At 38.3% G+C, this 144,179-nt stretch overlaps 2 protein-coding genes across 2 annotated transcripts in view; one reads left to right on the forward strand and one right to left on the reverse strand.

The window, feature by feature from the left end:
* The window catches only part of LOC129731094 (uncharacterized), a 26,568-nt gene extending 1,486 nt beyond the window's left edge, over nucleotides 1-25,082 (forward strand). The window contains exon 2 of the mRNA XM_055690853.1: nucleotides 24,282-25,082. Coding sequence (XP_055546828.1) covers nucleotides 24,302-24,802 — 501 coding nt within the window. The 5' untranslated portion in view covers nucleotides 24,282-24,301 and the 3' untranslated portion in view covers nucleotides 24,803-25,082. The remainder of the gene's footprint in view (nucleotides 1-24,281) is intronic.
* A 22,676-nt stretch (nucleotides 25,083-47,758) lies between these two features.
* LOC129731085 (chitin synthase chs-2-like) lies at nucleotides 47,759-101,919 on the reverse strand. Its single transcript, XM_055690835.1, has 9 exons — nucleotides 101,556-101,919; nucleotides 99,054-99,289; nucleotides 98,489-98,983; nucleotides 77,135-77,325; nucleotides 61,678-62,217; nucleotides 61,353-61,617; nucleotides 59,687-61,295; nucleotides 49,260-49,452; nucleotides 47,759-49,199 (listed from the first exon to the last, which is right to left on the reverse strand). The coding sequence occupies exons 1-9, from the start codon at nucleotides 101,633-101,635 to the stop codon at nucleotides 48,039-48,041; spliced, it is 4,770 nt and encodes a 1,589-aa protein (XP_055546810.1). The 5' UTR covers nucleotides 101,636-101,919; the 3' UTR covers nucleotides 47,759-48,038.
* Between the last annotated feature and the right edge of the window lie 42,260 nt (nucleotides 101,920-144,179).

The raw sequence follows: 144,179 nt of genomic DNA on the forward strand, positions 1-144,179 counted from the left end.
CGAACATTTGCTTGTTGGTTATGTTTCATGAAAAAGTTCTGTTTTCAAGTTGATGACTCACGTTTCACTCCTTTTGTAACAATGATAAGGTTAAAAATAGATTTATAGTTTTTAATCGTTTTAGCACAGAGAAATAGTTATCGGTTTCCGTTATACTCTACTAATTTTTTTTGGAAATAAATATTGAAATTCAGTCCGCAAATATATATTTCGACTGTGACGTACAGTCTTCCTCAGTGCTTATGTGGACTGGTAAAGAGCAAAGCGTAAATCCTGTTTTTTATTTGTAGTAGGTCCTAGCGTTCCAGTGAATGAAACCTTAAACCTTTTAGAGGACTGGCTTCTTCCCCAATATTTTGATAATACTTGGAAAAAGAAAGTTGACAGTTTGTTGAAACTTTCACGCCTTTGCATGAAAGAAAACTACTTCACATTTCGTGGTAAATTTTACAAACAGACTAAAGGGGCACCAATGGGGAATCCTCTTTCTCCCTTTCTATGTGAGCTCTTCATGGCAAATATAGAAAGTACATTAGAGAAGAGGAACATCTTACCGATTCGATGGTGGAGGTATGTGGATGATATTTTTTGTATTTTGAAAAGGGCGGATCTTGATACTTTTTTCATATCCCTTAATAATACCCATAAAAATATAAACTTCACAATTGAAAAAGAACTTAACAACAGACTCCCTTTCTTGGACGTCGTTGTAGTCAGAAAGTCTACGGACTTGGAATTTGAAATTTATCGGAAACCCACGAATACAAAACGGGTCATACCTAACACTTCAAACCATCCCTTCCAGCATAAAATGGCATCCTTCCATCATATGATCCACCGCATGGAAACTTTACCTCTAAGTGAAGTAGCCAAGCAAAAGGAACTGGAATATATTTTCGAAATTGCTAAACTTAATGGCTACAATGAAAGTATCATTCAAGCCATTGTTGATAAAAAGAAGCGTGCTCAAATTCGGAAATCTTTTACAACACTCACCCCAATAACAAAAGATCTGAAAAGGGTAGCCGTTGAATATGACGTTAACTTGACACGCCCACTTCGTTCAAAATTTAGAAAACTTGGGATGGATATTGTCTACACTAGTAGAAATACCCAACTCAAAACAAAATTGGGGTCTGCCAAAGACCCTATTGATACCCTGAACAAAGCTGGAATTTATAAAATTGCATGCAGTCACTGTGACATGGTTTACATTGGACAAACTAAACGTAACCTAGGGATACGTTTCAAAGAACATTTCGCAGAAGTGACAAAAGCAAGTAAAGTTTCAAAAAATGCCCCACCACACCATTTCAAATCAAAAGTGGCTGAACATATTTTTAACGAGGAACATCCACTAACTTCGGATAACATTCACCTCCTCCGCCCCGTTAATAATTTATGGAAATTAGACGTAGCTGAAAGTTTAGAAATTTATAAACAACACTCATGCACGCTTCTCAATAAAGACGCAGGTAATCACCCCTCATGGCTATTCAATCTGCTTCCCAAAAACCCCAGACATGGTACGGTAAACAATCGACCGCATAATTCCCTACCTAACTCCAATTAAGGGTGCTAAATTTTCATTTTTACCTACTACAAATAAAAAACAGGATTTACGCTTTGCTCTTTACCAGTCCACATAAGCACTGAGGAAGACTGTACGTCACAGTCGAAATATATATTTGCGGACTGAATTTCAATATTTATTTCCAAAAAATTTAGTAGAGTATAACGGAAACCGATAACTATTTCTTTGATTGATCTCAATCACTCTGCTAAAACGCTCGTTATAGATTTTCTAGATTTGACAATGGCATCCAAGCCAAATGAGCCAAATAGGTTTTTAAAGTTAAAAAAGAGCATTGCGGGTATCCACAAATCTATTTCCTTTCTTAAAAATTGTTTGAAATATCATGTCACTCCCACGAGTCATAGAGTAAAAGTTAAAAGTCCTATAGCCCCCTCCATTATGAAACTTATGGAACGAGAGTGTTTGAAAAGTAGCATCAAGTTTCTTTATAGTGAACTTAGCTCCACAGCTCTGGAATGTTATTCACTTCATTTAAAACTTGCCAAAGAATTTCCTTTTGAATTTCAAAATTTTCTAATTAAAGTTAAAGTAGCCGAAAAGTGTGAAGGGGAAAGAAAACGAAAATTGGGATTGAAAAAGTTAAATCAACTGCTTCTACGAAATAACAGTAGTAGAAAGACAGCCAAAGTACACCTCATTGACGACTTTGTGGTCAATAGGTCTTCGTACGAGTTTTCACAACCCCAGCAAAATCTTCTAAATATGGGCCTAAATTTCGCAATTCCTTCACGACCCAATATTGAACAATCGATCATCGATATAGAAGCTGGGATGAACAGTTGTAAACTTTCCACAGAACAAACTGGTGAAGTACGCCAAATTTTTTCAAAAATTACTAAGACACTGCCACGTCATGAAAATTCGTCTGATTTAAAGACAGTTGAGGAATTACGTAAAAAACCTGTTTTCTATTTAAAAGCAGATAAGGGGAACAAAACCGTCATCATGGACAAGTCTGACTATGATGAACAAATAACCCAAAAAATTGATAAAGGTCCATATTGGCAACTGCGACTCAATCCTCTTGCTGATATGGTAAAACGTGTAGAAAATACAATAAAAGAATGCAAACCCGTTTTGGGTAATGCGTTACAAAATCTTCGTGTTTCAAATCCAGTTCTTCCAAGAATAAAGGGTCTCCCCAAAATTCACAAACCTGGAAATGAAATGAGAGAAATTATCTCAGCGGTAGGGGCTCCCACAGAAAAATTGGCTAAATGGCTGGTAAAAGAATTTCAAGCCATGCCCCATAAATTTCCAAGTCGATCAGTAAAGAGCACCGGAGATTTCGTTGAAAATTTAAGATCCTCGGGTAACATCCAATCTGATGAGATAATGGTTTCATTTGACGTTACGGCCTTATTTCCTAGCGTTCCAGTGAATGAAACCTTAAACCTTTTAGAGGACTGGCTTCTTTCCCAATATTTTGATAATACTTGGAAAAAGAAAGTTGACAGTTTGTTGAAACTTTCACGCCTTTGCATGAAAGAAAACTACTTCACATTTCGTGGTAAATTTTACAAACAGACTAAAGGGGCACCAATGGGGAATCCTCTTTCTCCCTTTCTATGTGAGCTCTTCATGGCAAATATAGAAAGTACATTAGAGAAGAGGAACATCTTACCGATTCGATGGTGGAGGTATGTGGATGATATTTTTTGTATTTTGAAAAGGGCGGATCTTGAAACTTTTTTCATATCCCTTAATAATACCCATAAAAATATAAACTTCACAATTGAAAAAGAACTTAACAACAGACTCCCTTTCTTGGACGTCGTTGTAGTCAGAAAGTCTACGGACTTGGAATTTGAAATTTATCGGAAACCCACGAATACAAAACGGGTCATACCTAACACTTCAAACCATCCCTTCCAGCATAAAATGGCATCCTTCCATCATATGATCCACCGCATGGAAACTTTACCTCTAAGTGAAGTAGCCAAGCAAAAGGAACTGGAATATATTTTCGAAATTGCTAAACTTAATGGCTACAATGAAAGTATCATTCAAGCCATTGTCGATAAAAAGAAGCGTGCTCAAATTCGGAAATCTTTTACAACACTCACCCCAATAACAGAAGATCTGAAAAGGGTAGCCGTTGAATATGACGTTAACTTGACACGCCCACTTCGTTCAAAATTTAGAAAATTTGGGATGGATATTGTCTACACTAGTAGAAATACCCAACTCAAAACAAAATTAGGGTCTACCAAAGACCCTATTGATACCCTGAACAAAGCTGGAATTTATAAAATTGCATGCAGTCACTGTGACATGGTTTACATCGGACAAACTAAACGTAACCTATTGATACGTTTCAAAGAACATTTCGCAGAAGTGACCAAAGCAAGTAAAGTTTCAACAAATGCCCCACCACACCATTTCAAATCAAAAGTGGCTGAACATATTTTTAACGAGGAACATCCACTAACTTCGGATAACTTTCACCTCCTCCGCCCCGTTAATAATTTATGGAAATTAGACGTAGCTGAAAGTTTAGAAATTTATAAACAACACTCATGCACGCTTCTCAATAAAGACGCAGGTAATCACCCCTCGTGGCTATTCAATCTGCTTCCCAAAAACCCCAGGCATGGTACGGTAAACACCGCATAATTCCCTACCTAACTCCAATTAAGAGTGCTAAATTTTCATTTTACCTACTACAAATAAAAAACAGGATTTACGCTTTGCTCTTTACCAGTCCACATAAGCACTGAGGAAGACTGTACGTCACAGTCGAAATATATATTTGCGGACTGAATTTCAATATTTATTTCCAAAAAAAAATTAGTAGAGTATAACGGAAACCGATAACTATTTCTTTGATTTCTCAATCACTCTGCTAAGACGCTCGTTATAGATTTTCTAAATTTGAGTTTTAGCACAGACAAACAGACCCACTCGATGACAATTTCATTTACCAGTAAAATAACGATTATTTTGAAATTTTGCTTAGTGGGCAATAATGCCGCTAGTGTCGCTATAAGCAAGCGTGTACATTCATTATCAAAGACAAAAACCGTCGGTAATGCCGCTGCTGTTGATTTAAGTAAGCGTGCACACCCATTAGCAAAAACAAAAACCGTTTTACGAGAGTAAGTTAGTAGGCAATAAGCTTACATGGTGGCGCATAAGTGTAACGTTTCGAATAAAGACGAAGATTTTTCAGCATTTTTCTTCGAAGTAGCACGTCTGTTTGTCTGTGGTTTTAGTTTAGTTTACAACTTTTTCTTCTAAATCTCATCATATCTAGTTCTTTCATCATTCTTCTTTCATCATTATATTTTCTTGCTTTTTATTTCACCCCTTAATTTGTTCATCATGTTCTTTCCATCTTACCTTATTACACTCTATCATAAAAAAATCACACATTTTCGCAGCAGAGACGACTATATCTAGTTGAAAAACATTGCACAAAAGTATTCGTTTTTTAAAAGATTAGTTGAAATTGATTCATCTGAGCGCTATCCTCGTTCACCGTTGAAAAAAGTTTTAAAACAATGAAGTTTAAATTTAATCAGAAGTATCTTGTTTTCAATTTGCCGAGCCAATCAACTTTCAAATATTTTTTAATGAGATGTTTTCTATTATTTTTGTGTTATTTCTTGTTTCTTTTTTATTTTATACATTTCTACGCTTTTTGTTCGATACTACATTGTGTCAAATTTTAGATCGTTCGTTGTATGATAGATTGCTGTTATATTTAGTCAATTTATAGCATATTCTTAAAAAATTTCAGCAAATTTTTGACATGGAACTACGTTTTTGTTTTCTATACTGGTATGCATTCTGTGAAATTGGAAATGAAACGATAATAACAGCATAACCACATGATGAAAAATAATAACCAATATGTTGTTGCAGAGATAAAATGTTGAACAATTTTGTAATACGCTAGTAATCATTATTTTTCCATTTCAACGCGGTAAAAATCGATAAAAAGTGTCGAGGACAAATTTGCGCGAACAATGACCCAATCACCTGCGAGCATTCCTAGCACAGACGACACGAATAGACACCAACCATTCCCTGATATTCTCTGCATCAATATTAGAAAAAAATGGCCGTCTCTCCGTCCCAATAGGTCAATTTATGTTTGCTTCCATGAACCTAAACGAATTTGATGTCTCGAAGGTGAAGGGGTTTCGAAAAGTTTGAAACAACCCTTTTTCTTGAACAATTTCTAAACCTGCTGTTAGAGCGTAATGAAAACTGATGGCTTGAAAGAAAACATGCTGGTAAAATCAACAATGCCGTAGTTAGAATATATGTAGAGCAAAGCGGCCCTAGTTTCTCGTGGTCTATCATTGCAGTGGGCATGACTTTTATTCGCGTGCAATCAAAAGTGCAATGCTACTGCTGATTGTGGTTGAAAGTTTATCTCATGAATATGGTTATCATAAAACCCATAGATTACTCAAAAAGAATTGAACATTTTTGCAACGGTTATAAGTTATAAGATATTTTTATTGAATTTTATTTTCGATATTCACTAAATAATCGTGACCGACATAATATCGAACGAGTAAGTTCCCAAAAAATACTAATTTATGGAAGAGTAAGAGCCGGCGAGTGCTTGTGCAATTTTTGTCCAACAAACTTGCGAAGCAAAACTTTAACCTCGTTGTAATTGTTAAATGTTGTTTGCACACAAAATAAACATCACAGGCACAATATCACCAAGTGAAAATAAAGTTTTTTTCGAGCGTTATTGAACATATTTCTGCAAAATTTAAGGGAAGGCTGAGAATTAAAATACATGAATCACTGAACAAACGAATGAATTCTATCTATGATTACAGTAATTGCAGTGTTTAGTCCCACGTTACCATTTCGTACAACCTTAGTGCTGTATACCTTATAGGATTTTTCAACGCATTTTGCACATGTTGAAAAGTTTTTAGTTTCTCTAGTTTTTTTTTTTAAATTTTTAATATATAGTCAAGTTTTTGTGTTGAAAGTTTCAAGTCTTATTGATTTTTATTTTGTTTTATGTTTTTATTATGTTTCTAATTTTGAAACAATTATTAGCGTTAATGTTAGTTTTTTTCGAAATTCCCATGTTTTTCTTTGTCACAGATTATTTGATTTTTAATGACTTTTTCAGAACTTCGTTTCAGAGAACGAGGCTAGTTTTTTTGCAAGAATTCAACATTAACAACATCATTTTTCCCATTCATTTGCTTCAATTGATCATTTTATTCCAAATCAATTTCCTTACTTTCCATTTGTTCGTTTCTTTTATACAATTTTTTTTTTATTTTTTCAGATGATCGTTCGTTTCAAAATACAGTCATACCTCGATATGAGGCAACCTCGATATAACGTAACTTTTACCTCGATATAACGTAACTTTTTTCAATTTCCCAGAATTGGAGTACAACAATTATTTTTGAGGTGTATAATGTTCCGAATAAATGTTTTAAGTAAGTTTAGCAACCAATAAGTACCGTAAAATGGGGTAAAATTGACATTTATTTTTTCAATGTTTTGTGACTAGTTATATTGGTCTACGAAAATTGTCTTAATGGGACAGAGGAAGGGTTTATATATACTCTTAGTTGAAATAAGTTTTTGTGCACTTTTGAGTAACCATAAATAATTTTGTATCAATAAATTTCCACTATACTTTTTATCGACTGTCAGTTTACTCAGGGGAGTTTCTTTCGGCTTCGCAGTCTTTAAAATGTGAAAAGAAAATGATATTTTTCTCTTACACCGACGTTTCGAATAATATATATTCTTTATCAAGGCTCTACAAGTAAATTAAGATCAAAACGATTTTTAGAAACAAATACATAAATTATGCACATAACATCATTACCGAGAGGACCATTTATCTGTGAAGTGGTTCTTCGGCTAGACCATCAATTGTCGAAACAGAAAGTAATCATCCTAACAGAACATCCAAAAATACATTAAATTAGCTAAACATGATATCAAATACAATTCATGCTTCTTACATTATGCAAAGTAAAAAAAAAAAAAACAAATTAAAAACTGTACACTTTAACGAAGCGGAACTCGTAGCACTCTCAATCATACTAAACCATTTTTTCCGTAACCAGCAACCTTGCATGCAAACTCTATTGCGCACAAGTTATGCTGTGTGACACTCGGTGGAAGCTGTCAGCGACCGTTGACGTTTGCTGTTGTTTATTTCTGTACTCCGCTTGACGTGTTGCATGATTGCTGTATATGTTGTGCTTAAGCCTTCAACATCACTGCGTTTGTTTACCGTATGATCGTTCGTGATAATGTGGCACATTTCCAACACGTTCAACGCTGTTTTTCGCCTATGTTCATCCAGGATACACACCTCATTCAACTTGAATGAATGGTTCTCGTCGATGCTGTGTTGGAGTAAAGCAGTTTTTTCCCTCAGGTGATGTATTTTGGCAATAGTAGATGGGCTGGTGGCATGTTCGTTTGACTTGAGCTCATCCAGTTTTTTAATGTTTGACCGGTGGTTGCTGATTCTTGTTTTGAGATGCTGTGTAGTGAGTCCAACATAGCATAGTCTAAATATATTGGACGCATCGTGCGAGCATCGATTGAGTGTGAGTATAATGTAACAGACTCTTTCAGTTTCTGCGAGTACATTAATACGGTACGACTGCCACCAAGCTACATTCTTATTTCGTTGGATGTGGTATCTCTATTCACTTGCATACCCAGGAGTCTAGTAATACACACAATAATAACCAAATGGGATAGAATCAAACGACACACGAAAATTAACCTTGATTTTTTCATTGAAATTGTAAATTCGACAATTAATGCTCTAGCCGAAGAACCACTTCACAGGAAAATGGTCCTCTCGGTAATGATGTTATGTGCATAATTTATGTATTTGTTTCTAAAAATCGTTTTGATCTTAATTTACTTGTAGAGCCTTGATAAAGAATATATATTATTCGAAACGTCGGTGTAAGAGAAAAATATCGTTTTCTTTTCACATTTTAAAGACTGCGAAGCCGAAAGAAACTCCCCTGTATCAATAAAAAAAATTTTTTTTTCGTGCTTCGATATAACGTAACGAAAATAAAAATAAAGTTGCCTTATATCGAGGTATGATTGTACCTATCAATTATCAGGCATATACCTACACGCAAAACTTCTCCTTGTTACTTTAACAGCAACAACAAAAAATTCTCCCTTTAATGATAAATTTGTTAATTGCGAGAGTAAAAGCAAAGCCTTGGTGCTACTTTTAGATTCGGAACTTGACCTTCTGTTTGTTACACACAGACCGCGAAGCCAACTATTGTATGTATAGGACAATTGCAGGGCTAGTACTACGATCCCACGGACACTAACAGTCTCTCCCGAGTAGACAATCGCACCTACGACGACTGGCTTGCTAGGTCAGCTTCGTATCTCAAGACCAACTGGAATTAACGACTGTCTAATAATAGCAAAATTTTTTCTCCGACAGACAGTATGCGAATGTTGATGATTTCAAAGACTTCATATGCTCTTCAAAATCACATCATGATCTGTAAACTGCGTTTGAGAAAAAACACAAAAATTTGTTTTCTTGCAATCGGGTGCAAGCCATGTTGAAAATACATATCCATTGGTTCATGAAAACTCTATGTAGGGTCTCGAACGTCTTCGTCAGTGGTTTTCTTCGGCAGTTTTTCTACAGCAATCTTATGCAAAAACCTACCAAAGAAAACCACTGACGAAGACGTTCGATACCCTACCTATTTGATGATACAAAACTCGAACCCATCGGCAAGATTCAACTTTTGGGTGAATGAGAGGACAGAAATGAACCTGATCGTTGCATGTTCTCCTTCAGAAACACGCTCAAGCATGTGTTTGGTTATTACTTTCTGTTTCTAATGCGCGGTCATAAGACACAAAAAGTAACAAAATGTTGCTCGAAAATAACAAAATCTTCTCAGTTCGTTGTGGGTGTATTTCAAAACATGTTCACCCTCGTTTTGTGTATATGAGATTTTGTATATGTTAGATTTTGTATATGTTCGTCAGCATTTTTCAACACATATCATTAACCGGTATGTACTCGGTAATTTAAACACCCGTAAATACTTGGAAGGTTTCTCAATTATTGGAGGGTGGAGGGTTTCTCAATTATTGACCGATTTTGGATCTGGACCTGACCAAAGATTGGAATTTTATCTATTTTTAGTAAACGGGATCAAAAGAGCCACTCTGGTCCCTACATGGTTCTAGTAATTCCGGATCTCCGGGACTATGCGCAACATTGGGAATCTGCTCTTGAATAGCAATAAAAATTAACTCCTGGAGAGATTTCCTGATTTTTGGTACCAATTGTCAATTGTACTAATTTGTCTTACCCGAACATGATCCCGGAGATCCGGGTTGACTGGAAACAGATGTAGTCCTGTCGGTCCCGGATGCTAAAAATAGACAAACTTCCAATCTTTTGACAGGACAAGACCCAAAATCGGTCTAAAGTGAAAAAAGTAGGAGGGTGGTATTCAAGACACGACCGCATGACGTTGACTACCGTATTCTAATAAAAAAAAAAATATTCCATTGAAGCAAATAGTAGAGGGAAATGCAACGCTTATTTTACAAAACTTCTGTAACAAAATTTCGAGGTACCAAAAGGTACCAGTTGCCGATTATTCTCGTTGACTGCTTAGTCCGTCCAGAATTCCAGCCATTTGAGTATTTTGCAGTAGCCATTTATTACTAACAGCCACCAGCATCACGGGTGAAACCGGCACGAGATGACCGGTACTATTTTGTCTTTCCTCCTTTCAGCTGCTAACACCTAGCGCTGTCGTGAAATTAACATCAACACAAACATGCATTTTTGCAAGGTTTTTTCCGCTAGCAGCAGCATTTTGTAAAATAGAAAATTCAACTAACCGCTTTTATTATAAAACTGCGAGGCACCAAAAGGTACCAGTTGCCGATTATTCTCGTTTACTGGTTAGTCCGTCCAGAATTCCAGCCATTTGAGTATTTTGCAGTAGCCATTTATTACTAACAGCCACCAGCATCACGGGTGAAACCGGCACGAGATGACCGGTACTATTTTGTTTTTCCTCCTTTTAGCTGCTAACACCGAGCGTCCGTATGTATCCGGTACGGTTTAATAAGGAAACTGGCTTCATTATACCAAGGCTTCGTCAGATAATTAGAAAGAAGGAGGGGCTACATAGATGATGGAATGGTAGAGACAAATGTTTCTTGAAAGCTGCGCCGGCCGCTGTCGTAATATTAACACCAACACAAACATGCATTTTTGCAAGGTTTTTTCCGCTAGCAGCAGCATTTGGTAAAACAGAAAATTCAATTAGCCGCTTCTGTACCAAAATTTCGAGGCACCAAAAGGTGCCAGTTGCCGATTATATTGTTGTTTTTTGGTTAGTCCGTCCAGAATTCCAGCCATTTAAGTGTTTTGCAGTAGCCATTTACTACTAAAGCCACCAGCATAACGGGTGAAACCGGCACGAGATGACCGGTACTATTTTGTCTTTCCTCCTTTCAGCTGCTAACACCTAGCGCTGTCGTGGAAATAACATCAACACAAACATGCATTTTTGCAAGGTTTTTTTCCGCTAGCAGCAGCATTTTGTAAAACATAAAATTCAACTAACCGCTTCTATTATAAAACTGCGAGGCACCAAAAGGTGCCAGTTGCCGATTTCTTGTTTACTGGTTACCGTCCAGAATTCCAGCCATTTTAGTATTTTGCAGTAGCCACCAGCATCACGGGTCAAACCGGCACAAGATGACCGGTACTATTTTGTTTTTCCTCCTTTCAGCTGCTATCACCTAGCGTCCGCATATCACTGGTGCGGTTTTGGAATCAGAATGATGGGGCGCCGGCCGCTGTCGTAAAATTAACACCAACAAAAAGATGCATATTTGCAAGGTTTTTTCCGCTAGCAGCAGCATAAACATCGGAAACAGAAAGTGACAACAACAATAACAACAAAGTCAGATCGATTGTATCCGTTAATTAAAGGGTTAATTACCATAATCAGGGTATGTTCAGGGGTTTGCTATCCGGGATGTAGTTATCTCGCGTGGTTTATTTAACGAAGTTTTGCGATTCTTTCGTTACGCTGCACTACCGAGAGAAAATTTGCAATGCGGACGAATTCCACTCGATTGGACGAATAGTACTGCGTACCGAACGACAAAGGGTTTCGGTATGACCGGCGGGAGAGCAATTATAAAAGCGATGTGTTCGATCATAATTTCTTTATTAGACTGATTTAACTTCTGTGATCTGAGTGAGTGCATGGGTGTACCGTCGGGCCTGAGTGCCGTCGGGTTCAAAGTATTATGATGTTTTAGGTTGATTGTGTTAGAACACATTTAATTGGTTGTTGAATTTATCATATAAATTCTAGAAAGTGCTTACAGCCAGGAACTAAAAAACTCTTATTATTGATAAAATTTTAAAACTTATCTGAACTGGTTATAGTATCTGAAATTTAAAAAAAATAAAAAGGGGACTAGCTGTCAGCAATTTGAAAATTGAATTGGGACATATAGAAAAATAACAATATTATAAAAAGTGAAAGAATAAATATTGCAACTGAGTGCTAGAAGAAAACTTAAAAAAGCATTTGTCAACCTGCCTAAATTTTCAGATGAGGATGATGAGACTAAAGTGAAATGCTCTGGAGTCAGAAGAATGAAATCGCCGTAAACTGAAATCTAAAACAGCTCTAAAAAGCTTGCAACTTGGGAAATAACGTTAGTGAAAGTGCAAATTCGCAATTTTGACATATCACAATTCCTCATTTCTCATTTCAATTGAAGAAGATGGCGACTGGAGCGTATCGTGAGTTAAAAAAATTACAGAAATACTGCTCTAAGATAAACAACTTGCGGTGATTGGTTTCGTCACTTCGAAGACGGTAATTTTGATATTGAAGGCTGTCTAAAACCTTCGAAGATGCTGAATTGGAGGAATCGCTCGATGAAAATCCATGCCCAACGCAGGAACAGTTTACATCGATACTAGGAGTTACACGCCGAGCCATTTCCAAAGCCATTTCGGTGAATTCATGCTTTGGAAATGATTCATAAATAAGGAATTTGAAGCCGAGGGACGTATAGCGTCGTTTTTTCGTCTGCGTATTGGTTCGAACTGACCATATTGCGCTGGGGAGTAAGTTAGTAGGCAATAAGCTTACATGGTGGCGCATAAGTGTAACGTTTCGAATAAAGACGAAGATTTTTCAGCATTTTTCTTCGAAGTAGCACGTCTGTTTGTCTGTGGTTTTAGTTTAGTTTACAACTTTTTCTTCTAAATCTCATCATATCTAGTTCTTTCATCATTCTTCTTTCATCATTATATTTTCTTGCTTTTTATTTCACCCCTTAATTTGTTCATCATGTTCTTTCCATCTTACCTTATTACACTCTATCATAAAAAAATCACACATTTTCGCAGCAGAGACGACTATATCTAGTTGAAAAACATTGCACAAAAGTATTCGTTTTTTAAAAGATTAGTTGAAATTGATTCATCTGAGCGCTATCCTCGTTCACCGTTGAAAAAAGTTTTAAAACAATGAAGTTTAAATTTAATCAGAAGTATCTTGTTTTCAATTTGCCGAGCCAATCAACTTTCAAATATTTTTTAATGAGATGTTTTCTATTATTTTTGTGTTATTTCTTGTTTCTTTTTTATTTTATACATTTCTACGCTTTTTGTTCGATACTACATTGTGTCAAATTTTAGATCGTTCGTTGTATGATAGATTGCTGTTATATTTAGTCAATTTATAGCATATTCTTAAAAAATTTCAGCAAATTTTTGACATGGAACTACGTTTTTGTTTTCTATACTGGTATGCATTCTGTGAAATTGGAAATGAAACGATAATAACAGCATAACCACATGATGAAAAATAATAACCAATATGTTGTTGCAGAGATAAAATGTTGAACAATTTTGTAATACGCTAGTAATCATTATTTTTCCATTTCAACGCGGTAAAAATCGATAAAAAGTGTCGAGGACAAATTTGCGCGAACAATGACCCAATCACCTGCGAGCATTCCTAGCACAGACGACACGAATAGACACCAACCATTCCCTGATATTCTCTGCATCAATATTAGAAAAAAATGGCCGTCTCTCCGTCCCAATAGGTCAATTTATGTTTGCTTCCATGAACCTAAACGAATTTGATGTCTCGAAGGTGAAGGGGTTTCGAAAAGTTTGAAACAACCCTTTTTCTTGAACAATTTCTAAACCTGCTGTTAGAGCGTAATGAAAACTGATGGCTTGAAAGAAAACATGCTGGTAAAATCAACAATGCCGTAGTTAGAATATATGTAGAGCAAAGCGGCCCTAGTTTCTCGTGGTCTATCATTGCAGTGGGCATGACTTTTATTCGCGTGCAATCAAAAGTGCAATGCTACTGCTGATTGTGGTTGAAAGTTTATCTCATGAATATGGTTATCATAAAACCCATAGATTACTCAAAAAGAATTGAACATTTTTGCAACGGTTATAAGTTATAAGATATTTTTATTGAATTTTATTTTCGATATTCACTAAATAATCGTGACCGACATAATATCGAACGAGTAAGTTCCCAAAAAATACTAATTTATGGAAGAGTAAGAGCCGGCGAGTGCTTGTGCAATTTTTGTCCAACAAACTTGCGAAGCAAAACTTTAACCTCGTTGTAATTGTTAAATGTTGTTTGCACACAAAATAAACATCACAGGCACAATATCACCAAGTGAAAATAAAGTTTTTTTCGAGCGTTATTGAACATATTTCTGCAAAATTTAAGGGAAGGCTGAGAATTAAAATACATGAATCACTGAACAAACGAATGAATTCTATCTATGATTACAGTAATTGCAGTGTTTAGTCCCACGTTACCATTTCGTACAACCTTAGTGCTGTATACCTTATAGGATTTTTCAACGCATTTTGCACATGTTGAAAAGTTTTTAGTTTCTCTAGTTTTTTTTTTTAAATTTTTAATATATAGTCAAGTTTTTGTGTTGAAAGTTTCAAGTCTTATTGATTTTTATTTTGTTTTATGTTTTTATTATGTTTCTAATTTTGAAACAATTATTAGCGTTAATGTTAGTTTTTTTCGAAATTCCCATGTTTTTCTTTGTCACAGATTATTTGATTTTTAATGACTTTTTCAGAACTTCGTTTCAGAGAACGAGGCTAGTTTTTTTGCAAGAATTCAACATTAACAACATCATTTTTCCCATTCATTTGCTTCAATTGATCATTTTATTCCAAATCAATTTCCTTACTTTCCATTTGTTCGTTTCTTTTATACAATTTTTTTTTTATTTTTTCAGATGATCGTTCGTTTCAAAATACAGTCATACCTCGATATGAGGCAACCTCGATATAACGTAACTTTTACCTCGATATAACGTAACTTTTTTCAATTTCCCAGAATTGGAGTACAACAATTATTTTTGAGGTGTATAATGTTCCGAATAAATGTTTTAAGTAAGTTTAGCAACCAATAAGTACCGTAAAATGGGGTAAAATTGACATTTATTTTTTCAATGTTTTGTGACTAGTTATATTGGTCTACGAAAATTGTCTTAATGGGACAGAGGAAGGGTTTATATATACTCTTAGTTGAAATAAGTTTTTGTGCACTTTTGAGTAACCATAAATAATTTTGTATCAATAAATTTCCACTATACTTTTTATCGACTGTCAGTTTACTCAGGGGAGTTTCTTTCGGCTTCGCAGTCTTTAAAATGTGAAAAGAAAATGATATTTTTCTCTTACACCGACGTTTCGAATAATATATATTCTTTATCAAGGCTCTACAAGTAAATTAAGATCAAAACGATTTTTAGAAACAAATACATAAATTATGCACATAACATCATTACCGAGAGGACCATTTATCTGTGAAGTGGTTCTTCGGCTAGACCATCAATTGTCGAAACAGAAAGTAATCATCCTAACAGAACATCCAAAAATACATTAAATTAGCTAAACATGATATCAAATACAATTCATGCTTCTTACATTATGCAAAGTAAAAAAAAAAAAAACAAATTAAAAACTGTACACTTTAACGAAGCGGAACTCGTAGCACTCTCAATCATACTAAACCATTTTTTCCGTAACCAGCAACCTTGCATGCAAACTCTATTGCGCACAAGTTATGCTGTGTGACACTCGGTGGAAGCTGTCAGCGACCGTTGACGTTTGCTGTTGTTTATTTCTGTACTCCGCTTGACGTGTTGCATGATTGCTGTATATGTTGTGCTTAAGCCTTCAACATCACTGCGTTTGTTTACCGTATGATCGTTCGTGATAATGTGGCACATTTCCAACACGTTCAACGCTGTTTTTCGCCTATGTTCATCCAGGATACACACCTCATTCAACTTGAATGAATGGTTCTCGTCGATGCTGTGTTGGAGTAAAGCAGTTTTTTCCCTCAGGTGATGTATTTTGGCAATAGTAGATGGGCTGGTGGCATGTTCGTTTGACTTGAGCTCATCCAGTTTTTTAATGTTTGACCGGTGGTTGCTGATTCTTGTTTTGAGATGCTGTGTAGTGAGTCCAACATAGCATAGTCTAAATATATTGGACGCATCGTGCGAGCATCGATTGAGTGTGAGTATAATGTAACAGACTCTTTCAGTTTCTGCGAGTACATTAATACGGTACGACTGCCACCAAGCTACATTCTTATTTCGTTGGATGTGGTATCTCTATTCACTTGCATACCCAGGAGTCTAGTAATACACACAATAATAACCAAATGGGATAGAATCAAACGACACACGAAAATTAACCTTGATTTTTTCATTGAAATTGTAAATTCGACAATTAATGCTCTAGCCGAAGAACCACTTCACAGGAAAATGGTCCTCTCGGTAATGATGTTATGTGCATAATTTATGTATTTGTTTCTAAAAATCGTTTTGATCTTAATTTACTTGTAGAGCCTTGATAAAGAATATATATTATTCGAAACGTCGGTGTAAGAGAAAAATATCGTTTTCTTTTCACATTTTAAAGACTGCGAAGCCGAAAGAAACTCCCCTGTATCAATAAAAAAAATTTTTTTTTCGTGCTTCGATATAACGTAACGAAAATAAAAATAAAGTTGCCTTATATCGAGGTATGATTGTACCTATCAATTATCAGGCATATACCTACACGCAAAACTTCTCCTTGTTACTTTAACAGCAACAACAAAAAATTCTCCCTTTAATGATAAATTTGTTAATTGCGAGAGTAAAAGCAAAGCCTTGGTGCTACTTTTAGATTCGGAACTTGACCTTCTGTTTGTTACACACAGACCGCGAAGCCAACTATTGTATGTATAGGACAATTGCAGGGCTAGTACTACGATCCCACGGACACTAACAGTCTCTCCCGAGTAGACAATCGCACCTACGACGACTGGCTTGCTAGGTCAGCTTCGTATCTCAAGACCAACTGGAATTAACGACTGTCTAATAATAGCAAAATTTTTTCTCCGACAGACAGTATGCGAATGTTGATGATTTCAAAGACTTCATATGCTCTTCAAAATCACATCATGATCTGTAAACTGCGTTTGAGAAAAAACACAAAAATTTGTTTTCTTGCAATCGGGTGCAAGCCATGTTGAAAATACATATCCATTGGTTCATGAAAACTCTATGTAGGGTCTCGAACGTCTTCGTCAGTGGTTTTCTTCGGCAGTTTTTCTACAGCAATCTTATGCAAAAACCTACCAAAGAAAACCACTGACGAAGACGTTCGATACCCTACCTATTTGATGATACAAAACTCGAACCCATCGGCAAGATTCAACTTTTGGGTGAATGAGAGGACAGAAATGAACCTGATCGTTGCATGTTCTCCTTCAGAAACACGCTCAAGCATGTGTTTGGTTATTACTTTCTGTTTCTAATGCGCGGTCATAAGACACAAAAAGTAACAAAATGTTGCTCGAAAATAACAAAATCTTCTCAGTTCGTTGTGGGTGTATTTCAAAACATGTTCACCCTCGTTTTGTGTATATGAGATTTTGTATATGTTAGATTTTGTATATGTTCGTCAGCATTTTTCAACACATATCATTAACCGGTATGTACTCGGTAATTTAAACACCCGTAAATACTTGGAAGGTTTCTCAATTATTGGAGGGTGGAGGGTTTCTCAATTATTGACCGATTTTGGATCTGGACCTGACCAAAGATTGGAATTTTATCTATTTTTAGTAAACGGGATCAAAAGAGCCACTCTGGTCCCTACATGGTTCTAGTAATTCCGGATCTCCGGGACTATGCGCAACATTGGGAATCTGCTCTTGAATAGCAATAAAAATTAACTCCTGGAGAGATTTCCTGATTTTTGGTACCAATTGTCAATTGTACTAATTTGTCTTACCCGAACATGATCCCGGAGATCCGGGTTGACTGGAAACAGATGTAGTCCTGTCGGTCCCGGATGCTAAAAATAGACAAACTTCCAATCTTTTGACAGGACAAGACCCAAAATCGGTCTAAAGTGAAAAAAGTAGGAGGGTGGTATTCAAGACACGACCGCATGACGTTGACTACCGTATTCTAATAAAAAAAAAAATATTCCATTGAAGCAAATAGTAGAGGGAAATGCAACGCTTATTTTACAAAACTTCTGTAACAAAATTTCGAGGTACCAAAAGGTACCAGTTGCCGATTATTCTCGTTGACTGCTTAGTCCGTCCAGAATTCCAGCCATTTGAGTATTTTGCAGTAGCCATTTATTACTAACAGCCACCAGCATCACGGGTGAAACCGGCACGAGATGACCGGTACTATTTTGTCTTTCCTCCTTTCAGCTGCTAACACCTAGCGCTGTCGTGAAATTAACATCAACACAAACATGCATTTTTGCAAGGTTTTTTCCGCTAGCAGCAGCATTTTGTAAAATAGAAAATTCAACTAACCGCTTTTATTATAAAACTGCGAGGCACCAAAAGGTACCAGTTGCCGATTATTCTCGTTTACTGGTTAGTCCGTCCAGAATTCCAGCCATTTGAGTATTTTGCAGTAGCCATTTATTACTAACAGCCACCAGCATCACGGGTGAAACCGGCACGAGATGACCGGTACTATTTTGTTTTTCCTCCTTTTAGCTGCTAACACCGAGCGTCCGTATGTATCCGGTACGGTTTAATAAGGAAACTGGCTTCATTATACCAAGGCTTCGTCAGATAATTAGAAAGAAGGAGGGGCTACATAGATGATGGAATGGTAGAGACAAATGTTTCTTGAAAGCTGCGCCGGCCGCTGTCGTAATATTAACACCAACACAAACATGCATTTTTGCAAGGTTTTTTCCGCTAGCAGCAGCATTTGGTAAAACAGAAAATTCAATTAGCCGCTTCTGTACCAAAATTTCGAGGCACCAAAAGGTGCCAGTTGCCGATTATATTGTTGTTTTTTGGTTAGTCCGTCCAGAATTCCAGCCATTTAAGTGTTTTGCAGTAGCCATTTACTACTAAAGCCACCAGCATAACGGGTGAAACCGGCACGAGATGACCGGTACTATTTTGTCTTTCCTCCTTTCAGCTGCTAACACCTAGCGCTGTCGTGGAAATAACATCAACACAAACATGCATTTTTGCAAGGTTTTTTTCCGCTAGCAGCAGCATTTTGTAAAACATAAAATTCAACTAACCGCTTCTATTATAAAACTGCGAGGCACCAAAAGGTGCCAGTTGCCGATTTCTTGTTTACTGGTTACCGTCCAGAATTCCAGCCATTTTAGTATTTTGCAGTAGCCACCAGCATCACGGGTCAAACCGGCACAAGATGACCGGTACTATTTTGTTTTTCCTCCTTTCAGCTGCTATCACCTAGCGTCCGCATATCACTGGTGCGGTTTTGGAATCAGAATGATGGGGCGCCGGCCGCTGTCGTAAAATTAACACCAACAAAAAGATGCATATTTGCAAGGTTTTTTCCGCTAGCAGCAGCATAAACATCGGAAACAGAAAGTGACAACAACAATAACAACAAAGTCAGATCGATTGTATCCGTTAATTAAAGGGTTAATTACCATAATCAGGGTATGTTCAGGGGTTTGCTATCCGGGATGTAGTTATCTCGCGTGGTTTATTTAACGAAGTTTTGCGATTCTTTCGTTACGCTGCACTACCGAGAGAAAATTTGCAATGCGGACGAATTCCACTCGATTGGACGAATAGTACTGCGTACCGAACGACAAAGGGTTTCGGTATGACCGGCGGGAGAGCAATTATAAAAGCGATGTGTTCGATCATAATTTCTTTATTAGACTGATTTAACTTCTGTGATCTGAGTGAGTGCATGGGTGTACCGTCGGGCCTGAGTGCCGTCGGGTTCAAAGTATTATGATGTTTTAGGTTGATTGTGTTAGAACACATTTAATTGGTTGTTGAATTTATCATATAAATTCTAGAAAGTGCTTACAGCCAGGAACTAAAAAACTCTTATTATTGATAAAATTTTAAAACTTATCTGAACTGGTTATAGTATCTGAAATTTAAAAAAAATAAAAAGGGGACTAGCTGTCAGCAATTTGAAAATTGAATTGGGACATATAGAAAAATAACAATATTATAAAAAGTGAAAGAATAAATATTGCAACTGAGTGCTAGAAGAAAACTTAAAAAAGCATTTGTCAACCTGCCTAAATTTTCAGATGAGGATGATGAGACTAAAGTGAAATGCTCTGGAGTCAGAAGAATGAAATCGCCGTAAACTGAAATCTAAAACAGCTCTAAAAAGCTTGCAACTTGGGAAATAACGTTAGTGAAAGTGCAAATTCGCAATTTTGACATATCACAATTCCTCATTTCTCATTTCAATTGAAGAAGATGGCGACTGGAGCGTATCGTGAGTTAAAAAAATTACAGAAATACTGCTCTAAGATAAACAACTTGCGGTGATTGGTTTCGTCACTTCGAAGACGGTAATTTTGATATTGAAGGCTGTCTAAAACCTTCGAAGATGCTGAATTGGAGGAATCGCTCGATGAAAATCCATGCCCAACGCAGGAACAGTTTACATCGATACTAGGAGTTACACGCCGAGCCATTTCCAAAGCCATTTCGGTGAATTCATGCTTTGGAAATGATTCATAAATAAGGAATTTGAAGCCGAGGGACGTATAGCGTCGTTTTTTCGTCTGCGTATTGGTTCGAACTGACCATATTGCGCTGGGGTTCGATTCCACCCAGATGCACCTTCCTTCTGAATTTGAGCCTCAAAACGTCTTTGTTCTAGAGTTTGCATTCCTAAGAGCGTTCAGCGTAGGTTGGCAGGAATCTCAGCGAGTATCGCACAAATTTTCGTTGTAATTCTAGTAAATCAGGAGTTGTAGAACGGACACCATATAACGAATTTCGTTGTAGTGAAACAGAGTGCAGCATCCAGAATTACTCCAAGATCTTGAATTTTGTGTCATTCTGGATAGAGGCTGTCCCGACATAAAGGCTGACCCTACATAGTTTGACGTCATCGGCGTGCAATTTGCGGCAATTATCCAAAATTAGTAGGGAAAAATTGTTGATTAAAACTTAAAGAGTAGCTGTCCAAGACTAGTACCGTGTAGTACTTCGGAAACATTTGTAAACTGTGCTGAAAAGTTAGTCCTTATCTATACACATAGTGTTTGATTCATCAAATAGGACACTCCCAGTTGTCCGAGTTTAGCTAAAAGTATCAGGCCGCTTTAAAATCAGTGTATACTGCACCTATTTGGGGACCGTTACTCATGTTTTGCAAACAAGTCGATAAAAATCATATTCTTCTGACGATATGTATTTTTTTCAACTGGCGAAAAGAGCGTCTTTAATAATAATTTCCATAGACTTGGAGACGTGATGCTTCAGTAGTTTTGTGCATCACATCTGTTATCTTTTTTTTTGGGCACGGGAAACAAGATGGAATGATTCCAAGAGACTTCCAACTGAAAGGACACAGACGTTGCTGAAGAGATAAATTGAACAGTAGGCAAAATGGATGAACGAGGACAGCGACACACCGTTTCTGAACACACGATGGAATTCTATTCAGTCCAACAACGAAAGAAAAGTTTAGTTCAGCCATGGCAGTAATGGGGTGACAACTTGTTATGGGGACTGCCCGATTGTGCTTCTACGTTATTAGCTCAGACGCTGGGAAGGTTGCTGTGTATTTGGTGGGACAATTTGAATTTGGATGGGTGAGATTTTAATTGATGCGATTAAACCGTGCGGTCACAATACAAGCGAAGATACGGAAAAGTGAAACATTCAAATGGGAAGTTCTAGCCTACCCGCCATATTCACCAGACACAGCGCCGTCTGGTTATTACTTGTTCGGTTTGATGGTACATGGTCTGGCTGATCCGCAGTTCTGCTCATATGAAGACATCCAAAAATGGTTTGATTCGTGGAAAGCCTTGAAAGGTGAGATGACTTTTATCGCAACGGTATTCAAGCTCTGCCAAAAAAAAAAAAATGGACTATGGTGTAGCTAGCAATGAGCAATACTTTGAATGATTTATGGGTTACTTTTTTTTAGTAAAAAGCAGCGGGAACTTGCTTATACTTGATTTATTTAAGCGCTGATAGTGAGATATTTTCAAAACAAATAAAGCGTTAAACGCAATAAAAAAGGCTCAAGAGCGTTTTCTCTCTTTTGACCTTCTCTCTTAGAGTTTTATCTTAATTTGTCTATTTTTGTGATTGTACTGTTTTACTTTTCATGTCGTTTTTTCATTTTCTATTCATTTTACATCTTTTATTTTTCTCTATGAGGGGCACTGAGAGAAAATATAAAAATTACTTGAAATTCGGCCTAAAAAATTATATTGATAGTTTTTATCGTACTTGACTAACCACTTCATGTTATCATCATCAAATCGAAAAAAAAAACAAAAAAAAAACCTGCAAATATATGCATTTTGATTGAGATCTGCTCATGAAAAGTATTTGAAAATCTATTTATATAAAAGAGAAGTTTTGTATGTATGTATGTATGTATGTATGTATGTATGTTCCAGCATAACTCTCGAAAGCCTGAACCGATTTCAACCAAACTTGGCATACGTGTTCTTTGTACAAAGGAAGTGGTCATAGAAATATTGGATAGTGGGAGGGGTCACACTTAAAGAAGGAGGGGGTCAAAAATAATGAATTTTCATACATAATGGAAACCTTTCATTGCAATTTGATGATTTTCGAGTTCTTGGTCATATTTGGAGGCCGGAAGTTGATATCCAGAGACCGAAACATGATGCTCGATGCCCTTTTCCAATCCAAGATGGCGATTTCCTGTTCCTGAGAAACCATTTAAAACTGTGGAAAACGCTCACAAACCCCCCAATTTTGATATTTTCGGAGCAAAAATGACTTTTAAGACCCGGTTATCGGTGTCTGACGATACTTTGAAACTTGGGTTACCGACTTCCGGTTTCTGGATATCTGCGAAAATTATTAATTGAATTATATACTTGGCAATATGGGTATTTTCGGAATCGGAATGACGTCGTCATACGAAAATCGATGATATATTTCCAAATATTGGCCTTTTTTGAAACGTAGTGACGTCTGTCTGTCTGTTAAATTTCAAATGACAGCAGTGTGAGTGGTTGAAAAAAAAAAACAATAAAACAGTAAAAAAGCAAACTCGGTGCGTTTACGAAATTTCAAAGTTTAAGTTCATCACGGATACGCAAATTTAAAAATATGGCATTGAAGGAAATTCATAGGTTCTCTAGAGAGCTCCTCGAGAACAGAAAACTATGTCAAATTGACTTATCAAAAATTATAAATACCGGCAATAAATTGCCCATCGTCAGAATAGATTATTTCAGCAAAATTGTTTGAAACTCGCTGAATAAAATTTTGTCATCCTCCAAACTGAAAAAACTTTATTTTTCAATCGCCACGGTAGAATTTATCTACTTCAAACCAGTGTAAAAATTTACACAGGTTTTTGACTAGTTAAATTGAATGCAGAACCATTTATCTCCTATTGTTTTTGACATAATTTCGAAATTGTCCTGTACGAAAATATCAACCAATGGACTAATCTTTCTGTATTCAACTGTTGCTGCAGCTAGGCCCGTTACTTACACGCAACTTGCAGCATTTGAAAATTATTGTAAGTACGTAACAGTGCTTTCGTAATGCACATCGCGATATGTTTCGAAATTGTCAACTAAGTGAACAATTACTTCTTGCACGCCTGTTTCACTCTCCTGGCTGGTATTATGATTACGCGATAGTGCGACAATTTTTCATTACACTTTTCCACCGTATTGAAGGTCAGAACAGCTACGCGCCTGGAAGCCAGATGTAGGTCAAATCTTTCCCTCAGAAAGGAAAGGAATTATTGGCTGTCGTTTTACTGTTGACCTATTTCCTGAAGTTTTGATTTAAGAGAAACTTATTTTTGTATATATTGGGTAAAAGTGACTTTTAACAGAACGATATTGGTACAGGTAACATTTCTCAGCCCCGTTGAAGGCTTTGAAACTAATTATATACCAACTGAGCAGAACCAGTTTCACTACCGGTGATTGATCTCTTTAGAGATTGTATAACACCAAATGATTCGTATGACTCAGCAGAGCTGTCACGCTGAAAGGCGTTGGTCCTTCGGTTAGGTTCTGAAACAAGTTCAATAAAAAAAACGATAGTAAACACTAACCCTGAATGTCACGTGTTTTCCTTTCATTCCACAGAGACACTGAGAGGCACGACAATGCTTAAGCTCACGTTGGCCGCTGTTGCTGGGCTGCTGTGCGCGGTTCAGTGCATCAAGGTCGATTATTACGGTTCACTCTATCGGCCAGACGAGTTGCACGCACCGTATAAGGGACCCGAAGAGCCCAAGCAGGACTTCAACAAGATTCCGGGCGTACCCGGAGTGGACTATCCGATCTACCACGAGGTGCCCCATACGAGCTTCAGCTGCGATCATGTTCCGGCGGTACCCGGAATGTACGCCAACGTTGAAACCGGTTGCCAGGCGTACCACACTTGCCACGATGGACGCGAGGGTCCCCAGGGGGCTTCGTTCCTGTGCACCAACGGTACGCTCTTCAACCAGAAGGAGTTCGCCTGCGATTGGTGGTACAACGTCAAATGCGAGGAGGCACCCAGTCTATACAGCTTGAACGCTGATCCCGCCCACAATCCGTTCGTTCCGAAGCCAAAACCGGAGGACGAGCTGCTGCACAAAAAGTTCCTGATTCACGTTTAGGAGGATTTGTTTTTGTCCGGTTTCTCGACTTCGTTCTTGTTTCATTTCATTTTAACTGTAAATATTTTCATTGTTTTAATTTTTTTGGTAAAACTTTTTGAAGAAGATTAAGTTGCAGAAGGTGACTTTATGTTGATCCTTTCTTTGTAGCTCATTTGTGGCGTTTTTTTGGTAATTTTCACTTGTGTTGTAGGCTGTTGCAAAATCTTAGATTCACCCTGAAGAGAACGTCGAGTATTTGTTGTAAATAGTGAAAATAAAAGCACGATTGGGAAGCGTTGTTTTGTTTGATTACTAGGTCGAATATGTCTTGAATATTCAGTAATATTTATAAGATATCAATACCTTCAGTCATTCGCTATGGTATAGAAATACTAAAATTACCCGTTTCTCCGCGCTTGGTGTGAAAGAAGGCGCCTGTCTGCCCAGATTATTGATGGGAAACTTATCAATACTTATCGATAATATCGATAAATGCTGGTCATCGATATTATCGTTAATTTTTTGACGTTAACGATAATTATCGATATTATAAGGGTGAGCACAAGTCAGTGCGGCTGGTTACTGGAGAAGACCCAAAAGAAGGAGACCTCACCTACCCTACCACAGGAGTTGCTTTTGCCGCTAGGTATTTGTTGGGTGCTGCTATTCGACAAGATTTAGCATTGTTGGGGGTGGTGTAACGGTTCGCCCCGGGTGTCACTGAGTTTCTGAGAAATATAGGTAACTAAAAAGGTATTGATAGTTTTTAGTTTCCTAAGAACAGATGAATTCGACAACTTAGTACTGGAGAACTTTGAAAAAATATCCAAACTTTTTGCACTATCTCATAAAAAGCAATGATACGAAATTGTAATAAAATGCATTTTCTTTGGCTCGCCAACTCTTATAATATGATGGACATGCATAGCGGCAGTTGATTTGTAATTGTTTAGTTTAACTTGGAACTGTTTAAGTTTAAAGTATCTGTTACCCAACAAACAATTTTTAGTTCCACTAAAAATCCAAATCAACGAAATTGTTGCGCCAAAAAAGTATCCTGATTTATACAGGAGGTAGACAAAATAATTGAGATAAATAGAATTCTCTCGGATTTTAAATGGCCAGAACTTTACGAAAAATGAATCAATTTTGATAACTGGTTTCATTTCGCTGGAAAACAGTATTATATTAGTATTACTTGGGAACTTGGTGTGACCAACCTACACCGAAAGTGTTTCGGATTTCAAGAGTGTGTGTCAAAGTGTACATTTTTGCAACGCATAGAACGTTTTAGGCAACTAAATTGTCTATCTAAAATACTTTATTCAAAAAAATCTGAGATCATCGATATTTTCTAAAATCCTTTTTTGTTCTTAAAATTATATTTTTTCCAGAGTAGGATCTTAAACTCATTTTTTTATATTTTTGAAGGAAAGTTCAGATAATTTTTACTAAGATATATTGATTCATAAGAAAAAGGTTCAAATACAGTTAGGTTTTCTTACGCGGGGGATACATGCCTCGTGAATGTTAATTCAAAAATCCGCTTGATAAACCGCTTTAATTCAAAAATTCGCGTAAAAACCACGTTAATTTGATAATCTGCATAAATAACCTTTGAGAGAAAATCCGTGTGAAAATAATCTGATCTATTTAAATGTTAATCCAGATAAATTGCTCTATGACCTACACACCCACAATGTTCGAATTCTGCTAGAGTGCTGCAAGCTCAAAGAAAATTAGTACCCAACAGGGAAAAAACCGCCAAAATCAACACCCATACTTAATAACTTCATACCTCGATGATTCCTTGGCGAATTTCCAATCTTTGGCTACCAATGAACCCGAAATAAATATAAATTCTTATTTATTGACAACATACCTAAGTGAAACAGAATATCATAAAAAGTTCTACGCGTTGCAAAAATGTACACTTTGGCACACACTCCGGAAATCCGAAACATTTCCAATGAACCTTGGTCACGTCCAGTTCTCAAGTAATACTAGAAAACTAGGACAGTTTTCCAGTAAAATGAAACCTGTTTTGTCAGAATTGATTCATTTTTCGTGAAGTTTTGGCCATTTAAAAATTGACAGAATTTTGCCTGCTTCAGTTATTTCCCTTATTATACAACCTTCAAAATAAACTTCGGCTTGAAACTACTCCGTAGAAAGCACTCTCGGCGTGAAACCCGAAGACTTTCCAAAACAAACTGTTTAACACGTCCGGTCGTTTGAATTTTCATTTGCAGTATCGTAAGATTTGTCATTCAAGACCTTAACACAATGGATACGTTGCGGCTGCGTTTGCGGCAATTTGACAGTTAGCCCATACATTTACTGTCACATTGACGTCAACGCAACGCAACGTATCCATTCTGTTTGGGCCATCACTGTCTCTGTTTTTAACAAATTTATATAGCAAAATTGCATTTGTCGAATAACGTTTGCGGTAAAAAAAATGGACAAAAATTGCCGATTTTTCATGGGTTTACCTTCAATCGCACTGACGAAACTACTCATGCATCATCAATCATAGTAACCCATGAGTTAGCAAAAAAAAATTGACAGCCCTATCAGTCAAACCCTAACTGTGATGGCGAAAAAAGTGAAGCTACTCCGTTCAGAAGTGTGCGCGTTCAAAGAACGGTACCCCGCCGCGTCAAAAACGGACATCGTGCGGCACTTTGTGGACCCCGGGTATGTCGGTTTTGGCATCTACAACATCTTGACACTATTGGACAACGATCAGAGCATCGAAAGAAAGCCCGATTCCGGACGGCCAACGACCCTGAGCGACAAGAAGCTTCCAAGGAATGCTAAGGAGGAAGACCGAGGGAAAAGTTGCTAAATCGCTGCGTGCACTTGGCAGAGAGATTGGTGCGTGCTCTAAAACAGTGAAAAAGCATCTGGAGAACATGGACATACATGCAGGAAGCGGCAGTCCCGTCCACTGGTCTTGGAGCTGCAGGCAATGACGCAGCGACAGCGGTTGAAGATGGTCAAGTCAATTTTCCCGGCGAATCGCGACGCGGCAGTGGTATTGGACGACTAGACCTATCTCACCCTGGATGGCAACGACTAGCAGGGCTTTCCGTATTTTACCTCCCCCACGAAGGAAGTGAGCATCGAGGTAAGGTTTATTTCACAGACCAAGTTCCCCAAGAAGGTGCGGCTGTTGCTGTCAATCAGCGAGAAAGGGATGTCAAAATTGCTCTTCTTTCGCTCCGGGCTGGCCGTGAACGGGGAAATTTATAGCACGAACAGGGTCGCCACATTTAAATCTGTGTTTTCCCTTGAAAAAATCTGAACATCTGTATCTGGAACAAAAATATCTGTAAAAAAAATCTGTGTTGTTTAAACACAAAGAACTTTGTATTTTTTGAGTTTTTATGGTACATAAACGAAATTTTTAGCTTAAAACGTGTGAGGAGTTGGAAATATGTTCAATTTGCTAAAAAAAAAATTAATGTCAAATTCGAAAAATCTGTAAATCTGTACTTTTCGACGAAAATCTATATCTGTATATACAGAGAAAAATCTGTAAAATACAGATTAATCTGTACATGTGGCATCCCTGAGTACGAAGTGCCTGACAGAAGTTGCGTCGTTCATCAAGAAATACCATAAGCGCGAAGACACGGTGTTCTGGCCAGATTTGACGTCGGCCAACTATTCGAAGCGATCGTTGGAGAAGATGGAGCGGCTGAATATTGATGTGGTACCGAAGTCGGCGAATCCGCTCAATGTCCCCCAGCTGCTTCCCATCGAGAATTTCTGGGCAAATTTGAAGCGCAAGATCTATTCCAACAATTTTGTCTCGAAAACGGAGGAGGAATTAAAAAAAAACGAAGAAAGGACACGCAAGGACGTAATATTTTTTGTGAGGAAGCTAACATGACAACCTTCCATGGGAAATTTATCCAACTCTATTATCTGTCATAGTTTTTTTTTCATCGCCATCTGAAATAGTTTTTTTTCATCATCTGAAAAAAAAAATTTTTCACCGCAAACGTTAGCTGTCAAATTATCGATACTTATCGATAATATCGATAAAAGTCTCGGAATTATCGATTGTTATCGATGTCCGTTCTGGGCGATATTTCCCATCACTAGCCCAGATTATTCATGTTAAACTTTAACGCCTTCACTTATGCACACCGGTCTCTACCGAAACACTTTTAGGTTTGCTCTGCCCCGTGCGCTCATGAAGGAAGGGAATCAATTTAGAAGTTTTGTTATTCATTCGCTCCGGGCACTTGGAGGGCTAAAGTGGAGAAAGGAATCCGCTTTAAACTTGCCCGCTTTCTATCGTTCCCATTCTCGGCCGATGAAAAGAATGATAGATTTGGAAAGTTTTCTCGTTGTAGCATCAAACCGGTCAAATCTTATTGCGGATTTTCCGGTTGATGGCTTCTCTACGCTTATTCAGGCAGGACAGGTGCGGAAGTTTTCACCACGATTCAAGTGAACTTAACGGTGAGCAATCTGTAAGTTTGTGGAATCCATCAAATCTGTTAAATCGGTAAAGTCCGCAAAATCTGCAAAATCCTAAAAGTATGTAAAATCTGTTACATCGTTGTTCGTTATTTTCCGTGTCGCATTTCCCATCCGTCAGCCGTAATCCAGCGGCACGAGAAGTTCGTCTTCCTCCCAGTGTTGAACCAGCCATTCGCTATGAAACGATTCAATCCGGGAGGGAGTCAACCTCTTTTTCTGGCGTCAGCGTCAACGTCAGCAGTGTACGGAATTTTATTTACATTTGGATCCCGTTTTTCCCGGTCCCTTTCCGCGCAGCTGGTTGACCTGGCCTCGGCTGAAAGCTGAGGGCACGTTTTACTTCGGCTTGTGTCGGAATGCTGACTGTCCTGATGGATTACTCACTTTGAGTCGATGTGTGCACTTCCTGAAATTGCGTTTATGATCAAAGTCGCACAGTTAGTAGTCTTCAGGTGTGAGCTTATGCAGTAATACTTTAAATAATTCATGCTGGGACTAACGAGTTTCATCCGTAAAAATGTTTTTTGAAACATTTGAATGGTAACTTTCCACCGGTAGCAAAAGGCTCTACACAATATGAAAAATAAAAAGCAAAAAATATTGCTAGTGGACTGCAATTCATCGTAGGCATTCCGGCAAAATCTATCGCTCATCCTGTTCGAGCCACAAGCTAAAGCGCACTCGGAAGCCGTATTCCGCCAGCCATTATTTGGCGGAAATGCATCTTCGGTTACCAACGGGTGGCTCGTTTATTCCGGGCGAGCTCCCAGGGTGTCCTTGTTATTCAAAACTATATATTTTACTCCTTTCGAATTTAATCCAATACTATCGTCGATGGGCAACCGAACGTGCACGTTGGGAACAGTGGGGCAGCACTGAACGCCGTTTTGGGTCCGAAGCGACAAAAGACCATAAAACTGTTCGTTTCGAGCTATTTCCAGGAAAATTAAACCCATATTTCAAGCTGATAATTCCCGAATAAACAACAGCTAATAAACATGTTTTCCACAGTGCAGTGAGGGTGGGGGTTGGTAGCTCGGTATGCTCAATAGGTAAATTACGTGGCTTCTGAAGTGCCATCCATTCGTACAGTGTTGGGATAGCATTTCAAAATTAGTTCGGCCAAGCGAAACCAGCCAGAACTGATCGTTAATTTTTCGATATTGCAATTACGATCCATCGGTACGGCAGAGCAGCAAGTTCGGATCGGTGTACCGCAAGGTGAGTTTTTCCGACATTCATTAAAATGTTGGACCGTCCATTCGGGCCGTTTTTCATCATCTGGACAAATTTGTTTAGCCCTTCGCGTGGTGTGGTAAAGTCAACACATTCTCGACGCAAATACCGTTTGCCGTCATGGAAGCTGGCTGTGGTGTGGGTCATTTTGGACATTTCGCAAATATTTCACATGTTTGCAGTTTGAAGGTTTTTTTCTGTTATTTTTCCATGTGTACCCCAAAAAAGGGATAACAAGGCACACGGGTGTTTAGCTTTGTGCTAGGCTGGAATCGTACACAAAAGTCCGGTTGCCCAGGTGAAACGGGATGAGATGTGATGAAAACACGTAGCTTACAGGCTGATATGCATAATGAAAATTTTTTTCGCGGGTGGTTGATGACCGAATTTGATGGTAAATTTTCTGCTAAATTAACTACGGTTCGGTCGGTTACCGCGAATGAATAGATTTACGCTCGACATTGCAGCTGATAATTCAAATGGTGCACAATGGGAACAGGCAGGTGAATATATCGAAAACAATGCGGGAAGCAATCATAGTTTAATGCTGTTTGGCTTTGTCTGGTGTACAATTACTTTTGTGATATTGATTTGTGAAGCGTGTTGCGGAAGTTGTCCCACACTAAGCTGAGTTTAGCGATATATATATAGCTATCCAGTTATTGCTTTCGGATGTTTGGGTTATGGATAATTTTTGCTGCAAAATATTTCACGCTCAGTTTGGCGCTGATTAAGCTTTTCGATTGTTGTAAAACTCTTTTGTATTCACGGGCTAATTTCGGTATGTTTACCGAACTAATAATATGGGCCTTTATGGATAGTCAGAATTTTTTTAAATTGATTTCACCTCACCTTTTCGTAATTGCAGTTGGTTACGCATAGAAGTCTTTTTAAATTGGAGCGATATATAAAAACTCGATACAAATGATCAAGCTCTTATTGTGACAAATTCAAAACAAAACTTCAAAACTGGTGATAATAACTTTTTAGAATTTAATAAATTTATTTTGTTCAATTTTCGGAAAAGGCTTTATTATTATTATAACTTTACAATTAGAAGGACGGTTCGAGAAAAGTTAGTAATTTTTTTCGAGCTGCTGATTGGATCCACTATACACTTACAATACATTTCCGATCTATTTCTCTATTTCATTCTATCACTTTTCACGATACGTAAATACATAAAACGCTTCCTTAATGGAAACTTCTTCAGTGCTTAGATGGACTGTAGATAGGGTTTGCAATCCCGGGAACGATTCCCCGGGAAATGCCTTTTCCCGGGATTCCCGGATCCCGGGAACAGAAACATTGATTCCCGGGATCCCAGGATTCCCGAGTCCCTTGAAAAATTCCACAAAGTTCACTATAGTTTTCTATGCAAAAGTGCAATAAAACTAAATACTTTCTCAAAACACGAAACTGACATCGCCAAACTGTATAGCAGCACTAAAGTGGGCATTACACGAAGCAAATATTTGCTTGAAATGACGATCAATATTTGTTCGCCTTGTAATATTGAGTTTATTGCTCCAATTTATGTCAAAAACCGAAAAATCAGGCCATTATTTACTACGTCTAATGTCATTCTTTGCTAGTTAATGAGCGAATTTTTAAATTGATAAAAAAATATACCTGCAAATTGATGAACAATTTTGAAACCCATAGAAAACCAGGAAATGGCGAAATAACGTTCCAGTTAATCAATCCAAATTCTTACACGAAATCTTACTCTCCAATCAATGGTGAGAGCAACTTCAAATGAGTTTGAATGTGCTAAGAGGCTTTGCTAACGTTCAAGCAAACAGAGTTTTGAGCAAATATTTGTAACAGTGTATGGAAAATATTTTCCCGAAAAAAATATTTTGCTCAAAAAATGCCGTACCAAATATAGCGAAGCATTGCCTCAGCTGCCTGACTGCCTAGCACTAGGTTTTCTCTAGAACAATTTAAAAGAATTGGACACTGCAGTTTTTAATAAAATGTAGCAAGAGCTGCAATCAGTGATTTGGAAGTATTCCAGAATTCAAACACCAGCGTTGGTTTAACGGACTTAAGGAAAGTTTTACAGAATAAATTACATTATCTTGGTTCAACGTAAAATTGTTAGCGGATCTAAAGTGATTGTTTGACGACAAGAAAATCCTGAAAACTTTTCTTCTGCAAATATTTGCAACAAAAGTCGATCGCAAAGTTCTGAACTAATATGCTTTGTTTTTTTTTTTCAATTTCTTTTACATGCGAATTGCTAATTAAATTGTAAACGATTATTTATTTGTTACCTTTAATGAATAAAATTTATTTTAAATTTCTTTTTGCTAAATTTTTTTTATTCCCGGTTCCCGGGAATTCCCGGGAAATGATTTTTTTTATTCCCGTTTCCCGAGAAATCAATTCCCGGGAATATTGCAAACCCTAACTGTGGAGAAAAGCGAAACTTTTACAGTTTTATATCAAAGTAGAAACAAGGATGAAGATTATCACTCGCGTTCATTTTTTTCGTAAGCCGATAGCTCATTCAATAAGCACATATCAGAACAACTATGTATGATGAATTTGAAGTTCTCAAGTAGTACTACAACATTGTCGAAGAGAGTATTACTCGTACTCAAACACCGGAGATGTGAAAGGACATTCTTGCAAGGTATCGCGGTAATTATCACGATCGCGATAAATTTTGACGTGGGACTACGACTTTGTTTACTATACTGAGATGCATTCTGTAAAATTTGAAATGAAACTGGCAAATGCTGCGTCAGATTTCAAACGTTGATAACAGCATAACCACATGATGGATAACAATAACCAATATGATGTTGGATAGATAAAATGTATAACAATTTTTAAATATGCTAGCTATAACTCTTATTTCATTGCCAAGCGGTGAAATTGATAAAAAGTTTCAATAACAAATTTACGCGAATAATGAACCAATTACATGCGAGCATTCCTAGCACAGACGACGTGAATGGACACCAACCATGTGATATTCTCTGTATCAATATCGAAAAAAAATTGACAGAGTCTCCCCATCCCAATAGGTCAATTTATTTTTGCTTCCATTAGCTTAGACTAATATGATGTCTCGCAAGTAAAAGTTTTCGAAAAGTTTGGAACAATCTCCATTCTTGAACAATTTCCAAACCTGTTGTCAGAACGTAATAAAAACTGATGTCTTGAAAGAAAACATGCTGGTATAAGCAACAGTACCAGCGCACATAGGAGTATTTGACCCAAAAAGTTGGCCAAAAGTCCGATTTCAGTTAGAACATGCTATCCCAGAACCCATTGGTGTCTTATCACATAAAACAAACTGTTATATTTCAAAGTTATTCCACAGTAAATTGATCAGTTTTAAAAATACGTGCTACTGCTCGGGTGGCGTATAAAATTGAAAAATTATGTCAAATAGCTTTTCTCTCTCACTAAACATAATCTGCAAGATAAGTAAAATGTTTTGCAATATTTAATATTTAACGTTGAATGCAAAAAATATTCATGGATTGTTTACGAAATAAGTGATTATGAAACCCAACCGCGAAAAATCTATAATATTGTGAAATTAATTTTATGATTTAGTAACCTTCCTGGAAAGTCCCGTCGAAGCTTTATTTATTGACAGAAAGGTCAAATCTTCCTCCTGGTTCCTCTTTTTTATTTTATTGACATCTAATTAAATGAAGATTTATATGGAAATTTCTAAATCTTTGTTTTATATCATGTGTAAAAAGACACTAAAAAAAATAGAGTTAGCGAATTCAAAGTAATATTCAATATATTGGGTGTCGTTTTAAATGGATGTCACCTTTTTTGTGTTGATTATACGAAAATAACACGTTTTTGATGTAAATTTATCCAATACTACCAAAATAGAGCGACTTGGACTTTTGGCCAGCTTTTTGGCTCAAATACTCCTATGTGCAGCAGAGCAGAGAGCCGCAGATCTCTCGTCGTCTATGATTGCAGGGGTACATTTCTGTTCGTACCTTTTCTATTCGTGTGCAATCGAGGAAATACTGCAATGCTGCTGCTGATTGGAAGTTTATCTCATAAATATGATTACCATAAATTACTCCATACACAATTATAAACTTATATGTTTATTATATATGATGATATTCGATATTCACTAAATAATCGTGACCGGATAGTATCGAAAGATTGAATTCCCAAATATACAAATTTATAGAAGAATAAGAGCCGGTGAATGCTTGTGAATTTTTGGTCCATTTACTAAGATTCATTCCGAATTCTTTCTTACATTTCAAAATTGTTAGATGATGTTTTATTATTTTAAACTTTTCCATAACAAACGTTTATTAGCTGTCTTCGTAATACAGCGAATGTAATTGTAGGCAAATGAAAAAAAAGTCAAGCAAAAACAGCAATGGAATTGTTGATTGCTACGATTTTATTTGCTGAAACTTGTTGATAATTTTGTTTAACATATCTTCTTATGTTTGCCAATTAATGAACTTTCGTAAGGGCTCCCATATTATTTTGAAAGTAAGATCCATATTATAAATTTGATTCAATCAGAGCTAAATAAGACAAAATCATTCATTATGATAACGTACAAAAAATGATAACGTAAGCATTATTGAATTTGGTTTTTATAGGACCTTTTCTTGTTTTCAAAAATAGCTTGGATGGTTTTTTGTTCATACCCTTCCTGCTAAGCCAATCCAAAAATATATTCCATTTTATTTTTCTTCGCTTCTTCACTGAGAGACGAAGATTCCATACGATCATATGGTAAAAAGAAGCCATTTTATGTGGGAAGAAGTGGTTAGAAGGGAGTGCATGGATTTAACAAAAATTTCGGATTCAAAGTGGTCGGATTTTTTAACAACGTCTAAATCCAAAACAGAAAGCCTGTTGTTTTGGTCAATTTCTAACGCAGCGCTGCAAAGCGAGCGAGAAGCAAAACCTTTCTCCTCCTTTCGAGACATATGCTACGCTTCTCAAGTCTTTAGCACACACGCTTTCGAGATACTCTTTATTCTTCCTGCATTCCCCTGAGTAGCAGCAAGCGCGCACCGACACGCAAAAATTGTTTTGTATTACTACTCAGCGACTGTAAAAGAGTACGCGAGTTCCTGCTAGCGAGAAGGAGTACTCGACTAAAATTGCTCGACTAGGAGGAGTACTTGAAAAACTGTGCTCGAATACGAAAATGCTCTCTTAATTTACCCGGTTCTGCTTCATGCACCGACAGCCGACAGTGGGGCGAAGAATATGTAAAGTGTCGCATACTGGCACGTGTAGGGTATTGGACTGCTTTGGACCAGCCGAAACAAACCGCAAAGCATCTAGAAACAATTGTCTTTGGCTGGTCGTTTTCGTGAGTACGGAAGTAGGTACACTCGAGTACACACGAGAAGAGTAGACGAGAGTGTGTGCATATGATCTCGATAGCTTCTTGCTCGTGAAAAAGCGAAAGCGGAAAAGAACGAGAAATAGCTTGAATGGAGAATTCTCCACTGTGTGATAGTGGTAGCAACGAGAACCTCTTATGAGGTGTTGTATAGACTGTTCCGAAAATTATAAATACATCTTCTTTTTTGAATAAAACAAAAAAATACAGGATTTTTCGGGTCATTTTATTCTGAAATATAGATAATAAGTGTTTTCTTTCCAGTTTCAATTCAAGTTGGGATTATTTTTCGTAGGATACGCGAGTTCTCTAACTTTTCTCTTAACACTACTCATAAGCTTTTGCACAGTGTGCTCTCCGACCATTTTTACCACTTTAAGCCAATCTTTTTTAAATTTTTCAACATTGTCCGCTGGTTTGACATATTTCCTCAGCTTTGCCTTCGTCAAAGCCCAAAAAGTTTCAATAGGGCGAATTTCAGGGCAATTTGGAGGATTCATCTCCTTTGGGACACATGTGACATTATTTGTTTTATACCACCCTAGTGCATCCTTAGAGTAATGGCAGGAAGCAAGATCGGGCCAAAAGATTGGTGGATTGTTATGCTGCTTAACCATGGGTAACAACCTTTCCTGCAAACACTCTTTCACGTAAATTTTACCATTCATTGTGTCATTCGTAATGAATGGACGAGATATTTTCCCACATTCACAAATGGCTTGCCAAACCATTACCTTCTTGCCGAATTTTTCGGTGTAAATGGCTTTCACTGGTCCAGGGACATACTTTTTTTTCGGTGATGTATAAAATTGCGGTCCTGGCAGAGTCTTATAGTCCAGTTTTATGTAGGTTTCGGTCAGAAGTTTGTCATAAAGCTTCCGAGCTCTCGGTTTCACAGATTCAGCTTGTTTTGGATTTCGTTTTGGCTGCTTCTGCTTCCGACGGGTCTGCAGACCCATTCTTCCTTGGCACGCATAACGTTACTCGCCGAGGTTCCAAGCTTTCTTGCCACATCTCGTACTGATACTGAAGGATGCCGTTTGTAGTATTCCTTAACCTTTTTGTCCATTGTGGGATCAACAGGCCCGGGTTTTCTACCACGTCTTGGGGCATCAGTGAATGTGCACTCTTCACAATACTTCCGCAATGCGGTTTGAACTGCTCCGACACTTATACCTTCTTCTCTGGCTAATTTTCTTATAGAAAGACCACTCACGGTGCCCCATTTGTGCACAATTCGCTTTCTTTGCTCGGGACAAAGGCCACGCATTTTTAAAAGTTCGCACTAAATGTTAGAAAAAATGACAGCATCTGTTTCTTTTGGATGTGAACAACAGGACGCAGTCAACGTTTGGTTGAATACTGCACGTTATTGGAAATGACGGTTGATCGTAAGTGTATTTATAGTTACCGGAACGGTCTATATGCTGCTTACGGGCGAGACTAGCAACACTGTAATGTAAAACGGATATTATTTTGAATGCCATTCAAAATTCTAAAAAAAAGTAAGTCCTCCTATCTCAAAATGCAAAAACTAACGTCCAAGTATCTACATCAACGATCGGGTAAAAAATAGTTTTTTTTAGTTTATTGTCCAAGTTTGGCATAAACAGTTCATTTAGAAAAGATAAGATAGGAGTTTCCATTGGCGCTCCTTTGTTTGTTTGTAAATTTATTTATTTAATAATTTACATCATCCGACAGTTGTCTTAATGAATTGAAGATTAAAAAGAACTAAGCCTAGCAATTTTCTTTTTGAATATGTGCACTGGTTCGCCGAAGTTAAAAACTTGCTCATCACTCGTGAAAGTTCTGATCATGTACGTAGCAGGCTCGAAGTAACCGTTGATCGTACGGTGGAACGAATTTTGTACCATTGAAGTTTTTTTTGTAGCATGCGTTGTGAAGCTCGAAAATTAATTGTAGACAGCAATTTCGGAGAATCTGTTTCGCCATTTAAAATTTTAGCAACGAATAATGCCTGCTGTATCTCAAGGCGATGTTCAAGCGTATCCAGTCCAATCAATCGACAGCGATCCCGATAAGGAGGGAAATTAGCTAAATCACGCCAGGGTGAATCTCTTAAGGACAAACGGATAAATCTTCTTCGCACACGCTCCAATCTCAAATTCCAAGATAGCTGATACGGAGTCCGAACCACGCGTGCGTTTTACCTAGCTTTCCACGAGCGGTAATGGCGGACAGTACACGCAGCCCATTTTGACGTTTTCTGTAGGTCAGCAAATTTTTAATCGCAGTAACGGAGTGGAAAACACAGGAATGTTGCATTTAATGAACAGTTTTGTTTATTTTGATCCGCCGTTTTTGAATTTTGAAGACAAGATTTAAACAACAAAACGCCCATTGTTTGTTGAAGTTGCTATGCTACGTTACGACGTTGTTATATTTTCTACTCCGTTACTGCGATTGAAAATTCTTTGACCTACAGAAAACGTCAGAATGGGCTGCGTGCACTGTCCGCCATTATCGCTCGTGGAAAGCTGGATAGTATGGGACGTACTACAGGCAATATAACGCTTTCAAGCAATGGGGATCCTTCAACCCATGTCCAATTTTTGCTCTAAAACCGAGTTGTCTAGTGGCTTTAGAAACTATCGCCGTACGGTGACTCTCAAAAGACAGTCTTTGATCCAAGATAACGCCAAGATCGTTCACGTGATCGACTCTTTTTAGCGGTGTACGTGAAAGTTATCGGTGATTAAGCCCGGGGAAATGCGATCACTTCACATTTTGCAGTGCCCAGTGTCAAGGCATTTAGTTTACACCACGTCACAAAGCAGTCCAGTAGAGACTGTAAACGGTAACAATCTTCGTTATTGCGAATCGTCAAATAAATTTTTAAATCATTGGCGTAAAAAAGTCTGCAGCCTATTCCTAGAGCGCTAGCAGCGTCGTTGAAAAAAATGATGAAAAGTAGCGGCCCAAGATTACTACCCTGCGGTACACCAGATTTGTTCTTAGAGAAAGCTCAGACAACAGCTTTGCGGTAATTTAATTCCCGCATCGCGGATCTCAAATCACAGGAACAAACTGCCTCCTGATTAGCGAAAATACAAATCGTCAAAATCGTCTTGAACTGTCCTACAAATCAGACGTGTTTTCGGTTGCTTGTGGACTGGTCTTTGACTGCCTATGGCTTCAAAGTTTGTGTTTTGTCAGTGCGTCTTTTCAATGGCTACCTGAAGTTATTTCACATCAGTCTTTATCAAAACTACCTACTTTTGACTTGAACATTTGTTTTTAACTTTTTTTCGTATAACCTGAAATGACAGGGCGAAAAAAGGAACCGCACATCACAACAAGGAGAAAGAGAGAGCATTCTCCCCCGGACAATTCGAGAGTCTGCAGCGAAAACGCGTTTGAAGTTTTGTCTGAGCAAGAGCCGGCGAAAAGGAAATTATTATTAATGAAACTTAATGAAATGTAAATTCTTTTAAAAAGGAGAAAGTTCCACCTATTGTGGTAACTATTGCTTCTGAATTTAATATTTTCAAAAAGGAACTTCTAACGGTTGTTTTTGACGTTAAAGTTACCCACTTAATTGGCTGTAGAGGCGAATGCCGCTTATTAGCCGACTCAATGAATGGTCGTTGTCGTCCTTGGTGTCGTAAGTAATTTTTTTACTTGCGCCACAAAGGACGCCAAACCGTTCAAGGTTGTCTTGACAGGACTCACCAACGATCAAACCGTTGATGAGATCAAAATTACTTTGACAGAATTACTTGGCATAGCCCTTACCCAACTAATACTTATGAAACAAAAATCACGAGGTGAAAACAGTTATAGAATAAGAATTCCTTTGTAAACTATTAAATACATTTTAACTGCAGTGAGGTTAACAAACTAAACTTTTTTTAAAAAGCACATACTTTATATAGTGTTTGCGTGTAAAATGAGAAATTTATAGGAAGTTTAGCGAAGGTGAAAAGCATATCACCTAATGCCGTACTTACCAACGATACACAACATGAACCAAAAATGTATTGATTGTGGAAACTCTCACAAAAAGGACACATGTCCTGTGAAATAGAGTACAAATTTTCGCTGTGCCAATTGTAACGGTAACCATATGGCAAATTTTTACGAATGCCCTGTCCGTTCAGCCAAGGTCCGTTAAGGCAAGGCAGGGTAGACAAAATTCAAATTCCCAATCAAAACAAACTTCAAAACATAATTCTCCAAGCTTACCAGCTGTACCGCCCAATTTTTCTACTTCTTTACAAAATCGTTGTTCGTATGCACAGGTTGCAGGTAGTTCGAACATTATGCCGGCTAATGTTGGTAGTTCGAAAATGACCGTTAATGTGGGGGGTAAACAAAAACCGGTAGAAAATAAAAATACATTGATTACCCCAACTAATATTGTTACCGATTTTTTTGTCTAATGTCAACTACTTTGGGCCTGTTACGCCAGGTAAACTTTCTTTTCTGCAACAAGTAATGTTAAATTTGAACGCTATGTTGCAGGTAAATTCCATGTTTGAAGCAATTCAAATTGATAATTTAAAATTATCAATGATTTTAAATAAATCAATCTAAATTTTAAATTGGAATGCTCTCTCATTGAAGGCCAATGAGAATGAGCTTTTTAATTTTTCAACAGTAAATAATGTGCACATTGCACTTATCAGTGAAACATTTGAGAAGCCCAACATTAAATAAAAATATGATCCCAATTACGTGTTCATAGATATGATAAGATTCAGGGTTTCGGTGGTGGAGTTGCAATAGTTATCCATAGCCGAATCGAACATCGTGCTCTTCCCCATCTTGAGACGAAAGTTATTGAAACTTTGGGAATTGAAGTTCAAACGGAATTTGGGTTTTGTTTTATTGCCGCAGTATATTTACCATTCCGTTGCACACGCGAGCACAAAAATTATTTTAAAGGTGATTTACAAAAACCCACCAGAAATCGTCCAAAAGTTTTTATAATCGGTGACCATAAAAAACACGGTATTTTTACTGTAAGCTTGTAAACGATTGTTGTCATTACCATGTTTTAACAACGTTTTTTATTGTTGAATCTACCACCGACAATAATTTTACCATGAAAAACATTGTCAGTGACTTCTAAATGTATGGGAAAAATGCCAGAAAAAACGCTGTTTAAATACAACACTTTTTCATGGTAAAAATGGCATAAACGATGTTTTTTATTGTTCTGGAAAATGATATTTAATGTAAAATTGATGTATCTACAATGAAAAACATAGTTAAATTATGGTATAGCTATGAACAATTACAGCAATTTTTAAGGTTTTTATGTGTTTTTTTAATGTTATTTTTTTCGGGATGCATAAAATAGAACTAACAGTTGAAACATCAAAATAAATGATTGAAATTTAATTGGCCAAAAAAAGACAAAAAACTTAACCTAGAATAAACAGAGCGTTAATAATAAGAAAAAAGCTGAATTGTAGACCAGCAATGGTAGAGTTGCAGCCACTCACATGTGGCCAGGGTACTGCGACGCTGAAAGGAACCACACAAAAAGAAGCAAAACCCATTTTACAATCGGACATTCAATTATAATTTCCATGGAGAACTAAGGGAAACAATGTTACGAAAATTTCTTGCCACACACATACACAGTGCAACTTTGTTGTCCGGAGTGTGTCTCAGCTGCACTTCGTTCGTTTCTGCCGCCCCCGTCGGACATCCGTTGCATTTAACTTTCCGCCCGGACGTTGCTTGTTTCCGGTTTATGTTCTTAATCACCAAGCAAACTTGTGCCGAGTGCATGGCCTGGCCTTGACTCTTCGTCGGCATGCAGCAAGTAGAGCCCCGTCGCAGCGAAGCAGCGTCGTCATCAACAAATTGTTTGTCCAAACAATAGTGGCCTGTTAGTGGGCGCTGCTTCCCTTCCGTTGCGGCCAACCCACATCGTCCCCATCGGGCGATCGACAGGTCGGCTTTCGAAAATAATCAACTTTTACCCTTTCAGCTTTAGCACTGAACCGGACTCAAGACGGACTCAACCAGTGTCATTTTCCGGGCTGTTCGTTTTATCTCTCGTACCCGAGTTTCCATCCAATCGGATTAGGATGCGGCCTGCGGGCGAAACTCGTTGATGGTATAACCGGATTTTTCATTTTCCCTTTATCCGTTCTGTCACAGTATTCGCCTGTAAGCAGATTAACCGCCGTCTACTGAAGAGACGAAAAAAAAACAATTCGATTCAGTAACGTCATTTCGGCTTTTGCCAAATCTATTTTCTCTGTCTCTCTCCATCTGGCTCTGATGAAAGGATTAAAACGAATCAACGCCGAAAATCAATTTATGCAGTCCGATGCATTGCCCTTCTACCGACTGACTGCGTGCGTGGCAAAGCAATTTCATCTGCTGCCTGCACTAATGTATATCCGATGGAAGCAAGAACCTAAGGACGTTACCCGGAACAATTACCGGCAAAAACAGCAGCTCAATAATAAATCAACTCAGCCCGGTCGGGTCCTACGCCCAAGCGGAGATGCCATAATTCTTCAACGGCAGTGATTTCTAGCTGCCGGGCGTAAGTCTATCTATTATAGCAGGCAACCTACGCATTGCATAGAAACAGATTTCCCTATTCTTCCTCGTCTTCGGAATTGAACAGTGAAGCAGGAAATTCAAACTTTGCGGCAGCATAAATAATAATGATCATAAAAGTAATGAATGTTTGTGAGTCGAGTTTTACCCTATTGTTTGCTTATTCCAATTACATTTTGTGGGAAACAGACACCTGCGAAATATTGCACCGGCGTGCTTTTACTTATAGTTTTACTGCCATAAAAATCGAATGTTCTTGTGGTTTGGGATGGGAGAACACTAGTCTGGCAGCGAAAAGCTGGTGGAGTTTTGGCATATTGTTATTGATTTTTGTTGGACTATTAACGGTAATTTGTTTCCGAGAATAACTTTGAAATTCTGTGCAACTTTATCTACGTATTTTGCGTAATACTCAACGTTAGCACAATTATCTAGCCACGGGTTGACGTCGTTTAAATATTTTTTAACGTTGTTTTGATGATTTCTTAACGGAATTTAGTTAGCATCCAAAGACCCATTAAAAATGATCGAAAACAATTCGAGATGGTTTTGTTGGCATATTTATGTTTGATATTGAGATATAAATTTGGAAGCCATTTTCGATTACTTAGGGAAAACTGGTGTTTGGTTTCCTTCATACGTTCATTTGGGAAATTTTTCGATAACTCTTAGAATTTTCCTTTGTAACATTTCATGGTATGAAAATTTTTTAAGTTTTGAAATTCTTCTTTAACTTTTCATTTGCTTATTAAGCATAGTTTTGCTGCACCAAACATTTGTTTTTTCGATCAACTTCCGATGTCTAGTCTGAAATCATTTCACTCTACGTTAATATATGAAAGCAAAATACACAAGAGAAACTAACTCAACAAAGAGAGAAAAACTACTTGAGAAAAGAAACACATATGAATAAGACCCCAAGAGAGAAGATCGTCAAAAGAGCAAAATCACGGGTGAGAAAACCTGTAAGCAAAAAAGACAAGAAAGTATAAAAGAGAAAAGCCTTACAAAAGAAACTCGACCAACTAGAAAATCTAGAAATAATACAGCCTAATTGAGAGGAAATCACATAAGAAAAAGCCACTCGAGAACTGAAGTTTACAAAAGAAACATGCTACAAGAAACAAAAAAAAAATGCAATTGAAAGTGACTACAAGAGAACGGTACTATATAAGAAAACCACATCAGAAAAACGAGAGCGAAAGAAGCGATAAACTATGAAAAAAAAAAAACTCTGAGGAACTACGAGAAAAAACACAGATGATGGACACGAGAGATGGAAACTACAAAAAAAAAAATAATGACGCTTAGAAAGTAAAAAAAAAGCGAAAAGAGAGAACTACACAACAATTCCACGCGAAAAAGACCTACCCGATTTTTTTCTGTTCCGATCGTATCCAAAATCGCTTTTTGTTGTTTGTCAAAAGATTTTGTACCCGTATTGTTTGGTTTGGCCCTTAGGGTGATCCATTCTATCATAAGGTTGGAAAAAAATCAATTTTTTTCCAATTTGTAACTTTTGAGCCGTTTAACTGATCTTGAATCTTTTGGCATCAGATTGAAGGTAAGAAATGGACCTTTTAGATAGAAATATCAAACTGTACTTCAAATTACAGCGAAATGCATGACCATGCGAAATGCATGACACATACCGATTTTTGCCATTTTTGAACCCTATCGTTTGATTTTTTTAGATTACCAATTGTCTGAATTTAACATTTCATATCAAATTTTCAGGAGGCTTATATTTTTGGAGTTATTTTTTTTTTCAATTTTTAATATCCAACGTGACCACCATCCGTCTCCATTGAAACTAGCTACTGCTATACAAACATACGATTTACTTTAATTTTTAATCTACACTATAAGCAGTATGCCGCTTCATTGAAAAATGTTCTGCAATAATGATCCAGAAATTCCTTTCATTTGATATTTTTGAGTTGCAGTAGCTTTTTACAATGGAGACGCATGGTGGTTGTAGTGGACATTAGAGATAAACAAATTTTGTTTTCAAAATAAAGGAAAACACCTTCATGAACATTTGGTATTTTAATTAAAATTTCCTTAGAAATCGAAAAAATAATAAACGATAGAGTCTTCTACGTTCAAAACCTTCCAAACGTCAAAAAACCGTTTGTATCATAATTTTCGTAAGGTTACTGTTATACCAAGTATAGTTAGATATTTCTCCTTGAAATCCGATTTGATATAAAAAAATCAGATGGGTAGAACGGCTCAAAAGTTATAAAAATTTGAAAATTGGAAATTTTGAAAAATTATTGATTAGACACAAAGTCGAAAAAAATACTGTTCTATAATTTTGTTAAAAAATTATCGATATGATATTTTTGCGATGAGTTGCTGATAAACACATAAAATAAAAGCATTAAAAAATCAAAACAGTACGAGTAATTTGAAACAGTACTCTACAAGAAAGCACAAGATAAACAAAACTTAAAACACAATCACAGAATAAAAGACTATGAAATAAACACGCAAGAGAGTAGAAACTACAAAAGAAGAGAACCAATCAATAGAGAATTGCAGGAACGAGAGAGAGAGAAGAATAAGAGAGAGAAGAAAAGACGGAGAGAGACAGCAGAAGAGAGAGAAGGAGAGAAATATGGGGAAAGAGAAGGGAATAACGAGAATGCGATAGAGCAGAGGAGAAAGAGAAGGTGTGAGAGAGAGAGAGAGAGAGAGAGAGAGAGAGAGAGAGAGAGAGAGCGAGAGAAGGACGAAAGCAAGAGCTCGAGAAAGAGAGAAAGCAAAAGTGAGACCGATAGAGAGAGAGAAAGACCAGGAAGAAAGACCAAAAGAAGATCAAAGAGAGAGGCCAGAGAGAGAGACCAAAGAGATAGAACAGGGTGTGAGAGAATAGAGAGTGAGAGAACAGACAGAGAGAGAGAGAGAGAGAGACCTGAGCGTGATAGACAAGGGTGAGACCAGAAAAAGAGAGACCAGAGAAAGAGACTTGAAAGAGAGAGGGATCAGAGAGATAGGGATCAGAGAGGGAAAATGAATGAAAATGGGAGACAAGAAAGAGAGATAACATAAAGAGGAACATGAGACAGAGAGAACAGAGAGAGAGACCAAAGAAAGAGACAGAGATTAGAGAAAGAGAGCCCAGAGAGAGACCAGAGAGAGACCAGAGAGAGACCAGAGAGAGACCAGAGAGAGACCAGAGAGAGACCAGAGAGAGACCAGAGAGAGACCAGAGAGAGAGAGAGGCCAGAGAGAGAAAGAGATCAGAGAAAGAGAGAGCAGAGAGAGAGAGCAGAGAGAGAGAACAGTAAGAGATATCTGAGAGAGACTGATCAGAGAGAGATTGATCAGAGAGAGACCAGAGAGAGAGAGAGACCACAGAGAGAGAGGGGTCAAAGGAAGCGTGAGAAACCAGAGAGAATGCAGAGAGAGAGAGAGACTAGGAAGATAGAAAGACCAGAGAAAGAGAGACCAGAGAGAGACCAGAGAGAGACCAGAGAGAGAGAGAGAACAGAGAGAGAGTAGAAAGAGAAAAAACAGAAAGTGAGATAACAGAAAAAGACACCAGAGAGAATAAGTCCAGAGAGGAAACCAGAGAAAGAGAGACCAAAGAGAGTGTGAGAGACAAGAGAGAGAAAGACCAAAGAGAAAAAGACTACGGAAAGAGAGACCAGAGAGAGAGAGAGAGAGAGAGATCAGAGTGAGTATTGAGAGAGATAACAGAAAAGGTGTAGAATGGTTTTTTACTGAGAGTAAAAAAACACTGAACTAAAGATCACGAATAAAAATGTCCGCGAGAAATATACCTAAGTAAAAATGAGTAAAAAATCGCAGCTAGAAAATTCACTAGAAGTGGAACAAAAAATACAAGGAAAAAAACTAAGAATTATAGAATATAAGAGTAATATTACATGTTCACTGCACAAAACACCTAATGATATACAGCCCATTTGACAGAAAATGCATGCGAGAAAAGGATGATAAATTACGTGAGAGATAACATACAGAAAAGAAAAAAAAAACTTAAAAAGAGGAAGAAGAACAAAGAAGGAAAAGAAAAAAGAAGAAAGAGATTATAAGAGCAAAACACATCAAAAACAAAGACCAAGAGAGAAACAGAGAGCAAACGGCAAACAATGACCATGAAAGAGCAAATCCACAAAAGATAGTAAGTTCAGAAGACATAAGATTCCAAGAGGAAAGAGGAAAGGGAAAGGGAAAGGGAAAGGGAAAGGGAAAGGGAAAGGGAAAGGGAAAGGAAAAGAGAAAGGGAAAGGGAAAGGGAAAGGGAAAGGGAAAAGAAAAGGGAAAGGGAAAGGGAAAGGGAAAGGGAAAGGGAAAGGGAAAGGGAAAGGGAAAGGGAAAGGGAAAGGGAAAGGGAAAGGGAAAGGGAAAGGGAAAGGGAAAGGGAAAGGGAAAGGGAAAGGGAAAGGGAAAGGGAAAGGGAAAGGGAAAGGGAAAGGGAAAGGGAAAGGAAAAGGAAAAGGGAAAGGGAGAGGGAAAGGGAATGAGAAAGGGGAAGAATGAGGCGTATGCCGAATTAGGCAAAGCCGTTTTTAAACACAATAAAGGGGAAGAAAATAGTCAAGAGAATAGATCATATGAGAAAAATTAATGAAGAAAGGGAGAGAGAGAGAGAGAAAGAAAGAAAGAAAGGATGAGAGAAGAGAAATAATGAGATCGAAAGAAGAAGAAGAAATAGAATAAAAAACAAGAAGATGTAGACGAACAAGAAGAAGCAGAAAAAGAAGACGAAAAGAACAATAAGGAAAGAGAAATAGTAAGTTACAGAAAAATGTATGAAAAAAAATGATATTTTGATTATATCTATTCACATACAAAAAAAATCTAGGCATAAAATAAACATTTATTTTCAATATCATTTTTTTGATTTTTTTTAAATTATCTTTCAAATTTACTGCATTGTCGTTTTTGCCTAGCATATACCTGAATATTTGCTGTAATTTTTATTCAGTTTTATTTAATTGGTTTCATCATTAGGTTTGATTTACCTTTAAATTAATTGCGAATATAACTTTTCAACGTTATACCAATTATTAACAGTCATATTTTACTTTGAAAACGTTAATAAATGCTTGATTTATGTAGTGACTAGATAATTGAATCTTTTAGCAGAAAATTAGGATTCGGAGCTTCCTACATTCAGCACTTTTAGATTACCGTGTCTGATTTTTTCTTTACAGTTTTTATTTGGCAGAAAACGCGTGCAGTTTTACTATAGCTTGTTAACGTTATTAAATTATGCTAAAGCGTTAGAAGAAAATGTGTAAAATGTTCCATATTAGATACAATACACACGACATATTTGGTCCATTCCGAAGTATTGGCGCTGTTTATAATGATTGTTCGTCTCTTTCATAAAAGGTCGAAAAGGGATTTACATATTCAGGATAATAGTTTATGACGATGGTCATCAAAATAAGAAGAGACGCATATAATAAACATATCATATACTTGTTAATAGAAAAAATAGTAATTTTTACAGCTTTGCAACAAAAAAATCAATCGATTGAAGGATGAAATTAAACTGAAGAAAAAAACTTATGCTAATAGATTATTGCGATATAAAAAATAATCTATAGTAATTCACGCAAAAGCGACTCTGCTCTTCCGTTTCTCCTTTTCCTTAGGTCTCTCGGTCATTTCGATATTAAGCGTTGGCCGTTCGAACTCTTCCTCATCAGAATAGTCCTCCAATTCTTCATCGATCTGGTAGGCGTGATTAATCCTCGCGCCCGCTTTCGCCTCAAAATTAGGTGTTCGACTGAAACCGCCGCTGGTAGAGCTTCTGGCTCGACTGGGATCACTAGGGCTGTAACCCGGCGGTGAGGAGGTCTTTCTTTGATTCCCACTACCCGAAGCATTCGGACTTCCTTGGTACCACAAATCTCCTGCCGTATCGTACGGGTTTTGCTCACGAAGAATCGACTTGCGAATCTTTCGCTGCTCCGCCATCGACTTTCGTCTGGTATCGAGGACATTGAGCGTCTTTCTGCTGAGCGTTAATCTACCACCCAGATTCAGATCCCCATCCTTGTAGTAGTTTCGCTTGAAGTTTGCCTCCAAATTGCTCCAATCCTGTTTGTTTTTGTGCTGGTATAGGATCCTGTGAATCGTATCCCGCCTACCGATGGCCTTCTGATCGTCCTCCAAATCTTCCTCATCCCACTGGGGTTTCGGTCGCTGCAACCGGCGAGCAATCTCCACCGCGTTCTCCCTCAGCTCAGCATCCAGTGACATATCCTTCGCTTTTTTCGAGCAGTACCAGTTCAGCTGCGTTGAAGCGAGGATCTGTGATATTGTCCCGAATCGATGCATCATCATAGCCAAAAACTGAATAACCAAAATCAGCCCAAAGAAAAACACAAACACCAAACCGATCGGCTCCAGCTCTAGAAACTCCCGACGAATGATGATCTCCACGGTGCTTTCGTCGAAACTGATCGTATTTTTCGCATTGAACCACCACTGGATATGGAGGTCCTGCTTGTTCAGCTGCAGCAGAAACACGACCAGCACGAACAGGGAGTTAGCCATGACGAAAGCAAACACGGCTAAATCTCGGAGGTTCTTCAACTGGGCTTTCATTTCGTCCTTCTGCCGCTCGGTAAGATCCAGCGGTTTGAGGTACTTTTCGATTAACTCGATCCAAAATTGCTCTTCGGAAGCGGAAATGGTTTCCGTGTCACCATTGCGGAGGTCCACATCGTACAACCAATCCGGAAGGTAGTTGATTTGTTTTTCGGGCTATGAAACAAAATGCTCATGTAAAGGTATTCGATTGAAGCCATACTTTTTCGAACTTACCTCTTCCAGTTCGGAGTTCTTTACCGCCTGCATTGGCGAAGAGACACCGTTCGGGGAGCTGCCATCCTGTCGCATATCAAGACAGCCCAACCTGTCAGTCTCGTTGTCATTGTCGACATCGCCGTCGTCATCGTCGTCGTCATCATCATTGTCATCTTTGGATCTCATTACGGTGACGGAGCCGGTTAATTTCCTGATCCATCAACGGTCGTGGGTGGACAGTAGAAGATGCAAAACGAACGGAAAAGAATAAAAAAGTGAGATTCGTAACGCTGTACGTGTTTATGTCTGCTTGTCGGGTGGGAGAGATGTTGGTTGGAACATGGAACAGGGATAATTATGTATGTCTTATCATCGCTTCAGGCTAAAGCAAAAACGAATAATATGAACAGCGATGCCGGATGTTGATAATTGTGGATGCACTGGTGGCGCGCGGGAGGTATTATTTAGAAGCGGAACGCCTGTTTCATATACCGTAAGACATGTAAATCTGTCCTGTGCGAGACGGCAGGATCTTCGAGCGCCTTTTGGCACTCGAACAAGTGTATTGGCTTGCTGCTACTGCTTCCTACCCAAGACAAGATGTTAACCAGATATTTGAATATTACTGCCAGTTTTATCATGCTGCAGCACATTTATTTCGTCGGAAGCAGTGAAGCGGGGTACGTAATATGCCAGCAAAATTGCATTACCAGTGATGAGGCTCGTCTTCCATCATCGGCAGATATGCTAAACAAGGGGTATGAACAGTAAGTAGCACTGACTGGAGGTTGGATCGTGAAGCTACACTTCGTACGAGCGTATGAAAACTAATTTAAATTATGTGTAAATAGTAGACAGCACTTCATCCTTCGGACGATGCTTTGGCCCAGGCCACTAGCTGAGGCAGCTCCGTGTTTGAGACAGACATTGATTGTTTGCATCTTGCTGTTTAAGATTAATACGGAGTTTCTCTTTAGCGCTTAAGTTAATAAACAAGGCAGGAGAGCGCTCCGTACCAAGCTGGAGGGTACTTTCGATGTCTAATAAATTGTCTACTTGAGAAAAGCCTTGTATAAGCGCCGCTCCTTGTTCTCATATCAATTTAGATGATATACTGATTGAAAGGAAAAATTAGTGATGATAGCATATTTTGTATCAGATTTCATAAAAGTAAAAATGAAGCAAACTTTTTTGATAAGAAAACTGTACATTGGAATGTAGTGTCATTCGGTGAAAAATGATATTATCTACTTACGGTTCAAAAGTCACTTCCAGCTTTCAAGTGTCGATTTTAGATTGTCCATTTTTTGATAAGGATTCAAATAGTAGGATTCAATAGTACAAATTCCTAAGCAACCCCTCATGAATTTCGGGCTCCGAAAATTACACTTCTGGACTATTGGCTGTCGATTTTTCAGTTTTGTAGCCCAATTTGTGACTTACAATTTTTCCAAGTTTCACTATGCGGCTTTTTTTTCGGCTTACGTCAATATGACTAAGTTTTTACTTGCATTTTTCGTCTTATTTCTGGAATTTTTATTCATAGAAATTAACGACAAAAATGATCCAAACCGTTAAAACTATACATCGTATTTACATTGTCATTTTGAATTGATTTGCAAGTTTTTCACGATATAAAAAACACAGATTCGAAGTAATTATTTTTTATACATTTTTACCTCTTCGATTTTAGAATGAATGAATCATATTTTGACTTATTTACACCTAAAGACTTTTTATTCGTTTTTTTTTTTCATTTGATTTTGACTTTTTGACCTTTTGACTTGGAGACTTATTAGATTTTTGACTGTTAGATGTAAGTTTAGCGTTTTGTGTTGTTCCACTTGTATCAATGTTTAAATCAAATTATAGTATTCTTTTAAAAAAGCCTAAACCGAAGTAAATTTTCAGAATAATAAAGAAAGAGTAACCTAATTGAAAAACTACCATAGCCTTTGCAATCGGATTTCCGGAAGTCGCTTCAAAGCCGCCAAGTCACTTTTGATCGATGGAAAAATATTTTTTTGTGAATCGAATCATAAAGCTTGCGAGCTGAGAGACTCTGCCAGCAAGTCAGGTTATCACAAAAATATTTTTTGTTTTCGAACCAACACCAGATCTCAATATTTTATGCGTGTCTAAGACATTTGGTTGAAAAATAATATGATTTCGACAATTCTCTATCGCCATTTCTGTACATTTTTTCATAGGTGAAGAAACTGAAATTTCGACCGCTTGAATGCTCCACAACCCGAATCCCGGTTGAGCTAAAATTTTTCACGAGGACTTTTGTCGAGAATACGAAATATTTGAATCCTACTGCCAAACCAAATTCGATTCCATTAGCAACCTAGCAAACAATAATGCAAAACCCTATTATTCAAAAAAAAAAAAAAGAGGATCGAAGGCTCTGAGGGTTGAGATTTCAATTCCGAAACCACTCCCTGGGCTACGACACTGCAACGGTATAATAATTATTGAAATCGGTACAGTTGTTTTAGAGTTATAAGAATTAGAAAACCTTCATTCCGTTCAACAAAAAAACTACGTTTCATTTCAGTTGTCACTGAATGTATTCTAGAATAGCGATGAAAGACGTAGTCCTACGTCAAGAAAAGATAAAAATTGGGACGTTTTCTTCAAAATCATTGATTTTTGACTAAGTTCATTTTTCTCAATATTTGATTTTCTTTCTCATTTTTGAGTTATTTGGCAGTTTAACTATTTACTGTACTTTACTATTACTATTACTCTCCCAGATGGTCTCGAGGTACGATGCTGGCCTAACAAGTCAGTCGTCGTAGGTTCGAGTCTCGGCTCGGGAGAGACTGTTAGTGTCAGTAGGTTCGTGGCGCTGGCCCGCAATTGTCCTGTGTATAAATAAACAGAAGGTCAAGTTCCGAATCGGAATGTAGCACCAAGGCTCTGCTTTTACTTTTTATTTTCTATATCTCGTTGCTGTTTAAACTTTTGTTCCATATTTGGTTTTTGTTTACTCACTAATTTTAATTTTTTAGACGTGTCGAAAGGTTTTTTACTTTCTGTCATTTTGACCTTTTGATATCTTGAATAATTCTCATTCCGACTTTCTTTATTATTCGATAAATTATTCATTAAGTGATGTACCGGCATTTCAAATTTTCAGCTCATAGACTCTTTGATTTACATATTTTGGAATTTAACTTTTTACTTTTTGACTTTGTTGTCTTTGTTTTACTTTTATTATTTTTGCAATGTTTGACTTTTAACTTTTAAACTTTAGGATATGAAGTATTTCAACTTGATGATTTTTCTATTTATTGTCTTTTTGTGTTTACAACTTTTTGACTTTTTAAGTACTAGGCTATTTGATCTTTGACCTTTTTTACTATTAGACTATATTTTTTTTAAAAATTTCGTCTTCTTGTGTTTTTGATCTGTTGACTCTTTTTCCATTCGATATTTTAGCTTTTTTGTGTCATCTCTTTTTCACTGTTCGACTTATTTTATTTTTGTGATTTCCAATTTTTAACTATATGATTTTTGACGTAGAATAGCTTTTTACGGCAACACAGAAGTGCAAATTAAAAAAGCGAGAACAACAATTCCACGGAAACATCAAGCGTCACGCAAATATTCCACTTTCAAAAACTTAAAATTCAACGAATGTCATTCCTTCCTGCTGCTGTATCAGCTGTATCAAAATGCGGAAAATTAAGATTTTGTGTTGCATACATATTTCAACCAATCAGAGCTGCCAGTATCAAGTAAAATTCTCAGTCTCAGTTTAAATCAAACTAAACAAGCAATCACCACCTTTTTACCCTGTGCAACCGACACTAAAGAATACAAACGATTCATTACAGGTGTTGTTTTGCTCGCTCCGAAAGTTAAACTTCCAATAGTCACGTATTAAAACTAGCATGACGAATGTAGTCTTCATTGTCTATCCGATCATTGTTGCAAAAGGATGATTGAGGGTAATTTGGACCTCCTAAAAAAAACTCCTGTTTTTTCGTAGCCTGAGTTTTTCCCAGAAGTGGTAATCATCACAGTAAAATTGAACAATCTCTCTCTTTCTCTTTCTCTCTCTCTTTCTCTTTCTCTCTCTCTTTCTCTCTCTCTTTCTTTCTCTCTCTTTCTTTCTTTCTCTCTCTCTCTTTCTGCGTAACAGTATGTATGCGCGTGTGTGTGTGTGTGTGTGTGTGTGTGTGTGTGTGTGTGTGTGTGTGTGTGTGTGTGTGTATGTGTGTGTGACAGTGTGTGTGTGTGTGTGTGTGTGTGTGTGTGTGTGTATGTGTGTATGTGTGCGTGTGTGTAAATACACCGAAAACATTTTTTTTTCTCCTGTATGGACTTCGTAGATCTATTGTGAGATATGCCCGGGTGACTGCTGTATCCCGCATTTCTATTATTAGCAATACCGCTATTGAAAAGTAGCATGTTTATTATTATTGTTTGTCAGTGCTTGTGTGTCATGTGATACCTCTTCTTTTTACACGATTACTGTTCTACTATACCGAAGCTCGTTCCTCTTACCAAATATCACCAATCATAATTCCCTGGAGAAGTTTCGTCGTACGTCCTTCTGGCCAGTTTTATTAATAAGATGGACTTATGTTTCTGTTAAGAGAAAGTCACGCAAAGGTGCTATAGATTTCAGCGTAAAGGAAGGGTAAGTGGTGGGGAGCCTGAGAATGAACCCATACTTATAAGTCCAGTTTTGACATCGAATGGCCTGATTCTGCGAAGATTCAAACCCACGACCGTTCGCTTGACAAAGCGGACTCGGTAACCTTGCGGCTACGAAGCTCCCCGACCGAAAACATAGTAGAAGTCCTTAGAAAAACTTAGATGCGCGAGCGTAAAACTCACATCAACATCAACTTTTGATGTTTCCTTTGTTTACATTGGCACTGCGGTGCACCTATCACAGCAAACCATGAGATTTTTTGTTAGGTGGGATTTAGTTATTTAAGGAAACTACTTCATTCTTCCCTGGAACCTAAGAAAGGTCCTTACTACCCTACTGGAAGCTGGTTCCACCAGCAGCAAGCAGAGCTGCGGCAAGTCGCAGCGTAGCAGGCGTTGATTTCAAGTATATTTTTATGATTTTTATCGCAATCATCATAGCAGACGGACCAGCAAAGGAAACACGACCTCGGTTTTGGATCCCTTGTCTATGTGGGAAACACCGTCATACAGGCATGTGTGATTCTGTTTAGATCTGGCTATCATTTAGGCACTGCTCAAAGTTAGTTGTGCGTGTGCTGGTAGCGCGTGTCGTTTACTTGCTTGCAGTGTGTAAAGCAATGATGAGAGAACTAAAATCATTTCGTACCATCAACAAATAGCAATCCGCAGTGACGCTAAACAGAACAAACTTGCCGGCACTTTGTAGCGCCTCAAAATAAATCAAATAAGTTATTTATTGCTTCTCTGCCACTCGGATAGTGATAAAAGGAGTTATTAAAAAAAAAACTTTTCTCAAAGCAGAATTCACTTCCACTTACGCATTTGCTTTACATCTTCAAATAAATGATTTCGGGGCACTAAAAAGTATCGTTGGTGTTGTTACATTCGTGGCACCCGGCAAGTCTGTTAATTTTGTAGTCATTGCAAACTACCTTTTGCATATTACGCGGAATAATTTTTGTCCTCCGGTTATATCTGGAAGCATTGCTATGAGCTTAATTATCAAACGAATTCTTCGAGGTTACGTTGTTGCATGAAACGGACGGGTCAAATTGTGTTACATTATACTAAATGGCCCAATCACTGGCTAGATAATCAAAATATATTCGCAATGAACGAAAATTAATTCTAGTTCAAAAATTTTTAGCGACTATTTTTAATCGCTTGAAATAAATGTTAAACTATGGCCATTCATAATCATAATCGTAATTAGCAAGGCTGTGTTTTTGGCCCAAAGATTGTTTTTTTGTCTTGGCAGGAGAAATGATTCAAATTAATTTGTTAATTTCAAAGAACTCGTGATCCTGCTTTGAAAGTTATTTTTAAAGAATTATAAATGAAAATCAAACATAGATTCACTTTCTTGCTGAAAATTTCATGAGAGAAGTTGAACAACTAGAACCATATTCCAAACCTCTCTGGAAGCTTTCGAAGGTTCTTAAGAAACTTTCAAAGCCCATTCCAGTCCCCAAAGATGGTGACCGAATATTTCTTACGAATGAACAAAAAGCTCAAAAACTTGCTCAGCAGTTCGAGGGTGTTCATAATTTCAATTTGAACGTAATGAGTCCTATTGAAAATAAAGTATTACCAAAGTATGATCAGATCACTACTCATGAATTTCTTCCTGAAGAGGTACCGGAAACAAACTTGAATGAAATACGGACTATTATCAAGAACTTTGAAAACATGAAAACACCAGGAGATGATGGGATTTTTCATATCCTGCTCAAAAGACTTCCCGAAAGCGCTTTAAATTTCTTAGTGAGAATTTTTAACAGATGCTTTGAATTAGCATATTTTCCCTCAAAATGGAAAAATACCAAAGTCACTTCAATTTGAAAACCTGAAAAAATCCTGCTGAAGCATCAAGTTATCGTCCAATTAGTTTACTCTCTTCTATAAGCAAACTTTTTGAAAGAATGATTCTTTATAGGATGATGACACATATCAATGAAAATTCAATTTTTGCAAACGAGCAGTTTGGATTTCGCCATGGGCATTCGACTACTCATCAGTTACTTCGAGTCACTAATATGATTCGTACTAATAAATCTGAAGGTTGTTCCACTGAAGCTGCTCTTCTAGACATAGAAAAAGCATTCGACAGTGTTTGGCATAAAGGTTTGATAGCTAAAATGTCTAGTTTCCGTTTTCCTCTTTACATCACAAAAATGCTACAAAGTTACTTGACAGACCGCACTCTTCAGATTAACTATTTAAATAGTAAATCTGATAGATTGCCTGTTAGAGCTGGTGTACCTCAAGGAAGTATCTTGGGCCCAATTATTTTTACTTCTGATCTTCCTGATTTACCACCAGGATGTGAGAAATCTCTGTTTTGTGTTCAAGCATTTCCGTAAAAGGAAAAAGCCTTCGTGTCATATGCAGTAGGCTACAAAAAAGTCTAGATATATTTTCTTCGTATTTGCAAAAATGGAAGATTTCTCCTAATGCATCAAAAACACAATTAGTTATTTTTCCTCATAAACCAAGAGTTTCTTTTCTCAAACCCACCAATAATCATGTTGTTAAGATAAACGGTGCAATCTTCAATTGGTCTGACCAAGCTAAATATTTAGGGCTAATTTATGATAAAAATATTACCTTCAAGGAGCACATTGAGAATATCCAATCAAAGTGCAATAAATATATAAAATGTTTGTATCCTCTTATTGACAGAAATTCTAGACTTTGTCTCAAGAATAAACTGTTAATTTACAAACAAATATTTAGACCAGCAATGTTATATGCAGTCCCGATCTGAACAATTTGTTGTACAACTAGAAAGAAGATGCTTCAAAGGATTCAGAACAAACTTCTGAAAATGATATTGAAGCGTCCTCGCTGGTTTAGCACGAATAAACTACACAGGCTCACTAATGTAGAAACATTAGAAAGTATGTCAAACCAAATCATCAATAAGTTCCGACAAAAATCGTTGCAATCCTCAATTACAACGATTAGCTCACTTTATAGTCAGTAAGATAGGCGTAAGATTAGATTAAGGTTTAATTCTAAATTCCTTTTTTTTCTTGACAAGTAGGTTTACAATTTTCCTACAATTATATTCACTTAACTGCGGAAGCAATTACAATCTTTTAATGAAATAAAACTTAGAATATATGTAATAGTGTTGATATGTCACCCTTTGTGCAGAACACACAATAAAAAATTCTGAATAGATATTAGTAAATAATTAATTCTCCACATAACATCCCCCCTATTTAAAAAAACGACATGCTTGCTGACGAAAAACAAATGTACTTTGCGCACAACGTTTGCCTGTATACCTACAAACAGTGTGCTGTGCAGTCATTCCCCTTTTTCATATTCTTCATTCTACCACTTACTCGGCGCCGCCTATTTAGGGTACCCAATCAGTACTCAAAATAAAATTGGAAATTTTTCATAACATTTACATAGAGCAGAGTTCAGTTCCACCCACGTTGTTTTGTTTTGATGGTGAAGTGGTGGCTCTACCTTTAATTGTGTTCCAGTAACCTTCAACCTTATTTTCGACTAACTTTGAGTCAAATAAACAAAGCTTTCCATTTAATATAAAAAGAGAGTTGAAAGGGAATTTTAGCTAAAAATTATTGTATCACACCATTAAATTGATTAACCTCAATCGATCGTATTACCAACCCTGTTGAAAGAAATTCATCGACATAAGACAGGATATCGTAATTCTACGTTAACTTTGCGGTTGCATCTTATAAATAACCTCTTACACTATTTTTTGTAATGAGATTTTGACGTTACATCTTTTGACTTTTTGATTTTGTCGTCTTGATTTTTTTATTCTTTGATATTTCAACTTTTAACTTTTTTTTTGTGACTTTTTCATTTTTTGATATACATAGATTTTTTTTTAATTTTGCTGTTTCCATTCATGGACATTTTGACTTTTTCAGTTTCTGCCTTTTAACATGTTGGCTTCCTAATTGTTTTAGTTCTTTATATATTCACATTTTCTTTTTTTTTAAATTGTTAACTTTTTTCTCTTTTTTAACTCTCTGACTGTTTCAAATTGTCTACATTTTGGTACAGTTATACCTCGATATAAGGCAACTTTATTTTTATTTTCGTTACGTTATATCGAGTTACGTTATATCGAAGCAAAACATTTTTTTAAATTTATGCAAGAATGTTAATGTTTACTCAAAGATGCTCGAAAACCTATTTTCCATAACCTATCAGTATTTTTAGACCTTCTTTATGCCTATTTTGGACAATTTTATTCATTGGTTTCAAAACTTACTACAAAAAATTTTTTGAAGCAATTTATAGCTCAAAAACAGTTGCTGTATCATTTATTTTCAATTTCAATACATTTTAAAAAGTTACGTTATATCGAGGTTGCCTTATATCGAGGTATGACTTTATTTTCTATTCTGACTCTACAAATCCTGTCATAACAAACTATGACTTTTGATTTTGTGACTGCTTCAGTCTTTCAACCTTTCAATTTTTTGTCATTTTAATTTTTTTTTCTATTGCGGCTCGACCAGATGCTCTCGGAATTCAATTAAACTTTGGAGTTTGTAGGATTTTCTGATCTAAGACCATGTGCATGTTTCATTTTTTTTAAATTATTTATCTAGTCTAACATTGGAAGAGGGATGAATTTGTTTTATGAATCGATATATTTGTCACTAGTATGTATTCAAATTTTTCTAATATTTTGAGATAAAAATTTAGATAATTTTTCAAAAGTCATCAATTGACAACTTTACAACGGTATTATTGAGATATATCAATTTATGTTTTCAACCTTTTTTAAATGTTTATTTGGATAATTTAAAAAAATGCAAAATTGCTTAGTTTGGTAAGGCCTACACACCACACCACACTGTTTCATCAAATTGCGAGAGAATACTGTCAGCCCCCGCTCGAGCTGAGTTGGCACGAAATCCTTCCCTTTTAGATTTTTTGGACCTTAGGCTGTTTGAATGGATAGCAAAATTTAAAATTCTCGTTATTTGCTTGTTTCCACCAATTCATTCTTTTTATTATTGAAAAGCAATTGTATTAGTATAATGTTCCCAGTTACTTTATATCTTTGTGCACCAATAACACAAAGATAGTGCTGTTCATTAATGTTTGAAAGAGCAAGAACTCGCTTCCTCGTTTTGTGAAAGCAGATTAAGTTAAGTAGTCACCCATTTTTAATCAACGCTTTTTGTTATGTTTGCTAGCCAACGTTGTACTTCCGTGAACACAATGTACTGAACTGCTTTCGCTCTCGAAGTTTATGTTTAGAGCCATTCCGATGCTGCGAACTTCGCCCTGGCTCATCACAAAGGCCCCCCTAATTGCAGACAGGAAGCGCTCATCAGTGCGCCCACACACACACACACACACACACAGGCTGACTGTCACTTCCGGTAGGCGCAGATCGTAGTGAACAGCTGTGATTGTGGGAAGCTCCGTTTGCCAGCCGAGGACGGCGAGCGCGTCGGGAATTGCGAAAACGAACATAAATTGCATTTTAATTTAATTGAAACTTATTTTCTGCTGCTGTTACTGCTACTGCCAGTGCACTTGTCAGGCGAGAGCAACTCGCCTGTGCCAGTTCGTGCTGCATTTCAATTTTACGCTCCCAGGAGGACTACTGGAAATGATATTAGGTCGAGGTCTTGATGCTTTTTTTTTCGCCGTTGCGACGGAAGCTCTACGCTAAGAATATCACTTCAGTGGACTTGAAAATAATCGCTCAGGCGAATCAGGAGGGTAAAAACTGAAAAAAATAAATAAATTTTACTCACATTTCAAGTTCCTTCATCTTGGTGTTGATTTCCGTGAGGGACGTTGCAACCTGAACAAGTTGCTCCTTTTCGGCGCTCGATTTCGGGTGTGTGCAAAACAGACAGCTGAAGAGTCCACTGACGGAGAAATTGATGGATCCATCTTCTTCCTGATCACCGGATCGCAGATAGCCTAACAATTTTCGCATTTTTCCTTTCGGTTCGGCTGCTGAGGTTGGTGCCGTATTAGCAGCTGCGTCCACGGCATTTTCCCGCGTACCCCAGGAAACGTCGTTCATGTTGAATATCGAGTAGATCACCAGTAACATGTACATTGAGGGGATTGTGATGTAGTATACAAAACCGGCTGGTAAAGCCTCCAGTTCTTGTGGATGAAGGAGACCCGTGACTACGATCTGCAGTGCTACGGATATGAAGAACACTGACGACGGTGCGAGGATGCCGTCCTCCATCACCTGAATAACGATACCAACTAGAACAGCCATCATGACCAGCGAGTAAACGGCGGAAATGAAGAAAGCTGCGATCAGTTGGTACTTTTGTTTCAGACAGTAGCAGATCGCCATGAAAGTTGCCAGAGGTATTCCGTTCCAAAGAAAGGACGTCCAGATGTCGATACGAAATACGGCCACCAGAGCTCCAACCATCATGAGGAAGATAGTCCCGGGTCCAAGAATGGTACCGAACATTAACATGCACTGGTAGACAATGTACGGAGTTGAGATGCTGTTGTTTGTCTTCACAACTCGTTTCGCATCTCCCAGAAGATCGAAAATGTTGGCGATCGTAGATGGCACCCAGCGTCTGCGTTGATTGTAGAACTCGTTGAACCCTTCCGGGGCGTGCGTGTAAGCATCGGAAGCAGCCGAATATTCTACGCGGAATTTTTGCTTCAACAGCAGCGTACAGAGCCAGCGATCCTCGCCCTGATCGTACTGCACGTAGTGCCGAGCTTGGTCGGATTTTGTGGTGTACTTCTTCATAACCGAGTTTTCCATCAGTGCGCGACCTCTAAACAACGAGAAACAACCGGGTGAACATAGCACGCAACCAATTACGTGTTCGGTGGCTTTTTGCAGCCAATGACCGATCGCGTACTCGAAGATCTGGTACCAAACCATCGGTCCGGTGCCGACGGGATGGATGCGACCGCAAGCTGCACCTAGATCGGGATCGACTTTCATTCGATCAACCAAAAGGGAGACCGCCTTTGGCTGGAAATCGATGTCTCCATCCAAGGCTAGCAGATAGGTGTTCTGAGCGATCACCATCTTTCTCTCCGGGGAAGTGTTCAATTGCATGATTCGATAGCCTAGGAGATAGTACATGTACATCACCTGTGACCAACGTTTCTTGTGACGGATCTTGTTTTTGTCCTTCAAGTGGGTGATGACCTTCGTACGCCCTGGCAGTGTCCAAATAAGTCGTCCACCGTACGGTGTTACAATTTTGGTCGGTGGATAGATACGCATTTTAGTTTTGTACACCTCCAGGGCGGCTTCCTCGATGTTGTTGATTAGCATTTTGACGTACGAGTTTAGGGGCGAATCGTTGGCGCTCTCGCATTTCGATTTGTCGTTCACGAAGGCATCGTCGAAGAAGATGTGTGCTAATAAAGATCATTCATCACTCTAAAGAATAATTTTAAAAATTATTAAATACTCACTCTCCAGGTCATAATAATCGGGATCGATGAAGTCCTTCGACGCTTGAATGTGTTTCATGGCCATCCTGCGTGCGCACTGATCCTCATCTAAACGGATGATCGACTTCAGGAACTCCATCAGCTCCTCCTTGGTCTCGTGCCACATAGTGGCGCACACGAAAATCTGCGGGATCCGATCGTACGGTTTGATTTCGTCCCGTTTGCGATCGTTAGCTTTCGCGTCGATCTCGTTGGCTCGTTCGGTATCCTTGGTTTTGACCATGTCCTGTCAATGAAACTCTCTGGTGAAGATTAAATTCCATCAACTTCGACACGAAAAAATTACCATTTTCTTCACAAAATCCTCCTGATCCTCACGGCGTCGATTCATCGCGATGCTTTGATCCACCAGTAAACTGTTGTACATCGGAGTGACGAAGAGCTTTTCCGTGGACGCGTTTCGATCACTCTTCGGCATCCAAAGATGGCGCGTGATCCAAGTTTGGGAGAGCAACCACAACAGCCAAAGCCAGGAAAACTCATTGATCACATACTCGAACAAATAGTAGATCGGAGGTACCCGGAAGAACAGATAATCCGGCAGCACACTACTAAACACACAAACATCCGCTTCCCGAAGGCCACAAAAAACCAACATCAGTGTAAGCGTAACCGGAACGGTCAGATTGATCGGAAAAGCCATCGAAAAGCTTTGGATATGGATTTTGCAGGAGAATTTACTAAAAATGTAACAAATATAGGAGCACAAAATGTGGATCACGGTCACCCAGAGTACCGCATTCGTCCGTGGAAAAATCCGCAGCACTTCCAGATCCGAGGTTATCGAGCTGAGGTCCGGAAATTTTTCGTTGAGGATTGCCTCCATCTGCGAAAGATAACAAAAAGCTCATTTCAATCAATTATAGGCAAAAAGCCTCACGCGACCCGGCACCCGATTGAATTCCGTGTGGTGCCGGTGACCCCTGACCTGGGGGGGCATAAATTTTCAACGATGCACATTTAAACTTCCAATTAGACGCAAATTAATTTAACGAGTGCTCTGTTTATTTTTACGATAATCATTTTATTTTCATGATGAGCAATGCTTTTTTATCTTCACCGGTGACCGTAAATAACTCTTTCCCCGTGGCGCACGCCACGGCCTGGGAAAACGTGGTACGCAATTTTCATCCTAATTCGATTTGATTTGCAATGTTGGCTTTGATAATTAACCTAATTGCGAAACTTTTTGCAATTGAAAACTGAGCCATAAGCACAAGCGCCAAGCGCCAAGCTCTCGCTCGTTCGTTCCCCGTCAGCAATAATGAGCCGCCGCCGATCAGTTCTCGGTTTGCCACGCAATCGTCGTCGTCATCCGCGGAACGTTTGGCTTGGTTCCGACTGATGAGAGTTGGCGGTATTAGTGTTATTATAGCAAAATCAGGAAATGTACAACTGTTGCGGAATATTCGATTGCTAGATATTGGTTTGATGTTGGTTCGAATGTAATCAGGACTAATTGTACCCGGTTGGAGTTGGAATAGATAGGGACTCGATTTCACTGTTCAGCCTGGTGGTTTCCGATTTTATATTGAATTCCAAAACCATCGATGGCAAACATTTACTGTTGAGTGTTGATCAGTTAAAAATAATTTGCACTCGAGAGATTGATAATGATGATAAATTGATTTTTGAGGTTGTTTCACTGATTTTCATTCGGACCGCAGATTTTTTGGTTACAACTGGTGTGCTGAAATGTTTGTTGTTTTGAAGTACTCTGATTATCAAAAATAGAGTTTGTATTCATACACGAGTTTGAACACAAAACTGTGTTCCAGATAACGCTTAAGGAAATCTATACTGGAGGACTGTTTAATCTAGACTTTATATTATTGTCTCTTTTAAACCCCTGGTGATGAAAATCGTAACGAAAAGTTATGTTTAGTTTTCTGTTCGATTCGTTCCAATAGAAAACCTGTGGATTTCATTCTCTGACCGATATGATATGACTTCATTGCGAGGGTCGGTCCGATGTTCAGAATCTGGGAACTAATTATCAGAAACCACTCGTTAACGTAAGCGCCAAATTTTCAAATTTATTGTTTTCACGTTGTGCTGTAGTATACATATCCCACTTCAAGGAGCTTATTCCCCCTTTTTAAAATATTGAATAAAAGGCAGAGAAATATTCAAAATAAAAAGTGATGTTAGCGCCGCTTTTTATAAAAGTTCTGGAGCGATTTTGTGCCAGAATCACCCTGCGTCAAAATTCCGGTCGAAGCTTTTAAAGGGAGAAAATCAAAACAATTTTAAACAAATTTCGTTGCCAAATTTTACTGCTAACTGAATTGAAAAAATTGAAAAAAAAGTAATACATAAGCCTAAAGTTTTATAATGTTTTTGGCTCAGAAATTCAAAACTTTCTAAATAGGTAGGTATTAGCCCTGACTTTTTTGATTTTTTTCCGTTGATAAAGTTCAGCGCTGTAGAAGTTAAAATGGATGTTTTCGGACCTCGAATGCATTACTCGGTTTGGTGCTCGTTTCAAAACGCAATATTCCGATTTAATACCAAAATAAAATCGAACTTTTAACAATCTGTTCCCAATGGAACTTAAAACCGGAGTATCCGGACTCTGCTCAATCTTTAATAATTTTTTGTTCTATTATATAATATGACCTCAAAAATAGGGTTTATAAAAATCAAACGTTTTCCCTAATTTCATAGTATAAATTTACTTAAACAAATAATGGTCGATTTGGATTCTTTTACTCACCAAAAAACACGCTCAAAGAGAAACAAGAGTATGTATATAATAACATTTTTTTTTACTTTGCATGCTAGCATTTTTTGTATTGTTTATGTCTGCTCAGTTCTGTCCAAAATGGTGTCAAAACAGGAAGCATTGCACAAGTGCATTGTACAGTTCAAACTAGTTCAACCTGAACTGCACAAAATATAAAAAAAATTTTAACGGTTAACCATTTTAAGAGTGAAAATCTTGTGGTTTCGACTATATCCTGCGATTTTACAAACACCATAACGAAAGATGATATTTGTCTTTCTTATTTTTAATGACTATAATGCAAGTCAAGCTATTTTTTTTTCTATTTCAAGCAGTAAAGGTGGAGCTGACGATTGAAAAAATGTACTAACTGGGGAAATAGTTGTTTAGAAATTTACGAAAAATATAGTCCAGCAGGTGGGACTCGAACCTACAACTTCTAATCTCCGTTTTAAGTTTTAGTAAAGCGGGCAATGTATGCAGTTTGCGAGGATGACTTCTAGGCTTAGAAAAAATTTTCCCTCGTCCAGACGGGACTCGAACCCTCAATCTCCGTTGTCTCCGGCAAGGTATTTTGGCAAATTAAACTACTGGGAAAGGTATAAATAGTTCTAAACCAAAGTCGAATCACCTTCAACTATTGTGTTCCCGTATCTCAGCACGCCAACGATGAACTGCACACACTGCCCGGTGGGAGTTTATTTTTTATAACTGAGAGAGTGATCTCTTCACGCACACAGTGTATAATGACTTATTATATCTACAGCGGCGTAAGCGATGAGACACCTCAGTCGGTGGCTAGACTCCGAACGCGTATCACGAACGCGTATCATCGTTGGCGTGCTGAGATACGGGAACACAATAGTAGAGGGTGATTCGACTTTGGTTTAGAACTATTTATGCCTTTCCCAGTAGTTTAATTGGCCAAAACACCTTGCCGGAGACAACGGAGATTGCGGGTTCGAGTCCCGTCTGGACGAGGGAAATTTTTTTCTAAGCCTAAAAGTCACACCTTCTATTCCCGTTCATTTTCGCATCCTCGCAAACTGCATACATTGCCCGCTTTTACTAAAACTTTAAATGTAAGTCATATGACAAAAATGAATTTAGTTCGTAAAGTTCTAATCTCCGGTCAGATGCGTTTCCGATTACACCACCGCAAGACGTATAAGTCGACCTTTCTAAATAGCTATTTTATATCGCTTGTACACTTTATCGCACATCATCATTTACTCAGTAGAGAGTATTGTTTGGTGGCTGGCTTTTGTTTCGTAACTCTCACGTCACAGTGGGGTTTACTGTATCAGTAAGAGATCGAAAAGTGCCAGTCTGTTGTAGTGATGGGAAATATCGCCCAAAACAGACATCTATAACAATCGATAATTCCTAAGCTTTTATCGATATTATCGATAAGAATCGATAATTTGACAGCTAACGTTCGGAGTAAAAACAAATTTTCAGATGGTGATGAAAAAAAAAAAAAAACTATTTCAGATGGCGATGAAAAAAAAACTATGACAGATAATTGAGTTGGATAAATTTCCCATGGAAGGTTATCATGTTAGCTTCCTCACAAAAAAATATTACGTCCTTGCGTGCAGCCTTTTGCCGGCAGTTAACCGGAACATTCGCTATGGCGGACGAAAACATGCGTGTAGCTATGTTTTTGAGCTCTTTCTTCGTTTTTTCATTAATTCCTCCCCTCCGTTTTCGCGATAAAATTGTTGGAATAGATCTTGCGCTTCAAGTTTGCCCAGAAATTCTCGATGGGAAGCAGGTGGGGGACATTGGGCGGATTCGCTGCCTTCGGTACCACATCGATATTCAGCCGCTCCATCTCCTCCAACGATCGCTTCGAGTAGTTGTCCGACGTCAAATCTGGCCAAAACACCGTGTCTTCGCTCTTATTCGCGTTGACGGTGTTGCTGATATTTGTTTGGTTTTTGCATGCGAAAAAGAAGGAAGGAAATATTTTTGCTTTTGTCATCACGCACATTTTGACAATTGCATATGAGAGTTCACGTAGGTGCGAACAGTCTTCGAAATCTCTTTCAACGCGAATAACCCGAATGGTATTTCTTGATGAACGACGCAACTTCTCTCAGGCACTTCGTACAATAAATTTCCCTGTTCACGGCCAGCCTGGAGCGAAAGAAGAGCAACTTTGACATCCCTTTCTCGCTGATTGTCAGCCACAGCCGCACCTTCTTGGGGAACTTGGTCTGTGAAATAAACTTTACCTCGGTGCCACTGGCGTAGCGTGAGGGGGGTGAGGGGGCGGTCCGCCCCGGGTGTCACTCCCTAGAAGAAAATTTTTTATGCGTGTCGCCTTCGAAAGGGTGAGATTAATTACCATTTAAGTGGAGGTCGAGCTGAAATTCTCGAAAATTTATAAATTTTTCGAAATCAGGTAGATTTAGTGCATTTGAAAACGAGCGGACTAACTCTCGCTATTTTTTTATTTAACTGCAATCTGGTGGGGGTGACACCCAGAGGGAAAGGGGTGAAACCTAAATTTTCCGCCCGGGTGTCACCCGGTCACGCTACGCTACTGCTCGGTGCTCGCTTCCTTCGTGGGGGAGGTAAAATTCGAAGAGCCCTGCTAGTCGTTGCCATCCAGGGTGAGATAGGTCTAGTCGTCCAATACCACTGCCGCGTCGCGATTCGCAGGAAAAATCGACTTGACCATCTTATTCAACCGCTGTCGCTGCGTCATTGCCGTCTGGACGAGGGAATTTTTTTCTAAGCCTAAAAGTTACATCTTCTATTTCCGTTCATTTTCGCATCCTCGCAAACTGCATACATTGCCCGCTTTACTAAACTTATAATATAATACTGTTTTCTAGTGAAATGAAACCGGTTTTCAAAATTGATTCATTTTTCGTAAAGTTCTGGCCATGTAAAATTCGAGAGAATTTTATTTATCTCAATTATTTTGTCTACCCCCTGTATAAATCAGGATACTTTTTTGGCGCAACAATTTCGTTGATTTGGATTTTTAGTGGAACTAAAAATTGTTTGTTGGGTAACAGATACTTTAAACTTAAACAGATCCAAGTTAAACTAAACAATTACCAAAGAATTACCAATAGACTGCCGCTATGCATGTTCATCATATTATAAGAGTTGGCAAGCCAAAGAAAATGCATTTTATTACAATTTCGTATCATTGCTTTTTATGAGATGGTGCAAAAAGTTTGGATATTGTTTTAAAGTTCTCCAGTACTAAGTTGTCGAATTCATCTGTTCTTAGGAAACGAAAAACTATAAATACCTTTTTAGTTACCATTATTTCTCAGAAACTCAGTGACACCCGGGGCGAACCGTTACACCATTCCCAACAATGCTAAGTCTTGTCGAATAGCAGCACCCAACAAATACCTAGCGGCAAAAGCAACTCCTGGGGTAGGGTAAATGAGGTCTCCTTCTCTTGGGTCTCCTCCAGTAACCAGCCGCACTGACTTGTGCTCACCCTTATAATATCGATAATTATCGTTAACGTCAAAAAATTAAAGATAATATCGATAACGAGCATCGATAATATCGATAAGTTTCCCATCACTAGTCTGTTGCCGTCTCTACCAACGGCAACATCTTAACGTGTTGGTCCGTCATGAAATATTTATCTTTCTTATTTTTAATGACTATAATGCAAGTCAAGCTATTTTTATTTCTATTTCAAGCAGTAAATGTGGAGCTGACGATTAAAAAAATGTACGATAAAGTGTACAAGTGAGATAAAATAGCTATTTAGAAGATCGACTTATACGTCTTGCGGGGGTGTAATCGGAAACGCATCTGACCGGAGATTAGAAGTTGTGGGTTCGAGTCCCACCTGCTGGACTATATTTTTCGTAAATTTCTAAATAACTATTTCCCCAGTTAGTACATGTTTTCAATCGTCAGCTCCACATTTACTGCTTGAAATAGAGATGATATTTGTTTTGGTCAGATGAAGCATCGTCATATTACGCCAAAAAAAACATTCCTAAACAACCACCTATTTGTACCCCAAAGCAATCTGCCTTAGTTTCGCTCAATCGAAGACTTCTTTGAAGTTTTGGGTTTCTTGGTGTACAAAAATAGCTGAAAAGCAACTAACTGCAAACAGTTGATTGGTAGAATCAAGAGATGCATTCAGAATGTCGACGTGAAAGCCGAACACTGCTCTCGTGTTTTATTTTTACATTAATATTTTCGTTAATTTGTTGAAGGTATCTTCATGAGATTTAAATCATTTTTTATTCATATACATCTACCTTTTTTGAAAGTAGGAGTAAAGTAGGTAGTAGTCACCCATTTTTCTCATTATTTTTTACGAGCAAACGGAAACTATTTTCGACATTTTTTTGAAGATTTTGTTACCAACGTAGAATGGTTCAGTTACCGAATTTAGGGGGAATTTTTTTTCTAAAGCTCAATAAAAACATTCTAGAGAAAAAGTCTCTTTTACAACGTTATTACATGTGCTGATGCGCGTTTCGAATTGTTGAAAATAAAATATATCGAATAAGAGCGATTTTTACTGGTCAGAAAAAATACGGGTTTGATTGTTCTCTACAAAATCAATCCCTGTATTCTTTTTTTTTTATTCTCGCTTGTTTTCCGTCGGACCAGGACCCCAACTCACGACCCGTTGATTAACGGACCGGCGCCAACGGCTTTACTTCCTCATGCGATGGAAGGCGTGATCCCAGAGATTTTCAGCCTCAGAAAATCTCCCGGTATCGGCTAGGATTGAATCTAGACCAGTTTGGTTGGTTGTGAGTGGATCACGCCACCTCACAACCATCGATACCTATGTCGGCGGTGGGATTAGAACCCAGGCGTCGAGCGTGGTTGGCAGAGATATTACCAACCACACTATGCCCCCGCTCTATCCCTGTATTCTTGAGCACAATTAAAATACTTTGAAAGACCAGCTTCGAAATAGAGTGACCCTTAAACGGTATTGTTGCAAAATTTTTGATGTAAAATGTTCTTGAAATCGTCCGAAGACAGTTGTGTTATGAAAATTGAGATAAAAAAGTTAGAGCAAAAGAGGTGTTCATTGAAGCTGATAGTGTGTGCAGCTGGGGAAGCGAAAAATAAGCGAACTGAAAATTTTATACAGACTTGGAACAATACACTGCATTCAGATGGTACTTGAACCCGCAATCCCCATGCCTCCGGCATGGTGTTATTTTTAATTGAACAACTGGGGCGGTGGTGCTGTTCCAAAATCTTTAATCGTATCTCATTCCACTGTCGTATATTCTATTGCTAATCCCTATCAACTACACATACTGCTGTGCAGGCTTTATCGAAGGGTTAACTGTTGCTGAAAACTGTTGTAGACCTGCGTGAACGAAACAAAAGCCAGTTTGTGTCGTGCCTACAGACTCGACACAACAACGGATAGTTAGGTTTAATAGATTTAAAGTTGAGAACGTAAATTTCTTCAAAAAAAAAATAATAATAATAATAACTCTAGAATGAATGCGAATTGCTCTAGTATAAACTCTATGTTATGTGAATTTTAGACAGTTATATTAGTCAATTCGATTTCTATAGTTTTGCTTGAGAAAATCAGGCTTGCGTTTATGTACACGCAAAAGATGCTTCATGCTTCGTGTTTTTCATCTTTTATCCGTTTGGAATATAAGCAACAGATAAGCATATTCAGCACTGGTTGTGCTTCACTCTTCTCTGCAAGCTGTTATTCCTGTCAGACCTTGCAAAATTTACTCATTTTAAGCAGGCTTGTTGTTTCTCTTCAGAGAATCACTATCGTGTAGTAGAATATCTTTCACTGTGCAAACAACTGCTCTCACACTAGTGAGCAAATTTACGCACTTGCTCGAAGAGACCTGTAACCCGTATGTATTTGAGGAATTTGCCGAAAACACTGTGGTGGAGGCTAAAATATCTCTCCTGAGAGATAATAAGCTAAACCAAATTTACTACAATACCTCACTGCAGTGCTTTTATAGTGTGTCTCTTTAGCATTTACCAAAAAACGGTAGCGTTTTGGTAAATCGTGTGTTTTTTTGTCAGTGGAACTAAACTGCATTTTTGCATTCAAGTGTTATTGCAAGTGATAAACTCGAAGCGAATTTCTCCTTCACAATTATTCTTAGATAATAAACGCCTCCTATAAGTTGGTATTTGGTCATTTCTGGCAATTTTCCAGATCGGAAATCGCCACTTTGAATTTCAGAATGGCATCTGGAATCAATTTCTTTTGGGAATCCACCTCTGGTTTCGAAAATACTCATATTTAGGTGTATTTGGCCATTTTTGGCTATATGTATTTCCAAAGACCGGAAATCAACACCATGAATTTTTCTAAAAAATCGACCTTAGAAGCCATTTAGAATGTTTCAAGTGCTATCACATAGTTTTTCTAGAGTTATTTTATTAGTGTTGGATAAAAGTTTTACGTAGTATAGAGTCAACTTGCGGACGTGGCTTTGCACACAATCCTTCTGTTATTTACTAAAGGAAGTGCCGCGATGTATACCACCGACGTTGCTACCACAACTTTCGCTACCCGCTGTAGCTACCGATGCTGATATCCGATATTAACTTTTTAAATAAGAATTTAATTTGTGCTTAAACACAATGCGTTGTTCAATTTATTATCGGATATGATACTGATCTCTTCTTTGTGCTATCCCCGCCCAGGGGAGAAAGGCACTCTTCTGATGACATAGTACAATGTTGTTCTCACGCTGAAAATTTAATAGCCGACAGGCTTTGATTACCAACGCCCCAAAAACGGTTGTGTTTTGTTCAAATACGGCAGAGTTTTACACTGAAGAAAGTTACTGGCCACAATATACCTCCCGCTGATGCTGCTGCTACCGTACAGAGGCAACTTTTTACTAGAGGTAGAAGGAATGTCGCTGCACCTATCACTTACGCTGATACTCGCGGCCGCTGCTGCTATCGGCTGCCACTATCTACTGCCACTGCTGCTAAGTTAGGGCTGTCCTAGTCGCTATTCTGAACTAATATGACTTGTGTAGGCTCAAGCAGGCTCTTGTATATTAAGGAGTAATATCTACCAAAACAATATTTTCTTGTCATTTTTTTTATTGCCTTAAATCATACTGAAACTATCCTAGAATCAAAATCTACATCGCACAAGTACTGATCTATACTCAAAATTTGTTTACACCAATTTCTACCGAACAACTTTCATGCTTCAAAATAACATTTTGCGTTTATTTTGGCGATGCTCGTTTTTCTTATTATTTCGAGGCTTTGTAAACTAACAAAAGTTACTTATGATCGTTATGGTGATTCAAATTTGAAGTATAAAGGTCGCTGCATCAAGTTTCGACCGTTATAGCGTCTCTACAGCACGTGTTTACTCACAATTTCCCTTTGTTTAGTCGATCAGCCATTCTCGTTGTGTACGTTCTTTGTTTGAGTTTTCCTATACGTTTTAACTGTGAGTTATATTCAAAAGTGCTTGAATGTGAGTGACAAGTTTGAGTTTTGCGTGAGATCGGACGCCAATCGCGTCAAAGTCGCTGAGCATCGCATGTCTGAGATCGCGAAAGAGGCTAGGCGTAGCCTTACATCAGATAACAAAAAGGAAGAAGAGGAAAATGAATCCCAGGAATGACAACTTTACGGCGCAGGGATAGCTGACTGAAGGTAAAAAATTATTAAGGGGACGCCCCTTATTGCGATTCTTAAGATTTATAACATTTTGAAACTTTAAACGCGTTTTTCTCAAAACCATGTTTTTTAAAATCGGCGAGCAGTAAAACTTAAAAAGTTTACATCCGATTGAATTGAAATTTTAACTGTAGCTTCTTCATCAGATTATCTAGTGAAGAACATACGATTTTAGCGATTGATTAACAACAACAAAAGTTATAAACAATTAAAGTCTATATTTTTGTCGAAAATGAATTTTTTTCTTCAAAACGTTGCCATTTTGCAAAGAAAAATTCTAAAAATATGATCATATGTACTTCACTAGCGACACTTATGTAGATGATGAAAAATTTTTTGTTTTGATTATAGGTGGAGTTGGGCACGACTTCTACTGCTCGCCGCGGAACAACTTTTAAAAAAAGCGGTTCACGGCAATCGCTGCACAGCCACCATTTTGTAACAAAAATAGCATTAAAAATATTCTTTCTACTATGCAAGAGTTGCTCAATCCAATGATATACTATTTATATACCTTACAGCTCAAATGTCCTGTGAAAAAATCATGAAAAAAGCCTTGATTTCTTTTGAGAATTTGGTAGATATTACCCCTTAAGCCATCTGTGTGATCAATCGAAACCTGTGTCTTTTAAATAACCAAAGTAATTAACCTCTTCAGCTCAGTTGTAGTGTCAGCAGCAAGTGTGGTAATTTTTTTGCGAGCGATAGAAGCACACCGCGAAAATAAAAGAAAGATGAAAATTGCTACACGCAGCGCTCATGCTGGAGAAGAAGTGAGCGGAGAATTTTTACTCGAAAGAGCCGACCTTGTGAGGACAACAAGCCTGCTCATGAGAAATGTGAATGACGAAGAAGATAAAAAACGATGAAAAACAGGTGATTTGATTCGTGTAACCAACCAACAGGAATATATAGAAAATACAAACCCTTCGTCGATTTGATGCTCTTGGGATTTTTTTTGATAAACTCAATGGTTTCATTATTGTGATTATAAATCCACCACTCACTGGGAAAAGGTACGAGTTCAACAAAGTGATTTATCCGTGGTAAAATTGTGAAATGTCATTCGTTGAGCTTCGTAGTCTTCATTTTCAAACCGTTTGAAATGTTAGCAAAAGATTGTTCGCTCTTTGTTACATTCTGTTAACTTCGTCAACAGAAATTCTCGTTCAGTACGTACCTCCAGCGGGATTTAGAATAACTAATCAGGAAGTCTACACATTTGTGTGCAAAAAGGTCCTATCTCACGCCTCCACGAGTCATATGATGTCTTATGATTGCAATGAACTGCCAGCTGAAACATGGACACAGAGATAGATAAAGGACTGATTTTACGACAGCGATTTTCAGCGCGAAACAAAGGACTAGAATTGGAACATGAAATGCACAGTTTGCCAGCGAGGCTCGACGCATGAAGCTTGAAAACCTGGTACTGAGCGAATTCTGATGGCCAAACTTTGGAGAACACAAGCTGCTGCTGGGACAGGTAATGGTGAATCGTGGTAAGTAGCATCACCTTCTGATTGGTGAGATCCGCTTTCGCATTGCATCGCCTCAGCGTCGCGAGGAGGGGCTCGGACGGCGATATAACACAAGCCGACTAGAAGATCCAGTTGTGAGGAGATCGTTCGTTGGCGAAATGGAGATAGGAGCAGTGGATATTCCGGACAGTGATAACATAGAGCGAACGACTCTATCGAGATTAGTGAGAATAATCTGGATCAGTGGCGCAAGGAAAGAGTGGATCACAGATGAACCCGGCGGAAAATAGAGGAACGAAGAGAAGCAAAACTCGCGATAGGACGGGCAAAAACCCGAGGAGCAAAGAACGAAGCCGGTCAACGGTATTTGGCCCTGGAGAGGGAAGTTAAACGCTCTTGTAGGCGGAACAAACGAGCGCGGGTAGACTCTTGGCTGATGAAGAGGAGAGGCTGGCAGCTACCGACGATATCCGCCTCCTCTACAATATCTTGCGACGCCTGAGTGGAGCTGAAATGAATACAAGGATGCCTGGTGAAAGACCCCACTGACCAACTGAAAAGCTGGTTTGAGCACTTCGAACAACTTCTTCAATCTCGGCAGGTTCCGACAAGGGTGCTATCTATGTATTTTGGAAATTGGAATTAAATTTGACTGAACGTTGAAGGGAAAAATTCGTGTTCCTCTGGAATTTAAGGTTTGACACAATCGCAATAAAAATTAAACAAAAAAAAAAAAAAAAAACAAGAAACATGATCGTAAGATAACCCATCAGATCAATTTTACAAAACCAAAATGTTTAACTATGTTATGAAGTACTAACAATTTCTAAAAACGTAGCAAAAAAAAAAAAAATAAAAATAAGAGGTGTGCTAGCAATTATCTTTATGCAGTTTGAAACTGCCGATAACTAGTATTGTGTTAGAAATTAGTTGTTGCCGTCTTTTTTCAGCTGCGTCAATTTATACCTTATTTATACCTTTTCCTGTAAAAACAGGCTGAGGTGCCACTGAATACCACTCTTCACTGTGTTTGAAAAATTCAATTGCACCCCTTCAAGTTGAAACACACACCACAATTCAATGACAGCGTGCTTGACAATTATCCAGTCGCTCAGTACTTTGTCACTTGTCCGGTTTTTTTTGACGTAGGACTACGTCTAACCGCACTATATCGAGATACATTCTGCGGAAACTAAAACCAAGGTGTAACGTTGGAATGAAAGATTTCAAACGGTAATACTGATGTAACCACATAATGGATTACAATAATCAATATGTCGTTGGATTGATAAAATGATGGACAATTTTGTGATTCCTCAGTTATCATTATCATTTCATTGTTAAACAGTGAAAATTTCATAAAAATTTCAAGGTCGAATTTTCACGAACAATGTACCAATCACATGCGAGTACGCCTGGCACAGACTTCATGAGTAGACACCAACTGCCTGCTGTTATATAGCAGTGGCAAAAAGAAATTGACAGAATCTCCCCGTCCCAATAGGTCAACTAAAAAATAGGTCAACTAAAAAAAACTTTTTCGGAAAGTTCGTTACCACCTCCACTATCAGACAGTTTTACGTTCTGCTGTTAGAATGTTATTAAAACTGATGTCTTGAAGGAGAACATGCTGGCACAGGCAACAGTACTGCACCGAGCAATGTATGAATAGAGCGCTGGTCACTCATCGTCTATCAGTACAGTATAACTCGATATTTATTTGTATGCAGCCAAGCCAAGTGAAGACTACATTGCCGCTGTCGACGTACAGTGGGGCGTGTTGGGTTAACGCGCAGGTATCGTTTTGATCTGGAACAAAATCGAATTGCCGTTTGAATTGTCTTCTTCTTCTTCTTCTTGTTTCGTATAGTAGCAAATATCAGAATTCAATATGATTATTCGGGTGCCGCAAAATACGCTGCGCCAGGGACAACAAAATTATGTACGTGTCGGTGCAAGTAGATAGCAGGGTATATAAATTAGGTTCGTTGTACAGATAAAATGCGTCCATTTCAAATTTTCTGTGAATATATATTTTTGTTTATAAACCGTAATTCTTTCTCGTTATTTTTTCCACGAACTCTCTTTGCCGCTTGGTGATCGGAGAGTGAGCCATCTTTCACAAGACAAATAAATATTGTTTAATTTCTACTAAATCGTACTCAATTTAGGTCTGTATAGAAGCTTGCATTTTTGCGTATTGAAGAAAATTGACTGTATCAGAACGGCTGGTATTCATCAATATCGAAGAGAATATAAAACAAATAATCAAAATACAGACCCTATTCGATTTTGCCAAACACGACACGGCAGAATTTTTCTGTTGTCAAGATTGAACCATGCCAAAAATGAACGGTTCTCTTTTCATGCCTTTTTTCATAGATATTTCCACCAATGAACTAGTTTTAGTTCCAAGTCGTTTGAGGTGTCGCTTTATGAATTAAGGCTGACGACCTAGATACTTGATATTACTACCCGAGTAATTAGAGGCTTAGTACTGCTTAGATCATGATCATTATATTACCGGCACATGTTGCGGTCATATTCCAGGAACCGTTTTACCGATTCCGGTCATCCGCTTCGGCAACATAAAGTGCCAAAATACCCTTCTTCTGGAGGATGTTGAGCTTGAATTGGTTGAAATAATCAAGAAAACTAAGAAATGTGATATGACATAATCGCTCGTTTTTGGCACATGTGTGCCAAAATCGAACCGTGCCAAAATTTAAACGAGCTCAAATCAAACAGAGCCTCAAAGGGAAGTATAAAACTATCATAGTCCTACGTCAACTATGCGGTCGTGTCTTGGATACCACCCTCCTACTGTTTTTTCTCAAATTAATTTCCGGCTCGTTGTTTTTTTTTTTTTGCTGTTTCCCCTCTCTGACCACAATGATTCCTTTCCAAACTGGTCGATGCTCATAAAATGGTGAACAGTGTTATTCATAGTTTACTGAAACTCCAATTAATTCACTGTATACCGTTGAAAATGGAAGCGACGAACAGAAAAAAAAACTGCTACAGAAGCATTGAATTGAACCAACCGAAGCATAAATGACGCCAATAAATCCTTTTGCCGCCGGCACTAATTTATCGGAGAGCGATTTTTCCCGCAATTTCCTGGCGTTTTTTCCTCTCGGCTGCTGATTTGTTTCTATTTGATGTGCTCTTTTAGTTTGCTGGTTGGGCTTTTTTTTTGCCCTCGCTCTCTTCCTCTGTAGGCCGACCGATTCGCATCAAATGTGATCAAATGTTGTAATGGGAAGTCACAGTGGCGTGGCATTGCATGACGACAACGGTGGGCTTCGCAAGCCGAGCTGGGTTCGAATTTTCATGATCAATGTCTCTGTTTAAGCTGACTGGAATTTAAACGCTTGATCAGACGCCTTTTTTAACGTGTAACTATCGGATGAAACACGCTTGCCAGGGATGCAATGAGTTGGAATGTTTCAATATCGAAATAGTTTAGCGCTATCGGCTGAGTGGCTGGCCGCGGATTGCTTTCCGCGGAGTATCAGCAGGATGCCCGCTGGAACAAGTTTTTATTGGATTCGGTGGTGGCTCGTAGAACGCAATACACCGAAAAGGGTGGTACAAATCACTCCCCTCTAACTGTTAGCTGTTGAGTGGCATCAGTAAGATAGTTAAAAAAAATCTACTTCACCATTGAAACCGTTAGGAGATAATCCTGCAAGCACTGATGGGATCACGTTCTATCTATCGCTCTGAACATTAATACAGCCGAGAAGCAATGGCTTTTTGGTTCGCGCTTCGTAGGCGAAAAAAAAATGAGATCGAGAATCGGTCGAATGTAAGTGATTTCTCATCTGGTTTAGTGTTGGGGGTGGGAGCAGGCTATAACTTACCTCTCGTACGATGATGGTATGGTTGCCCCAGCCATCGGTGAACATGCCGAAAAAGTTGGAAACCGACTGGCCGGACAGATAGACTCCGGCCGCCAGGAAGAGCATGATTTTCAGCGGCGATATGTACAGATACATGTAGTAGCGCGATTCAGTCAGCTTCTCCCGGATGGTGGCCAACGACGCGAACGGTCCTGATAGAGAGGAAAAAAGCAATAACCGGTATCAGACATTTTGAGCCCTACTAACTGAGGCAGTATTTTTTTTGTGGCCACGCAGGGGTAGGCTAGGGTAATTTCGTTAATTGTTTTGAGAGTTTTTAATTATGAAATTTACAATTAGATTACCAGGGCCGGATTTAGACGGCGGGGGGCCCGGGGCAAATTTGTTTGTGAGGCCCTCTTTCCTTAAAACATTTAACAATACCTGTTCTGGAAGGTGACGAGCAAAAAAAAAAAAATAAAAAAAGTCGCCTCAGGACTAGGGGGCCCCTTGAATCGGGAGGCCCGGGGCATCTGCCCCCTTTGCCCCCCCTCAAATCCGGGCCTGCCGATTACAAAACACTGCCCTTGAGTTGAAGCAGAAATCTATGATGAAGGAACCAGGTTCAAGCCACGTGGTCATATGTTGATCTTTTGTTTCATTTAGTTTCCCTCGATCTTTACCTTTACCGTAGTTGTTTTTGATTTTTATTTATCTATTTATTAATTTCGGCAATCATGGTAGACTACATACAGTTTACTTACATATATGATAAAATTGTTAATTTTGTCTTCTGTTCAAAGTTTTTCTTATTGCTGCCCTGGACATAGTTACGTCAATGTGTACACAATATTGATTATATGTGTTCATCATTTGGTTCATAGGTCTATTAGTTGCAAACATTGTTCGTTGAGGAGCCACTTGAAACAAACTTCTGGTTCTAAGTATGCGTGAGGGTACATAAAAGTTTAAGTTTTCTAGTAGGTTTTCTGATTTGACACGATGAGAGATTATATCGTTGATTAAAGAGACCTTAGCGATTTCTCTTCGTTTTACAAGCGTTTCAATGTTAATTAGCATGCACCGTGATTCATATGATGGGAGGATCAGAGAGCTCCAACCTAGCTTCCTGAGTGCATACAACAAAAACTGTTTTTGAACTGATTTTATTCTTGCTACATGTGTGGGTAGATATAGGCTCCAAACTATACTACAATATTCGAGAACAGATCTTACATACGAAACATTAAGTGTTTTAATGGTATAGGGGTCTTCAAAATTGTAGCTGAACGTTTTGATGAATTCTAACATACTGAAAGCTTTATTGATCATTGTATTATAGTGTTCCACAAATGTTAGTTTTGAGTCAAGTATTACGCCTAGGTCTCTAAACTTGTAACTCCTTTGAATCAACTGGTTTCCTAAAGTGAAACTGAAATCATGATTGGTGTGTTTTTTCGAGTAGGATATAATGTTGCATTTTTTAATATTAAGATCCAGTAGGCTTTTGGTACACCAATTGAAGAAAACTTTGATTTCATCCTGAAAATGTTGCAGATCTACGCTGTTACGTATCTCTATGTACAATTTCATGTCGTCTGCATAGATGAGTACTTTGGCGCATTTCAATACAAGATTGACATCGTCGACAAACATAATAAATAATAAAGGACCCAAGTGGGAACCCTGTGGAACACCAGAAGTGACTTTAATTGCTGTCGAAGTTTTACCTATAAAACGAACAAACTGCGTTCTATTCGTCAGGTACGATTCGATCCATGTTAGCAGTGTCGCTCTTAATCCCATACGTTTAAGCTTAAAAAGCAACAGCCGAATATCAACTCTATCGAACGCCTTACTAAAGTCAGTGTATAAAGTTGCAATGAAGTTATTCCTGTCCATCGCCCCTAAAGAAAAATTCACAAATTCTAATAAGTTTGTAGAGGTAGATCTACCTTTGAAAAACCCGTGTTGGTTATTGGAAATACTATTTTTGACTTGACTGGACATTTTTTGATTTACGATTGCCCCAAACATCTTGGGGATCGACGAGATGATTGCAATTCCCCGATAGTTCTTGATATCTGACCGCTTACCAGACTTAAATATTGGGATCAAAAATGATTCTTTCCAGGCTAGCGGAAAAACGCCTGACTTAAGAGACAGGTTGAAAAGCCAAAAAAGGGGTTTAACAAATGACGTTGCAAATGTTTTAAGTAATGAATGCGGTATCTGATCGGGACCCGGTCCATTATTGGCATCAATGCCTTCAAGCGACATTAGGATTTCTTGAAAAGTTATATTGTCAACTGATACGTCATTTTCTTGTTCTTTTAGGTAGGAAAAATAGTTTATGTCTGGAGTATCCTCTGATGTTTTAAAATTGTTTTGAAAAAATCGCGCAAACTGGTTACAAATATCACCACTATTAGTTCCATCAAAGTCTTCAAACTGCATGCGGGATGGATAATTAAAAGTTTTCATTTTTGCGTTCGCGAAGCTAAAAAACGCTTTCGGATCGGATTTAATGTTGGCTTCTACTTTTGCATTAAAACTCTCATATGCTAAGGATATTTCTACGTCAAGTGCTCTGCAAATTTCTATGTAATTATTTAAGTTCTGAGAACTTTTGTCTTTCTTATAAGCTTTATGTGCCTTTTGTTTTCTTTTTTTGAGATTTCTAATTTCTCGTGTGTACCATACCGGATATTTATAGTTTGCCTGTATTTTTGTCTTTCTCATGGGCACGAGTTCATTGATAATTGAATAAAGGCTGTTACTAAATATGCCGACAGCTTTGTTTATGTCTTTTTCATTTTTCAGTAAATTTTGCCAGTTTACATCGTTTAGTCTCCTATCAAATTTTTGATAATTAAGGTTTTGAAAATTGTGAACAAGCTCATAGTCGGCATCGCCAGGGCGCTGTCTACGAGAGTCAGTGAACAGTGAATACTCGATGGCAGTATGACATGCTTCGTTTCTCCATTATGAATCTACAGCGGCATCAATACGAAAGTCTTCAGTGCAGTTGGTGAATAAAAGATCCAAATAGCAGTTAAGTTGGTTACGAACATGGTTGATTTGATAAAGTCCAAGTTCGCTGATTTTATCGAAAATAAAGTGTAGCGTATCATTTTCACCTAAGACAGGCTGCAGAAGATATTCGTTTCCGACATCCTGAGTAAAATCAATGGTGTTCTGATTAAAATCACCATAAATATGAATTTTAGTTTCAGGTTCTAAACAATCAATAATAAGTTGTGCTGTTTCGAAAAACTTTTCATACGAAGCTTTTTTTGCCATGTCGGGAGGAAAGTAAACGGAAACAAACAGATGTTTTTCATTTTCCATTAAAACTTTTACCCAAACGTCTTCAAATTCAGCGTGTTTATCAGTAGAAAGTAGCTCTGATGGTAAAGTAGCATTAACAGCAATAAGTACTCCACCACCAGATTCTTTTACTGTTAGTTTCAAATCGCGATCACTTCGAAAAACATTAAACCTACTACCAAAGACTTCTTCACTTTTGATATCTTCTGTCCAGTTTGTTTCAGTAGCAAGAATGACATCATAATGACAGCCATTTACTTTTTTGAAGATTTGCTGCATTTTGCTTGCACCTTTCATTCGATTAAAATTTTGACAATACACTACTGTTTCACTAACACTAATTACCTCTCCTTGCGAGGATGTCGTCAATTCTGTATTTATGTTGTCCTCCAAGGGGTCCGTCAGTTTCTGGCAAAACACGAATGCCTACATGTGCACGCAAACGAGAGGCTCCGGGGTAAGTGTGATGAAACGGAAGATGCCGACGTAGATGATAACTATGAAGCTGAAGTAGATGCTGTACTGCTCGTCGAATCGGAACGCTCTATCGCAGAAACCAGGTTTACTTGTGTAAGTTGACAATCTGCTGGATATGGATTCAGTACTTCACCACGTTGGAACCTAATACCATGCTGTGTTTGTACAGGAGGCTTTGAAAATGTTGTTTTCGCAGCTGCTAGTAGCTCTTTATCCGGGAGAGAATTGTTTACAGGTTTATGGTTGGTCTGATTGATCCTCGTACTGTCGCAATTTTGGTAACTACATGAAGGTACGTTGTGGTTTATGTTGCTGTTGTCAATATTTTTGGTGTTGTTGTAGTTGTAATAGCAGTGTGTGGGTAGATCATTCCGGTTGTTGTTACTTGTGCGGTTTTAACTCCGCCTGTTACGATTCTCTTGGTTCAGTTTAGCCTTTGCGAATAGACTTGAATTATTGAGAACTGTAGCAGAGGGTCCAAAGCCCCTGTAAGGGAGGATGGTTGCAACAGCTCTTAACCATGGCTGTTGCGTAAAATCCAATGGTTAAAACCCCTAAGCTAAGGTGTTATGCGACCCGTGCCGATGGATGACGTGGTGGGGGGGGGGGGGTTAAGAAATACCCAGCCTCTAACGGAGCCTGTGGAGTACCAGGGCACCCTTCACAGTAATTAGCCCTTACTGCATCACGCGGGTCACTGATGCAGCGGACTCTTCTTTACCCAGCGACTCGTGGGAATTTTATAAACGACAAAACTTCACAAAATTCGGCCACCGGCAGCCTTTCTTTGCCGGAACCCATGGACTCATCGGAGCGTAGTCCAATAAAAACAAACGCACCGGGCAGAACGGAGGAGATGGAGCATGAGGATGATTTCAACCCCGACAGCGAATCGCTGGACGGAGGACCCTATGCTTCATCCTTAATCCTACTTTCTCCACAAGGGAATGACGAAAGTCAAATGGACTTAGTTCCCGGTCCACAGACAAGGCCCGATGACGAAGGGAAACCCGAATCATCGGCACCCCTTGTCAAGCGACTTTTAAATGCGCAAAGGCGGCGACTGAGCAAAAATCTTCGCTCCGGTCTCTCGTACGAAGAAGCCAGGAAGCTGGCCCTCCTTCCAACAGAGCAGCCTGCTCAATCGAACCAAGTTGCCGTCAAGCGACAGCGGTCGGACGACTTGGTGTCCTCAAACACCAGTACTAAGTGTCCACAGCCTAAAAAACTGCGGAACGGCACTGGTTTGGGGTCATCGGGTTCGAAGCCGCTCCCGAAGGCCACATATAGGGACATGGTGGGAGCTATAAGCCTTGTGGTGGCTTCCTGCAACTTGCCTGTGCCGACAACGACACAGTGCAATGGTTGGAAAGGGAGGTACCTTCTCTCGTACCATGGAAGGGAGCACAACTTCGTGTATACCACATGAAGGATCTGCCGAAGGCCAGACGGTATGTCGGTTACTTCGCGGACAGTGCGAACTCTCCGGACGAAAAGATTCTTCGTTCACTCCAGAATCGGAACGACCATCTCTCTACCAGAATGTGGCGAGTCTGTAACCGCAAATTGGTAAAGACCTTGGTCGAACTAGTTCTGGATATTGACAAAGAATCGGCCAAACTCGTTGAGAGTAGAAATAATGAACTGCACTACTGTTTCGGCAAAGCACGCATCCGAAAGGTAAGCGGAAGGCCGAACGTCACAGGCAGGAAAGACTCCGTCGCAATGTCAGGGAAGGTACGCGTGGGTAATTCCTCCGGGAGTACTCTGCCACCACCCAGGCAAAGCGATCCTGCGAATGGGCTGAAGGTTCGCGTGGGAAACTCCTCCGGGAGTGCCCCACAACCACCCAAACGCAACCTTGCGATTGGGAAGGTACGCGCAGGATGCTCCCCCGTGAGTGCCCTGTCACCACCCAAACAACGCAACCCCGCGGCTGCTCGGACGGTTCCGCCGTAGACTCGCAAGAGTGTGAAGCATCAACCACCGAAAAGTCGCACCCCCCGGAGTCAAAAACCGCCACAGTGTGCGCGACGACCTTCTGTTGCCAATAGACTGCTGCAACCGAAGCCGAACAGTGAGGAAGAGCAACTTCCATCAACCAGCCAGACCGCTGTTGGCAGCCGTCAGCCAATACCAGGATCATCTTCCGATCCGGACAAAGACGGCAACTTCACTGCAAAGTGAGCAGCCTTCGCTGCTTGCAAGCGAATCTCCATCACGCAAAAGGCGCCTCGGGTGTTCTTTGCAGGAGATTCGCCAAAGAGCAGCTAGCGGCTGCTTTCATCCAGGAGCCGTGGATCAACGAATCCAAAGTTCTCGGACTTAACGCTCCTAACGGTAGGTTATTCTACTGTGACATGCAGTCCAAACCAAGGACTGCAATTCTGCTAAATAGAGAACTAAATTTTTTACCTATTACAGAATTTATCCAACGCGACGTTGTTGCCGTCACGGTTGAAGTACCGACAACCAGAGGAAAGCAGGAAATGATTGTCGCGTCGGCCTACTTCCCGGGCGACCAAGGTGATATACCGCCACCCGAAGTTGCTGCGCTCGTGCGGTACTGCAAGGCCATCAACAAGCCGTTTCTGATCGGCCGCGATGCCAACGCTCACCACACGATCTGGGGCAGCTCGGACACCAACACCAGGGGTGAGTACCTACTTGAATACCTTACTTCTAACGATGTCAATGTATGTAATGTAGGGAATAACCCCACGTTTATCAACGCTATCAGACAGGAGGTCCTTGATCTCACTCTGTGTAGCGCCTCTATTTCTGAAAGGATTAAAAATTGGCATGTCTCCGATGAAACTAGTTTGTCGGACCACAGACACATCGTTTTTAATATAGAGGCTAACCATCTGAAAAGAGAGCTGTTCAGAAATCCTAAGAATACAGATTGGGAATCCTTTAAGGGACACCTGATCGATTCACGAACTTTTAGTTACAGCAACATTCGAAATTCAGTTGACCTGAATTCGGCAGCAAATGATCTACAAAACAGAATCATGGATGCTTTCGACGCTAACTGTCCGCTAACACAGCGGTCAGTATGCCGTGACGTACCCTGGTGGAATGATCAACTTAGTGACCTTCGTCGGGAAACTAGGCGGTTGTTCAACAGGGCGAAAGTCACGTCTAACTGGGACGACTACAGGGCGTCCCTCACAAAGTACAACGCCGAGCTACGCAAGGCTAAACGGGAATCCAGAGTTAGTTTCTGTGAAAGAATCCAAACTCTGCCGGAAGCTACGCGGCTCCAAAAGGCGGTGTCCAAAGACCATACTAACGGTTTAGGACAGGTGAGGAAAGAGGATGGATGCCTCACTGTCACTACCAAGGAAACGCTGGAGGTTCTTATAAACACCCACTTTCCTGGATCGACAGAGACCGAAGAACTGAATAGTGATGGGTCGCGGCAGGACAATTCGAGACATATGGCGTCTCGGGAGTCCATCCTGCTGGCCCGTCGACTGTTCACGGAAGCTTCAATAGGTTGGGCTCTAAGCTCATTCGACCCTATGAAGTCTCCTGGTCCAGACGGCATACTACCCATCTTTCTACAAAAATCGGCCGCAGTTATCATGTCCGAACTCATCAACCTCTTCAGAGCCAGCTTTATCCTGGGCCATATTCCGGATAACTGGCTGAAGGTGAAGGTAGTGTTTATCCCCAAAGTTGGAAGAAAGGACAAAACCCTACCTAAAACTTTCAGACCCATAAGTCTGACTTCATCGCTTCTCAAGTTGATGGAGAAAATAATGGATAAATATATCCGTGACGAGTTTCTTAAAGACTCCCCGCTGAACAGGAACCAACATGCCTATCAAAGCGGCAAGTCAACAGAAACTGCTCTTCACAGCTTAGTGACGTTGATTGAAAAGTCCCTAAGTTATCAGGAGACGGCGCTATGTGCCTTTCTTGATATTGAAGGGGCCTTCGATAACACGTCCTTTGCATCAATCGATACGGCTCTTTCTAATAAGGGAATCGACCAAACTTCAAGGAACTGGATACACGCAATGCTCTCTAGCAGAGTGATCACAGCAATCTTGGGAGATTCGTCTGTAACAATGTCAGTGGTCAAGGGGTGCCCGCAAGGAGGAGTTCTCTCGCCCTTGTTATGGTCACTAGTTGTCGACGCACTTCTCAACAAGCTTTCACAGCTTGGTTACGAGGTCATTGGATTCGCCGATGACATCGTTCTCATCGTCAGAGGTAGAGATGACGCAACTCTGTCGAGCCGAATGCAAACGGCTCTGAATACCATCATGTCATGGTGTTTACAGGAGGGTCTAAACATAAATCCCTTAAAAACACTCCTAATTCCATTCGGCAGACGAAGGACGATCTCCATCACTCCTCCAATACTGAATGGAGTTAGACTGGGCTTCAGCAATGAAGTCAAATATTTCGGAATTATTTTGGACAAGAAACTGAACTGGTCTGCACAACTGGATCATGCCAGCGATCTGGGCCTGCAGAACTCCGTTCGGTAAGACCTGGGGACTAAGACCAGACTTGGCACTCTGGTCTTACAAGACCATTGCCCGACCAAGAATCACCTATGCTGCCCTAGTGTGGTGGCCTAAGGTGAACGAAGTGACTGCGCAAGCAAAACTCAAAAAAGTTCAAAGACTTGCATGTCTTCCGGTTACCAGCGCTATGCGAACAACTCCAACTGCAGCCATGGAAGCTATGCTTTGCCTACTACCTCTACATCTTCATGTGAAAAAGGAAGCAGAGCTTGGCGCTCTAAGGTTGCAAAAGAGGAAAACCATACTTGAAGGGGACCAAATCGGCCACCTTCGCATACTTAGGGAGTTCAAACTAACTCCGCTATTAACCACAGTCTCCGACTGGATGGACGTTAGGACCAACATGGATATTTCATATAGAGTGATTGAAACAAACCGCTCTATGTGGAACAATGGAGGGCCTAATCTTCCACCTAGCATCGTCAATTTTTATACGGACGGCTCGAAAATGGGATCCCTAACGGGATCTGGTATATACGGACCCGGTATCAGGGAAACGTTTTCCCTGGGAAAATGGCCCACCGTTTTTCAAGCAGAGGTATATGCCATATATATCTGCGCAAAAATATATCTGCAACGCAACTACAGACATGCGAAAATCGGTATATTCTCGGACAGTCAAGCAGCACTACTAGCACTTAAGTCCGTTAAATGCGCTTCCAAACTTGTTTGGGAATGCATTGAAACTCTACGGGAACTTTCCCGACAGAATTCAGATTTTCTGTTTTGGGTGCCCGGACACTGCGGAGTCGAGGGTAATGAACACGCTGACTGCCTAGCAAGACAGGGATCAGCTCAGCGGTTTATTGGTCCCGAGCCGTTTCTGGGTACGTCCATTTCCGCTATCAAAAGCGAACTATTAACTTGGGAAAGGCTAGAAATAATATCCCAATGGCAACAGGCACAGGGTTGTAGACAAGGCAAACAGTTTATCTATCCGAACCCTGGAACCGCCAGAAAGCTACTTAGTCTAAATCGTAGTGACCTACGGATAATCGCGGGACTCCTCACCGGACACTGTCCCGCTTTTTATCATTTAAAGAAAATCGGCGTAGTGTTGAACGAAACCTGCCGATTCTGCAAATCTGAACCAGAGAGTTCAGAGCATTTGCTTTGCTCTTGCGAAGCTCTTGCTTCCTCTAGGTACAACTTCTTAGCAAGTTACCTTTTAACTCCATACCAAGCATGGAGCTCCAATCCCAAGCAGGTCATTAGTTTCATCAACTATGTTGTACCTAATGGGGGTACAGGTTTACAACAAAACAGTTCTACTCCATCAATGAGCCAAGTATAGATGACAGTTCTACAAGGTATGCTATTCACGTCGATGCATTAGTATTAGTGATCGTTATGAACTTTTTCCAATTTTGTATGAAATTTGAAATGATTTTGTATTTTAAACTAAACTTATAACACATACTTTCCTGAAAAGTTATAGAAATGATGTTGAAACATGTTTTATTTGTGGGGAATACATAAACATGCTGCGGTTTAGGTAAAATATGCGGTTTTTCATCAATTTGCCGGTAACCTTTTTGCACTTTTCGTTTTTTGCTTGTACTCTAATAGCGCTTCTAATTAGAGTCGCTTATGTTTCATACAGTAACAAAAGTCATGAGCTATGACAATGACTATAATTATGCTCCAACTATTAGAAATATAGCATTTTTATATATTTTATTTCGACATATTGGCAATTTTTCACACTAAATCTAAATTAGTATAAATTTCTAGTGTGTTTCAACTGGAGATTCACTCTCCAACCAAAAAAATCAGATATAAAACAACATAAAACGAGAAATTTCCAAAAATGTTCTGAATTCCATACAAAACGCGAAATTTTTCATAACGAGATTTGTTTGTGTGCGTGGATAGACAAAAATGTAGCATACCTTGTAGAACTGTCATCATACTTGGATCAATGAGTACGAACAATCCGTAACCTGTGCACAGCAATCGGGGCCCGCCACAAAAGACAATCAGCAAGAATGTCGCAGTGGCATTTCAGTACCCAGTGCCCTTCAGGCATACAGAGAAAAAAAAATACTTGTGCGGTTACGTGTAATGTTGGATTTGTTATTCAGATTCCAATACTTTTTATGGGCTTTTCTTTGCTTTATGGCTTTATCTTTAACCTTTTGCTGCTGAACGCGGCGCAACTTACGTTTGTCGTTATCTGTCCAGTCAGCACGCCACACTTTTTTTGATCCGAGTATTCGCCAACCTTCTGTTAATTTTGCTGATTGATCAAGTAACTCTTCCATCAAGCTAGGAGGAGACTCTGGAGCTAGCTAGCTAGGAGACTACAAATCGCATTGCTGAGTGATTTTACTTCAATTAAAACATCACCGCTAACTTTATCCTGAGCCTCCTTTGTGGAGCGGGATTGAACAGAACTGTTTTCGTTACAGTGCTCTTTCATGTCCTTCGTGAGGCTACCTAGGTTTTCTAAATTATCACTAATTCTCTTGAGATCTGCAACGAGGTCTGTTGTGAGATCTGTTACATATCCTTCAATTCGGTCCTTTGTAGCTTACATTGATACATCAAGGAGCTTCGTGATGTGGTTTTTAATTTCAATGAGCTCCGAATTCTTCGCGGTTTTGCTGGTTTCCATGTCAAGCGATAATGCGGACACAGCGCTATCGACTTTTGTTGCTGTGTTCTGGTTTATCGCTGACACGGATTCCATCAGCTGGAGCTCCATATAACCAAACAGCTTATCCATTGCATTGAGCTTTTTGAGTTCAGCAGCAATCTGAGAGTTGGCTTCGGTTTGGGCTTTGATTGAGATTGTCAGCTCCTTTTGATCGTTTAGCACCTTACTAGTATCAATTCCAGCTTTCAGATGATGCTGGCACTCCTCGCACAGTGGTATCATGAAGCGCGTGACATAATTCTCCTGGTGCCGTTGAACTCCAATACATGCCGCGTGAAAATATGGTGTAAAATTCACACTTCCATAGGAAGCGATCGTCGCCGATACTGCATGTTTTTACACAGCAATGCATTTTATATTTACGTTACGCGCCGGTACGGTGTAGGAAGAATTTGCATTCGATTACTAAGCGGTGTTGAAAATATACTTAAAATTGCTGACACAAGAGCGCGCGCGGGTCAATAGAATTGTTTGAAACAAAGTTGAAAGAATACAAATATTAACGGGAGCGCTACACAAGCGCGTCTGAACTCAAAGGTGGTTCGACTTCGATTCTTGAGATGTACTGTATAAGTACAGAAGTATACCTAGAATAAAATTCACAACATTCGGTAACAAATTGCAGTGACAAAACTTCAAATTAAATTTAAAAGTTTGTCTTCCCCACCCTGATTCTTGTATGAGAACACCGAAATGAATATTTAATGTTCTGGGTTAGGAATATGAAAGAAACTGTTCTGAATCCAATAATTGACATGCCGTTAGATAGCTTCATGGTCAAATACTAACATACATTTTTCATACGATTGGCTTATTTCTCTAACACAGACATCAAACAGGGTAGATGAATGATTTCACGCACGTGTTCACTAATATCAATTTTAACACCTACGAATCTGAATCACTCATTTTCACACAATAATTTCTTTTAAACTAGAGATCTGTGCATCTCATTACCCTCTAATGAAGAGAACGGTTCATTACCTACTGAACACGATGAAACTTTGTATGAAGAGGTCACAATGATCAACTAGTGACCAATTAAAAAAGGGATATTATAATATACAAACTTTCAAAATTCTGAAGTATTTGAAATTATTTTTCTCGTGTAATTGTTTGTTGAAAATCGCTTGTGCTTTCTTACATAACTGTAACTGTAACTGTTCTTACTCCAATTTAAAAATTTGTTATTAAAAACTAGTGAACTGAACTGGACTGGAAGTCTAAATAAGAAAATGATTGCAAATCAAGCTCTTGTTGGCGAAAAAACAATCCTACTGGACAGAAAAGACCAAAATATAAATAATTCAAAGTTAGGCTCAGCATCACTAGAAATCGGTTTTCAAAACCAGCATTGAAATTGAGCTCCTAATCATGCAAAAACGGTTTTAAAGGCCAGAGAGGACCTTAATACAAATCGTCGTGCTCAGAATTGTGGAAAAACACTTTGAAAGCTCAGGAAAACAAAAAAAGAATCCCATCAGAATCACGAAAAGTGTTTCTCAAGGAAAAAAAAATCTCAAATTAAGCTAAAAATTGCTATAAAAAACAATTTCAAAACTCCATTTTGAGTTTCTAATGGCAAAAAGAAAAGGAAAATTAGCTCATAAAAACCAAGAAAATGAGACCAGAAAAAAAACTCCCAAATGATGTCTTAAATTGCGACAAAACCGCTTCTAAAAGCCATGTAATAAAATGATCCTGAATTGAACTCAAAATGGGACACCCGAAAAAATGTTCAATGCTAATAGATGGCTGAAAATTTTGACAAATACGCTTCTAAAGTCAAAATAAGTAAATGATCCGAAATTGTTTTCTAATTTGTGAAAAAAAAACACTCCTCAACAGCCAGAGAAGACTCGAAAACATGATTCCCAAAAAGTCTCAAAACTGTCGAACTGTCTCTAGACGCAAGAAAAGACCAAAAAACAGAATGATCCCAATCCCAACCCAGAATTGCAAAATATTCAAGTCCAGAAAATACCAAAACAGAAACTGGCGCCAGTTCAATTACCGAAACGAAAGAAAGAAACGCTTCTGAAGAAAAGATCTGAAAAGAAATGATCCCGAATTGGTTTCAGAATCGCGAAAATATGCTTCTGAGGCAAATAAAATGCCATTAACGGACCAGATCCCAAATTAGGCTCAGAATTACGACAATTCGCTAGAAAAGAGATTGATCCCAATTCAATTTCCGATCTGCGAAAAGACAAAATGTGACCAAAAAAAAGAGATTATCCTCTAAGAAATACAAAAAATGCTTTGAAAGGCCGGAGTTACCTTTCTTGAGCTCAGAAATGTGCGAAAGCTCGCGAAGCACTTTAGAACGAGAGCTCAAAATCGAGAACTTTTTACATTTACTCTCCAACTACTGGTTTTATTGACATATTATCTTCAGAAGGACTTGAGTATATGAAAAGCCTCAGAAAATGATAACAAATTTTAGTACGAAACTCGCAAACAAATTTTAGTACGTGACGCAGCAAGTTCGAACTTTTGTGTTTAGTTTTTAGTTTATCTCAAAATCGTGAACTTTTTACATTAACTCTCCAAATACTGGTTTTATTGACATATTATTTTCAGAGAAAGTTAAAGATATTTTTTTTTTTTAAGGGGGGATTTGTTAGTAGCTTAAGTATTTATGATAAATATTAGTAAATAATGAGTATGTGTGTCCAATCACAAATGGTGACTTCTCAACACTGTTAGAAATTTGTAATTTTAATTGTTAGGATTTGTTTGCTTTCGCAATTAGGACTTATCATTCGTAGGGATTTAAACCTACTTGTCAGAAAAGGGGAAGTAAACTTACAACTAACTTAATTGCTAACTTATTGGCTATAAAGAGAGCTTATCGTAGCAATTGAAGATTGCAACGATTTTTGTCGAAAATTGTTAATAATTTTATTTGACATAGCTTCTAATGGTTCAACACCAGTAAGTCTATGTAATTCGAGTGTACCAAACCAAGGAGGACGCTTCAAATTGGAGCGTTTTCTTCCTTGTTGAACAGCAACTTGACCAGATCGGTACAGCATAAAGCATTGCTGGTCTAAAAATTTGTTTGTAAATCAAACGTTTGTTCTTTAAACAAAGTTTAGAATTCCTGTTAATGAGAGGATATAAACATCTCGTATATTTGATGCACTTGGCTTGTATACTCTCAATGTGCTCTTTGAAAATAAGTTTTTTATCATAAATTAGTCCCAAGTACTTAACCTTGTCGGACCAACTTAAAATAACCCCATTCATCTTGACAACGTGATTATTGTTTGGCTTGAGGAAAGAAGCCCTAGGCTTATGCGGAAAAATTATCATTTGAGTTTTAGAAGCATTGGGAGAGATTTTCCACTTTTGCAAGTAGGAAGAAAAAATATCTAAACTTTTCTGCAATCGACTGCATATGACACGAAGACTTTTTCCTTTTACGGAAATGCTTGTGTCATCGCAGAACAATGACTTTGTGCATCCTGGAGGCAAATCAGGAAGATCTGAAGTGAATATGTTGTACAGGACTGGACCCAAGACTGAACCTTGAGGCACACCTGCTCTGACAGGAAATCTATCAGATTTTGAATTCTGATAGACAACCTGCAGAGTTCGATCAGTAAGATAATTTTTTAAAATTTTGATTAGGAAAATTGGAAAATTAAAAGTTTGCAATTTCGCAATCAAACCTTTATGCCAAACACTGTCGAATGCTTTTTCTATGTCCAAAAGAGCAGCTCCAGTAGAATAACCTTCAGATTTGTTAGCTCGTATCATATTAGTAACTCTGAGCAATTGATGAGTTGTGGAATGCCCATGACGAAATCCAAACTGTTCATTTGCAAAAATTGAATTTTCGTTGATGTGTGACATCATTCTGTTAAGAATAATTCTCTCAAACAGTTTACTTATTGAAGAAAGCAAACTGATTGGTCGATAACTTGAAACTTCAGCTGGGTTCTTATCCGGTTTTAAAATGGGAGTAATTTTTGCATTTTTCCATAATTTGGGAAAATATGCAATTTTGAAGCAGCAATTGAAAATTTTCACTAAAAAATCCATTGTGCTCTCAGGGAGATGTTTGATTAGTATATTAAAGATTCCATCGTCACCAGGTGCTTTCATATTTTTGAAATTTTTAATAATTGATTTAATCTCATTCAAGTTAGTTTCAATTATTTCTGCAGGTAAAAAATTCTGGGAAGAAATTAAATCAAATTGACGTGTGACTTCATTTTCAATTGGACTCACAAAATTCAAATTTGAGTTATGAACACTCTCAAACTGCTGAGCAAGTCTTTGAGCCTTTTGTTCATTGGATACAAGAAAACGTTCACCATCTTTTAAAACTGGAATAGGCTTTGAAGGTTTCTTAAGAATCTTCGACAGCTTCCAAAATGGTTTTGAATATGGTTTCAGTTTTTCAACTTTAGTCTCAAAATTTTGATTTCTCAGAAGAGTAAATCTATGTTTAATCTCTTACTGTAAATCTTTATAAATAGTTTTAAAAACAGGGTCACGAGAACGTTGATATTGACGTCTGCGGACATTTTTCAAACGAATTAGAAGTTGAAGATTTTCGTCAATTATTGGTGAATCAAATTTCACTTGAGCCTTTGGAACAGAATAATTCCTGGCATCAACAATTGCACATTTTAATGCTTCCAAAGCGGAATCAATATTCACTTCGTTTTGCAAATCAAGCTCATTATTGAAATTTCTCTCAGTATAATTTTTGTATCTTTCCCAATTAGCTTTGTTATAATTAAAAACAGAGCTCATAGGGTTTAAAATTGATTCATGTGATAAAATGTGATCAAATCACTACATACATGACTTTGATCTGTCAGCACCAAATCAATTGTTGAAGGGTTTCTTACAGAAGAAAAGCATGTAGGACTATTCGGAGACAAAATAGAATAGTATCCTGAAGAACAATCATTGAATAAAATTTTGCCATTGGAATTACTTTGAGAATTATTCCATGAACGATGTTTAGCGTTAAAATCGCCGATTATGAAAAATTTCGAACGATTTCTGGTGAGTTTTTGTAAATCACCTTTAAAAAAAAATTTTTGAGCTCGCGTGTGCATTGAAATGGTAAATATGCTGCGGCAATAAATAAAATCCCAAGTTCAGTTTGAACTTCAATTCCCAAAGTTTCAATAACTTTCGTCTCAAGATGGGGAAGAGCACGATGTTTGATTCGGCGATGAATAACAATTGCAACTCCACCGCCGGAACCCTGAATCCTATCATATCTATGAACCACGTAATTGGGATCATATTTTAATTTTATGTTAGGTTTCAAAAATGTTTCAGTAATAATTGCAATATGCACATTATTTACTGTTAAAAAATTAAAAAGCTCATTCTCATTGGCCTTCAATGAGCGAGCATTCCAATTTAATATTTTAATTGTTTTATTTAAAATCATTGCTAAATTTTAAATTAGAAACAATTTTAATAGTAAAATTTGTGCCTATTTGAATGGCTTCAAACATTGATTTTGCCTGCAACATGGCGTTCATAAGATCGAACATTGCCTGTTGCAAAAAAGAAAGTTTACCTGCCGTAATTGACATTAGAAAAAATATTTTCGGTAGCAATATTAGCTGGAGTGATAGGTGTACAATTATTTTCTAGCGTGTTTTGCTTACCCATATTAACGGTCATTTTCGAACTACCAACACTAGGCGGTATAATGTTCGAACTACCTGTAACCTGTGCATAAGTTAAACGGGTATGCAAAGGAGTAGGTAAACTATGCGTCACTGGTACGCTTGGAGAATTTTGTTTTGAAGTTGGTTTTAATTGAGAAATTGAATTTTGTTTACCTTGCCTTGCCTTAACAATTGCTAAACGGACTGGGCATTGATAAAAATTTGACATATGGTTGCCGTTACAATTCGCACAGCGAAAATTTTTACTCTCTTTCACAGGACATGTGTCCTTTTTGTGAGAAGAGTCTCCACAATTAAGACATTTTTGGTCCATGTTACAGAATTTGGAACCATGGCCATAACGTTGGCAAGTACGGCATTGGGTGATATGCTTTTCACCTCCGCCATACTTCCTATAAGTTTCCCACTTTACACGAACATTATACAAAGCATGTGCTTTTTCAAAAAATTTTGAATTGTTAACCTCATTGCGGTTAAAATGAATTAAATAATTAACAAGGGAAATTCCAGTTCTCTGACTGTTTTCGCCTCGTGATTTTTGTTTCATTAGAATTACTTGGGTAGGGGCTATGCCAAGTAATTCTGTTAAAGTAAGTTTGATCTCATCAACGGTTTGATCGTTGGTGAGACCTTTCAAAACAACCTTGAACGGCTTGGCGTTCTTGGTGTCATATGTAAAAAATTTGTACATCTTGTCAGTTAAATACTGAACAAGACGATCACGACCCTTTACTGAGTCGGCTAATAAGCGGCATTCACATCTACGGCCAATTTGATAGGTAGCTTTAACGTCAGAAACAAACGTTGAAAGTTCCTTTTTGAATATATTAAATTCAGAAGAAATAGTTACCACAATAGGTGGAACTTTCTCCTTTTTTAAAGATTTTATATTTTGTATAGTTTCATTATTGGTAACTTCCATTTCACCAGCTTCTTGCTCAGGCAAAATATCAAAAGGATTGTCACTACAGACACTCGAAGTGTCAGAAAGAGATGCCTCTCTTTTCCTCCCCGCAGCAATGCGAGGTTTCTTTTTCCGTCCAGCCATTCCAGGTGATACGAAAAAAGTTAAAACAAATGTTAAATTCAAAAGTAGGTAGTCTTGAGAAAGACTGATGGGAAATAACTTTCAGGTAGTCTTTAAAAGACACACTGACAAAACACAAACTTTGAAGCTATAGGCAGTCAAAGACCATTCCACAAGCAACCGAAAAAACGTCTGATCTGTAGGACAGTTCAAGACGCACTGAAGTTAAAGATATAAAAAGCCTCAGAGAATGATCATAAGTTAGGACGTTGCGATATCATTGAGCATCGATACTTAGAATCGATACTGGTATCGAAAGAAAGCGCTGATACTTTGATATAATCAATGATAAAAGTATCGATACTGCGAGGTATCGCTGTTCGATATCAGCTCATTTAAAGTAAAACTCATATGGCTGTTTTTGCATATTTTTTGCACGCGATAGAAACAAACAGCTTCTGTACATGCTTCGCCGATTATGCTCGTCACAAACATCTTAACTTTTCTGATCCGTATAGGTTTCACAGGACTTATCAGACAATCAGTCGCGTCGCGTAATGTATCAAGTAGAATACAGTGTGGTCGCTTTTTGAGCGGTTTTTTCACGCGGCTATTTTTTGGCGGATTCCGGGATTTACGCGGTTTATTTTCACGCGAACCATATCCACCGTGTAAAAAACGATTTTGGTGCACACTAAAAACTAGAACGAATTGAAAAAATATCTGTTTTCTTTATTTTTCCTATGATGATTTTAATTTTTGGTTCTCATTATAGATGTGACAGTGACATTTTTTTCCGCAAATTCTTTTTCACTAAATGCTTAGTAATCTTGTTTTGGTTTTGCCTTAGTGCCTAAACTGGAAAAAATTGATAGATTATAGCTTTTTAACCGTTCCTGTGAATTTTGGTGCTCCCTGCCAGCCCGGATGTGCGTTGAAAAACCACAGAAAAACTGCAGATCAGCCAGACCGTGTGCTATCGAACGGAATAAGTGATAATCAAACGGCGCATTATCTGAGAAATATGAAGATTGAGTAAGGACTTCTTTTTTGAGCGTTTCTGTGTAAGTTAACGATTTTGCAGTATGAGGTCTAGCGTTGTCATGTAGTAGAAAAGTTTTTCATGCCGTGCTCGGCTTTTTTATCTTGTATGCCTGAAGGGCACTGGGTTCTGCAATGCCCAGGGGGGGGGGGCATTCTTGCTGATTGTCTTTTGTGGCGCCATGCTCTGCTTAATTGCATGAATTAAAGCCGATACCGTCCCTCAGTGATGGTTTTGTTCGGTTTCAATAGCTCATAATCAATAACACCGTAACGAACTCATTTTCCATTATCCGTCATAATGCGATGAAGAAAACATTTCCTTTCTTGTCGTTAGACCAGTTGTTCACAGGCGAGACAACGACGCTCAGCCTCCCATGGTTTCAAATCGTAGTAACCCAAGTTCCTTGTTTTTGAATCATTCCCACAGCATACAATCGCTTGGAAATGGCTTGGCGGGTATTTCTCAAAACCGAAGCAAGCTGTTTCTGCGTTTGGCATGAATCTTAATCGAGCGATTCACGCGGAACTTTTCAAAAGGACCTAAGTAACATTGAGAGACTCCCTTTGTTTACTGTCTCTTATATTAATAACTAAGTTATTTGTACATTTTTCATAACACACTTTGTATAGTGAGCTAGGCAGTATTATATTCATTCGATTTGTGGCGAGGAATCGTGAAAAAATAATAATGAGGCTGTAATTAACGAATTAGAGCGAGAGAGGAAAGAACATCTGATTGTTACTAAAGCCTTTTTGAAAAGTTACGCGAGAATTCCTCCAATTCCGCATTTTCGAAAGTTCTTGGGCTCAAGAGGTCAGTCGTCAAAATCATATTACAGTCTTCAAAGTTATGGAACCAATCACAGCACATTTATTTTTTGTTAACAGCGATTTATTTTTTGTTAATTCGCCAGAAATTATACGGAGTTAAAAAAAAGTTCTCTTCTCTTTGTCAAAAGCAAATCTTTCAAAGCAGAAGACATTAATCCAATGTCACAAAGTGCATGAAGTGATGAATAAATTGATTTTTTTTGTAAAAATAAAACGGTTTTGATATGTTATACAGTTTGTAATCTGATACATTTATCTTGAAACGGAGGAAAGGGGGTAAATGTAATACTAGGTTTTTTTTTTCAAAGAGAGTTGAGATTTTGGACCCAAATGCTACGACAAAGGGGGTGAAAATCATGAAAACATACTACGTCGTTTTAGTAGTTGATCTCTCAATGCGCTTTAGTCGCCGTTTTCTTTGTTTGAAATGAGAAAAGTGAGAACTTCCCAAAAAAGACGATTATTCGGCACAAAATCTAAAATTTTCACATAGCTAAAAGTATATGACGCTACAATAAAATCACCAACGTGACGAAGTGCAAGGTTGAGTATTTGTTCCATTATTCATCTCATTAAGCCTTCACGAAAAATGCACGAATTAAACACCAAATTTTCACGAAATCATTGAACAAATAAACAAATTACGCTTACGTGCTCTTATGGAATCGCTCGCATTGGAAATTCAGTAAACTTTGCTAGATTCATTCTGAATTTTGTAAAACAAACCGTTTTTCACAACGCTTCCATATTTATCTCAAAACTTAAATCACTGCTCAATTATTCATCTCACGACGGTCATCACATTGTTAATCACGAATGAATCACACTTTGAAGAATGAACGTAGTCGCGAACCGTCGTAGTAGGTTAGCTAGGCATCCGCTGTAGTTGTTTACGTGCAAAATTGATAACCTAGTGTGCAGTGCTGTCGACTTACATCAATTATGTCGGAATAATTCAACATTTTCAGTATGATTTTTCCGTATTATCAGAGACTAATGCAGTGAAAACAGTTAAGGATTTGTGAAAATTTATCTCTTATATTTCTACTAATTAAAGCTTGTTTTTTAAAAATTTGAGGTGAACATTTAAAGATTACAGTATGGTGAGCAGAGTGAACTTTCAGTGAGTTTTACTAATCGCGTTTGAATGGGTTGGACCGAGACTGGAGCAATTTACGGTGTTTTCACATACACACGAGATTATATATCGTTAGATTTAACGAGAGAAAGATATATCAATCTTCTGAATATTTGGTCGGCGTTAAGTCATACCGAATATTTTTATCGTTTCGACAGAAATGAGGTTGAAGTTTACTATTCTATGAATATCAAAGTTTTATTGCGTCTGATTGAGCTGCAACCATTTAGAGTAACGAAACTTTGCTCTAACTTAACCCATTAATAACATTTTTCACAATGAATTGAATATGATTTTTAATAGAAAGCTAATAGTTTGAATCACAATAGAATGATATTCAATGATATATAATAACGATAGTACGTGAGTTTGAAAACTAACACGTTTTATATCCATTACCTAACACTCATCCCCTGTTCCCCACTGATTGACCACGTGGTTTGAAAAGCGCTCTAAAGGTCATAGAGGGATCTCGAAAACGTGCCTTGCATACCAAATGCGACATCATAATAGTGACTGATAGAGGTTAAATCAAGGATTAGACTAATAAAGAAGAAGCGCTAGGGAAAGGCAAAATCGTTCATCTATGCAGAGTCGGGTTCAAAAAATTAAAAACAAAATCACGAATAATGATTAGATTAAAATTTACTCACGAAAGTAGCTCTTCAGTGAGAGGTAATTTTCCCACCAGTGGCACGACACTAGGAAAACCGCCACCGGAATGAACCACAGCTCCAAGGTGTTGTGCAACATGGGCCATACGACAAAGCCCGTCACCTGGGCGCTGATTGCCATCACGTCGACCGCGTACTTGAAGGGTAGCTTCGACTCGGCGGGCGACCGGGACAGCAGCCCGAGAACGGCCGGAACCAAACAGACGCAGTTGGTTAGCATCACCGCCTTCAGGGCATCCAGATTGGGAAAAATGAGAAAGGCCAACATGGCCAATCCGATCACGTGGAATGCCTCCATCAGGGCTACAGCCACCAGTTGGCCCCAGGTTGGGCGGCCGATGTTTTTGAAGAAGCAAATTCGAGACGCTCGTATCAACGTTCCCAGCTCCGGGACAGCGAAAGAAAATATGATGGCCCACATCCAGGCAATCCGTTGCTCGGTTGGGATAAACGCTTCGAACTGTTTGTCCGGTTCTGTTGGAAAAGCGAGAACAAACATCAATTAAATCCAGTCTCGGTTGCTGGGGGACCGGCCGCAGCTTACGCCTCACGTCGCAGTATCGATTCTTGGTGTCTTCTTTGATATTGGATGTCATTAGCAGGAAGGACATTTTCGAGAAACAGGCAGCAGCTATGGTAACCAGAAACACAAACACATAGGTAAACACCTTTAGGCACTTGATGCACACCGAAAGATAGTCCTGGTTTGCGGACGAACCGGAGCTTTGCGGCACCGGCGGATCCTGGAAGGAGTCCCATAGTTTATTATCCTGTTGAACTCTGCAAGCGGACAAACAACGAATACAAATGGCATTAATCAAAATATCAAACACAATTTAATTAAAGTTTACGTGCGGGAGGGCAATAAATTTGATCGGTTTACAAGCTGGAATATCGAAACGCAGTCGAACTAGGTTAATATACGAGCTCGCCGAAAAGGTCACGACTCTAGTTCTAGGCAGGTCTGATTTGCCACGCAACGTCTGGTGCCAAGGAAACGTTTTGTCAGCAGTGGGAGCTGCACATACGCAAGTGGCAATAATTAGTCATTAGGCAGCTCTGGGAGAAGGTAATCCACCCAGTTTTGTTGAATGGCGTAAGGAATAATGCTTCTACTATCTGCAGGGGCTTTGAGCCTATTGATTTATCGTTAGTGGGCCAGCAATAACAAGCTTATAGAGCTGCTGATTTGATTTAAATCTGCTTAACAATAAAACTATTGAATCCGTACGAGGGAAGTTTTAACTTTCTCACTCTGAAGGAAAAATAAGAATCAGAACAAAACTTTTGTGCACTGATTGTATAGATCACACTCAAACTGATAACCTTCGTTCACTGCATTTGCGCTGATTTTCATCAAAATCTAAGAAAACAATGACTTTTTACTATCTCTCATACACATTTTGTCTCACATCATTGCGATTTCTTTTCCCTTTTCAACATGACGCGTGATAAATTGTGCGTCCCATATCCACACCGTGATCTGACGTAAAAGCCTACCAGACTCGAGTCGACTGTTTTTCCAAATTCGATGCTGGATTTGCTCCCGACGGGGATATCCTCTCTGCTTGCGTGCGCTCTGCCGGCGGTAACTTTGGCCAAGGACAATAAAGGAGCTATTATGTTTGATGCTCGTCGAATGTCACAGAAATGGCCCGCACCGCCGCAGCACACACATTTCCTGTCTGATGCCCGATCGAAAGCTCGGTGTTTGCCTCCTAATGTATGCAAATGTTTTACGGCTTGTGTTCGCAATCGACGCCACCAGAGTGCCATTCGGAACGAGCATCAGACAGGTCCTTCGATGAACATTACATCACAATCACATCGTTTCACTTCGGGCCATCCGATATTCGAGTGTAATTGATTGAATAATCAGACTCTCGGGTCTCCTTTGCGAATCCGGGAACGGGGACTGTGGATTTGCGCGGCAAATTCCGGTCGCCAGTCCACAACACTTTGATCGTCATAAATAATGTAAAGCAACGTAAACAGTGAATGGTAAAGCTAGAGCAAATTAATCGGGTGGATTGGGGTTCTCGGAATTGCGTTCTGTTTTGCAATTGAATCGGCTGAAACTCAATAGCGTTCTAGCTAATTATCGTTCGCATTAGCACCAGCTGATCGAAACGTTGTGCTTATTTTTTGTGGGTGGAAGAAACCAAACAATGCAAACAAGTAATTTGAACGTGAAAGCAAACCAATGTTTGCCGAAGGCGTTCAAATCGTGTCCATCTTCTTCGACCTGAACTGATAACGGAATCATATTTGCGAAAGCACTTGAACGTTGGCATCGATTACTTCCTTCCACTCGAATGTTGTGGTGCTTGGGCTGGGGGGAGGAAGGATTACACCGTAGCGTGAAGGTAAATTCCCTTCTGAATGCAAAGATAACTTTAAATTGTACGGAATCATCGGGTTTCGTCGTGGTAGAGCAAATAGAAAATGGCAGCTTGATGGAGATAATTGAAGGCGAGTTTTTTTTCTCCATCAGGGATCGAATTTTCATAAATCTGAATAAATATCAAGTGATGCTCCGGCTGCACCTTCATTGGTGCTAGAGCGGAGAGTTAAGTGGGGTAAAATGGATGTCGCATAAAGTGACTGATTTATTCAGTCGGCTTACATTGGCTATCAAGGATTTGATTTTAATTTTTCATGTTACAACATCGCCCCCAGATGCGACCCTATTTGCTCCACTTGTCAAGACATCGCAAGCGTTGCCAGGGACTTGAGGTGAAACCTGCCGGAATCTATATTTTAGATGTTACAGAATATTGAGAAAAAAAATTCATTTTCTTGATTGAATATTCAATTGGGTCAATTTCCATCAAGTCTTTCCGAAGTGTGCCAGCCGATGCTGGCTTTCCTTTCCCTTTGTTTGATCCGTCTCCGGCCGGGGCCGGGATGGTGTGATGGGTTTCGCTTGGTGTGAATGAAATTGTTCGGTTTTCCAATGACGATGGGAAATATCAATTGTGAATAAATAGACGATAGCGATATCTCAGCGCCGCCGGTAGTGTTCTATTACCATTTAAAAACGTACTTTTTGATCATCATCGTTTCCTCGTCGTCGTCGTCGGACGACTCGGTGAAGTAATGCATGTTATTTCCGTTGCTTTTCATCGTTGTCTTCTACCGGAGGGTTTTTCCCCTCCCGAATGATTAAATTTCCAGCGACTTCTGGTATAAAATTAAATCGCGTCGATCACTTCTCGTCGCGACAGCAGGTAGCGAATCACTTTACTTTGCAGTCAGACGAAAATCAAGGCATTATCGAGCCAACTTTGCGCACCCCTGCTCGACAGAGAAACGCAAATATTTTCACAAGAAATTTGCTACACTTTCCGTTCAGTTTTACGGCGCGCTACCGGCGAAGAACTACGCTACGAATGAACCGCCAATCGAAGGTACTCGACCAAGACTAACGTCTATCCCGGTATCGGAATTCAATTAGCTGCGACATCGTCGTACTTTCTCGATGTTCTGCTGTATTTGAACAGCCTACCAGCGTTACGTCGTCGTTGACATCGTTTATCGCCTCCTCTTCAAAGGTTGGAACTCACACCGGCACCGGCATTGATATTGAAAACATATGTCCGGGGAATCATCAAACCGGTCGCTTTTCACGCTAAATGGGTCTCTTATCAACGGGGCGGGAATCGCAAGCGCTGACATCTTCTCGCCTAGCCTAGTGCGTTATGGAGTGAGCTGTTCAACGACATGTTTGCCAGCACTAGAAGGCTAAGTGCTATCTTCAGGTATTAAAATTGTATTATTGTGACTAAGAGTAAAAGTACTAAGCGTACCAGTGAAATCTTGTACGTAAATACAACGAAATTTTATCGAAATAATTTACCTGATTCGTTGAGCTGCTTTTTGCGCAATTCATAAGCGATGCGATGCGACAATTATCAAACCACAATATTTAAAAAATATATAGTTAATGGTAGACATTATTTGACTTCACAGAAGTAGATTGCATAGAAGGTAATAAAATTTACTTATTCAGATAGGTACTGAATATTATTTCTCTTTATAAAAATTATCTCCCCTTTTTCTAGCAAAAACAAAGAGAAATACAATGAATTCTGTTTTTACGCGACTTTTTTTACGTGATTTTATTTTTCACGATTTTTTTACGCGATTTTCTCGGAATTACGCGATCTTTTTTTACGCGATTTTCTTGAAGTTACGCGATTTATGTCATGGGAAACATTTGTGAATGAATCAAGATACAACACACACATACACACATTCATACACACATATACACACATACACACAAATGCACACATACACATACATACACACACATACACGCATACATACACTCGTACACGCATACATATACCCATACACACACATATACACATGCACAGACACTTCCTGCATAGCGAAAGAATTTGTTTTTGCATGATTTATTTCAAATTAAGCGATGTTTTTTCCGAAGTTGCGTATTTTACTTTTAATAAAGGAACTAATTATACTCTCCCCAGGTTACTGTACAGTCTAACGCTTTGGTAATTTGCAAGCTATTTTTTATAGAGCATAACTTTGTTTAAGTTTGTGTTGTTCTACAAAAAATTTTGTTACCAGCATCAGGAACGACTTACTATAGCACATGGATAAAAACAGTAGGAGGGTGGTATCCAAGACACGACCGCATAGTTGACGTAGGACTATGATAGTTTTATACTTCCCTTTGAGGCTCTGTTTGATTTGAGCTCGTTTAAATTTTGGCACGGTTCGATTTTGGCACACATGTGCCAAAAACGAGCGATTATGTCAAATCACATTTCTTAGTTTTCTTGATTATTTCAACCAATTCAAGCTCAACATCCTCCAAAAGAAGGGTATTTTGGCTCTTTATGTTGCCGAAGCGGATGACCGGAATCGGTAAAACGGTTCCTGGAATATGACCGCAACATGTGCCGGTAATATAATGATCATGATCTAAGCAGTACTAAGCCTCTAATTACTCGGGTAGTAATATCAAGTATCTAGGTCGTCAGCCTTAATTCATAAAGCGACACCTCAAACGACTTGGAACTAAAACTAGTTCATTGGTAGAAGTATCTATCAAAAAAGTCATGAAAAGAGAACCGTTCATTTTTGGCAAGGTTCAATCTTGACAACAGAAAAATTCTGCCGTGTCGTGTTTGGCAAAATCGAATAGGGTCTGTATTTTGATTATTTGTTTTATACTCTCTTCGATATTGATGAATACCATTCGTTCTGATACAGTCAATTTTCTTCAATACGCAAAAATGCAAGCTTCTATACAGACCTAAATTGAGTACGATTTAGTAGAAATTAAACAATATTTATTTGTCTTGTGAAAGATGGCTCACTCTCCGATCACCAAGCGGCAAAGAGAGTTCGTGGAAAAAATAACGAGAAAGAATTACAGTTTATAAACAAAAATGTATATTAACAGAAAATTTAAAATGGACATGAGTGTAGAGTTCAAAAATAAACAACGCATTTTATCTGTACAACGAACCTAATTCATATACCCTTCCACCGACACGTACAGAATTTTGTTGTCCCTGGTGGCGCAGCGTATTTTGCGGCACCCGAATAATCATATTGAATTCTGATATTTGCTACTATACGAAACAAGAAGAAGAAGAAGAAGAAGACAATTCAAACGGCAATTCGATTGTGTTCTAGATCGCAAAACGATACCTGCGCGTTAACCCAACACGCCCCACTGTACGTCGACAGCGGCAATGTAGTCTTCACTTGGCTTGGCTGCATACAAATAAATATCGAGTTATACTGCACTGATAGACGATGAGTGACCAGCGCTCTATTCATACATTGCTCGGTGCAGTACTGTTGCCTGTGCCAGCATGTTCTCCTTCAAGACATCAGTTTTAATAACATTCTAACAGCAGAACGTAAAACTGTCTGATAGTGGAGGTGGTTACGAACTTCCCGAAAAAGCTTCACTTTCAAGACATCAAAATAGCCTAGGCTCATGGAAGCTAACATTAGTTGACCTATTGGGACGGGGAAATTCTGTCAATTTTTTTGCCACTGCTATACAGGATATCACAGCAGGCAGTTGGTGTCTACTCATGAAGTCTGTGCCAGGCGTACTCGCATGTGATTGGTACATTGCTCGTGAAAATTCGACCTTGAAATTTTTATGAAATTTTCACAAATGAAATGATAATGATAACTGTGGAATCACAAAATTGTCCATCTTTTAATCAATCCAACGACATATTGATTATTGTAATCCAGCATGTGGTTACATCAGTATTACTGTTTGAAATCTTTCATTCCAACGTTACACCTTGGTTTTAGTTTCCGCAGAATGTATCTCTATATAGTGCGGTTAGACGTAGTCCTACGTCAAAAAATAAGCATTTCGGTATGATTTTTCTCTAAAATATCAAAAATAACACGAGCTTCCAAAAATGTTCAATGATCCATTCTTGGCCACATATCAATGCAATTCCATGATTTATAATCCTGATACTGGCCATATGGAAACAAAACCATGGTAACGTATAAACATTGATGCAACACATGAAAAGTACGAAGTTTTCGGGCTGTTTTAAGATATCGCATGAGATTCGTGAAAACACAAAACTGGTTTTGGATATGAAGATTATATTACTACAGCACCGCCCTTTGATATAATATATCCGTTCCTTATAATATATCTGTTTTCCATTTGTTCAGATTATTTAAAAAACTGTAACTTTAGTTATATTTACTGAAACTAACGCTTCGAACTTTGAACCTGGCGACTATAGTAGAAGGCACTCGAGTTTCCTGGATGTTGGCAAATAATACGAACAAGTTTTTATGTGAAAAAGGAAAGAGCGGAAGCTTATAGATCAATGACAGACGAAAAATTAACATAGATCAATGATGGGATGTCAGTGTTATTAAACATCCTACTCAACTTTAATAAAAATCTAGTTCGTAGTACTTTGCACTGCTAGCTATGTGTGCATATAATATTATTAGGCCTTTTAGTTAGTTTTATAACGGGGATTCTCTGCTGATAAAATATATCTACATGGTAAAGTCAAATTATAAAATAAATTCCTGTGTATTCAACTTTTAGCAAATTGGCCAAAATAGGAGCCCCAAGTGGCCAATTAAGAAATGCTATGGCCAAAAAAGAACCTAGAGAAGTTTTAAGGTTGGAGAATTTGTAAACAAAATAACATATTTTAATTAGCGTCGTACACGAATTACGTAACGCTAAAAACCTAGACTTCAGATCCCCTCCCCCTATGTAACGACAAATAACATTCGATATGACTCCCCCTAAAATTACGTAACGTTAGACAGACCTGCTCTCCCTCCAAATTTCTAATTTGAGCGAACATCACAGTTACGTAACAGTCTCAACTACAGGGGGAGTATGTGTAACAACGTAACAAAAAGTAACGAAGACTTTACCCCCCCCCCCCCCTCTTTATGCGCTACGTAATTCGTGTACGACGCCTAATTTAAACTCAATGTTAGTGAAAAACATAGACTAGTTCATCTATTTTTCCCGTTGAACTTATTCAATTGCATATTTTTCGAAGGAAGAAGGACAAATATCTCTCATTAATAACATACCATGGCCAAAACCGGTGGTTTTACCCTAGTTTTTTTAGGTTTAATTTAAAAAAAAAACATTACTTTTTTCCCTGATTTCTCCATGATCGGAACTGTTGCATTGTTTAGGTAATCTTTTGTAGATTTTATAAAAAAATAGATTTTAAAAAATTAGCTTTTTATGATTGATTTTTAATTTTTCTTTTAACTTTTTTCAACAAATAAATAATTTTTTAAAGTGTATATTTTTTACGGAGAGAAAAAATTATTATCTACAACTTTGCAGAAGACGTCACGTCGATCAAACAAACCGTTTTGGCCCTGAAAATATTTGTAATCATCAATACGTTTTCAAAATAGCATTTTTCAATAGCTTCTCAAAATGAGTCGTGTTCCAAAAATTCAACCAATAGCCAAAGTGGCATCTTTTGCCTATAGAAACTCCTGTGCAAAGTTTCAGCCAAATCAAAAATGGTCGATTAAATTGATTGCCCGTTTTTTTGTGGAATCGCTCAGCTGGAAAACTGGGGAATTTTATTCCTAACCTACTAATGCCAGAAGTTTTCTGCATGATTTAGATAAAATATTGTTTTTGTTTAGTTTTTCATATGTAATGTTTTTCTCAATCACTTTTATTTTTCTTTTTGTTCCCGCTTCATCACTTTTTTGACAGGTTCATTTATTTTAAGACAGGTTTTTTTTTAATATTTGAGTAGAATTTTCCAAAAGGAACTTTTTACAATTTGAGTACCTGTCATAGATCAGGAAAAAAGTTTAAGGTACACATATTTTGGGTTGAGTTAAAAAGTTTCGAAGCAAAAAGTAGAACAGTATGATTAAAATTGCTTTTGGAGCTTCCATATATTTTTTTTTTCATTTAATTAAATTCATATTACAATAGACTTCATAACATGATGAATAAGGGTCAAGTCTACAATAGGTTTGATTGATTTAACCTATGCACAAACTTGCGAGATGATTCGCCAAGCTCAAAAAAATCTTCTGCGGTTTGAGCTACACCAGTTGATCGTAGGGCAAATTAAGAAGCGAGTAAGTTGACCTGGCAGTGAGCATAACACAGTATCATTCGTTGTTTTGCTTTCGTCTCGATTAGACGCAAATTGTTTATCTCCGTTTGAGTTCGCAAAATAACAATACACGAGTTATCGTACGGGTGTTTTTTTGTCGATTAGTTCTCGTGCTGCGCAATAACAATAGACTGTTATATATCGGCAGAAACATCTGCACACTGGTAGGGGCAGGCTACCCCGCCAGTGATTCGATACGCAGCTGATATATCAGCAAGAATAATTCTCCCGCACCGCTGTTACCCCGCTAGCAGCACGGACCATCATACGATCGAGCGAGTGGAAGTCAACTACAAGTGGCATCTACAAGGTCGCGTGTAGGACACGGCCACTGTGTCTCAACACGAAGCTGGATCGTCATTGTTTGTTCTGCGGAGACGTTCGATTAATCCTACTATCAGCCGTGAGGTCGTGACTTAGACGTTCGGTGAAGTATTACCTTTAGAATTTTTACTATTATTATCAATATTATTACTATGTTATAATATTATTATTAATATTATTATTGATATTATTATTGTTATTATTAATACTATTACTATAATTATTATTATTATTATTATTATTACTATTGTTATTATTTTATTATTATTTTTGTTATTATTTTGTTATTATTTTTGTTATTGTATTAGTATTACGGTCTTTTTTTTATTTGATCCATTGTAGATTGAAAAATTGTTTTTAAAATTTAACATCAACTACTTGAACCCCCCCCCCCATATTCGAATATTTATCGTTTGTGTGCGGTAGAGCGTAACGCTCCCGCAAAATGGACGACATGCAGGTGCAACTTTTCCTGGAGGTGGAAACAAACGGGGAAGAAATTGAAATTTCTCCCATCAGCACACCTCTACCTTCCCCTGTGCCCTCCCCTTTGCCAAGTCCTGTACCAAGAGTACCGGAAGTACGGGTAAAAGCTTACCCAGATGCCGCTGGCGGTCCCTACGTTGTTTTTTTCCGGCCCATAAAGAAGCCATTGAATATTATCCAAATTGGCAAAGACCTGGCAAAACATTTTTCGGCCGTAACCGAGATTACGAAGGTGAGGCCGAACAAACTGCGAGTTGTCGTGAGTAGCTTGAAGCAAGCAAACGAAATTGCTGGCTACGAGCTCTTCACGAGAGAGTATCGCGTGTACATCCCTGCCAAGGATGTAGAAATCGACGGTGTGGTTACCGAGGGGAATCTCACTGTCGATGACATTTTGCGTCATGGAGTTGGCTGCTTTAAAAACCCCTTGATGCAAAGTGTAAAGATACTGGATTGCAAGCAATTGCATTCAGTATCCATCGAAGAAGGGAAGAAGAAATTCCTCCCTTCGGATTCCTTCCGAGTAACATTCGCCGGATCCGCGCTGCCGAACTACGTCCGCTTGGACAGGGTTCGTCTACCTGTACGCCTGTTCGTACCGCGGGTCATGCATTGCCAAAACTGTAAGCAGTTAGGTCACACAGCCACCTACTGCTGCAACAAGGCACGCTGTAGCAAGTGCGGAGGCAATCATGCTGAGAACGCTTGCAGTGGGGATACTGAAAAGTGTCTTTATTGCGAGGGAACTCGGCATGACCTTCCGGCATGTCCCGCGTACAAACAGCGCGAGGAAAAAATTAAGCGTTCCCTTAAGGAACGATCAAAGCGCTCTTTTGCAGAAATGCTTAAGAGGGCTGAGCCACCCTCGACAGGAAACATCTTTTCCTTTTTGCCAACCGATGAGGGTACATCTGACGATCCCGTCGAAGGGTGTTCCTATGCCTTGCCAGAGGGATCTAGGAAGAGGAGAATGCTCAACTCTCCTAATCTTTCTCGTAAAGGTCGTAAGATAACCCCTAGCGGAATGACCAATAAGACAACACAAAAAGGAAGCGGTGAAGAAAAACCGAAGCAAGTACCCCCCGGTTTTAATTTCAAATCAAACCAGGAGTACCCACCGCTTCCTGGGGCACCAAAAACCCCTCGGGCACCCATTTCTCGATCAGAAGACATAAAAGAAACAGGGTTCATAAAATTCTCTGATATTGTGGACTGGATATTTAAAACATTCAACATACCAGATCCCCTTCAAAACATTCTTCTTGCCCTTCTCCCAACAGTGAAAACCTTTTTGAAGCAACTCACAGCAACTTGGCCCCTCATTTCAGCTATCGTATCTTTCGATGACTAATTCGTTGAAAGAGGTTAGGAATTTTGTCACTGTGTTACAGTGGAACTGCAGAAGTATCATCCCCAAATTTGATTTATTTTCACATTTGATAAACACATACAATTGTGATGCGTTCGCGCTTTGTGAAACTTTTCTCAATTCAAATGACCAACTTAATTTCCACGATTTTAACATCATTCGTCGAGATCGAGACTCACACGGTGGAGGGGTACTTTTAGGGATCAAAAAGTGCTATTCTTTTTTCAGAATTGACCTCCCCTCGATCTCGAATATTGAAGTTGTTGCCATTCAAACGAATATGAATGGAAAAGACCTTTGCCTTGTTTCGTTATATATTCCCCCATCCGCGCGGATTGAACAGAAGCAACTCCTTGATATAGCAGAATTGCTTCCCGCACCTTTTTTGATTTTGGGAGATTTTAACTCTCACTGTTCGCTATGGGGGTCGCTGTACGACGACAACCGATCTTCTTTAATCTGTAACTTGATCGACGACTTCAATATGACAGTTTTGAATACTGGGGAAGCGACACGCGTACCTAATCCTCCGGCACGTGAAAGCGTGCTTGACCTATCCCTCTGCTCGACATCACTAGCGTTAGATTGCCAGTGGAAAGTAATCAACGATCCCCACGGTAGTGATCATCTTCCAATCGTTATATCAATTGCTAATGGTTCAACTCCCCCGAACCCAATCAATATTTCCTACGACCTTACACGTAATATTGATTGGAAGCGTTATGAGTCTATTATAGCGGAATCTATCGAGACTCACGAGGAACTTCCTCCGGAGGAAGAATACGCGTTCTTAGCTGGCTTGATAATCGACGCCGCGACGCAAGCTCAGACGAAACCGATACCCGGGGTAACGATTAGACAACGCCCTCCCAACAAATGGTGGGACAAAGAGTGCTCTGAGCTGTACGCGCGAAGGTCCGCGGCGTATAAGGACTACCGGGAGTACGGCACTGTCAACCTACTACGAAAGTACGAGGCACTGGGCAGGCAGATGAAGAGCTTAGTAAAGGCGAAAAAACGCGGGTACTGGCGGCGGTTCGTAAACGCGTTGTCGAGGGAAACAGCGATGAGCACTCTTTGGGATACCGCCAGGCGCATGCGGAACCGTGACGTTTCGAATGAGAGTGAGGAGTATTCAGATCGCTGGATACTTGATTTTGCCAAAAAGGTCTGTCCGGACTCTGTACCGGAACAGAAAACCTTTCGCGACGCGTTTATAGTAACTACGGAAGAGCCTCCATTTTCGATGTTGGAATTTTCAATGGCTCTCCTGTCGTGCAACAATAAGGCTCCAGGGTTAGATAGAATAAAATTCAACCTGTTGAAGAATCTACCCGACTCTGCAAAAAGACGCTTGTTGGACTTGTTCAACAAGTTTCTTGAGCTAAATATTGTTCCGCATGACTGGAGGGAGGTAAAAGTCATTGCTATTCGGAAACCCGGGAAACCTGCCTCTGATCACAATTCATATAGGCCGATTGCAATGCTCTCTTGCCTCCGGAAATTAATGGAGAAAATGATCCTCTTACGGTTAGACAAATGGGTCGAAACAAACGGTTTACTTTCAGATACTCAATTTGGCTTTCGCCGGGGCAAAGGGACGAACGATTGCCTAGCGTTGCTTTCTACTGAAATTCAACTCGCATTTGCTCGAAAAGAGCAAATGACTTCTGCGTTCTTGGATATTAAGGGGGCTTTTGACTCTGTCTCTGTAGAAGTTTTAAGCGCGAAACTTCATTCGCAGGGACTTTCACTAAATTTGAATAACTTTTTGCTCAATCTGTTGTCAGAAAAGCATATGTATTTCTCACATGGCGGTTCGACAACTTCCCGAATTAGTTACATGGGCCTTCCCCAGGGCTCATGTTTAAGTCCTCTCTTATATAATTTTTACGTCAATGACATCGATGAATGTCTTGCAAATTCATGCACGCTAAGGCAACTTGCAGACGATAGCGTTGTATCCATTACTGGTAGCGAGGCTAGCGATCTGCAAGGACCATTGCAAGATACCTTAGACAATTTGTCTGAATGGGCTCTTAAGCTGGGTATCGAATTCTCTCCGGAGAAAACTGAGTTGGTCGTTTTTTCTAGGAAGCATAACCCAGCTCAGCTGCAGCTCCTACTAACGGGTAAAACGATCTCTCAGGTTTTAGTCGCTAAATATCTCGGGGTCTGGTTCGACTCTAAATGCACCTGGGCTTGTCATATTAGGTATCTGACACGAAAATGCCAACAGAGGATTAATTTTCTTCGTACGATTACCGGAACCTGGTGGGGAGCCCACCCAGGAGACCTTCTAAGGCTTTACCAAACAACGATATTGTCAGTTCTTGAGTACGGCTGTTTCTGCTTCCGCTCCGCCGCGAACACGCACATTATAAAATTAGAGAGAATACAATATCGTTGTTTGCGTATTGCCTTGGGTTGCATGCAGTCGACCCATACGATGAGTCTTGAAGTGTTAGCGGGTATTCTTCCGTTGAAACATCGTTTTTGGAATCTCTCTTACCGGTTGCTAATTCGATGCACAGTTAGGAACCCATTAGTAATTGAAAATTTCGAGAGGTTGGTCGACCTTCAATTTCAATCCAGATTTATGACTTTATATTTTGACTATATGGCTCAAGATATTAATCCTTCTTCATACGATTCCTCCAATGTCGCACTTTTAGATACTTCTAATAATGCTATATTTTTCGACACCACCATGAAACAAGACATTTCTGGTATCCCGGATCAATTGCGACCCCAAGAGATCCCTAAGATTTTTTCGAATAAGTTCAAACATGTTAGTTATGATAAAAGGTTTTACACTGACGGATCTAATCTAGATGAGTCCACTGGCTTCGGTGTTTTCCACGAAAATTTTACCGCCTCCTACAAACTCGATGCTCCTGCTTCCGTGTACGTCGCAGAACTTGCTGCTATTCAGTACTCTCTTGGAATCATCGAAACCCTACCCACAGACCACTACTTCATCTTCACAGACAGTCTCAGTGCCATTGAGGCTCTGCGATCGATGAAGCCTGTGAAGCACACCCCGTATTTCCTGGGGAAAATACGGTGGTTTTTAAGTGCTTTAACAGATAAAAATTACCGGGTTACCTTAGCGTGGGTCCCTTCTCATTGCTCGATTCCGGGTAACGAAAAGGCTGACTCTTTAGCTAAGGTGGGTGCTATTGATGGCGATATTTATGAAAGACCAATTGCTTATGATGAATTTTATAGCATTTTGCGTCAGAGAACACTCAACAGTTGGCAATCATCATGGAACTCAGATGAACTGGGACGGTGGCTACATTCCATTTTTCCTAAGGTATCGACGAAAGCATGGTTCAAGGGGTTGGATGTAGGTCGGGACTTCATTCGCGTGATGTCTAGACTTATGTCCAATCACTACACGTTAAACACGCATCTCTTTCGTATAGGGCTTGTAGACAGTAATCACTGCGTTTGTGGCGATGGCTACCATGACATCGAGCATGTTGTTTGGTCGTGTACCGAATACTGTGGTGTTAGGTCCGAGCTTATAGATTCCCTTCGGGCCCGAGGAAAACAACCGAACGTACCCGTTAGAGACATTCTGGGAAGCGGTGATCTCCAGTACATGACACAGTTATACTGCTTTCTGAAAAACGCTGACATTAAAATTTAAAATTTTTTTTGTCTATTTGTCAGATTAAGGATACAAATATGCTATGCTGAAGACACGGAAACGAAGAGCCCGCAACTATGCTTACACAAATATTTTGAACCCACAACAAACAAGAATACAATTGCTCTACCAGTTGAAAAACAAAGTTCCAAAATAGTTTTAAGTCAAAATTGTATCTCCCCTCCTCTCACCTTAAATCCCCACTAGCTCGTAGTCGGCCGCGAGAATAAAGAAAAGGCCTCCCTCTTTTCCCTGCTAACGTAGAATTAAAACGAATTGTACTTGGCTCAGTAAAACAGAAAATGTATCGTGCCGTGTCAAATAAACTAATTTAAAACAAGTTGACCTGGCACTGGAGCGACAGTGAATTGATTTCACCATTCAAACTTTTTGCAACGAATGCTCTTGTTCAAGTGTGTGTAATGGACTTCTTCCAAGCACCATTTAGAATATAAGTAAATATAAAACAAGCGGTGCGATCATATATCGCATCAGCAAAAAAAGGTATTGCTACCGACTGGTGCAATAAGCTAATCGCAAGTGCGATTCATTCAAGTACCAACGTTCGTCGTGTCTTCACTTCTAGATGACACTCCCGGGTCCGGCTAGGAAGCCAACCATATTTTGGACCACAAAGTCTATTTTTGCCCACCGTGTGCGGAAATATTTCGGACTAATTATATTTTAGATCATCATCGATCTTTTTAGAGCAGAAATTGGAGGGAAGGTTTTGCATTGCGAGGCATACCTAGATACGTTTTCACTGTGAACGTTTAGCCGAAGATTTCGTTCGGTCGATAAATGTCGTGATTAAAGGAAACACGATATATGCCCTCAAATGAACCACGTCGGCCGATGTGCGTTTGCTTCATCGAAGGTTTGGAAATAGACAAACAGCCGGATGCCACGAGTGGCAGATGATTTTTGCACGCGTTTGAAAGATACCCACTGTTCGTTATCGCAATAAGCGAGCTTCACGCGCTACATTGTTTAATTCTGTCAATTACCATAGTAACACAAACTTCATCGTCCCCGTTGTTTTTATAATAACGCGTATGTTCGCGCTTGCCAAAGCATTTACTTTCTCGAGGGCACTCGGTAAAAGTGATAGGCAAATATTTAAACACTTGAACGCTTCTGGTGGTGAACTCAGAAACGCATCGTTCGTCTTCGAAATAAGTTAAGGTGGCCACGGTGACACAACTCTTCCTTTCCGTCACAGTCGTGGAGATGCCGAGGTAAACTCGGTCTCCGACAACAACGACTGCTACACCTCCTTCCTCACAACATCCTTCCTTACCCTAACGATTGTAAGGACGATAATATTTCGCTTTGTGAAATGTATTAAAACCATGCCAAAACCGTTTTCGTAGAATCACCGTTTTGAGCTCAGCTTTTGACCGATTTAGGATCTGTTTTTTTTTCAAAGATCGGTAAAAAAATGTTAATATGTGGACAAACTCTTGGAATTTTGATATTTGGCTTTAAAACAAAATGGCGTTGAGAAAACTTCGAAAATTTCCGATTTCTCAAAACTTCAAAATGGCGCTACTGTTACCTCTTATGATGAAATGTGTTCAAACTCGGGAAAATTTGTTTCTGCGTCAAAATACATCAAAAAATCATTCATAGAAGCCAAGGCAGAAAAATTCTGCACTGTGTAATTTTTCGACGTAAAATCTGATTCACCTCCGCCGGGAAGGGGTTAAGGCACTCTTCTACGCTTCAATATACCACGATAATCTGGTCTGGGTTTTTATGTAAATGGCAGTCAGAGGATTGAAGCCGTTCATCGAAAATTTGGTCGTGTTGCCCTGCGTAGACTTCCTTAGCGAGACCCGCTCAACTTAGCTAGGTATGCAGATCTCTGCAAACTCATCAACATGGAGTTGCCAGAAGCGATACGATATGTGCTGCAGAGAAACAATGACTATCATACATTACTGGGACTTCTTGACATAAACACTCCAGGCTTCTGAAAATAACTGTCTTTCCGTGACAGCAAATTTCAAAGTAATTCGGCTCTCATTGTATTGCACAGCTCACCCTGCTTCCCATCCGTTCGGTTCACAGTTCGACAGCAACTGACGACATCATACACATGCAATGCCAAACGGGCTGTTATTTTTTATCTTCTAGAGTCTGTTGGTTCTTCCAAGCTGTCGCCAATGACAGCTTTTACAATCTTACAACTTTCGGCACGAATCCGAGCGGGATGTCAGGTGATCATGATTCACGAAAATATGGCTGATGCTAAAATGAAAGTTTTCTCTCCCGTGGGGAATAATATCTACAATGGGAACCTGAAACGGGGTGCCTCGTATTCATCATGGCATCGGCCTAAGAAAGAGGAAAACCGAAGGAGTGTGAGTCTAATATCATCAATGACAGTCACAGCCGATCGGCAGTGCTGTCAACAGCGCAGGCAAAACCAACAGGACATCCTCAAAATGAACAAACTAGGCTGTCATGTCGGAACGGAAAAAGTATAGCTTCAAAATCAGCTGTCGTGTGCAACACAAGACAGTTTCTTTGCCTTCTGTGAGCTTTAGCTGTATATAAGCTTTCATGAATAGCTTATTCATGAGACTGTTAGAGTAAAAAAAGAGAACAGTCGTCAGTATAGTGTCGCACCACAGTTTTTTTCCGAAGCTTGCACACGACGCCGCAACACTCGTTCTCATACATTTTTTTACATCCAGCCTTGGAGGACCAATTACGGGCTAAATGAACCGATGCGTAGTATGTCTCGTGTGTTTTTCGTGTTCAATAAATAATAACAATAATAATAGTAATAATAATATAGTAACATTTCTGGTAGGTACTCTAAAATCCTCACACTCCAATTCGCATTCCATTTGCTCCATTAATTCTCGAGTTTTACAGTTATAGTTTTGTTTTCTTTGTATGGGAATCCCCCTTTATGAGGAGGAAGGTATGTCAAACCTTCAGAAAATACTTCTCGTATCCTACAACCTCCACATACCAAACTTGGCTCCATTTGCCAGTTGTCTAGTTATTCGAGTTATTCAGAAACTAAAAAAAGAAACATAAAACTTAAGATATATTGAAACCCGTTAATAAATATCTCGCTGAGTTACTAACAGTGTCATCTCGATTCTTATTCTGTTTTCCTAAATGATAGCTGGGTTCATTTTCCAGCTTCTGAATTTCATCTCGGTTCCGAAAATATCCATATTGAATGGTATCTGGCCTTGTTTTCATCCTTGAAAACCTGTCCACGTCTGAACAGGCCTTCCAAGAAATTAGGAAACATTTTTGATTCTTATAAAGTCTTGCATTACATTCCCATGGACAGGAATATTCTTGTCCATACATGTTTCTTGAATTAGAAATAAATCGCGACATTCCGTTCTCACAGACAGGTTGATGACATGTATGATTAATAAGCATTTCTTAAAAAGCACTCAGCAATTCTACTTATTTCAGGAGAACGATACTTTATTATTTTTCTATAGCATTCGAAGTCGAAATGCGACGCTCCGTTTCCGATGAGAACGAAACGATGACGGCCACATGGCAAATAATCTAAAATAATAATAGTAATAATAAATACCGAACGATTTACGATTGAGTAAGTGACGCCTGTCCGCGAGTATATCAATTAGAAGTGTTAGGATTAGACGAGGACAGGACGAAGAATCGGACAAGAGAATTGTTTCTCTCCGGCTCTTCTGGTAGGGTAGAATTAAGTTGAGTTATTTTAATAAATTCAATCTTGTTTTATCAAGCGTTCCGCATGGTCGAATGACCATGCGTGCAGGACTCTGATGTTTTATTTCGATTTATCACAGGTCCTGACGGAGTCTACACGAGTAGGCTCCGCATTTTATGGTGTCAGAAGTGGGATCCTTACCACTCTCTGAAGTTAATCTCAGTTCACGCAACATTTATTTGACACGGCACAATACAAATTAATGTTTTACGGAGCCAATTACGATTATTATCAGGTATTTTTTTTTTTTATTCTAATTAAATGTAATAAGATAAAGGCCCAATCGCAGAGAGCATAACGGGGCCGAAATAATTATTGGAGTAAGGAAAAGCCTGCTTGAGTAAAATTAATAAATATTTCTCCTCAAACAGGCATAAAAACCCTCTCATCTTTTCATATACAATAATACAATTATAAATAAGTTACAAATCATAAAACACAATCTTGATAAGTATGGTTCCTGCAGCTTCAAGAGCCAAATATATTTTCGGGAACGTCTTATTCCTGGTTAAGCGCGTAAATAGAATCTGAAATGAAAACAAAAGTGTACTAAATAGGAACATCAATTGATTTAAGGAAGGAATATAGAAGACGCATATATGGGAAATCTAAAATTGCTAAGACATCACGAACAGGGACATTTGGTTGTTTATTCCGAGCTTTAAGAGAATTTTCTAAATTGGATCTAGCTTCACGATATAACGGACATGACCAAACAACATGTTCAATATCGTGGTAACCCTCGCCACAGGTGCAAAGGTGATCCTCTGTGAGTCCTATACGACGAAGGTGAGCATTAAACCAGTAATGATTGGACATAAGCTGAGACATCATACAAATGAAATCACGACTTATGTCCAATTTGTGGAACCAAGGTTTTAAAGAAACTTTAGGAATAATTGAATGACACCATCTTCCTAGATCTCCATTGTCCAAAGAGTTTTGCCAGTTCATGAGCGACTCTCGACGTATAAGACTAAAAAATTCATTGAATTCAATAGGTCTTTCATCAATGTCACCATGTACCGTACCGATCTTAGCTAATGAATCTGCCGTCTCATTGCCCTCAATTAAAGAATGAGAAGGGATCCATACTTATGTAACCTGAGATGCGATTTCGGATAAAGTACTCAAATGGTCGCGTATTTTATTAAAAAAATACGAAGAACTCTTTATACTTTTTATCGATCGGAGAGCTTCAATAGCACTGAGGCTGTCCGTAAAGATGAAGTAATTGTCTTTAGGCAAATTTTCAACAAAACTTAATGTGTACTGAATAGCAGCCAGCTCTGCGACATAAACAGAAGCAGGGCTTTCGAGTTTGTAAGCGACGGATAAATTATTGTTATAAACACCGAAACCAGTAGATCCGTTGAGAAAAGAACCATCGGTATAAAATGAATTATTACAGTTTATATTTTGATATTTTTCACGAAATAGATTTGGAATCTGTTGTATACGTAGTTGATCAGGCATACTACGAATTTCATTTAACATTAATGTATCAAAAAATAGGGTAGAATCAAAGGTATCTAAAAGTAAATATTATTTGAAGGAAATGAAGAAGGGTTGATATTTTGAGACATGTAATTGAAATAAACAGTCATAAAACGAGTTTGAGATTGAAGTTCAACAAGTCTTTCAAAGTTATTTATTATCATAGGATTCAAAATTTCACTTTTCACTAGAATGCGAGAAGTGATAATCCAAAAACGATCTTTTAAGGGGAGAACGCTCGCTAACACTTCTAAACTCATCGTATGAGTTGAATGCATACAACCTAAAGCAATGCGTAAACAGCGATACTGTATTCGTTTAAGTTTTATGATATGAGTTTTTGCGGCAGAACGGAAACAAAAACATCCGTATTCGAGCACTGATAGAATTGTAGTTTGATAAAGTTTAATAAGGTCCCAAGGATGTGCTCCCCACCATGATCCAGTTACTGTGCGCAAAAAATTAACTCTTTGTTGACATTTCTGTATTAAATATCGAATATGATTTTTCCAAGTGCCATTTGAGTCGAACCATACGCCAAGATATTTATGAACTAAAACTTGAGTAATGGGTTCACCCACTAACATAAGTTGGAGCTGAGCTGGCTCATGTTTTCTAGAAAAAACTACATATTCAGTTTTTTCAACTGAAAAGTCTATACCTAGTTGTATTGCCCAATTGGATAAGTTGTTCAAGGTATCTTGTAAAGATCTTTGTAAATCGGATGCCCTGGGACCTGTGGCAGAAATCACACTATCATCTGCAAATTGTCTGATAGTGCAATTTACCAAACAGTCATCACTATCACTCACATAAAAATTGTAGAGCAGTGGACTTAAGTGGACTGTTTAAACATGAGCCTTGTGGAAGACCCATGTAGCTAAGTCTAAACGCTGACAAACTACCATGAGAGAAATGCATATGTTTTTCTGATAGTAGATTGTATAAAAAATTATTAAATTTAGGAGGAAGACCTTTTTGATGAAGTTTATCAGAAAGAACATCTATAGAAACAGAATCAAAGGCTCCCTTAATGTCTAAGAATACAGAAGCCATTTGTTCTTTATGAGCAAATGCAATCTGGATTTCTGTTGAAAGTAATGCGAGACAATCATTTGTTCCTTTAGTTCTACGGAAGCCAAACTGGGTATGTGATAATAAATTATTACTTTCAACCCAATGGTCTAAACGATATAAAATCATTTTTTCGAACAATTTACGAATACAAGAAAGCATCGCAATTGGACGATATGAGTTATGAGTAGAAGCAGGTTTTCCAGGTTTTTGGATAGCAATCACCTTTACTTGTCTCCAATCATGTGGAATGATGTTTAGTTCAAAAAAATTATTGTATAAATCTAACCACATTTTTTTAGCAATGTCAGGTAAATTTTTCAGTAAATAAAATTTTATTTTATCCAGACCGGGGGCATTATTATTGGAAGAGAGAAGCGCGATAGACAGTTTAGTAATAGAAAATGGTAGTTCCATCACCGATTGTTCAGAAAAATTGTCACGATTAATTTTTTGAGCAGGAACAGTGTCTGGACATACTTTTTTTGCAAAATTTAATATCCATTGATTTGAATATTCTTCATTTTCATTAGCCACTACTCGATTTCTCATTCTTCTAGCAGTGTTCCAAAGAGTATTCATAGATGTTTCTCTGGAAAGCTCATTAACGAATCGTCGCCAAAAACCACGTTTTTTAGCTTTGATCAAGTTTTTAAACATGGATTCTAACTTCATGTATCGTATAAAGTATTCGATTTTTCCTTTTTTCCGGAAAATCTTATACGCGTTTGATTTTTTAACATAGATTTTTGAGCACTCTTTGTCCCACCAAGGAGTAGGAGGTCGTCTTTTAGTTGAAACGCCAAGATATTTTTTCCTTTGGGCTAGTATTGCAGAATTTAAAATTAAACCCGCAAATGAATCATATTTTTCAAGAAGTGGAAGGTGTTGCAATGCCTCTAAAGCTTCTGTAATTTTTAATTTATAAATTTCCCAATCAATATTTAATGTAAGGTCATACGGAATGTCAATTGGTCGAGTACTATTTGACCCATTATTAATTGAAATTAAAATTGGTAAATGATCACTACCATGGGGATCATAGACAACCTTCCAGCTACAATCTAACCGTAATGACGTAGAACATAATGATAAATCCAATGCGCTTGGACGAGCCGGTGGTTTCGGAACACGTGTCATATCTCCATTGTTCAAAACAGTCATATTAAAATTGTCACAAAGATTATAAATCAAAGTGGAGCGGTTATCGTTGTAAGATGAACCCCAAGCTACACCATGAGAGTTAAAATCTCCCAATATTAAACGGGGTGAGGGTAGAAGTTCGACAATATCAGAAAGCATTTGTTGTCTAATTAGTGCTTTAGGAGGGATATATACAGAAGCAATGCAGAGATCTTTGTCTTGTATGTTAATTTGACAAGCTACACATTCGATGCCTTGAATTGAAGGTAAATTAATTTTATAAAAAGAATAACACTTTTTAATCCCTAAAAGTACACCTCCATAGGGAATATCTCGATCTAATCGTACGATATTGTAATTATTGAAATTGAGATTGATATCTGAAGTGAGCCATGTTTCACAAATAGAAAACACATCACATTTCAAATTATTAATCATAGCTTTAAATGAATCAAGTTTAGGTATGATACTTCTGCAATTCCATTGTAAAATATGTATAAAATCATTAGTCTCAGACGATAAGTTAGTCATCGAAGGATATTAAAGTAGAAATGAGGGGCCATTGAGAGGTAAGCTGCTTTAAAAATGTTTTGAAAACAGGGAGTAATGAATGAATAAATTTGCTGAAAGGGTCCGGTATGTTTAATGATTCAAGAATCCAGTTTATTACATGAGAAAATTTCAGAATTCCTGATTTTGTTTGTTTATTTGAAGGTGTGAATGAGCTATCACAGTTTTTGGGTGATAGTGGTGGAAACTCTTGTGTTGACTTTAAATTTAAAATTCTAGAGGAAGTTTGATTTGATTTTTCAGTATCGTGATTAGATTTGGGAACATTACCATTTCTATTAAATGATATTTTAGGGCCCTTGTTGGGAAGTTTTGGGGAAGAAAGATTTTTCCTTTTTCTAGACCAACCAGGGTTTGAAAAAGAAGGACCAGCAAGAGGAACATCGCAGTCCGTCTCATCAGAGGACAATAAATCATAAATATTAGAAGAAATAAGAGAATTTGTTTCCGATTGCTTAAGGAGATCAGAATAACTGCGTTTAGCGCGGTCTTTAAGAGATCGTTTCATTTTAATTTTATGTTGAACGAATAAGGAACAATTAGAAAGTTCATGTTTAGTTTCACCACAGTAATTCTTGATTGCAAGAGTCATCAAGATGGTTACCCCCACATTTACCGCATCGACTTTTATTGCAACAGTAGGCAGAAGTATGGCCTAACTGTTTGCAATTGGTGCAGTTCATGACTCGTGGAATATACAGGCGGGTACAAGGACATTGTGAATCGAGATGTGAGATGGTAAAGCAGATCCAGCGAATGTGACACGAAATGAATCTACTTCCATTGGTAGGGCAACAAAAAATGCAAATGGATACAAATATAATAAATTAAGTTCTATACTTAGCTGTTATAATAAAAGAAATCTTGATCTTTAAATTTTTTGGTGTACTTGAATTGTCGTTGATCTTTCGAAACCTTCTAACCCCTTGAAAACTCTGATTCCTGTATCCTGTAGAGCAGCAAATCTTGAATAGCTCTGGATCTCTTGGAATCTTCAAATCTCTTGAATACTGATGGCGGTATCCTGTAGAGTTGCAAATCCTGGTATTTCCAATATTGAATCAATACTTCAGATCTGCAATTATAAAGAAAATTAATGACGGTAGCAGCTGTAAATAAATGCGACACTTCCCAAGCGAAGGTTGCTGAGCGGTACCAGCGCCGCGAGCGAAGGCTTTATTTTACACCAACGGTAGCGGTGATTAAACTGAACAAACAAAACATCCGCCGTACGAGAAGTGCAAGTGTACCTACGTTCATGCAGTGTCAGCTGTTGTAACGTTGTACGGTCGTGAATGTTTTTCATGATTTACAGATTATTTGTGAAACATTTGAAACACTAATATTAAATAATTTTATTCAAACCGCACTGCAGATTCAATTTTTCTTGGTCCTTGGTTTGCTAACAGCGGTTGGCCAACAGCGGAGAAATAGTCGAAACAATAATAACAATTCTTGATTTTTCGGCGGTTTTCATTTTTTTTTTCATGATTGTTCAGCCAATTACATTTAGCAGCTTGCTTTTAAAAACTAATTGCTTGCATTTTATACTAACCCTTTTTTTTGACATTACATTATACTGCATTTATTTAAATAAAACGACACCGCTTGCAGTCAGTGTCGAATCTTTTAATCCGTACTAATAGCACAGCGGCAAGCCCGGACCATCCGTAAGCGACCCGCTAAAATATCACAGTTAGGCGCGAAACTAACATAAATCCAAAAACGATAAATTAGAAAAATAAATTTGAATTTTTATTAGGTTGCAGGAATAATCTACCCGATCAGTCTTGATATGTTTTTAAGAAGTTTTTTTTTGCATCAACTTGTTAAAAAATTAGGTTGAATTTTTTAAAAAAATTAGGTTTGAAATATCAAAATCAGGTTTGAAATATCAAAGTTTCTATCAGAATTACTTACTGATTATTACAAATTATTTGGTAAGATTTTTGGCAGAAAAAGATCAGAATTGGTTAGAGTGTTACAAATTTTGTTTAAAATATATGAAAGAAAAAACATCAATGTGAAAAAGTTTACAGATTTTAAATATTTAGATGCGATTTATAAAAATTTTTGTAACGCTTGTGTTTGGATAAAACATTGATTATTATTGATTTTTTAATACGTTTAAGAAGTAGTAAATCATGTTTCTTTCTATACCGCAATAAATCAATGATATCAAGAAATGAAGTTGGTTCATTTATTTCCAGAATCGCAGATTCATGATCGTCAGAAATTTCATACGTTTTAGAAGAACTTATTTTCAGAAAGAAAAGATACAGTAAGTATGCGTCTAGGGCTGTTCTATGCCGTTTAGCAGATATAGATGATAAAGACTGGAACGCGCAAAAATTGGTCGACAAAAAAATCGTTTCTTTCAGTCAAAATTCGTAATACAAAAATCTTTCTATTTTCATTTTGGTAGTTCAACTCACATATTTAAAGGAAAAAATGTTCGTTTATTATTTTGGTTTGCCAAATCGAAACTGCCGTGCCTTCCGCTTAACCCCTTTCATTGAATTTTATACAGTGGTCTTTTCGACCATATTCGTTGCCGAACGCCAGATAGATTTATTCTACTGCTCGTTTTCGATGGATTTATTAGTTTTTTTAATATTCTGTTTGACCAAGTCTCAATACTGTTCGATATGGTGGAAATCTGGGCTGTTAGGAAGGTTGTGGTCTTAGGGTACCACAACCACGTTGTTCGCATCGTATCACTCGATCGCCTTTTTCCCATAGTGGCAGCTTGCCAAGTATGACCAGAACAGTACAGGTCTGTTATGTTGCTCTAGGAATGGTAGCAGCTGATTTTCCAAGCACTCCTGGACGTAGATCTCTTGATTGACGGTTTCGTAGTGATGGAAATGCTGCTTTTTAGACCACACGTGCATATGGCCTGCCAGACGAGGTGTTTTTTCGGGAACTTCGATAGTTTGATGGTTTTAAAAATTTAGGCCACCTTCCCTTTTCCTGGTACGGTGTGAAATTCCTGTCCCGGAAGCTGCTGGAAATCAACCTTCGCATAAGTTTCGTCACCCACGGTCGAACTTTGTAAGCAGATTACAGTTTTCCGGTCTACCGCTTAGCCGAGGTGTTTTGTTCGAAATCTGGGTTCACCACCTTCACCGTCTTAAACGTCAACAACCCGGCTCGTTTCTTGGCCCGCTGCACACATATATGGGAGACAATGAGCTTGCCAGTGACGTACCTGATGGAAAGATTAGGATATAATATATAATATATATATAATTCGCAGCCACCGTCTTCATCGTCGCTGCCGCGTCTGAATTACGATTGCCACCGCTTGTAGGCTTCCTGGTGGTCGACAGACGCTCCCCGAAAACTCTTAAGATATATGTTACGGTCGATTTGGCCACATCCGACAATTTTGCCAATTTGAGATGCGAGAATGTAGGATTCTCATGCTGCGCGAGAAAAATTTTGACACGCTGTTCCTCTTGCTTGGACGTCATTTTGAAAATTGGAGAGCAACTGGTGAAAACTCATTTTAGCATCCATTGTATATACACTCAACTTTCAAATGCAACATTACATGGTTTTTTTTAATGCATTTTTAACAGAAATACACCAATTTGAAGTCGACCAATTTTTGCGCGCTCCAGTCTTTATGATAGATGATGGTCAGTTTAATCGTATAGCATCGCGGCAACACGAGAGGTAAAATTGCTAGCACAAACTGATTGGCACACCGACGGCATTATTGAGTGAGTAATTAAGTACTCAGACACGATCAGGTGTCAAATTTTTACGTAACGACGACGATCACGATTAGAATTTGTGGATTTCTTTTACGCTCTACACTTTACGTTCTGCTATCACAAGCAGAAATTAAGATAGCGGCTAACCAGTGCGGTAGCACGCGAGTTAACAACCGAGCTACCAAAGGAATTTGCTGACAATTCAGACAATGCCATCGACGAGCAGGTTGACGACAATCGAACGATCGGAGCCACCACCGAGCGATGCGGAGTCAGTGGTTCATATTCTGACCAACGTGAATCGAACGGCGGGCACAAATGTAATCGTTAGAGTTAATACAGTTAGTCTTAATTGAGCAGAGAAATGTGTCAGTAGCTTTTTTAAAAACTCCGAACAACACCCAAGTGTTTAACTGGCGCCCGAATAGGGACCCAGAAGTCGGGAAAAGAATAAGTGTTTTACAGTGTGAAAATCTTCATATTCGGTTAAAGCAGCCGGATCACAACGGTGGAAAGAGCCACACACCAGAAACCAAGCGATCTGCAGGACACTGAGGTAATCACCCGATCGATGTGAGAGTCCCGAGTACCGCTAGGAAAAAGGAGCAACTCGTAGCATCTGCCTGCCGATCCCCCGACGATAAAGGGATTCCCGTCAACCCAGGAAAAGAAAGTCCAGATATGCTGGCATTCATGAAAGTGATAGTTTTAATCAATAGTGATAGTGTTTTAGTGCAACTGACAAAAGTCCAGACTAGCTGGCATAGTGAAATAAAAAAGTGTGTTTAATTGAGCCTCAAAGAAAGCAAAAAAAAAAATAAGTGTTAAATTCAAAAAAATCTAAAGAAAAGTAGATTAATTTTTTACTTTGCAAGAATAATGAATCCAACTATACCCACGTCGGTGAACTCATTATCAAACCAACAGTTCTACGAACTAGTTAAAATACCGGATCTTCTAAGAGATCTTCAACCGTTTGACGGTAGAGCACAAGAATTACTTGCATGGCTCACAGACGTAGAAGATATTTTTCGACATTATCGGGAAAAACACGCAACCCCAGATCAGGTTGCAATTATAGAAAAAACAGTCAGACGTAAAATTCGTGGCGAAGCCGCAGATATTTTGAACGCAAATAATATTACTTACGATTGGCTCGAAATAAAAGAAACTCTCTTACTTTATTATCGAGATAAAAGAGATATCAAAACATTGGACTTTGAACTGACGACAGTGAAGAAACACCCGTCTGAAAGCCTCAGCAGCTATTACAGCCGAGTAAATGAATGCTCGCTTCTATTATCGTCCAAATTCAAACAGACGAGAGAATGAGTCAAAATGCCGATTCACACACCACATATTTTCGAGAAAAAGCATTAGATTCATTCATTAGAGGATTAGAAAACCCCTCAATGTGTTTTTGAAAACGGCTACACCAACAAGCTTGGCAAAAGCATACCAATTTTGTATAGATTTTTACAACATGGATGCGAGAAGCGCACCATTCAGAAATGAACATTCCAATTATTCAATCCCCAAACCCAGAGAGCTAGACTTGCCTCGACATCCGCCAAAAATTCCACCACGTAACCAAAACTTTCCTCCTCCACCACCTAAAAACTTTCAAAATTCTTGTTTACCCCAACAGTACCGAAACCCCTTCATATCAAATCAGAGAAATAACACGAATCCATTTGTACAACCTCAACCCCGTTTCCAACCAAACTTCAATCCATTTTTGCAACCTCAAAATAGATTCCAACACAATCCAAACTCCTTCAATCATCCACCGAAGCCTCTCCCGAGACCCGAACCAATGGAGGTAGATCAAAGTGTCCGATCTCGGTTTTTAGATTATGGAAACCGACCTACCTTTCCTATCAAACGCCAACATCCCCCAATTATCTAAAATACAAAATTTTGAAAGACTAGCTCACCCCATAAAAGAAACATCAACATTTAACGAAGTAGAAGCCAATGACGAAACAGATGCGAAACAATATCCCGAACACCAGTTTGAAGAGTACGGAGATTATCATGATTTTTATGCATACGATAGCAATAGTCACCCCCCCGAAAACATAGATCAAACTGATGCAACTCAAGAAACCAATTTTTTAGGATGGAACCCGAGTTGGTGAAACCGGTTCTACCATTCATCAACCTAAAAACAACAATTGGAAACTTTCCCTTCCTCATCGATACCGGAGCGAATATCAATTTGATTGATCCTAAACTAGCCTGGAGTTATAACATTTCAGGACCATATAATTTCTCAGCAAACCAAATATCAAGTGCTAATGGAAATTTCGATGCCACATCAGCAATCGACATAAATTTCTTCTACCCAAAAATAAACTTCAAAACGCAATTCCTACTTCACAAATTTCATCCGTTTTTCCGTGGAATTATCGGTACGGGTATTTTAAAAGCACTTAATGCCACAATCGATATGAAAAAGATGACTCTTACCTTATGTAGAAATTCTGAAGAACTAGTAATCCCTTTACAAGAATATATACCTCAGAAACAAATAGCTAATAATGTAGAGCAGTTTAGAACTTGCCATCTAACCTCCTCAGAAAAGAAAAAATTGGAAGAAGTTTTGAATGCCAACAAAACGGCATTCCATGAGCCAAATTCGAAACTTACATATGCGACAAAAATTGAGTGCACCATCAACACAACTGATGATATTCCAGTACACCAGAGAGTTTATCCATACCCTGCAGCCTATACAGAAGAAGTCAACAAACAAATTAAAAAGCTTTTAGAAGATGGTATTATTCGACCTTCTCGTTCAGCCTGGACAGCCCCAGTTTGGGTGGTCCCGAAAAAAACAGATGCCTCTGGCGAAAAAAAATTCAGAATGGTCATTGATTATAGAAAAATCAATGAAAAAACAACTTCAGATCGATATCCCATGCCAGAAATCAGCTATGTAATTGATCAACTCAAAGGCCAGAAATACCTCTCCACTCTCGATCTAGTTTCCGGCTTCCATCAGATCAAGATGAAAGACGATGATATACAAAAAACAGCATTTTCTATAAACAATGGCAAGTATGAGTTTACTCGAATGCCATTTGGCTTAAAAAACGCCCCTGCAACTTTCCAAAGAGCAATAGACGACGTTTTAAGAGAACATATTGGAAAAATATGTTATGTGTACATTGACGACGTCATAGTCTTTGGAAAGACTCTCGAAGAACATTTGGTGAATTTGAATATTATTTTGAACACGTTGAATAGAGCGAATTTCAAGATTCAATTGGACAAATCCGAGTTTTTACATTCTGATGTAGAATTCTTAGGATACATCATAAGCTCAGAAGGTATCAAACCGAATCACAAAAAAATTGAAGTGATTCAAAAATTCCCAGAACCCAAAACAATAAAAGACTTGAAATCATTCCTCGGAATGATGAGCTATTACCGTCGATTTGTAAAGGACTTTGCAAAAATCGCAAAACCTTTGACAAATCTTCTTCGAGGGGAGAGAAATCCGATGTCGAGCAAAAAAATTTACCTTTGTGATACTGAAAAACAATGTTTTAATAAAATGAAAAACATACTTTCTTCCTCTGATGTGTTGATATACCCTGACTATGAAAAACCATTTTTATTAACTACAGACGCTTCAGACTTTGCTATCGGAGCGGTACTGTCTCAAGGAGAAATGGGTCGAGATAAACCAATACATTTCGCTTCAAGGACCTTGTCTGTGACAGAAGAAAAATTTTCTGTTCCTGAGAAGGAAATGTTAGCGATTTATTGGGCTTTACAAACATTTCGGAATTATTTATATGGAACCAAGTTTAAAATTCTCACAGATCATCAACCCCTCACATTCGCACTCTCGCCAAAGAATACGAATGCCAAATTGAAAAGATGGAAATCGTACTTAGAAGAGCACGATTATGAGATAATGTATAAACCAGGAAAAACAAACGTTGTTGCGGATGCCCTAAGTAGAATGGTATGTTCCATGACAGGAACCCAACATTCTGACGATACTAGCGACGATTTCTACATCATATCAACAGAGGTACCAATTAACGCTTTCCGTCATCAAATTATCATTAAAAACGGTCCGAACTCAGTAATAGTTGAACACCCTTTTGAATCATATACAAGAATTACTATAACGATTGCCGATATTAATGAAAATTCTATTTTGCAGATCCTGAAAACTCACTTTAACATAGGTTTGGTAAATGGATTATTAACAGACGAAGACACCATGGGAAAAATTCAAGAAACATATAGAAAATATTTTGGCCAACAAAGACTGTTAAAAATCCGATTTACTCAGAAGCAACTCGAAGACGTTCAAGACGAAAACGAGCAATGGAACGTCGTAAGGAACGAACACATGAGAGCCCATAGATGTGTTCAAGAAAATAAGCTTCAAATTAGCGGAAATTCTACTTTCCAAAGCTGCATCAAAAACTCAGAGATTTCATTGTGAACTGTCGTATCTGTAACGAAAACAAATACGACAGGAATCCCATTAAATATCCTCTTCAGAAAACCCCGATACCGAATGCTCCATTCCAAATCGCTCATGTAGACATATTATTCCTCGAGAGCAATCATTTTCTCACCTACATAGATAAATTTTCTAAATTCGCTCAAGTGATGCATGTCCAATCCCGAGCAGCAATCGATATTGTCCCAGCCCTCAAGGAACTCCTGTCCAAATACAAACCACCAGATATTTTAGTCATGGATGGTGAAAAATCATTTATGACCGGAGACCTGGTTAATTATTACAATGGTACTGGAATCACCCCCTACATTACGGCAACAGGAAGAAGTGAGATGAACGGAACGGTTGAACGGCTCCATTCAACTCTCTTAGAATTATACCGAATAACCAAAACTGAGAATCTCACTAAACCTCTTATTGAACTCATGCACATGGTCGTTCATAAATACAATTCATCCATACGTTCCGCAACAAAATTTACTCCTTACGAAATTATCCTTCCATCTCCCCAAACACCCGAAATCATCGAAAAAGTATTTGAAAATTTAAAAAGGAAGCAAAAACAAGATCTTGACCATCATAATAAATCAAAGAAAATAAGAAATCCTAAAGAAAATAGCGAAGCATTTGAAAAAAAACCGACAAAGGCTGAAACACAAAGCAAGATATAAAAAACGACATTAAAATTCGAGAGATCTAACTCAATGCACTTCAATTACAGACTAGGACTTTTAATCCTACATTCAGGATGGTCATCAGAACAAACTATATCACTCCGGAACCTAACTAACCAGCCAATTCTAGCATTCGACTATGAAACTAGCAGAGTAGGAATTGACTCATATTTTTATATCCATCATTTTAACATAAGTTCATATCAATACCATGTACGAAACCTTAAAGACATGTTTGACGAAATAGCGACCAATCAGTTTTCCATATTAATTATAGAAGAATTTAAACAAATCGATCAAATACTGAACAACCTTATTTCAATTAAAAGACCAAAACGCTGGGATAGCCTAGGATCAGCATGGAAATTTGTAGCAGGTAGTCCAGATGCTAACGATTTAAAATTAATTAACTCCTCTATCAATAATCTAATTCAGAATAATAATGCTCGGGTGAAAATTAACCGGGAATTAAACCTACAGATGAAGGAATTCGTACGTAAAACTACTCAAGCCATATCATTGTTCAATACAAAATCCATAGAAAATCATTCCATTAATATATTCTTGAACCCAAAGTATTTACATGAAAAATTAGAGCAAATTGTAGACAGTATAAGTTTAGCAAAGATAGGAATCTTGAACAGCAAAATTCTAAGTACAGGAGAAATACAAGTATTAGTAAGAAGACTACACGACGAGAACGTGACAACCAACTCTATCAGCGAAGCACTATCATATGCAGAATCATCAGTGGCAACCAACAGCAAGGAGGTAGCTCTGCTTATCAAAATTCCTAAACTAGACAAAAGAATATTCAAGAAAATTCACATTTATCCGATTCGTCATAAACAAAGACAAATTTATCTTGAGAGACAAAATTATTTGAAACACAACAAAGAGATCTATGCCGTACCTTCTTTGAATCCAACGAAATTCAACATAGAAGACCTAATACCCGAAAACTCAACATGTATTTCGGAACTCTTAAATGGAAAACCAGCCAGTTGTAATTTTACCCTCAACCTCATACAAGAAGAAATCATCACCGTTAACGACAAAAATCTGATCATCAACTATGATAGAAATTTTTCACTTACAAGCAACTGTGGAATTTTTAAAAGGAACCTATTCGGTCCATTCTTCATCTCGTTCGAAAACTGTAATGTTTCGATTGACAACAACACTTTTAGCAGCAATATTCATAATCTCTAAGAATCACCCTTACAGATACCACTAGAAGGTATCCCTGTGGAGCAAGGACATCTCATTGTTAACTTGAGCCTCGAACATCTCCATGAACTACATCTCGAGACTAGAAAAGAACTGGAAAATATCAAATTGCAAACAAACAGCTTTCACTGGCCAAAGTTAACCATTTTCGGAGGAATTACTTTCCCTCTAACCACAATCATCAGCATTGTTCTCCTTTGTAATTTCATATCAAGCAGATCAACAAAAATCAAAATTCAACATGACGATCCATTAAAGGACATTCCAACGATCTCAGATGCAAAACCAATTAGAAGATTGACCATTGCGGATGTGATTTCCCTGGAGTCTCATCACTCAGCCGGGAGGAGTTAACAACCGAGCTACCAAAGGAATTTGCTGACAATTCAGACAATGCCATCGACGAGCAGGTTGACGACAATCGAACGTTCGGAGCCACAACCGAGCGATGCGGAGTCAGCGGTTCATATTCTGACCAACGTGAATCGAACGGCGGGCACAAATGTAATCGTTAGAATTAATAAAGTTAGTCTTAATTGAGCAGTGAAATGTGTCAGTAGCTTTTTTAAAAACTCCGAACAACACCCAAGTGTTTAACTCGCGTTGTCCTTTTCAGACAGATAGCAGAGAAATGCTATTGTTGTTGAAATAAATTAAATTATCAGCGTAAAGCGCCTATGCGACATAAGCAATTTCGTTTATATAACCCTGAGCGAACTCAAATGGATTCCAAAGTAGACCAAACTTTGAATGATTAATTATTTAATCAAACAATTAAATCGAATTAAAATAATCAGTAGCATTTTGTTAGCAACCTGTCTCCTTTTATGTTTTCAGTAAGACAATAGTTAGCATCATATATAGAATCACAACTTCTCACATTTTCGGTGAATGTGTAGCCAATTTTCCAATCGGTTCCTGCAGGAATGAAAGAAATCATTTGAAAACTGACTGTGTAAAACACAGTATATTTTTTCATTTTTTATAGCGAATAACAATCTATCTATCGCCTCGAGAGAGATAGAGAGAGGGAAAGAGAGAGAGAGTGTGAGAGAGAGTGAGAGAGGGGGGGAGAGAGAGGGAGAGAGAGATAGTGAGAGAGAGATAGTGAGAGAGAGATGGAGAGAGAGTGTGAGAGAGAGGGAGAGAGAGAAAGAGAGATACATAGATAGAGAAACAGATAGAGAGGGATAGATAATATATATATATATATATATATATATATATATATATATATATATATATATATATATATATATATATATATATATATATATATATATATATATATATATATATATATATATATATATATATATATATATATATATATATATATATAGAGAGAGAGAGAGAGAGAGAGAGAGAGAGAAAAACAAATAGATAGAGAGAGAATGACGAATAGATAGAGTGAGGTAGACAAATAGAGGGAGATATAGACAGATAGAGAGAGATGGACACAAAGAGAGAAACAGAGAGGGGGATTGAGAGAGAGAAAGAGAGAGAGAACGAGAGAGAAAACGAGAGAGAGAGAGAGAAAGAGTGAAAGAGAAATAGATAGAGAGATAGAGAGAGATAAATAGATAGAGAGAAAGACAGATAGACAGATAGAGAGATATATGGACAGAGAGAGAGATAGGAAGAGATAAATAAATAGAGATAGAGACAGATATACAGATAGAGAGCGATATAAACAGATAGAGAGAGATGGACGCAAAGAGAGATAGAAAAAGGGGGAAAGAGAGAAAGAAAACGAGAGAGAAATGAGAGAGAGAGAACGAGAGAGAGAGAGAAACAAAAAGAGAAACAGAGAGAGAAAGAAAAACAGGTAGAGAGATAGAGAAAGAGATAGAGAGAGATAAATAAATAGAGAGAGAGACAGATAGACAGATAGAGAGAGATGGACGCAAAGAGAGAAAGAAAGAGAGGCAAAGAGAGAGAGAGAGAGAGAACGAGAGAGAGAGTGAAAGAGGGGGAACGAGAAAGAGGAGAGAGAACGAGAAAGAGAGAGAGAGAAAGAGAAAAAGAGAGAGAAACACTTCTGGATGAGGTAAATTTTTCCTAAGCTTAAGTTACATTCACAGCTCTAGTTCATTATTCAAAACCTTGTCAATGATTTTGAAATATACTCGTTTTTTTACATAATGTGTCCAGTGTTTAGTTTGAGAGAAAAAAATCTAGGTTTATGAGCAAAAATAATCAAGTAGGTTCCAAAAGCATTGGAGAAATTTGCCACTTTCGCAAGTAAGAATTATCAATATCTAAGGTTTTTCGAAATCGGCATGTTACACGAATCTATTTTCTGTTTAGAAAAACACTTACAACTGCTCTCACGAAAAACCTATCAGACTTTGAATTCTGGTAGAAAATCTGCAAAGTTCGATCAGTTAGATAATTTTTTAATATTTTGATTATAAAAATTAGAAAATTTAAGGTGAATAATTTCGCAATCAAACCTTTGAGTCGAAAAGCGGCAAATATTTTTTTCATGTCTAGTGAATAAACTTTTATTAGCTCGTATTATTTTAGTAACTCTGAGTAACTGATTAGTTGTGGAATTTCCATTATGAAATCTGAACCATTCATCTGCAAAAAATCATTGTCATCCTATTCCGAATAATAATTTACTAATTTACTAATCGAAGAAATAAAAAAAAATATTACAATTTGATTTATGGAAAATAATTAGAAAAAATGAAAAGGTCATAGACACATAGATATAATACATAATCCAAAAATATAAAACAGTCAAAGTGTTTTCAGATTTCGAAATTTCGTTTCTCTCATTCACGATTGTTTGGTTGATTGAAGTTCGGTATTAGAAATTAATTAGGGTAATTTCGAATGATCTAAGACAGCTCCAGTCGTGTAGCCTGACGGAAAACTGAGGAAAAAAATATTGTTCCCTCATTTCGCCACGAAAATAGCATGAACAAATTTTTTGATCATTTCATACTTCCTTCTTCTTCACTAGGTTAATAGCGCAGAGACCGATTGTTCCGTGCCGACAGTCAGTAGTATAGTAGCTGCAGGGCACTGCGACGCTGATCCATCGTCGCGCCCCGATCCACGGGGATTACACGCTATAACCGTGGCATGGGGCGGAGCCTCTCATAACATCCTCGTGAAAATATTTATTGTTTGCATTCTAAATGAGAAAAGTTGTTATATATGCACGATGCATGCCATCGTCATCGTCGTCGTCGTCGACGACGTTGTCGTACTATTCTGCGATGTATACTTCGGTACTACTGGAGGAGAAGAAGTTGATAGCGTGTTGCTTGTGGCGAAAAATGCTTTTCGACTGGTGGCGCGACAGGGCATCTCCGGAAGACTTACGGCGCTTTGACGGAGCTCGATTCCGCTTGCTTCGGTATGCTGGTGGACGTCATCGAGCATCCCACCGGAAGCGTCCGAAACTTTTAGTGGGGACAGGCGGTCAAAAGTTTTACCCTAAGAAAGATTTGGAAAGAAAAAAAAATGTGATACAGAATGTTTATGTACTAGCTATTTGGAATATGACGTGGACAAACCTAGCGTGAAAATTGCTAACCTGTCTAAGTTGGGAATTTTAGAGTAATTAAGCCATTAGTTTGGTTTTACACGAAATAATTTAAATTTCGTCCTCCGATAGTGAACGAAACAAGTGCAAGTTGTTGTCATAACCAGCAACAAAATGAATGCGAACGAAACTTTTCGTTCCGGAGCAAAGTGTATTAAAAAGTTGCCCTTTAATCAGGCCCTTTCTTCGTCTTCGTACAGAGTCAAGCCCAAACAAAGGGACCAGCGAAACCGAATCAGAACAACTGTAGTTTTAGCAAACAAACTTTTACTGTGCCCTTGTTTGCAGCCTGTTTAGCCGGAGACTTTCTTTAGTTTCATACCGAAAGCCAGGGTGCAGCGCAATTCCGAACAGGCCAAGTTTCATCGAAAATACTTTTAGTGCGGCGCATCGCTTGTTATTGTTGCTGTTCTGTGTTTTTTTTTCGTACTGCAAGCTGGGAGCTTTTTACCCCAAGTCCGTTGAGATTTTCGTTTAGCCTTTGTGGGGGTGCCGGCCGAGCAGATAGCTTTCCTATAGTTCCAAAGTTCGGCAGTTCCGAACGAGGGCAGCTGAGGTTGGGAAAAGCACGTAGCTGCAATTTGGGTAGGATTAACTGGAATTTCGTCGTCTAAAAGGCTCTCGTGAAGCGGATAAAGAATCTTTCCGGTGAATTGGGAAGCACGTGAGGTGGCTGCATAATCTACGGGAGGTCAGGTCCACTCGGCTTTCGTTTGATCGATCCGAAGAATCGCACTGTTTGGTATTGAACTTTGCCTCCCCCCATCCTCTTGAGTTGCAGTGAGATTATTTGTTTATATTCGTTTTCCTTTAGTTTTGCCCTCAATCAGCTTTCGAGAAACTGACAGATCTAGGCTAAAATGTAGAAGATTTGACTTTAAATTACAGACAAAGCTTTGCCAAAAAAATGCGCATTTTTTTTTTTTAGTTTCATCAGGAAGATGAAATGAAAAGCACAGTCGCGAAAACTGCACCGATTTCATGATTCATATATTCGATGCAACTGAAGCTTCAACGCTAGCGTCATCCGTCTTTAAAGTGGAAAAAGATAAGATAGCCACTAGACGGAGCACGACAAGCAAGTTTGTTTGTTGTCAGTTGCTGTATAGATAGAAAAAATCTCTTTTTGTAATGTAGTACAGACTATTCAATTACATCAAAATAAATAATAAATAAAGCATGTTGTTTATATCGTCAATAAAGTGAACAACTTTTCGTTACACCGTACAATAACCGATAGGAAAAGGCTTGCATTACAACACTTCATTAAAGCCTTCGGTTTCAGCGTGGATGAAACTGCTTTCTGCATTTTATGAATAAACCTTCGGTGCTGCCACAAATCACGAATTGTCGGTTACGGACATGAGAGAAATAAAATAAAACCAAGTTCAGCTGGCCGATCGCACCGACGTTGTTCGATGTTGCTCAATTACGCGGTGTCGTGCCATTTTGACCGTGTGTCTGCCTGAACTGGCCGTCAGAGTCCGCGCGATCAGCACTTTTTTTCTCTTCGAGAAATGGATTCACCAAATTTGATCTCACCCCTCGCGGAAAGTTGGTGGCCAAAAAATGTCAACGTAAAATGGCGCCTCCACGTGTCAGAAATATCACTGCCCAGACCTCCAGAATGCGCGGGAGGTGCCTCTCTCGGAACGAAAAAGCATCGTGCGCGGCAGAATTTATCTCACGTCAATAAAAATGCCATTTACTGATAAATTGATTTTAAAATTAATCCATCTCGGTTGGGCGGGCAGAATCGGAATCCGGCTGCTGGTCTGGCCTGGCCTGGCTCTGCTTGTACAGCACATGAAGGGGGTGTGCTACTTTAGGATTTGCCGGCACGGATGTGCATTCAGCTGTCCGGGCAGCACGTGGTATGTACGTCATGGGCGAGAAGGATCACTATAATTCCGATTTCAATTTAACGAGTTTCAAATTGAATCAAACCGATTCGATTGGCGAGGGTAAACGGCCGGCGGCGGACGGCACTTGGGAAACTTTCGAGCTGATGGCGTGATTAGTGGGATGCAATGGGCAATCGATTTATTTTTTTCCCTATCTCGCTCGGATGCTTAGCAAATGGTGGGGCTAAGCTGCGCTGCAGCGAGCGGTTGTAATTCAACGAGATGTTTTGTTTTAATTGGGAACCAGTTTGTATGTTACTGCGCGAGTGTTTTACTCTATCTTTTTCGCAGATGAGGCGATCTTCTCCATTGAGCTAGAAAATTACTTGCTCATACTCGCGGTTCAACGGATTTGAAGTGTTCTTACAAACTGTGACACAATTTAAGACACAATGGAAAAGTTTATTTCCACTTGGTGGGTTGCTGTTCCGTTTTCCCCGGAACAACGTTTCCATCTCCGCCGAACATTGTGAACACAAGTGAACATATCTCGCACATATGACACAGCGCTAGTGAAAAGTTTCACCGCAAAGTGGAATCCTGTGTCTGGTAACGAACGTCTTTCGAATCCGTCTTTTCTCAGATTATCCTCTTACTCAGACACACACACACATAGACACATGGTTTTGCGGGAGCGACTGAAGACGGCGCCTGACACCGACGCTGATGGTAGTTGATAGTTTTCAGCAAAGTTGGGCAACTATTAACTTGGCGAAAACTTTACCACCCAAGATGATCTGCTAACAACAATTAGGAGTCTCTATGTTCTGTCATGTGCAAGCATCGCGACCGGTTCACTGCGCCTGGCGGTTGATTGAATTGGCGTCATTGCGAGAAGTTATGTACGCGAACTGACGACGCTTTGCGCCGCCTCGGTTGGATGAGTTTGAAAGTTTGAAGATATGTACGGGTTCTAATAATTAAATAGCAAACTGTCGCAGAGCATGGATTCGGATAGTTTGCGACTGGTGTTGCGATTAATGGGTGGAATTTGGAATATAAGCTTAGTTCAGCATTGATTAGTCTAAAACGTTTGTTTTCTTACTACTAATTACGTCACGTCGTGAGTATTTTTTGCCGCTTTGTATTCGCAAACTATTTCTCAAAAGGATTAGTCGCTAATGTTCTCGTTAATATTTTGTACGTAGAATAACGTCTCACTTTACTGGGGTGGCATGCCAAAAATCGAGAATGGAGTACTGATGAAAGTTGAAGAGATACACGAGCCGAAGGTTTTTTCCAGTCAAGTACGAGTTCAATCACGTTGTAAGCTACTCGGATGCTCCTAGTCGTGAAAGCTTGTTTAGCAGAATTTGATAGTCGATCTTATCAAATTCGGCTTTCAGATCCATATTTATAACATTTACTAGACTATTTATCTTGCCTTGAAGACGCATTGAAAATGTCTGCTTTGGATAGGCTTTAGTCTCCCCGTAGTTAAAAGCACCATAGTTCGACTGATTGGAAGGTGGATCCAAGAAGTTGGCAGAAGTATCTGAAGCAACAGATTTGGTATCGACATCATGAGTTGTTCGAATCTTAGTAGAACCAGGCCATTCGATGTCAGAAAGGATTTTTGAACATGGGTTTATTCTCAGGCTCCCCACCAGTTCCCCTTCACGCTGAAGTATTCAATACTTTTGTATGACTTCTTCTCAAAAATAAATTCCTCTCTGGCCAGAAGGACGCACGATTCAACTTCCCCAGGGAATTATAATTGGTGAACAAATATACGTGTAAAAAAAGGGTCACATCACATTACACACAAGTACTGATAAAACATAATTATAAGCATACCACTTCTCAATAGAGCAAGATCGCGCCAAATGACCTATGGTCGAATATCGGCCATTTTTTATTTGAATGAAACTTTGCACACGTATTTGGCTTAGCAAACTGAGCATTTTTCACAGATGGAGAGATTTTTTACACCCATGAGTTACATTCTAAAAGGACGTATGCCTTTTGGCATAGGTTTTATTCGAAGCATTGTAGCCCAGAAAACGTTGGTTGTATAGAAAAACTGTCTGAGAATAAGTTGTAGGAAATTAAAAATGCATCATAAAAATAATATACACTGTACAAAAAAATTTTTTTTGACCAAAAAAAATCAAAAATAAACATTGAATTTCAATTCATTTTTTGTTTTTTTTTACAGAAACTTGACATTAATACGCAACTTGTAAAAAAAAGTCCAGGATGGAGAAATGAAAAATATTTTTTTATGGTAGATTAATTTTTTTATAAAAATTCTAATTTAATTATTTTTCAAAATATTTGCATTCTGATAATTTTAAAAAATGCAGAGAGTCATTTTGAATCAAAAAGCTCTTGGTAGTAAACATTCTAAAGGCATCGGTTTTCGAGTTATTTTAAATTTAAGCTCGAAAAATTATTAATATTTCGGAAAATACACGTTTTTCTTAATTTGTCCATGATTCTCCAGCAAAAACCATGCGTTCATTGGAATGCTTGATTAAAAATATACAATTCATTCTTTGACAACAAAACGATTGGATAAATAACTCAAGCGCTAAAACCTAGCCTACCTACACGTTCCCCCTTGCCGAATGTTTTATAAAAAAATATTTTTGTCGTGCAACACTACCTACTTGTTTACTAATAATAACTGTTTGTAAAGTACGCAACCAACAACTACTGGGTTACCTATAATATCTGTTTTCGTATATAAATACGATTGCACTACTCCAGATATGTTTGTAACAGTTTGCATTTTGTGAAGATGAATTAAGTGAAAATGGAATACACCAAGCCCAAATGCTGTAAACCCTTTCCTGATCATCGGTGCTCATCAAGCTTACGCAAATTAAACGAAAACGTTATTGCAAAATTAAAAATATTGAACAGTCAAGCTCTTTTATTACGTCTTTATCAATTCATTCCAATAAATACACGAATCACAGTCAAGCCACCATTCATCCCTTTGTTGTTTATTATTCAGAATCTGGAACACTTAAGAATATCAGCTTCATCATAATATCGGAAGTACTCCATCATGATACTGTTGCGGTTCAGGTGTTCATTGCCAAATTAATGAGTTTTTTGAAAACAACAATAGAGTTGAAAAAAGCATTATTAATGTCTGATGGAGCTGCCTCACAATATAAAAATAGAAAAAACTTTGCAGGTCTTTGCAAGTTCAAAACAAAATATAACGTCGATGCAGAGTGGCATTTTTTTGCGACTTTCTTGGTAAAGGCCCATGCGATGCAATTGGTGGCATATTAAAACGAATGGCAGGAAATGCAAGTTTAGCTAAAGAACATGAACATCCCATTACAAGCGCAAACGAATTGTATGATTGGTCTAATCAGAAAAGTAATAAAAATTCATCAAAAATGTCATTTAGTTGGGCATCATATGAAGAATATGAACAAGGAGTAACAGAATGGAGCAATATTTTCAAAAAATCTACAATATTAGCTGCCACACAAAAGTATTACTCTTTTGTTCCGATTTCAGAAAATAAGATACAAACGAAGCTGTTTTCAAAAGATGACGAATCATTTACTTATGATGTTTATAAAATATAAGGTGAAACTAGTTCTGTAAAGTATCTATGTCATAAAAAGATATGTTTCTAAGATAACAAAACTCGAAAATATATATTTGATTCTTATATATATATATTTGTATCACTTAGAACATTTAACTCTTTTCTTGAGAACCGTTCGCCCAATCGTTTTGTTGTCAAAGAATGAATTGTATATTTTTGATCAAGCATTCCAATAAACGTCTGGTTTTTGCTGGAGAACCATGGACAAATTAGGAAAAACGTGTATTTTCCTAAATTGTTCTAATTTTTCGAGCTTAAATTAGAAATAACTCGAAAACCAATGCCTTTAGAATGTTTATTACCAAAAGCTTTTTGATTCAAAATGACTCTCTGCATCATTTAAAATCATCAGAATACGAATGTTTTGAAAAATGTGTGAATAAGAATTTTTATAAAAAATTATTCTACCATAAAAAAAAATTTTTCATTTCTCCATCCTGGACTTTTTTTTAAAAGTTGCGTATTCACGTCAAGTTTCTTAAAAAAAAAAAAAAAAATTCAACTCTTTGTTTTTTATTTGAAATTTATTAATAATTTTTATTTATTTTGGTCAAAAAAAATTTTTTTGTACAGTGTATATTTTTTTTATGGTGCATTTTTGATTCGCTACAACTCATTCTCAGACAATTTTTCTATACAACCAACGGTTTCTGGGCTACAATGCTTCGAATAAAACCTATGCCAAAAGGCATACGCCCTTTTAGAATGTAACTCATGGGTGTAAAAAATCTCTCCACCTGTGAAAAATGCTCATTTTGCTAAGCCAAATACGTGTGCAAAGTTTCATTCAAATCAAAAATGGTCGATTAATTTTCGCTTAGTTCCAGGCGATTTGAAATGATTTTGCTCAATAGCGGCATTGCTAATAGTAAAAGTGCGAGATACAGCAGCCACCCAGGTATATCTCGCAATAGATCAACGATTCTGGTCGCAGTGAGGAAGTCCATGCAGGAAAAAATAGGCATTTATTTCCTTTTGTAGATGTATGTTTTTAAATATGTGCATTATTTTAATAAAAGAATGCTATCGTCAGTATGTGTAAATTGTTTACTTGAAAAGTTTACTTTTCAAGTGTTTTTCATCAGTTTTTTTTTTGCTAAAATTAGTGTGTTTGGTGTGAGTGATTGCTGCAGGATATAGAGGAACTCGAATATGCAACAATTTCAATGGATTCAGTAAGTACAAATTATTGTTTCGATTTTATTGTGTGTTGATATTCGAGTTCATATCCGGTAAAAAATATTAGACGCTCAATCTTACGCCGCACTGGAACTGCAGGAAAATGTCGTGTGTATGGATTGCAATATCGTTTATTTTTCCTGCTGTTTTATTCGATTCATACATTCTTTATGCGTTTGCTTATGAAGATAAGTGACATGCCTGTAAACTGGAAAACGTGTATAGACAGTTTTAGAACTGGTGAGGTATGATACACGGTATTTGCTGATGTTGATGTTGCTTCTACGTGCGCTATATTTTTTGTTAAAATTTCATAATGTAGGTTCTGAAACGTCTCTTGGAAGGATTTTTAGCCGTGAATGTGGAGGCGTGAACATGTGGATGATTTGTTAGGATGACTTTTTGCGGTGAATGGTTGTAGAAAGGAGCGACACTTCTGTGCAAGCGCGGCAATGTTGTTGTAATAACTTATTTCAATTCCTGTTTTTTTAGCCGCAGAATGAAGCACAGCAACAACTATTTTTATGCCATGAATTAGTCTCATAAAAGTTTATCCCTTTGTTGTTGGGAGCACAATATAACGGACACTTATGTCCATATGTTATTCAGATCTATTTTAATCATTTTTTTGTGTTTTCTACTTCAAAAACTTGAAAATTTCAGCTATGGAAGACAGTCAACCGAAACCGTCTTTACATGACCTAATATTTCTTATTGTGTTTCATAAATCATTTTTATTAACTTCACATTATATGTACGTGATTTATTGTTACATTAAACCAATCAAATCATGGTCATATCACTTATTGAAATAAAATCTCTTTTTTAACATTTTTGGAGCTTGTTTTTAATTTAAATTGCAAACATACATAAGCTCAGATTTTATTTCTCATAACTCAGGTTTTGTTTTGAATTTTGAACAAGTCTTTGTGAAATTAAACTCAACCCTATTTTTTATCGTTTGACATCACAATTTCAAAATGGAAAATTTTTGGGTTTTGCTGGTGTTGCACGAAACCAGCGATATCTCCACCTGACTGTGAGGACGTGACCGGCGCCGTTATTGGTGTATGAAAAGTCGGGTCATTGAATGATGAGACAGAGAATTACAACTCCCAGGCGTTCTATCAGTTGATTCATTGTGCATCTTGAGTGGCTCGGACCCATCATGAAGTAACATGTACAGTCAGAACTTAGCTAAGCTAAGCTAAGCTAAGCAAATGGGTGAACTCTTGCCAACTCCGTTACTGCAACATAAGAAAGTCCTTGTACTAAGTATGTTAAAATGTTCCGCTTTTGACTCTTGTGCATATGCATGGTACCATGTAAAGTTAGTGTGTATAGTACCGCGGCATGTGCCCGACCTTGCCACAGCGATGACACTTGCCGGTAAACTTCTTCTGCTGCTTCTTCCTACCTCTGATGAACGCCCCAGCTACGGCTAACTACCGTTGCTTGACCGTCCTTGTTCTCTGGATTCTCGAATGTCGTCACCTGGGGTTCATAGCTGTAGCGTAAGAATAGTTGGGCTACCAAGTCACCTTGATTCATTTTTGCTCCTGTGATCCTGAATTGCCGGATAAAGTCATCGAATGCAACGAAAGCGGTTTGTCGTGTAATGTCTACGGTCCATACATAATTTTTAGAATGGATATTGGCAGTTGTCCACGGAGGGGGAGGGGGGGGGGTCAAAGTCGTTGAAAATCTGCCCATGTGGAATGTGGATGGTCCCTTAAAAATATTGTCTATACACAATAATGAATACACTGCCGTTAATTCTTGATACATACAAAGTAAAAAATTTTGAATATTACACATCATGTACAGTATTTTCTAATTTAAATTTCACTTGCTTTCTGACGTAAACCACGATTTTGTTTGAAAATTAGGTGCAATATCATTCAAATCGCGTGAAATATTATGTAATTGTCTGGATTTTCGATGAAGGTAATTCTTCACATTCGCTTCGAGGTAAAGTTTTCTTCTTGTGTACAGTCATCCCAGTATTATGAGCTAGTCTGCCCTATGTATTGCTTTTTAACGTATATCAATAACTGTCAATAGTCAAATTAAAGTTTAATGGACGTGGATAACATTCCTCTATATGACTTCTGTGGGAAACACCTGCACTAATGAACTAAACTCTTAAGTTTTCCAATAAATGTCGGTAGGCTCCCAACAGCTGATAATTTATTGTTTTTTCACCACAGTCACAAAAAGTCGGTCGTGGAAAATAAGGCTAGAATTCGTGAAAAACATCGTTTTTTTTTAACAAAATGAATGGAACTATAAATAATTGGTATTTATTTATCGAATTATGAAATTTCCGCTCTGAATCTCGTATTTTTATAATTTTTATACGCTGCTAAATATTGGCCCATAATGCCGGTCACGAAATTCGGTTTTCCCAGTATTATGGGTTACACAGTAATATCGATTAGGCTATATTTTGTATTGGTTTTTAACGCATGTTAATGACTTTTTACAGTCAAATCAAGGTTTAGTGAACGTGAACAACATTTCTCTGCATGTCTTTTATACGAAATCCCAGTACTAACGAGCATAACTCTTGAATATATTTATGTATCGGCATTTTAGTAGTGTACTAATGCTCGTTCATCCTGAGCTTTCATGGTCTTGTTTTAAAGTCAATATTAACCCTGTAAAACAATGATTTCTAAACTTAGATTTCTGTAACCAGTTTGGAAATTTAGACTTCTTCTTCTTCGTTGATCGTTCATTCCGCATTTACACAGTCATCAATAACGCTTATGCTTCACGACAGCCGACCGAATTTCTAACCCGAATAG

Source organism: Wyeomyia smithii, chromosome 3, assembly GCF_029784165.1.
Source record: "Wyeomyia smithii strain HCP4-BCI-WySm-NY-G18 chromosome 3, ASM2978416v1, whole genome shotgun sequence".
NCBI classification, from domain to species: domain Eukaryota; kingdom Metazoa; phylum Arthropoda; class Insecta; order Diptera; family Culicidae; genus Wyeomyia; species Wyeomyia smithii.

What these genes read in the sequence shown, in the direction of transcription:
- LOC129731085 (XM_055690835.1), bottom strand. Translation starts at nt 101,635, where the DNA reads ATGAAAAGCAACGGAAATAACATGCATTACTTCACCGAGTCGTCCGAC. An exon ending in GAAACGATGATGATCAAAAA is followed by an intron (nt 99,290 to 101,555) that starts GTACGTTTTTAA and finishes GTCCGCTTGCAG; the next exon opens with AGTTCAACAGGATAATAAAC. An exon ending in TCGATACTGCGACGTGAGGC is followed by an intron (nt 98,984 to 99,053) that starts GTAAGCTGCGGC and finishes CTTTTCCAACAG; the next exon opens with AACCGGACAAACAGTTCGAA.